Raw genomic sequence first — 144179 nt, forward strand, 5'->3', positions numbered from 1 at the left:
ATAACATTGGAGATAATTGGTTTTCACTAAAAGCCATCACTATAAATGAAATAATTTCAATAGTGAAATCTACATGATTTGTAGGTATGATATGGATTATTATGGTTGGCTTATAATGGCCATAGGCCAAAATTGATACCACAATCTTGATCACATTATGGTAATTTTTTGTTATATATATGGTTTAATTCATGGATTGTACAAATGTTTTATCATATATGATTTTATATAATGAAAATTTCAAAATATATTTACTTTGGAAGCCATGAGTAATTTAAAGATCTTGTAAATAAGAAAACTTTTATAATAGCAAAAGGAATGCTATTTGATCCATTTGGGTGATGGAAATGGTTTTGTTCATGGTAATAAAAATTATTAATAGTATCCATGATGAAATAGATTTATAATAAGTATTTATGAATTAACATAAAAAGAGACTATAGAAGCATGATTATATTTGAAATCTACTCATTGATGTAAACTCTTATATTGAGTTAAAATATAAAAGTTTTAGAATTTTTATAGAAATATTAAGATATTTGCTAGTTATCTTTCACTAAGGGTGGATTTAAAGGCCTTTTACTTAAAAAAAAACCACAAAATAGTGAAAAGATAAATGAAATGGTGACTTGGTTAAGTATATATGATATTTTGACAATTAAATGAGATATTCTTTAATAAAAGAATGTATACTTGCACATGGTTAAGGTGATAAGAATCAAAAGAAATAAAAAATTACCACCATAGTGTTGTAAGATTTTAGTATAATTTTATGAGTAAATTATACAAGCTAATAAGTTTAGACACTTATTAAAGTAAAATCATAAAAAAGGTCCTTACAAATCTTAAAAGGACTAAAATTATTTGGTTTATTCATTGAGTTTATCCAATTGTATTATAAGTATAATTGTATTAAAGATGTATAAAAATATGAAAGAATGGTTGAAATTTATGAGTATAGAGTTGTGGCCATAACCAAAACCCACTATTTTCTAAAATGATAAGAATGAGGCAACAATGTCTAGAGCATATAAATGATGTGCAAAATGAAAAGTTTGAATATATTAGCCTGAACTGATTATATTAGAGATTAAATCTCAAGTTGAGGTAATTACCATAAAAGAAATTGAATTCTAGGATATTGGTTAGTAGTACTACAAGAAGAATGGATTTAAGCCCTTAATATTAGACACTAATAAGGGGAAACTAACTTTGAATTAGTAACCTCTAAATACAAAGTTAATGGGTAAAAAATAAGTTATTGTTATGTGTCTATTAAGTACTAGAGAAATCCATTCAAATTTTAGAAAGTAGTGTGATCCATTACATGAAGAAGATGTATTTTTATACTTTTAATAGAGTTTTAAATGTCTAAAGTAATGGAAACATAATGAAAACTCTACTTATATAAATACAGAAGTGGTGCAGCTTCAACAAAAAGAATTGAAGTATCTCTTGTCAATTGTAATACTAAGAGCTGAGATTTAATCTATGGACACCATCATCTTTGTTAGAATTCTAAGATATATACGCTAATTAAAATTTTAAATCAAGAGATATCTTCTTGTATTTATATTATTTATTTGTGTGAAAGGTTAAAGATTAAGCACAAATATTCCAAACTAGTGTGAGATTATTGGTAGTTTAGAATGCGGTACATCCCACATTGAATAGAAAGATTTAATTATTGATGAATAAAGTTAATTTTTGTATTAATTGTATTTATATTTTAAATAATTATATTTGAATAGAAACAATTATCATATGACAACTGATCATAACTATTTAAATATAAATATATTGTTATTTATAAATGTTATGATTATACATAAGGTCATAACTATATGAATAAAAATTTATTTTTGTTTATTCATTATAAATAAATATTTTAGTATAATCATTTTTACTATTTCAATGTTTTTCACATGTCAAAGTCAAAATTCTTTTTTTTTTCTTTTAATTATTTTTTCTAACAGCATCAGATTCTCTTATATATCTCCAAGGCTATTTCAGAAGTAATGTCTGATTGCAAGAATAAAAACTGATAATCCACAATCTACCATACTTTTTACCCCTGCAAACAGTGATCCAGTCAAGAAGGCTTAGTTTCCTTTTATCATCAAGATTACCACAAATAAATTGGCGTTGAATTTTCTCAAGTTCCGCAGCCACCCCTTTTGGAATTTTGAACAAAGACATGTAATATATTGGACGACTGGTGAGAACCGATTTGATTAAAGCAACCCTACCACCAATAGACAAGAACTTACACTTCCACTGTTTAAGTCTTCTTTTTACTATGTCTATAATAGGCTGCTGAGTTGAAATTAGTCTCGGATTGACCGAGGTAATTTTTTGACAGGGAGTCAACTTTGCAATGAATTTTGGCCGCCCACTCTTCGACGGTATGGTGATTAACTTTGATTCTAAATAGGGCACTTTTTAAAGTTGACTTTTAGTCTTGAAGCTCACTGAAGATGGCGTAGAATCCTTTTGATCATTAATAGTTGCTCAGCATTTAATTGGCAAAATATAATTGTCTCACCAGCAAATTGTAAGTGGGACATCTGCAAATTTCTACGACCAACATTGATTCCGTGAAAAAAATCAATCGCGACTGGCTTTCTCAATAAAGTGCTCAATCCTTCAACAACAATAATGAACAAAAATGGCCAGAAGGGGTCCCCTTGATGAATTCCTTTTTGCATCATTATGAGGTTTGAGCGAGAACCATTAATGAGGATTGAGATAGAAGCTGTTGAAATACATCCCCATATCCAAGTAATTCATTTGCTTTTGAAACTCATTTGTCTCATGGTAGAGGTTAAGAAATCCCAATCCACACTATTGTAAGTTTTTTTGAAGTCCAATTTGATGATCAATCCCCCATTTTAAGAATTATTGATGTAGTTAATAACTTAATTTGCTATTAAATGAAAGGTACTTGATATATGGGTTTTGCAAATAACTTTTATTGGGTTGAATAAATAGTTAATTCGGTTATAAAAAAACAAAAATTGAAAAAAGAGGAAAAATTAATCTAGGAAAGAGAAAAGAAAATTCTATAGAGAAAAAATTTTGGATTTTTTCAAAATCCAAAAAATTTCAGATATGAAAAATTTTTTGCCAAATTTAAAATTTGCGAATTTACTAATTTGAAATTTTAAAAATACACAAAAAATTAAAAAAAAAAAAAAAACATTGTAAAAGATTTCAGAATTGCTTTTGAAAATTTCTCTCAAAAAATGAAAAATAGGATAGAAGGGAAAGAAAGGAAGAAAAGGTGGAAGGGGGAATGCTTCCACTACATCTCCCCCACCCTCGAAAAACCTTTCAACAAGTTCTTTAAAAAAGTGAACTTTTTTTTTTTAAAAAAAATCATAAACTAAGATTTAAATTTTATTTTAGAATTTCAAATTTTGAATCAACCGCATGTCTCATTTGAAAAAAAAATAATATACAAAAAATAGAACTCAATTATTCTTTTTAAACTCCAAAAAAATTTATTCACCGCCATTAATGTCATCACCTCCACAATCGATCAACAAATAAGCAACAATCAAATAATAAAAAAAAAAAAAACTCAAACTTCTAGATATGAAAAACTTCTAAGCTTTTTTTTCAAGAAAAAAAGTAAAGTTTTAGAGAAATTGATGGTAAAGGATGCAAATTTGAAGAAGATTATTAGTATGAGATTTTTTTTTTTAAAAAGCAAATATAATAGCATAATTGAAATTTGATTAAAAATAAAAAGGTAAATAGTCTTCACAAAAGTTTCGCACGCACCTTAATACTCATTTATGTACAGTACACATACAGATATAAATAAATAAAGACATGGGTATATTGGAACTTAGCTCGAGACTTTTTCTATAAGTTTAAACTTTGAAATAATTGATTACTCAACAATTAATTAAAAGAGAGGTTGAATATATATGTTCATGAGAGGGAAAACTAACCATTCTATGCCATCAAAATATCCATTCAAACAAATAACTTCTGCTTGGAGAATTATCATCTCGTTTTGCAACCACATGAGCTGATATGATTCTCACCAAAATGGGAACAAATAGAAGAGCATATGCGGAAAATGTTAGCTAGAAAAGGTCAACAACTTGAGGACATTGGAGTCGTGTAGTTGCACCATGATTTTCTTGGGAGTATAAATAAACTTATATATACTATAGTATATAGGAACTTAATTTTCACGTAAATTTTTGTAGTTTCAACTCGCAAAGAAGATGAATGAATTGTAAGACTTTGTCTGCAGTTGAAAACTCCAGATCAAAGAAGCTGCAACTGCAAATTTTTTTTTAATGGCTTAGAAACTTTTCAGTGGTGTGATTGTGTTATTATCTCCCTTTTACGCCAGTTGCCGCCATTTTACAAGGGTGCGTGGCTGTGGCTCATATACATCAGACTGGTGAAATTAGATATTGCTTTTCGTTTTATTGTTTGTTGCTTTTTTTTTTTTTTTTTTGGGGGGGGGGGGGGGGTGGTGTTGATTTAACGTAAGTTTCATTGTTGAAAAGCTTGTCAGAGGTTGAGAAAGGCCAGGAAACTGACTTGTCACAAATAGTAAAGTCAAGGTGCCAAAGATGGTATTTCCAAATATACTCCAACGTTTAAGTTAGCAAGGAATAGTTAGAAAAAATAGAGAGAATAGAGTAGTGAATGTGTTTTCTGCTTAGTCTGATTCTACCTTTTATACCTTATAAAGACAATGATATGACTGGTTAAATTGCAAATGTTAAACCCGTTGTGATGGCAACCAGAATTTACGCTGACGTGGGTGTTAAGGTTTGACATTTTTATTAGTTCCTTTTGATACTTATATGGATTCTCAAATTGGGATTTCTTGTTATATACTTAATTAGTACTATATATGTGTACTTTCTTCTGCTGTACAAAAACCTCCAGATAACTATTTAAAAATACGTACGTATATGTAACTGTTTAAATCGGTGAATTTCCAGGCATTTCATTAATTAAGCTTGGACTCAGCTAGCTGACTTTTAATCAAAATCAGACACAAACTATCCACTGAATCTTTGTAGCTGCACAAAATGTATATATTAATTTCCTTCCATATATGTCTGAAGGTATGTTGAATGGCTATTATTATTGCTATTAAAACGAGATGATTTACTTGAATCCTTGTGATATTATTGCTGAAGCCAACGGCTTTGGGCTTTCTCCTCAATAGCCAACACAGTCCACCCAACCATGACCTAAGAAATTAAAATTTCATTGGAAAACATTTATTGGTTGCTGCCAATGCCATAAATGAAGAACAACCTCAAAAACCCTCTGTAATTGAAATCTAAATAATTATAAAGCCTAAAAAACCAAGTTCCTAAACACATTTTCTGCATGTTACTGGAATTAATATACTCTTAAAATACTTTGGTTAAGATTTATGCGCAAATCATATACAATCACATACTGAAATCAACTTTATGCTTGCACTGTTGCAAGTAACTGCATTTGCAACTCTCGATCAGTACTCTCCCATCGAAACACACAAAAACACAAGCAAACAAAGAAAAAGGATGAAAAACATGAGTCAAGACGACCTTATGGCCTCTCTTGGATATTGTTACCAACCTTGTTTGCCCACAAATCCGTGGTCCTGAACGGTCAAGTTAATTAATCTGAGAGCCTCTGCCACTGCTTGTCCCTGGCCTTTTAGGAGCAGAAAGAGAAACTACAACACCAGGGTCTTCCTGCATAAATGAAACCAAAAAAATTATCTATAGAATTTAAACATCGCATGCATAGAGGTTTATATATATGAATATACCAAAATAAAGAAGTTAGCAATCTTACTATGGTGGAAGGAGGGTCAGCTGCTGGATCTTTCACAGTGCTTGGTGGATCTGAATAGTCAGTTGTTGAACTTGAAGGTGGATCTTGACCTTCTCCAGAGGAAGCTACAGGGGATTCTGGGCAACGAGCAGCTGGAATATTATTTACTTCACCATCATCTTTGTTTGGACATGAGGGATTTTGGTGGAATTCAGGTTCAAGTCCCAAACACCTGCGAATAGCCCTTATAACTTCATGAAAAGACCAAGGATGGTAACCAGAAGTTCCTTCGGTCGTTACCTCCTTTGTTGATGAAGTATCTTCCATTGTTTTCTATCCAGCTAGCTAGTTCTTTCTTCAACTATTCCTCGTTTTTATTAGCCTTCTTAAATGCTTGGTTCGGTGGTCTACTGCTCTTCCTTTCAATGAGTAGTGCTTTAACGTTTAAACTCCTCAAGCAAAGACGAAAGTACAAAACTATCCCCTTGCTCTATCTTTCATCAAACTCTTACCTAATCTCCGTCCATATTTGATTAGATATGGATAACTTTTGTATTAATATTTTTTTAAAAAAATAAAAATAAAAATAAAAAGTTATAATTTATAATTTATACATATGTAATTTTTTTATAAGTATATATATTGATATATTTTTTAAATAAAAATCTATTTAATAAAAAATTTAGTTCTAAAATGATATGATTGCTCTAAGTGAAAGTGAAAATTCTTTCTTATCAATCATTTAAATGAAATTTTAATCAAATTAACCGGCTCAATATGCAAATAATTTTGAGTTCGGAATATATAGATGTTGATTTCGGTGCAAATTGTTTTAGACTTGAATTTTATGGATAACATTAATTTTGAATGTGCAATCTTAATTGGTACAACTCATTAACATCTTGTCTTAATCTCAAACTGATAAGTAACCTTATTATGTTACATTTAGGGGTGTAAACGAATAAAATTTTTGATGAATTGTTTGTAAATATCTTCGATTTTTATTTATTTATATTTATTTATTAAGTTTAACAAATGATATTGAATAATATTTTTATATTTGTTTATTAAACGAATCAAATACGAATAGAAGTCTATTTGGTTTATTTATGTTCATGAATAAGCTTATTTAAAATTCGTTTAAAACTTGTGCTTTTATTATTCGTTTTTTATTTGTTTACTATTCATTTATAATAATACTAATAAAATTACATTTTTATCCTTTATCTTAATTCCATTTTAAGGTTTGTTTATGTTTGTCTAGGTTAATTTATAATCGTTTAAGGTTTGTTTATTTAAATTTGTTTGGTTATGATTTGTTTATTGTTTATGAACATATTCATTTATATATGTTCGTAAATATATTCATTTAATATTTATAAACGAGCTCATTTAATTTAATTGAATCGAACAAAAACAACTTAATATTTAAACAAATCAAGTTCAAATGAATAGAGCAATTTTTTAACTGAACACAAATCGAACTCGAACATCTCTAAAAATAAATGAACAAGTCATAGACATAAGTTCGTTTATTTATGTTCGGTTCATTTATGGGCCTATAAATGTCATTAAACCATCAAAAAGAGAAAGGTTGAATGTAGGATTATGTTAAAATTTTGAAAAAAAGATAAAAAAATTTATCAAAAAAAAATTTAATAATAATTTAAACTTATGACAATTTATTGTAATCAGTCAACCTCTAAATTTTCTATTTTGTATCAATTGAATTTTTAAATATTTATTTTCATCCCAAGCTTTCGAGTAAAAGAAAATAAGTATTAATAGTTAACCAATTTTTGCCTAATAATAGTTCAATTGATGAAATATATATTTGAAATTTAATTGATTGTAATAAAATGATAGGGATTTGAATGAATATTTAATTTTTATTTGATTGCTTTTTTATCCATTTGCCTAAAATTTTATATTATGCACATCCAGCATCAGTGTTTTTTTTGCTTCTAAACCATTTAATTAGCACATCACAAAACCTAAACCAGCTTGGCATTTAGTTAAACACTTGTTTGCAAATAAGGTAATGATATATGTAGGTCAACAAGAAATTCATAGAACTTTATTTTTATGGCATGCACACGTTGTTTTGATTATACTACAATTTAAACATATCTAGTTCAAATTGTCAAAATTTATAGCGCATGTGTAGGGTTTGATTTGATATTGATTATTATCTCTCTATAAGATTATTAAAATTCAAAGTTCAAAATTTCTTTAATGACCTAGCTAGCTACTTATGGTGAATTTTATTTAATAAAAAAGAAATAGTAACCTTAAATATCAAAAAGAAATTTTCAGTTTTAGTTCGCAGAGAATGAGGGTTTCAAGTTTCATCAATAATCCCTACCTTCTCATGTATTTTATGTTTTATATGTGTTTATTTTTATTGGTAATAATAATTGTTGTTACATGTGTATTATGTAAATATTTATTTTTTATCTATTATTAAATGATAATTATATATTGAACATAAAATTGTATATTGTACATATAACATAATTTAATAAAGTACATGTATATTATATAAATATTAAAAAGGCCTTTGAACTGTTCAATTTTTTTTTATACAAGTCTTTATATTCTTATTTTATTCAAATAAGTTTTTATTCTTTCATTTGTATTTATATAAGGCCTTACTTAAAATAAAAGATTAAATTATATTAAAGGTTTATTTAAATACAAATTAAAAATTAAAAGTTTATTTGTATACAAATTAAAAGTTAATGACTTATTTAGATATAAATTAAAAGTTAAGAGAGTTTATTTAGATGTAATAAAAATATAAAAATATAAAAATTTATTTAAATAAAATGATAAAATCCATGATTTTTTTTTTTATTTTAGCCAACTTTTATTTTTAGTTCTGTCAATTACACACTATCAACAAATTATAATTTGTAATCTAGCAAAATTAGCATTTATTATAAAAACTTTATTACAAAATTCATATAATTTGTTAATAAAGTATTATATTTTTAACTTTAATGATCAAGAATAAAATCTAAACAGTCTCAAATATTAAAAAAAAGTTATTATCAAGGATTTAAAATTTTTGTATGATTTAAAATCTTATTTACTAAATTCATAATAAAAAATATTATAATAAAAAATATTATTTATCTTATCATTTCTTTCCCAAAGAATTATACTCATGAGATGACATATAATTACTATAATGTATTGTAATATATCATTATGTATCTAAGAATTGGTTAACTAATCTTTAAATTTATTAAGCTTAAATCAACTAGTCAACGTCAACTTGATTAAGGCTTGGATAACATAGTCATACTTTAGGGTCACCTAGATAAGGTACGCCAAAACAGCTATATCAGCTGCTTTAAGGAAATGGCTTGCCTTTCGCCAAAGGAAAAACTTACTTAAGATCCCAATGACAACCTGTCAAGATAGTCATTTTAAAACTGACCACTTGGCACTTAACTTTCTGAGACCATTAAATGTAACTTTAATCTACCTGGGATCATTAAATTAAACTCATATCTACTCATATGCATCCTTCTCGAGCTTCATGTAGACATCTCATCAGCTATTAACTGTTCCAGCTAGGTCCTTGCCTCTTGGTTTTATACATAAAGAAATTGGAAGATCAGGTACTTAAGAAAGAACACTATGTGCATTCTTAGTTTTCCCTCCATTAAAGCTTCCTTTACATACTTCACCACTTTCATCTCTTTCTTTCTTTTCTTAACTTAGATACAATATTAACTTGAGCATCAAAGTGCACCTTGGAGTAATTAATCTAGCACCCCCTGACTGTATTCATTGGTTATAGGTTCTACTTATCTTCCCTATAACCTTACCTTACCTTCTTTTAGCTAAGACAACCCAAAAATACCATCAATAATTAGCACTGTTTGTGGGAAATAATAGCCATGTCTGACCAACCACATTCTTCCAAATCTTTAACTTCCATCATTGATGCTTCTATTCAACTGGCAATCGTTACTAATGCAGCATCTTTGCTACCAACTTCTTCCTAAATCCCATCACAAACCTATCTTGTTGGAATTCTCCATTCCCTAATAATCCATTGTCATTAGATTACACATCTTTTAGGTTTTTACTAGAATTTAATGGGAGTTCTATCCCAAATGTAATATTAACTTCGTCGTTGGTCCATATCACTGTAGTTGGACCTTCAAATCCTGTTTTCCAGTTACCCATAACACAAATTCCTTCTTTATAACCCATTAATGCCAGTCAGTTTCCAAACATTTCTTCTATAACTTCCATCATACATGTCTCACTCCTATTGCCATAAATTCCACCATATCAACCCATCATTCAATAACTTCCACTAAATTTCTACCAAGCTTTTATTACTTAAATACAACTTTTAAATGCTCAAGTGGCCACTCAACAAAGATTGCTCTAGCAGTACCAACAAGCCACTCAATAGTCCTTTAGGAATGATCCCACCCTAGAGAAAACTCAGCCTCTTCTTTTAGGGAACCACCACCATAAAACTTGACCCTCCTTACAAAAACATACCTTCAAACACTACAAAGTAGTACCCACCATAACAATCATACCATAGTAAACCCTACACAAAATTAAGCCCATGCAAACCCAAATCTGGATAATGAGCTAGTTAAGCAAATTGATACACTATGCAAAGAACTAGCTATCTTGAAAAAAGAGAAAAACAAATATTTTTAGTGCCTTTAGGATGATCACAACCCCCTCACACATACCATTAGATAAACCGACACCTCTTTTTCCCTTAAACTACCAAAAGATATATACAACGGACCACCAACCTAAAAGATTACATAAACCATTTTAGAACTTTCATAAACCTACATAATGCGTCTGATACGGTGAAGTGCAAGGTTTTTCCCACCACCATATCACCTAAATGTAGATCTAGCTGCCAAATCGATTAACTAGAAGAAAAGAAAATTTACCTTTAAATGAATCCAAGTAATCAAGGAAAAAGTAGATAAATTGCTAATAGTTGGATATATAAAAAAAGTCAAATATCTTAACTAGTTTGCCAATATGGTGTTGGTAAAAAAAGTGAATGATAAATGGAAAATGTGTGTAGATTTTACTAATTTGAACAAAGAATGCCCTAAGGATAGCTTTCCTTTGCTTTTAGTGGATAGGTGGATGGATTTCTCTGTGAGTCATAAGTTCTTGAGTTTTATGTATACTTTCTCATAGTACAACAAGATAAAATTGGCAAGGATAAATTATGAGAAAACATCCTTTATCCCCAACGATGGTTTGTTTTGATATATAGTGATACTTTTTTGATTGAAAATTATATAAGCCACCTATCAGAGATTGGTGAATAAGATTTTAAAAAATAGATCAAACGATTGTTAAAGGTATATGTAGATGACATATAGTGAAAAGCTTCTCATTGGAACAATATGTACAAGATCTAATAGAAGCTTTTGCCATCCTAAGAAGATACAATATAAAATTGCTACCAAGTGTACATTTGGTGTGAAGGTAGGGAAGCTTCTAGGCTTCATGGTTTCTAACAGGGGGATTGAGGCAAACCTTAAGAAAATGATAGCCATCTTAGACATGAAACCTTCACATACTATCAAGGAGATTTAAAGACTAACAGGAAGAGTGACAGCCTTTAATAGGTTTGTGTCCAAGTTGGCAAACAAGTGCTTACCATTTTTCAAAGTTTTTTGATGTGACACTAAGTTCAAATGGGATGAGCAGTGATAGAAAGCCTTTAAAAAACTTAAGCAATATTTCCATTCACCACTTTTGCTCACCAACCTTGTTCTTGGTAAGCCCTTATATGTATATCTCATAGCTTCTAATGAAATTATGGCAATAATATTGGTAAAAAAAGTAAATAGGAATCAAGTTCCAGTGTATTATGCAACTAGAGCTTTACAAAATGGAGAGGTTAATTATATAAGACTAGAGAAGATAGCCTTTATGTTGGTCATGGCAAGTCATCAATTACAATAATACTTTCATGCACATGCCATAATTGTTCTAACAGACTAGCCATGCATGAAGGTATTATATAAAATCAACATTTTAGGAAGAATGATGAAATGAAGTATTAAGCTAAATGAGTTTCACCTCGAGTGCAAGCTAAAGATGTTCATCAAGGCCCAAGTTCTAGCAGACTCTCTCATCGAGTGTTTTTTCACACTCGAGGTAAAAACTCTACCTTAAACAAAACCCTTACCTATACCTCTAAATGCCCGAACAGAATAGCCTTAACTATAACCATAAAAAACATAAGAGATAGATAAACCAATTGAACCTCACATTATCCCCCAAATTATTCAAAGCCCCTTAGTAGTAAGCCTATTGCCAAAGCACACATGGTTATTGTATGTGGATAGTTCATCAAGAAAAGATGGCTCTAGCATAAAGATTTTGTTATTGAGCCCAATAAGGCAGGAGTGACAGTATGGTTTGTCCTTCGATTTTTCTATCTCCAACAATGTAGCTGAGTATAAGGTTTTAACTGTAAGGCTCAAATTAAAAGCTAACCTGAATGTCAAAGACTTTATACTATATATAGACTCTCAATTAGTTGTTGACCAAATGAATAGTGAGTATGAAGTCAGGGATCCCACACTCATTAATTTTTATGCAATTATTCATCAACTTAGTCAGTATTTCACTGTAATGACCTTGCAGTAAGTCCTTTATACTAGCAATGCCAAGGTTAATTTCTTATCCAAGTTGGTAGCATCTATTGAGATCAAAGAGCATAAAATAATCTTGTTGGTGTATATGCCTGCACCTCGATACTTACAAACCACACCCATCTAAAAAGAGGATAGCTAGATGAATCCCATTAAGACGTACCTCAAAAGGGAGTATCTTTTCAATCTTGTAAAGTGAAAAGAGGTATAAAAAAAAGCAATAAGGTTTGCATTAATGAAAGATAATTTATACAAAAAAGCTTTCTCAGGCCTCCTTTTTAAGTGTCTCTCCATCTAAAGTAAAATATATGTTAAAGGAAATCCATAAAGGGTTGTGTAACCATCATGTAAATGGGTGAGCGCTGGCACAAAAAGTATTGAGATAAGGTTATTATTGGCCTACAGTGAAGAAAGATACAGTGGTGTTGGTTAAAAGATATGACAAGTGCTAAAAATTCACTAAAGTCCCTAGGTAGTGAATAGAAGCTCTTAATCAGATTTCAATCCATGGCCATTCATGCAGTGGGTTATTGATATTTTAGGATCATTCTCCATAACGATTGCCCAAAAAAAGTTCATGATAATGGCCTGTGTTACGAAGTGAGTAGAGGTAGAACCAATGGCCACTATCATAATTAAATAAAAAAAAACTTTGTCTTAAAGTATATTATGTGTTGTAGGTTTAGTCTCCCTCACACCATTATGGCAGATAATGAAACATAATTCTAGGCCGACAAGTTGAAATGGTTCTACCAAAACTTTAAAGTAGCCTTAGTACACAGTTCAATGGCCTATCTTTAAACAAATAGGTAAATAAAATCCATGAACTAGAAAATTCTAACTACCCTCAATAAAAAGTTAAATGAAACAAAAGGGGTAAGGGTAAAAGAAACCCTTGGTATACTTTAGGCGATCAGGACCACAGATTATTCAATGATAGAGGAATGCCCTTTACTTTGACTTATGGGATAGAAGCAGTGATACCTATTGAGATGGGCATGAACACACTAAGGGTAACACATTTTGACACTAGCCAGAATGAAGAAGCTTTGAAGGCTAACTTAGATTTATTGTAAGAAACTAAGGACTTGATCGAAGTTAGAATGGCTGCCAAGACTCAACATGTTGCCAAATATTACAATTCCAGAGTTAAGCACAGACACTTCTAAGTTAGTAACATAGCACAGATACTTCCAAGTTAGTGACATGGTACTCAAAAATTACGAAGCCAACAAGCCATAAGAAGAAAAAAAAAGCTGTCACCCAATTAGGAAGAACTGTATAAAGTATCAATAGTAATTGGGTTTAGAGCTTATAGGCTAGAAGACATGGGAGCAACCCCACACCAAGGACTTAGAATGTTGCTTACTTGAAGAATACTACATCTAACCAGGTCTTTTACATTTTACAACATCTCTGATTAGTCGTATTTACATTTTAATACCTATATATTTTTAAATTATATATTTGGGTTTCACCCCCTTCTCATAAGCAATCTTGTACAGGAAATATCTTAATGAAGATTGATGGTGTTTTATTGCCTTTCTCTAAACTTTATCCCATAACTTATACATTTATTGCATTAAAACATATGGACAAGCATAGACCCTACTTCTTGCTGACACAATCGACGTGCCCTTATATGTCACATTTATTATGTTAAGGTTTTAAGCCAATACGCTCAATGAGCCTCTATGTGCCACATTTATTACATTAAGGCATATGGGTGAACATTAATCCCATTTTTGATCGATACACTCAATGCGCCCCTATACGTCACATTTATTGTGCTAAGGCATATAAGAGAACATAGACCTCATTTTTTGTCGACATGCTTAATGCCCCTTATACACCACATTTATTACATTAAGGCATATGAGCGAACACAGATCCTACTTCTTGTCGACAGACCTAATATGCCCTAGTGCACCATTTATTGTGTTAAGGCTTTAAGCCAACATTTTCAATGTGCCCTTGTACACCCTTTTATTAAGTTAAGGCTTTATACCAACATGCCAATGAGCCCTTGTGTACCTCACTTATCGTGTTAAAGTTCTGCACCAACATGCTCGACATGCCCTTGTGCACCATATGTCTATTGCATTAAAGCTCTTTATGCCCAATACACTCCATGCGTTATTCTTCACCTTGCTAATACAATAATAACATCAACAAGGCTAACACATGACTGATATGCCAAGGAAAAGACAACATGAAATTCCTCACACCAAGGTACACATACTTGTCACTTTTAACAAGTTATTTTATTTTCATTATTGAGCCTAAATATTTTAAGGCACTTTTACTAATAAACTCTTCATGCAATTCTTAAAATCAACCAATAAGCTACACCATTAAATCTGACATATTATCTCTTTGATGAAAAAAAGTTTAGTTCACAGTGTTAAGATTACAATTGGTTTGTTATGCTCTGAGTAGCAGCTTAACTTATTGCATGTAAACCTTATAATATTGATTATGCTACTTAGTTTAACTTGCATGAATTCTTAGAGTTTAACTCTAGTGCTAAGTGTTTACTTTACAACATAGTCTCTATTGAAAACTAGTATAATGCAAGACTAGTATACTTGAACAAAGTTCCAACTTAGCCAATTCTTGTAACAGATGTCTCATTATTATCAACTTTGCATGAAGTTTGATAAAATTTTGCTCTTAGTCATTTCTTCTACAAGTAAATATATGGCTAACTTATGTCAACAATTACAATCAAGTTACTAAACTAGTAAAATGAGCTAAGACAGAGATTATGAAAAATTCATTTTATTAATAACTGTAAAAAGTGTACATCATCAAACAACATCAAATATTATAATTCAAAAAAATGAAAAAAAATACAAATAAAAACCTTAAAGGATAAAAAATGCATCATCCTTAGCAGTAGAGATGGCAGGCTCACCTTTAATAGGAGTAACAGAAGCCCCAACAACTAGCTCTCCAAAAAATACAAGTGTAGGCTCAATAAAAGGTAGGGGAGCAACATCATCAATAACCCCATGTCCCTTAAGGGCAAGTTTAGAGTCAAAACTCCTGGCCTCAGCATTACTGGAGGAACCTAGTAGAGCATTTAAGTCTAGGCCTACAACAATTTCAATAGATTCTTTAGAGGCTTTTAAACCCTCTAGTAAAGCTAAATCTTTAATATACTCTACATTAAATCCCTTTGGAGGCTCTTTCATTTCTGTAAATTCAATACCTCTTAAGTTTAAGAGCCTTATGTAGAGTCGCATATGGTACAATGTAGACAATTTGTATTACGACCAAGTACTCATATAGACTTCAATCCACTTACATCTTAATCATATGTCTTCTTAGAAGATTTTACCTTTTTTCATTTTTAACATAGATTTTATCTTTGCTAACTACTATTTCACTTGCAGAGTGCGAGCCAAGGCCTTGTCTCTATCAGCAGGGTTTGAGTAAGGGCTGATATTGAAACAGTAAAAGCTAGAAGAGTAACAGCTGTTGTCATAATGCAAGGACCCTTAATGGAAAAGAAGCAGTAGTTGGCATAATAGCGATGGCCTTAACTGGAATTGTAAGAATAATTGTAATAGCTAAGGTAAAGCTTGATGCAGTATAAGCAAGAGGTAGAAGAGGTAGAGCTAGAACAATAATAGCAGCATTTGCAGCAGATAAAGTAGAGCCTCCAACTATAGGTTTAACAGCAAGAAGTGAACTAGCAACTAAAAACCTCTTCTTTTTTTTTCCTCTCTTAGCCAATGATCTTTTAAAATTTAACTTGATGATCCATCTTTACAAAATAAAAACACAGGAATTAAAATTAGTTTACTAGAACAATAACTAGAAATAAACATAATAGTTACCCTTAATAGGGCCACTACTACTTAGCATATTCACATTCCTTCCCCTATTACTCTTTCTTTTACGTTTCAGCTTTTTATTGCCTTTATTCTATTCAACTCTAGGTAAAAGAGTTAGTACAAGAACTGAGGTAGAAACTAGTGTAAGACTCGATGTAAGAGTTGGGGAAGAGACTACTTCAGGGGCTAGCTTTCCCACTCTAATAAGAGTATCCCTTGGGTCGACTTCTGGCCTCTTAGGATGCTTGACTTTCACAATCATTCTTTTCACTATAATAATAACATACAAATCACAAATAAACAAGTCAACATTAACAACAAGTTCTATAATACCATAAGTTAAACACCAAACACAATAGCTCAATGAATAACTTACATCTCTGACCATTGAGATAGGCCTTTGCATCCTTACCTTAGGTTGTACCCTCTTCTTAAGCCTTCTTTTTCTCTAATTTCTCTTTAACAATGCAGCCAAAGTTTGGTCTTCCTCAATGATGGCATAGTAGTCATAAATGTTCCTAGGCATGGCTAATTTCTTATGAGAGATTTTTGGCATTCTTCAATGCTTATACCTATTTAACTTTATCTCTACTTAGCTTAAGTATCTCTTTTGTCAAATGACTAGCATATGACTACCTTATTTTAAAAGGAAACCTCATCTTTGTTACCTTGGTACGTGCCATAATAAACTAATCATAGTAGAATAAATGTTGAAAGATAGATCTACAATGATCGTTTTGTCTTAAGTTTGTAGGAAGTATAATCAGACATAAGCTTCCCTTAATATGTACGTCAAAATGATGTTCATTAAGGGCACCCACCCATTTGATTTGTAAAAGATGAGGTACATCACCAAAATAACCTAAGTAATTAGTGCAAGCTTATTTGCAACAATGTTGAAAATGGCCAGAACAAATGGAAAATTTGGTTCAATAGCTGCTGAAACCTATAGTGAAAGTTATGCTGGTAGAACCCTGTAATGTCTTCAAACTACCCTATTTGGCCTATAGTGAACCCTAGAAGAGGCAAAAAAACTTTATACATAGAATCATTATAGTCAAACATCACTTGATCTAATTCATGCTCTATTTTCATATGGGTGGCATAGCAAACATAACCATCTGGAGGCCATAAACCTATCACCAAATCCTTTGGCTCCTCTACAACAACTCATTTCCCCTTATCCTACCTACATCCAGCACTAAAGGCATCGCCACTAACATTATGGGGCTTTTCCCTCTTTAATCACTATATTGCCATTACAGTTACAACCAGCCTATCCCTTAGCCTTCACAACCCCTAAGTTGGCTACCCTCAACCCTTTTTATGGCCCTCTGAGTGTTTCCCTCTCTAATCTGGCCATCGATATTAGTGGTTGAAGCCCTAAACTCACTCTTCTTGTCAAAGCTCTCAATAACAATCCTTTTTTTCGATGCCATTTCTCTCTTTTTCTCAAATAACCCAAATACTAAATAGAAGTAAAACAAAGAATTGCAAGAACCTTACCTAGAAAAAAAAAACTTTAAAGTTTGTAAGAACATAAAAAAAAGCACAAAAGGTAAAAAGCACAAACTCTTTCTTTCTTGAAAGTAAATAGCAAAGGTGAAAGCTAAAATTTTTCTTAAGTATCCAATTTATACCTAGCCAAAGGGCAAATGTGAAATGAAACCTTTGAAACAACACCTTCTTGATTTGTTTTAATTGATTCAGGAATAACCTACTTTAATGCCCCCTTAAACCCAACCCTTTGGTTACTCATTTTTCAAAATTAAAACATTCATTCCCTCATAAAAACTAGATACATTTTTAGAAATTATAACCATTAAAAGCAGCTCTCATTTCCCAACATGACATGTGGCCTATCTAGCCACTTCCCTAAAAAACATGATGTGTGCAACACACGACCCTATAACAGACATTTTAATCATGCGCACTCCATAGATAAGTGTAAAATTTTTACAAAAATTTTTCTAAAGTCCCCAACTACTGCTCCCTGTGGCTTTACCATTTCCCAAGCTCACCATGGACACTTATTATTTCCCAGTGTGACACATCATCAATCAAACTTATCGAGTACACCTATCTCATCCACAAGGATACCCCTGCATAACTATTCACCAAAGGCATTCATCTCACCTTAAAGAACACGTTATTGTGCCAAGCTCACCAAGCTACAAAAATCCATTACCAAAGCACTTTTTCTTCTATTCTCTTCTTTTTCTTTTTCAAGCATTGGATAGCAGTCTGAATGTGGTTACTTTATAACCCCCTTTAGACTTGGGGATAAATTTTTATGTCTAAGTCAACTAGTCAACAGTCAACTTGGTTAAGGCTTGGTCAACACAATCATACCTTGTGGTCGCCTAGATAAGGCACGCTTAAACAGCTGCATCACTTACTCCAAAGAAATGGCTCGCCTTTCACCAAATGAAGGACTTGTCCAAGGTTCTACTGACAACCTATCAAGATAGTCACTTTAGAACTAACTGCTTGGCACCCAACTTGCTTGAGATCAACAAATGCAGGTCACACCTAATTAGGATCATTAAATATAACTTAGATTTGCCCACATAAACCCTTCTCAAGCTCCACATAGACATCTCATTAACTATTAACTATCTCAATCAAGTCACCATTTGTTAGTCTCATACATTAGGTAATTGGAAAGTACGTAAAAGACAACACTACTATACACTATAAAGTTTCCCCTTCTTTGAAATTTCCTCCACACATTTCACCACTTTCATCTTTTTCCTCCCTTCATTCCTTCCTTACCTTAAATATAATACTCACTTGAATGTCGAGACATGCCCCGGAGTAATAACTCTAATGCCCCTTGATTGTATTCTTTAACTACAAATTCTAGTTGTCTTCCCTTTAACCTCACTTCACGTCACCTCTTTCAGGCTAAAACAACCTAAAAACACCATAAACAAAATTTATTCAATAATTATATATCATATTAAAGAATACAAATATTTGATTTAAAATTATTTGGGCAAGCAACATAACTAAAAGCAGTTTTTTTAGCAAAACTTTATATAAAATTATCTGCATCAATTATTAAAAAGAAAATCATGGAAGGTAATCCTATTTAAAACATGTTTTCTTCCGTCAAGTAAATCAACCATGTGTACTAATACATACATCATTCTTTGACTTACATGATAATTGATATTTATGTTGAAAAAATCAAAACATGCAAGAAAATAGGTTCATCTAGTATAATTAAGAATTTCTAATTATGAGTCGATAGATTTTTGTATCAATTTATATTGTAGTTGATATTTAGAGATTGTAGATTTAAATGAGTTTATACGTGAAATATCCTTTTCAATAAAATAAATATAAGTTTAAACGGTCTAAAAGTAGAGACAAATTTTCAAAAAAAATAAAAAAAATTCTGATTATGAATATAAAGAGAGCATTACAGTTGAAACCTATATATGTCTATCCTAACTTTGATATGGTATTTTGAGACAAGACAATTTTGCTTTGAGAAAATAGAAAATTAGTAACCAAAATTAAATTGTAAGGGTAGTAAGGTAATTACCTAAATATGTATTAATTAAATATGTATTAGGTCTGTTCAAAAGAAAATGTTCTGATGTCATTAATATTATTAAAGAAGCTGGACAGGTTTGCAACCTACTCCGTTGAAGGATGTCAGAAGACAGGTAACAATTCATGGAAGTTCCCTGTTTGTGCATTAGAGACAAAGGGAAAAAGAGGAAAAAAACAAATAAAAAATTCGTCATATTCATCTTCTCCCTACGAAGATTTCAGATCCATCTAAGAAGAATCATACAAAGCGCACGCACTTGCTATGGAAAAGGGAAAATTTTGTGGGGAGAAATATTTGTTGAGATTTAAAGTTGTTATTGGGGTCAGTATAAGTTAGTTTCAACTCACTCGATCCAAATTGATTGAATTCGAATAAATTAATTTAATTAATTTTGTTTTCATAATAATTAATTAAATAAAATTATTTAATTAATTAATTTTTAATTTTAAAAATTAATAATCAAACAGATCATTTTTAGTGTATATTTTTAAATCTATTATATATAATATAAATGTATATAAATATTTTTTAATTTATATTTTAAAATGATGAATAAGACATTTATGACAAAATTATAAGATGAATTTTATTGAATGAAAATTTGTTATAAAATTATTATTCAAAATTAGTAAGAAAATGGTGAAAAATTAAGTTTTTTGGTTGAGTCAATCAATCTTAAGTTGATTAAGTTATTTTTTTGTTATTCAAAACAAATCAATCGATTTCGAGTAATTTTTATTTTAAGAGAGATTGATTAAATTAATTTTTAAATTTTTAAAATTAAACTAATTAAAAGGATCAAATGACTCACTCTTAATTGTTACAAATTTATAATATGAAGCTCAAAATTCAATTAATAGTGATATGAACTTATTACTATTTGCAGCTATGAGTATCAAGATTCAAGAATCCTTTTCTTACACTTATTTTTCTTGAAAAATTTGTTCGAGTTGTGTCGGACACTTTCACCATTTTTGTTTTTCATTTCTATCCATTGCAAGTATGGGACTCAATTATTAATTGTTTTACAACTCAAAGTAGTTGTTTGTCCCTTAGGGTCTATAGTTATTTTGGATTCCGACTAATCCGAAGTTGAATCAGGTTAGATCCCATAAGGAAGTAAGTTCTCTCAAATTTATTTTTTTCATTCACAAGACTCGAAAATGAGATCTTATTTAAAAAAAATCGAACTTTTTATCACTCGGACTAAGAAAAGTTGATGTGTATACATATATATATATTATTTAACAAGAAGTGATTCTTGAATTTTATTGAATACATTTTTTTTTATTAGCTCAAACATATTTATTTACGAACTTAGTAAATTCATAAGTGTTTATGAATATATAAGTTGTTCAAGCAAAAGGCATGCCCTAAATATAAGCAAAAATGCAATTTTATGAATTTAAATTTCAACTCAATTAATTTATATAATTTTTTTCATAAAAATACCATACAATAGTCTGAAATTGAGATCCCAATACTTATTATTTTCTATGTTATTTTCGAATCACAATCTACTTTGTAAAAAAATTGTGAACTTATGCCCAAAGTCCAAAACAAACACAAACAAATAGAGGGAATTGGAACAAAAGAGAACACGTGAAAAGACACAAATGGGACATAAATTAGCCCATTTTCCTCCATTCTCTCACGAAAAAGGCATTGGCCATTTTCTCTTTCGGGATCCCTTTCCACCAATGTTTGAAGATAGGGACTAGTTTTTTTATAATTTGAAAAGGGAATGCACCATTGAAAAAAGCTTCTATTTACCCTACATGGAAGAAGAAAAAAAAAAGAATACAACAAAAACATCTGAATTTAGTGATCAAAATATCAAGTATGGAGTTTTAAAAAATTAATTTTTTTCTTAATTATCACATTTTTTGTACGTTTGTTAACTTTTATGTGCGGAACTATGTGTGTCCATATGCGTACAAGCAGGTACATATATATATATATATATATATTTTTTTTTAATTTCTAAAAAATTTTTCTTTAAAAAGCAATCTATCCATATTATTTTATTGAAATAAAAATAAACTAAATTTTAAAAAAGAACTAAACCAAAAAATTAAAATAACAATACGAAGAAAAAAGATTGCTACGAAAGACAAATGAAATCATAAAACCTATAAAGAAATGTAAAAAATAAGTAAAATTTATTTATATTATTTATTTTTAAAGATTTATTTTCAAATCATTAATTTATGGAATATGTATAAATTAAAATTAATATAATAATGATTCATGAGTTTTCATCTCTCTACTATTAATTAAATTTAAGTGATTAGTAGAATATTACAAAATAATTGTTTGATTATTCACACAAAAAGATACTTGTTAATTATTAAAATTATTATAAAAAATATAATAAAGTGATATCAACGCCAAAAACGTTTTCTTATTTCAGATTACAAATAATTTAATTTATAACTGTGAATTTACAAAAAAAAGATAAAGTCATTAATATTATGAATAATTAGATATTCATAGTTATAAAAGAAGAAAGCATCATTTTTTTAGATCATAAAGTTAACGAACACAAAACAATCAAATGAAATTGTGTAGTGATTTTATGAAATTTTTAAAAATATGATTTGATAATAATTAGTTTTAAAATTTTAAAATATTATATTTTTAATAATTGTATTTCTCATTATCTCTTAAAAAATAATGATTAGAGATTTAATTTAACAAATAAGTCAAACATGTGATTTTGCATAAATGGAACACATCATATGTAATAAAATGTAAAATTTATTGAGTATGCAATTCATTATTTTTTCTTTTTGTCTATTTGATGTATAAAAATTTGAAAAATATAATGAATGTTCCAATTTAATATTGTAGACACTCAATTTGATTTAGGTTCGGATCAATTGGACCCGGTTCAAATGGATAAAATGGACCCTTTTTTTTCTCTCTCTTATTTATTTATTTATTATTATTTTGTTATTATTTTTATTATTATTTTTTATTGTTTTTTTCGTTTATTTTTATGATTTGCTATTGTATTGTTATTATTTTTTTATTGATTTTATCTTTTCTTGATTAATTAGGAGATAATGATTAGGTTAATTAAAAATAATAAAAAAAAAGTGGTGGAAATGAATTTGGACGTGAATTTGGGGGCTGACAGAGTTGGGATTATATTTAAAGTTTGAATCCTAATCCCAGATGGAATTGGGATTGATCAGAAACTCTTCTGATCAATCTCTATAAATAGATGTTGAAACAGAACCCAAGGACACGAAAAAAAACACAAGAGAGAGGTGCAACAAAAGCAAATAAGTGTTTAAGGCTAGTTTAGAATTTTTAGAAAATTTTTTTGAATTTTTTGGAGTTTTTTTTTTGGAAAATTTTAAGAATTTTCCAAAATCTGATGAAATTTTTCGCTCAAATTTAAGTTTTCTGATGACTTTTTCGGCCAAAACCTAGATTTCGATGTACTTTTCCAGTTTTCGACGTACTTTTCTAGTTTTTGGTTAAATATTCAACCGAAAATTGGGTTCTGTTTAGGGAGAATGAGGAGAAAAAAAAAGAAAGAAAGAGAAGAAGAAAGACGCCTCTATCGAAAGGCTGAGCTTTTAGCCTTAAAAACCCTGCTAAAACAATGTCGTTTTGACGTTAGTAAACCTAGAGGATCCACGCGTTTCTGCTTGGGCTGACCCAACCTGTATTGGAACCTATGTCTGACCCGAATCACCCATTCTCTATTGAGCTGTCAAGCCGAGTCGAGCCATACCCCGAGCCGTTCTGTTCCAACCTTTTTTTGTGCCTCGAGCCTAGCCGATTCCAGTCGTAGAGTAGAGCCACGTTAAAGTTTTTTTTTCATTTATTTATTTATTAATATTATTATTTAAATTAAAATTATTTGATATTTCTTATTTTATTTTATTTTTATTTTTATTTTTATACATTTTTTTATTTTCTTTAAAATTAAAGTTTCAAAAAAATATATTTTTAAGGGAAAGCTGAAAGTATCAATTTTTTTAAAAATAAAAAAAAGGGTTTTAAAAAATATTTTTAGGAAAAGTTGAAAGTATCAATTTCTTTTGAAAATAAAAAGGTTTAAAAATATATTTTTAGGAAAAAGTTGAAAGTGTCAATTTTTCTTGGAAGTAAAAGTTCTAAAATAAAATTTTCAAAATGTATTTTGAGAAAAAGTTGAAAGTATTAATTTTTCTTAAAATTAAAATTAAAAAAAAAAACATTTTGAGGAAAAGTTGGAAGTACCAATTTTTTTTAAAAATAAAAATTATCAAAAAAAACATTTTAAGAAAAAGTTGAAAGTATCAATTTTCCTTGTACAAAAGCAATGAGTTTTTTTTTTTTTTTTATGAAAAGAAAAGGATTTATATCAAGAGTTGAATCATTATTCCTTTTTATTTTATTCTTTTTTTTCTTTCTTTTCTTGAATTTTTTTAATATTAAATAATCCGACGATGGAGTCTCTGCAAGTGAAATAGTAATTTTCTTGCATACTATTGAGGTGAGGGAATTTTCTTAATTTTCTGCCAAAAGTATTGGAGTTAATTAAGAATAATTTCTAGTAATTAATTACTTGGTAAAATTTTTAAAGCTTATCGGATAACACAAAATCAAGCTAGTACCATCTTTCGATGGGCGTTGTGAGGGTGTTATAACCTTCCTCACACGTAACCGAACTCCCGAACCCTATTCTGGTTAATAAACCTGAACTTATCCTTTTAGGGACCCTTAGTCAAGCTTAGGTGTTTTTTGAAATGATGATTTCTTAGGTGGTCAATCGCACCTAAATAAAAAAGATTGGTGACGACTCCTCAAGTCAATTTCTAGCAATAGATCCCTGGATCTAGACGTTATGACAGTTTGATGACTCCGCTGGGGACACCACTAAAAGTCAGGCCAGCAAATAAATTTGTGTTATCCAAAAGCCTAATAAAATTTTTGTATAGATTTTTTTTATTCATTCATATTAATTTACTTTGTTAATTCTGTCATTCACATGCATGTGCATAACATGAGTTTTATACCTGGGTTCCGTCCCTTTAGGAGGGAGTAAAGTACCTATTACTTTCGTGAGGTTTAATGCCTCCACAGTGGCTAGCAAAATACTCTCACTCAAATTGAACCTTTTTCGTTTGTAACTTGTAATAGGTGAGGATTGGGGTGCCTTACTAGTCTGTAATGGACAATGATGTAAGGAACAATTTGGGAACCTTTAGATTTTTAACCTTGAACCATATATAGTGAACTTTAAGAATGCCTAACCTATAGATAGAGCCATCTTCCTCCCTTTAGAATTGACCAAAAGCATAGGGTTCATTCTTCTTATTCTGTGTGATGTTTTAATTTACTTAGTTATTTATTTATTTATCCTTATGTGGCATACTAACCTTTTTCTCATTCTTTTGCATTGGTTCATGCTCATATCATAAAGTTGCATAAAGAACATTTGTTTGAAAGATGATCTTTAACAAAAAGTGTTTCATGGACTCCACAGAATGATTAGTTTGCTCATCATCTGTATTAGCTCCTTGTAAGCCACCCAACAAAGTAAAAGCCCAGTAAAAAAAGATTTAACTAAAGATGGGGGATTGTTTACCCTATCTCAAGAAACATCTATCCTCCTTAAACAAAATAATCTAAAAGATTTAGTTGATATATAGAAAAAGATGAGCCCAGCTAGACAAGAGAAGTTTTGCCAAAGACATGGGCATATAGCACATTTTTTGCAATAAATGTCAACAATCAACTAATTAGAGCTGCAGCGTAATTTTGAGATCCTGCATACAAGTGTTTCATATTCAATGAAGTTGATATGACACCAACCATCGAAGAATATTCGACTTTGTTGGGCTTGCACCTTAAGGCTCCTGACAAGATATATGTCAAAAAACACAAATTAGAATTTTGTAAGGATTTAGCCCATCTCATGGGGATAGACAAAGAGATTGTGGATTCACATACAAAGAAGAAACAAGAATAGGTTTGTCTATCTTGGAAGTTCTTTCATGATTTTCTAATGTAACATGCCGATGAAAAACGGGGGTTAGATGTCTTTGCTTTAGCTATATATGGAATGGTGATATTTTCAAAGGTTTTGGGTTATATTGAAATAGCAGTGATTGACTTTTTTGAGAGTGTGATCTATGGCTATAACCCTTCAACGATAATATTAGCAGAGACTGTCAAATCTTTGAGTTACTATCGTCGAAATGGAGGGCATTTTATAAGCTGTATATAGTTATTATACTTATAGATGAAAAGCCATTTCGATTGGAGAAAAGGTGCTTTCTCAAAGCTTTATGTCTGTAATCAAGCTTCGATTAAGGAATTCTGTGAAAATGGGTGGTCAGAACAAAAATCTAAAAAAGAGTGGACAGTTTTCCTACAAAAACTGACAAGTGCCGAAATAAGATGGTTGGTCCCGTGGATGAATCGAGAACCTATGCTATATCAGTGTGGAAATAACACTATTGTCCCATTTTTGGGTTTATGAGGAGCAATAAGTTATGTGCCACTTCTAGTGAGAAGATAGTTTGAGGCAAAACAGTTCATTTCTATGACCCATGGGCTTCATCAATCGAATTTTTCTTACAGTGAGCCAAAAACATTTCAGAGGGTGAATGAGATGATTAAAGCATTGAAAAATTCTCGTAAAGTGAGTCCTGGATCGTTCACTGATAAGGTCACTCAGGGGTACTTGGTTTGGAGAGCAAGACAAAGACAGAAAATCGTATTCACTTATGAAAGCTTCTAATTGCCAATAAGAGAAAAGTTTGAAAAGACACCATCAGAATTGGAGCTTGCGACAAAAGAATTTGAGTCTAAAAAAGATAAGTTAAAATAAGAAATCCAAAAGCTTCGAGAAGAGAATGATCAATGGAAAGATAGAGCTAAAAAGCATGAAGTCAAAGTTTGCAAGATTGCTAGGGAACGTGACACGGCTGTTAAAGACTTATCAGAGTTACACCATGAACATAAGAGTTTGTGTGTGAGGGTATAAGCCAAAGAGATAACAATTGTTGAGCTGACTGAAGAGAATGCACGATTGAAACAAGAATATGTTGAATTGAAAGAGGAAAGTACCCAAGTATAGACAGAAAATAACATGTTGAACAGCTACCTAAGAGGTTAAGATAGAAGTTGAATGAATAAGAAGACTACATTGTTGCATTGGTTAGAGAGCATAAAGTATCATACTAAGTTTGGTATGGTAAAAGAGAGAATTTATGAAGACAGAAGTACATTGAGCACTTAGCGACCTAAATTTGTAAAGGGATATGTAAGACAAGAGAGATGGTAGAAGAGGCAAAGGCATTGAAGCAAGTGGTGGTCCTAGTAAGAGAACATGGACAACATCTCCTAAACTTCATCAAGGAAGCCAGAGCCCAGTATGAGCAGATCAAACAATTTTATGGTTATAACTCTAGGATGATAAACTCTATATAAACAAAAGTTCTTTAGAATAAATGAAATCTTTTGGTTGAGCACTGTCTTAAGGCAAATGTTCTTTGCATACATGTATTTTCATTTGTTGCATCCTTATTCATTACATTTAACAAAATAACCATGAGATAGTCATATAAACTTGCTAATTTTAAGATATGGTATTCAAAGTTTAAGGATAGCTCCATCCAGTAAGAACTTCACCCACCGATATAACACAAGAGCCAGAGCTAGACAAATGGAGCAAAAAAACTCTCATCTATTTGAAAAACTAGAAAAAGCACAAGAAAAGATTGAAAATAAGTTGAGCAAGATTCTAGATGCTTTCAGCAAGCTAAACAAGGGAAAAGGAATATAAAAAAACACAAGCCAACAAGACCCCCCATTACAAGAAGTGGTTGACCCTCTATATCCTTTAGGTTTTGTTCCACAACAAACTCAGTCCACACAGGATATACCACCACAGTAGTTCACATATGCTGTATACCTTTGAATGCCATTAGTTTCAAACCCAGAGCATTACCATAGCTATATAAATCTTATCTTTACTGAAAAGGCAGTAGAACTAATCTAAGTTCCTGATCTAAATGACTTAAAAGAAAAAGAGAAAGAAAAGGCAAATGTGGTGGAATCTCAGGAAGATTCAAAGATTGTATGGTTGAACAAAGGTTACGGGCAATAGAAGAAATTAGATTTTATGGTTCTGTCGATGCTGCTAGGCTTTGCTTAGTCCCGAATATAGTCATTCCACCAAAGTTCAAAGTAACAAAATTTGAGAAATATAATGTTACAAAGTACCCAAAAACTCATATCACTATGTACTATCGGAAGATGGTAGCCTATGCCCATAATGAAAAACTACTAATGCATGTTTTTCAAGACAGCCTTACAAGCTCTGTTGCAAGGTGGTATGTCTAGTTGGATAGAACTCGTATCGTTCTTAGAACGATATCCCCATGACTTTATCAGTCAATATCGATATATTATGGATCTAGCTCTTGATCATTTTTCTTTACAGAACCTGGAGAAAAAGGTAAATAAGTCTTTTAAGGAATATGCCCAGAGATGAAAAGATGTAGCTTCTCAGGTGCAACCTTCTCTGACTGAGAAAGAGACTACAATGCTATTTGTCAGTATTTTAAAATCTTCCTATTATGAAAAGATGATAGAGAATGTAACCAAAAATTTTACTGACATGATGATTTCAAAAGAAATTATTGAGAGTTTTATTAAGAATGGCAAGTTAAATGAGGTAAAGCATCCAACAAAAGAGTCTTAAAGAAGAAAGAGACTGAAGCTCAAGCTGTGAATTTTGATAGACAACAATTCAGGGGTTATCAACCCTACTCACCACAAGGACACCCTCTATATTACCCTTTTGTGAATAACACTTCCCCTTACCCATACCAACCAATCCCATAATCCTTTTATCCCTAAATATATCAACCTTCTTTTAGGCCTCAAAATACCACATACAGTCTTAACACTCAACCTACTACCTCAAGACCTCATACCCGTCCAGCTAGCCCAATGAGTGGATCACGAAAGCAACGAACTACTCACGAAAAATCTGTATTCGATCCAATCCCCATGACCTATACAGATTTATATCATGAGCTCTACAACAGTCATTTGATAGCTCCTAGCAAACTAGAGCCACTCAAGCCACCTTACCCTAAGTGATATGATCCTACAATCTATTGTGACTATCATTATAGGATTACTGGTCATTCCACTAAAAATTACACTATCTTGAAACACAAAGTGTAATGACTGATTAAAGATGGAATGATTAGCTTCGATACATGAAGGGTAACTGCATCAAATGTTAATGGTAACCCTTTACCTAATCACAATGTAAATGCTCTGAGTAGAGAACAGGAATGTCATTTGAAGGGAAAAGTGGTAGATATTAAGACACCTCTTAGTCAACTATTTGAAGCTTTATGGAAGGCTGACATAATCCAACCAGTGAGTTCGCACAGTTATCATGGAGCATATATAGCAGGCATTAGTTGTAAATATCATAGTAGGATAATTAGTCACTCTGTTGAAGTTTGTGAGTAGTTTCTTCAAGAGATACAAAATCTCTTAGATTCACACCAGATGAAAGTCTATAAAAAAAGAAAAGACTCAAAGAGTGTAGAAGTATCCATGATAATAAGCCAACAAAGTTTTTTCTAAAGCTAGTGATGATTCACTGTGGGAACAAACTAAAGTCAGTCATAGACAAACTCATTCCCAGATCGGTAACTTTAAAGTTTTGACTCCATTCTCATATAAAGATGATAAAGCTGTACCCTAAAAATATGGCTATGATACAATAGTTCAAGGGCAAAAGAAAAATGTCTCTTAGACTTATGCCACCAATATAACTGGTGTAAGAGGTATTACTCGAAATAGAAGATGCTATACTCTAGAAATATTGGAGAAGGCTAGAAGAAAAAAGCTAAGGTGGGTGAAGAGCGGAATAACCCTGAAGTGAAACCTGCGGAAGATCATCTGAAGCCAGTGTTAGAAAAAGAGGCATGTGAATTTTTAAAGCTAGTAAAACATAGTGAATATTCAGTTGTTGAACATTTGAATAAAATGCTAGCAAGAATCTCTTTATTATCATTGCTGTTAAACTCAGAGCCACATTAAAATACCTTACTGAAAGTGTTGAACCAAGCATATTTGGTACATAATGTATCAGTTGAATATGTGAACCACTTAGTTAGAAATCTAGTCATGCCAAATTACATTTCATTCAATGATGATGAGATTTCACTAGAAAGAAAAGAAAATGCCAAGGCTCTACATATCACAGTCAAGTGTAAGAGCCATATCATAGCTAAAATCCTTATTGATAATGGCTCCACTATAGTGTAAGAGCCATATTATAGCTAAAGTCCTTATTGATAATGACTCCACTATCAATATCTTACCCATGTCAACTTTGGTAAGGTTACCTATCAATTACTCTCATACAAAAGACAGTCAAATGATCATGCTAGCTTTTGATGAGACTAGAAGAGAAGTCTTGAGAGATATCAAAATGCCTTTACAAATTAGGCCATGCACTTTTAATGTGAAGTTTCAAGTGATAGATATCTCTCTATCTTATAGTTATCTACTATGAAAGTCATGGATTCACATGACAAGTGTTATGCCCTCCACCCTACACCAAAAGATTAAGTTCAATGTAGAAGGTCGATTGGTGGTGGTATTTGAGGAGGAAGATATGCTAGTGACTCAGCCATTGAATGCCCTATATGTGGAAGCTGCTGAGAAAGCAATGGAATGCTCTTATCAGTTCTTCGAGTTAGTCAACTCTGTAGGTGAAGGTTAACCTTTTTCAAAGATAATGATATGCCAAGTCATCAATAAGGGCTGGTATCTAAGAGTAAGGCTAAGCAAGAACTTACAGGAAATAAGAAAACCTCCAACAGTGATGAACAACAGTGAAAGGCTAGGCCTAGATTATAAAGTAAAAAGTTGAGAGATCAGAAGGAGACCAGCAGGAAAAACAGCAAGACTAATGATTATTTCAAACTTGTACGAGATTTTTAGGTCTAGAGGATTCATGTACTTAAATGCAAAAAAAAGTTACAAACAAAGTATGGAAGAGGCATTCGCTCAATTAACCATCAATGTTATTAAAGATGAAAAGGGGTTTGAATAAGAAGGGTGAGTCCGCCGTTGTCTGTCAGATTATGAGCTAAACAATAGAGTACCATTGAGATGCCCTATACCTTTAAGACTGATGCAATATAATTGTACATTCCAATAACTATTGCCTAAGGTATTGGGGTGATCTTTTTTGTTTGAACCGTTTATCTTTTATTATTTTAATAAAGATTAGGAAGGATGCATTTTCATTCATTTCTTCTTGTGCCTTCATTATTTTCATTTTTCTATTTTTCAAACACATCTTGCCAACATATCCTATTTCATTTAATTTCAATCTTTAAATGAACAAGAAGATAATTATGATAACATTCAAGAGGTTAATTTTGAGAATTTAATTAACATTGATGAATTTGACAATGAAGATGATTCTGAAGAGTATATTATACCTTCAGACCTAATGAGACTGATTGAGCAAGAAAACAAGCCAATTGAGCCTCATAAAGAGATAACTGACTTAGTGAATTTAAAAAATAAAGATAATAAAAAAGAGGTTAGAATCGGTACTTCACTTTTGTCAGAAGATAGGTAATGTTTAAAATATCTACTTCACATATTCGTAGATGTATTTGCTTAATCTTATCAGGATATGCCAAGGTTGAGTACGTAGATAGTAGAGCACAGACTATCCCTAAAGCCAGAATTTAAGCTAGTCCAGTAAAAATTAAAGAGAATGAAGCCTGAAATGTTACTAAAGATCAACGAAGAGGTGAAGAAGCAGTTTGATGCAGGTTTATTACAAGTGGCTAAGTATCCAAAGTGGGTGGCCAATATAGTACCAGTTTTTAAAAAAGATGAAAAGGTTAGGATATGTGTAGGCTATCGTGACTTGAATAAGGCTAGCCCAAAGGATAACTTTTCTTTGCCTCATATCGACACACTAGTAGATAGCACGGTTAAGCATTCAATGTTTTCCTTTATGGATGGATTTTCAAGATATAATCAAATAAAAATGGCTGTAGATGATATGGAGAATACCACTTTCATGACCATGTGAGAAACTTTTTTGCTAGAAAGTCATACCTTTTGGGTTAAAGAACGCTGAGGCAATGTACCAAAGAGCCATGGTGATGCTCTTTCATGACATGATGCACAGAGAGATTAAGGTATATATGGATGATATTATTGTAAAATCTCATGAAAATGAAGATCATGTCATCAACCTCAAAAAGTTATTTGAGAGGTTGAAAAAATTCCAACTCAAGTTGAACCCAGCTAAGTGCACCTTCGGGGCAAAGTCAAAAAAATTGCTAGGCATTGTGGTTAGTGAAAAAGGGATTGAAGTCGATCCAAACAACATACGGGCCATTCAAAATTTATCACCTTCGAGTACACCAAAAGAAGTTTGAAGTTTTTTGAAAAGATTGAACTACATTTCACGGTTCATATCTTAGCTTACTTATAAATGTGATCCCATTTTTAAGCTTCTTTGCAAGAATAATCTTAGAGAATGGAACAAGGAATATCATGTGGCTTTTGATAAAATTAAGTAAGACTTGTCAAATCTTCGGTGTTGGTGCCATCTGTTCTAAAAAAATCCTTAATTTTATACCTGACAGTAAGCAAAAATTCAATAGGATGTGTACTGGGGTAACGAGATGATTATGGTCGAAAATAGAGAGTTATTTATTATCTAAGTAAAAAATTCACAGAATATGAATCCAAGTATTCTTCTTTGGAGAAAATGTGTTATGCATTAGCTTGGACTGCCAAAAGACTCAGACAATATATGTTCTATCACACCAATTGGCTTATATCAAAATTGGATCCAATTAAATACATCTTTGAAAAGCCTTCTTTGTCTGTGAGAATTGCTAGGTGGCAAGTGATGCTCTCAGAATATGATATCATATATGTAAGCCAAAAAGCAATAAAATAGAGTGCTATAGCTAAGTTTCTTACAGATCATGCTACTGAAGAATACGAACCAATGAGATTGGAGTTCTCTGATGAAGATCTGATGACTATTTCCTAATTAGAGAATGGGGAGCATGAAGAAAAGTGTTGGAAGATGTATTTTGATGGAGCTGCCAATGCCTTAGGACATGAAATTGAGGCAATTCTGATTTCTTTATAAGAATAATGCTACCTTATAACAGCGAGGTTAAATTTTAATTACATAAATAACGTCACTAAAGATAAGGCATATGTCATGGGTTTACAAGCAGTTATAGATAAGAAAGTTAAAGCACTAAAAGTGTTTGGGGACTCAGCTTTAGTTATATATCAATTAAAAGGAGAATGGAAGATGAGAGATTCAAAACTTGTTTCATATCGCAAATATATTTTAAAGTTGATAAAATAATTTGAAGATGTCCAGTTTGATCATTTCCCTTGAAAGGAGAACCTGATAGCTAATGCCTTGGCTACTCTGGCTGTAATGATTCGAATTAGTGATAATACTGACATTCAGCCTATCAAGTTAGATGTCAAAGATATGTCAGCTTATTGCTTTAATGTAAGAGAGGATGAGGATGAAAAGCTCTGGTATTATGATATCTAACAGTACATTAAGAACCAGCAATACCCAGTCCAAACAACGGAGAATGATAAAAGGGTCATCGAAGATTAGCTATGAGTTTTTTCTTGTATGGAGATATTTTATACAAAAGAAACTATGATCAAGTATTACTGAGATGCATAAGTAAAGCTGAGGCAAGAAAAATCATTGAAGAGGTGTATGATGAAATATGTAGGGCACACGCTAATGGATATATGATGGCAAGATAAATCATAAGAGCAGGGTATTATTAGTTGATAATGAAAAGTGATTGCATTGACTATGCTCGTAAATGTCATAAATGTCAAATCTATGTCATAACATTTAGATCCGAAGATCTATCGCTAGACATTGACTTAAGGAGTCGCCACCAATCTTTTTTTTATTTAGGTGCGATTGGTCACCTAAGGAATTTATCCTTTCAAGGAACACCTAAGCTTAAGGGTCCCTAAAAGAATAGGTTCGAGTCTATGAACTAGAACGAGGATCGGGAGTTCGGTTACATGTGTGGAAGGTTATAGCACCCCCACAATGCCCATTGAAAGATGGTACTAGCTTAATTTTATGTTATCCAATAAGCCTTAAAAATTTTACTAAGTAATTAATTTTTGAAAATTATTCTTAATTAACTCCAATACTTTTGGCAAAAAATTCAAAAAATTCCCTCACCTCAAGAGTATGCAAGAAAACTATTGTTCACTTACAGAGATTCTATTGTCAGATTATTTAACATAAAAAAAAATTTCAAAAAAGAAAAAAAGAAAAAAATAAAATAAAAATAAGGAATAATGATTCAACTTTGGATATAAATCTTTTTCTTTTCATTTAAAAAAAAAATCTATTGCTTTTGTATAAAAAAAATTGATACTTTTAACTTTTCCTTAAAGATTCAGAAATTTTTATTTTAAGGAAAATTGATACTTTCAACTTTTCCTTAAAATGTTTTTCTTGATAATTTTCATTTTTAAGGAAAATTGGTACTTCCAATTTTTCCTCAAAAGGCTTTTTTCCAAAATTTTCATTTTAAGGAAAATTGATTCCTTCAACTTTTCTTTAAAATATTTTTTTTATTTTAAAATTTTATTTTCAAGTTTTAAAATTTAATTTTTAAAAAAAATTGATACTTTTAACTTTTTCTCAAAAATATATTTTTTAAAAAATTTTTATTGTTTCTTAAATTTAATCATAAAGGAAAAAAATACTAAAAAAATACTAAGAAAAATACTAAATAAATACTAAATAAAATAAATAAATAAAATACCATAGAAAATAAAAAAATGGCTCAGCTGGTGGCTAGATTGGCTCGACTACAGATAGGAGAAATGGCTCGCAATCTTAACTGAAAGGACATGGCTCAACTCAGCTCGACTCGGTTGAAGGGTTGGCTGAAACGCGAGTCGATCAAAATGGGTTCTGTTAGGGTCAGGTTGCCCGAATGAAAAACACACGGATCCTGGGTCTTTTTAACAACAAAACAACGTTGTTTTGCATAGGTATAAAAGGCTAAAATCTGATCTTTTCTTTAGATTTTCCTTCTTTCCTCTTTCTTTTCCCTTTTTTTTTCTTTTTCTCCCTCTAGAACAGGATGAATTTCGGTTAGTCTTCACCAGATTCTAAAAAATCTTGTCGAAATCTGGGTTGTTCGTCGGAAAGCTTATCGATTTTTAGAAAGTAGCTGTCAAAAATTGAAAAGTTAATCAGAATCTGGGAAGTCTGTCGAAAAGTTCAATCGGCGCCAAAAAATTTTATCAAAATCTAAAAATTTTCAAAAAACTTTTTCTTCTCTTTAACAAAACTTCAAATTTTTTTATTTTGCTTGCTGTATTTTTTATCTATCATTCTCTTTTCTACTTATGATTTTCTCTCTGTGTTTCTACATTTCTCTTTTTCTATTCTCTCTCCTATTATCTTTGATCAATGTGTATTTATAGGGATTAATCACAGAATTTATGATTAATTTAGACTCCCATTTTGATTAGGTTTCATAGATCATCAAATTCATCCTAGAGTCTTTGAATCCTATTACAACTCTGCCAATCTCGATCATTGGCAAAATATTCCCTTTCTATTATTATCTTAATCATTATCAGCAACCAAAAAGTAATTAGGAATAAATTCTAAAAGAACAAAAGAAAGAAAGAAGAAAAAAAAATAAATAACAAATAATATATAAAATATAAATAAATAAATAAATCTTTAGGCCTAGCTGACCCTATTGGACCAGGCCCAATTCATCCGGACCTGGATCAAAATGGGTGTCTACAATCTATGCTGACAAGATCCATGCTCCATCATCTACTTTACATATTTTGGTACCACCATGGCCATTCTTGATGTGGGGCATGGATGTCATTTGTCTTATTACCCCAAAGGCTTCTAATGGGCATAAATTTATTTTCGTGATGATAGATTACTTCATGAAATAGGTGGAGGCAGAATTATATGTAAACGTAACACAATCTGTAGTTTACAAGTTCATAAAAAAAAAGATCATTTGTAGATATGAACTTTTGGAGAGAATCATTTTGGATAATGCCAAGAATCTAAATAGCAAGATGATGTAAGAAATATGTGTCCAATACAAGAAACCTATAAAGATTGGCATGAATAAGGCAGTTGAGGCAGCTAACAAAAATATAAAAAAATTTCTTAAGAAGATGACCGAAACCTATAAAGATTGGCATGAGAAGTTTCCATTTGTACTGCATGCATATCAAATGTCAGTGCACACCTCTACTGGGACAACTCCATTTTCTTTGGTTTATAGGATGGAAGCTGTATTGCCAATAGAAGTAGAGATCCCATATTTGAGGGTTCTAAAGAAAGTTGAACTAGAAGAGGCTGAATGGGTTAGAGAGCGCTATAAACAGTTGAATTTTATTGAAAAAAAGAGGTTGACTGCATTGTACTATAGTCAGTTATATCAAAGAAGGATGATGAGGGCTCATGATTAACCCTGTTGCTTTCGAAAAGAAGAGTTGATCTTAAAAAGAATTCTTTCAAATCAGTACGATAATAGAGGAAAATGGACTCCAAATTGGGAAGAGCCCATATGTGGTGAAACGAGTTTTCTCTGGTGGAGCATTGATATTGACTGAGATGGATGGAAATGATTTGCCCCATCTTATAAATTCTGATACTGTGAAAAAGTACTATGCTTAAAAAAAATAAAAAAAAGAAAGAAAAAATAAAAGAAAAAGGGAATGAAAAAGGAAGACTCAAGGCAAAAACTCTAAGAGAGCGATTTGAGTCATAAGAAGTTTATCTAAGTTAAAAACTTGAAAAGGTAATTTAGATAAAGAGAATACAGCATAAAATCTAAAAATTCATTAGCATGGAGGCTAGCAATTCTGAGGAGCTCTAAGTTGTTAAAGGCATTGGGTGGTTGAGTTTTTTTGAAAAAGACTTCGAGATGTGTTATCATAATTGTCTGATTATTCATTTTTGGGCATTGTCTCCCCATACCTATTTTTGTAATTCTTTCTTGGCCAAAGTCTGCCAGCATTTTTGCCAATAAAAGACATTCTACTTCATTTTTGTGTGTGTCTCTTTTGTTAACTATTTCCTAATCGTTCTTAGTCTTTTCTCCTCCATACCTTGCAATGAAAGAAATGTGTGAATGCATTCTTACTTTTTGAGATTGAAATAATGATTGATAAATGAATAATAACATGAAAGATTTCTATATTACATTGAAAATGTCGAGAGTGGTAAGGGCAAATTTGAGATGTTCAGTTCCTGATAAGGACATTGAATTTGAAAAGAGATTTCTAGCAAAAAGAATGTGAGAATTAAATGAAAAATGATTGACAGCTATGCTGATTCGATCTTTGAAGAATAAAGGGTTCGAGGCCCAAGAAAAGAGCTTGAGAAACTTGAGTACCACAACTGAATAGGAATTTATTAGTCAGCATAGCATGCATTGAATTTCGCATAGCATATATTGCGTTTAAGAAAGCATAGTGCATAAATTCAAAAAGCAAGAGTATTTTAAGATCCCATGTGGAGAAGACATATATGAAGACTTTCTGATGTAAAAGTTTCAAATTCAAGAAAAAGCTTGTGAGGTAAGATTCTAATCTTTGAAAAATGATATCTCTTGGTATCAAGATCAATTTGTAAGACCCTTGGGCATAATCTCCTTAAATTCCTTCAAACACGATCTGTGACTCCTCTAGACATGATTGTCAATGAGCAATTTACTTTCAAAAGTTGTGGTGCCTCTGTTTAGAGGAGTTTTGTTTATTTTTCAAAGTTGTTAAGCCTCTACTTAGAGGAGCTTTGTTTATTTGTCCAAAGTTGTTGAGTCTCTGTTTAGAGGAGCTTTGTTTATTTTCCAAAGCCATTAAACCTTTGCTTGGATGAGCTTTATTTATTTGTCCAAAGTTGTTGAGCCTCTGTTTAAAGGAGCTTTGTTTATTTTCCAAAGTCATTGAGCCTCTATTTAGAGGAGCTTTGTTTATTTATCCAAAGTCGTTGAGCCTCTAATTAGATGAGCTTTGATCAAGATTTTAAAAAAATAACAAAAAGTGGCGAGTTGAATCTTGAATGAGTGTCTACGTCTTTGCACAATTTCTGTTTCACAGAAAATATGTAAAAGGGACAGCTATAAACACCCAATTTGGTCCAGGTTCGGATCAATTGGACCTGGTCCAAATAGGCAATATGGGCCCTTTTTTCTCTCTTTTTTTATTTATTATTATTTTATTTATTATTTTTATTATTATTTTGTTTATTTTTATTATTTACTATTATTATTATTATTATTATTATTATTATTATTATTATTTGATTGATTTTATCTTTTCTTGATTAATTAAGAGATAATGATTAGGTTAATTAAAAATAATAAAAAAATGGTGAAAGTGAATTTAGACGTGAATTTTGGGGCTGACAAAGTTGGGATTGGATTCAAAGTTTGAATCCTAATCCCAGATGGAATTGGGATTGATCAGAAATCCTTTTGATCAATCCCTATAAATAGATGTTGAGACAAAAAGCAAGGACACGAAAAAAACATAAGAGAGAGGTGAAATAGAAGCAAAAAAAATGTTTAGAGCCAGTTTAGAAATTTTTTTGAATTTTTTTGAACTTTTTGAAGTTTCTTTTTTGAAAAATTTTCAGAAAATTTTCAGAATCCGACGAAATTTTTCAACCAAATTTAAGTTTTTTGGTGACTTTTCCCTCCAAAACCCAGATTTTGACGTACTTTTCTAGTTTTTGATTAAATATTCAACCAAAAATTGGGTTCTGTTTAGAGATAAGGAGGAAAAAAAGAAATGAAAAGAAAGAAGAAGAAAGACACCTCTGCTGAAAGGCTAAGCTTTTAGCCTTAAATATCCTGCTCAAACAACGTCATTTTGGCGTTAATAAACCTAGAGGATCCGCGTGTTTCTGCTTAGGCTGACCCGACCCGTAGCGCAACCCACGTCTGACCTAAATCACCTATTCCTTATTGAGCCGTCGAGCCGAATCGAGCCATACCCCGAGCCGCGTTAAAGTTTTTTTTTCATTTATTTATTTATTTATTATTATTATATTATTATTATTATTTAAATTAGAATTATTTGGTATTCTTTATTTTATTTTATTTTATTTTTATTTTTATTTTTATACATTTTTTTATTTTCTTTAAAATTAAAGTTTCAAAAAAAAAGTTTTTAAGAGAAAGTTAAAAGTATCAATTTCCTTGAAAATAAAAAAGGGTTTTAAAAAATATTTTTAGGGAAAGTTGAAAGTATCAATTTCTCTTGAAAATAAAAAGGTTTAAAAAATATATTTTTAGGAAAAAGTTGAAAGTGCCAATTTTCCTTGGAAGTAAAATTTCTAAAATAAATTTTCAAAAATTATTTTAAGGAAAAGTTGAAAGGATCAATTTTTCTTAAAATTAAAATTTCAAAAAAAAAATATTTTGAGGAAAAATTGGAAGTACCAATTTTTCTTAAAAATAAAAATTATCAAAAAAAAATATTTTAAGAAAAAGTTGAAAGTATCAATTTTCCTTGTACAAAAGCAATGAGTTTTTTTTTTTTTATGAAAAGAAAAGGATTTATATCAAGAATTGAATCATTATTCCTTTTTATTTTATTCTTTTTTTCTTTCTTTTCTTGAATTTTTTTTAATGTTAAATAATCCGATGATGGAGTCTCTGCAAGTGAAATAGTAATCTTCTCGCATACTCTTGAGGTGAGAAAATTTTCTTAATTTTCTGCCAAAAGTATTGAAGTTAATTAAGATTAATTTTCAATAATTAATTACTTGATAAAATTTTTAAGGCTTATTAGATAACACAAAATCAAGTTGGTACCATCTTTAGATGGGCGTTGTGAGGTTGCTATAACCTTCCCCACACGTAACCGAACCCCTGAATCATGTTCTGGTTAATAAACCTGAACTTATCCTTTTAAGGACCCTTAGTCAAGCTTAAGTGTTCTTTGAAAGGATAGATTCTTTAGGTGGTCAATCGCACCTAAATAAAAAAGATTGGTGACAACTCCTCAAGTCAATGTCTAGCGATAGATCCCTGCATTTAGATGTTATGACAAATATTATCATTTTTCAAATTTGAATAAATTAATTTTAATTACAATCAACAATTGGAAAACTTGAGTGGTTATTAACACAATCTAAGGATAAAAATTTATGTATTATTTTATTTGACAAGATAGAAATTTTTTTAAAAAAGAGATTTTATTAAATTAATCATACTTGAAATAAAAATAGTAAAAAAAAAAACTCATTATTCAAATATACTTCATTGTCACCAAACAATTATGTATATAAATGTAAAGCAACCAAAAATTTAAAAGATAATAAGTTAAACGATTGAATTTTATATAGTAAAGTTAAGAGATTTAGGTTTCATGTGAAATATTATATAGCCAAACACTGCACAATTTAACATGGCATTTTATTGTAAAAAATGAGTTTATTATTTTATTTCACAAGCTAAAAAAATTTTAAAAATCTTAGTAAATCAATCATACTTGAATTAAAAATCCTGAAAATGAGAAAAGCTCATTATTCAAATTCACCTAATTATTATCAAACAATTATGTAGATATAATATGAATGTATAATGGAAGAGTTCATAATGAAAACTTTTAGAAATATTTATTAAAATATCAATTCTATTCCAATATTTATTTATTTCTATTAATATTTTAATATTGTTTTATGAAAAAAAAAATTTTGTGAAACTTAATAAAATGATAAGTAAATATTAAATAATAAAAAATACTATTTAGTATTTCTTTAACTTTCACAAAATATTTATTTTCTAATAACCAACTATATTAAACATACAAAAAGAAGAAAGTATTTAGCTATAACTCTTTGTTTAAGTATAAAAATCTTTTATGAAATCTTTAAAGCAATAAAAAGAAATAATATTTTTGAGTGCTACGCCATTTACTTCTAAGTTGAAATTACTTGTGCTCAATTTTTTTTCTTTTTTGTAATTAAAATGATGATAAAATCAATTATAAAAATTATGAGTTATTTGCATGAGTAACACCTAATGATTAATTTTTCTTTTTTTTAATATTTTTATTTGAATCAATGTTGATTGTTTACTTTCAAATTTTCTAAAGTATAAATATTGTTAATCATAAATGATTATTTTTATGTCAAATAAATAATTAAATGAAAAATTTTATTAAAAATTATAATAAGTGGATTTCTCATTTTCATATCTACATAGAATTTGGTAAATATATAATTAAAAAAAATCATTTGCTTATATGATATACATTCTAATACATTGTTATCCACAACATATCTCTTATGTTTCTTTTTAAAATGGTTTAATAAGGTACACACTACGATTTTTTCAACAAAATAATTAAGTAATAATTAAAAAATATATTAAACTAATATTTTGACTTATGACACTATTCAAATAATCAATAACATATCGTAAATAACAAATTAATATATCTAACAAATAAATAAATTCAAAAAGGCAAAAGCAATAATTATAATTTAAAAATGATATAACCAATGATAAATTGAAAGCACCTTAAATATCATCAATATTTAATTATAACTTGGTAATAATAATAATAATAATAATAATAATAATAATAATAATAATATATGATTACTACAAATAAATGAAATTTATTATCAAAAAGTGTGAAAATTGAAATTTTTATTTTTGATAAAATTTTGTTTGCTTACATGAATTGATAAAAAGCTACTTGAAATCTAATAATTAACATAAAAAAGTAACCAAAAATAAAATCAAAACTATATTGTGAAAAATAAAAATGATGAACTAACATATTATAAAACAATAGCTTCAACATGAAACTTGTAAAATAACATATGTGCAAAACTACACTTTTTATTTTCAATTAAATTAATGTATAAATATACTTACCTAATGTAATTCATATGGAAATTTATTAAATATAAAAAATTAATACAAAATAATGCAACATGAATTTTATAAGAAACCAAGAAATAATATAAAAATCTTCAATCCTTATCACAAATTCATCCATAAAAAAGGAACATTTTATTAATAGTTTTGTAGAAAAAATAACTAAAATAATTAAAATAATAAAATTATACCCTTAACTTGATTAGAAAATTCCAAAGATTAAAATAAATAAAATAAAAAAATTAAAGAGATTAGAACATAAATTAATAATAAACCAAATAAATAAATTAAAACTTTTATTCTTTTTCATATTTTTATTTACAGAAATAAATAGATCATTGACCATTCCATAGAAAGATATTTTCATACAAAAGCTATAAGCATACTTATTCAAATTAAAACCCTAAAAATCACTCTAAAAAATAAAAGTTTAAAAGAACCGAAAAATAAATTAATTATATCTTTAACTTTTCTCACCATTTTATCTATTAAAAGGTAAAACCTTAAAAATCACTCTAAAAATTTTTTAAATAAAAATAAAATAAAACGTAAATTTTATAAAGAACTAAAAAATAAATTAAAAAATTTTAACCTTTCTCACTTCTCATCTATAGAAAGGACTAGATTTTTAGTAGCTAAATTCTATTGAACAAAAACAATAAAAATAGATTAGAACAATAAAATCCTTTAAATTGAAGATTCAAAAAAAAAATTTAACAAGAATTAAATAAATAAGATTAAAGACTTTTTGGCTAGAAAAAATTTAAGAGATTAAGATATAGATTTTAAAAGAACAAAAAAATTATACTTTTAACTTTTACATTAAAAAATATTAAGAGAAATATTTAATTTATAAATAAATTTATATAAAAAAAAACATAATATAACTAAAACACTACCACAAACTTTAAAAAATTTAAAATAAAATCAATAAAAAATCAATTAATTAAAAAATTAAAATATTTTCAAATAATCAAATTATAAGCACAATGGTAAAAATAGGAACCAACAAAATATTGAGAATGTGAAAAGAAAATTATATCTATTAGCTATAAAAAAAACTATAACAACTTAAAACTCATTTCGCAATATTTATGTATTGACTAACTTTGAAAATTCTTAGTGGTCAAACAAGCAAGTAACAATGTGAGGTTCATTTCCTAAAACTAAGCGCTTCTATTCAAATTCAAAAATAAACTTGTTTAACAAACTGACACTTATAAACTTTTTGCTAAAGAAAAAATGATTAAAATGATATTTACTTCCAATAATAATAATAAAAAGTTATTTTTTAAAAACAAATCCTCGTTCTTATAATATTGCCAATACAAAAATATTAACAAAAGGAATATCTTAAGTCTTGAAGGTATAACACAATACAATTTACGGACTCATCACTAACAGTTTAATAACATAAATCTATTCAAATAATAACACAAATAACATCTCATGAAAATTTTTGAAATAAAAAATTATTTTAAAGAAAAGCACAAAAGCTTAGAATCCGTAATAAATTATCCAAAAAGGAAACTAGCAACCATTTAGTTGAACGCTTATCAAAACAATCATAAGCAACGAACTAAAAACACATCATGGAATATTTACACCTTCATCAAACATCTCTTTGATAACGGTCTTAGTAAGAAAATGAATCATATTATTTACAGCAGTTAATTGATAATATAAAATCCCCTTCATGAATCATATTTTTCAATCACTATTATTATACAACTTCAAAGAACATCATGAATATAAAATATTTACACAAGTGCAAAAACAGATAAAATAAATCAAAGAAATGAAAATAAAAATAAAAATATAACAAAAATAAATTTATTTACGTATTTTTTTATCAACTAACATCATTTTTGTGTTGATACATTATTTACTTTTATAATTATAAACATCTCACAATCCATAAACATAAAATTTTATCATCCAATCATCTTTTTCAAAAGTTAATTTAGCAATTGTGACATATTCCAGTTAGTTAAAAGATAAACATGAAATGAAAAAATCATGATCATGAAGAAAATAAAAAAATAATAAAAATATAAACACAAAAAAAAACACCAATCAGCTAAAAAAATTAAAATTGCAAATAAAAAATCATATATCATGATTAAAAAATAAAGAAATTATAACAAGACAAACACAATAAAAAAGAAAAAAGAAAATGTAATACATATATGAAATAATTATATATAACCATTTTCATTCTTTAAAAAGGAGATGAAAAACCATAAATTATAAGAAAATTAAAAAAAAAGTAAGTGTTAGAAAACCAAAGGTTTTAACAAATTTTAACAAATAATAGTTTTAAACAACATGAATAGAATAAAATAAAAAGTCAATAATCTATATAAATGGTACGCAATCAAAAATCAATTGTATTTTAGATAATAAAATTATGGATATAAGCTTAGAATTTATATGTAGAAAATTTGACATTTGTTGCAAAATATATGAGTTTTATATATTTATATTATATAATTAGTAAAATAAGCATGTTTTTTAATTTTGATAAAAGGGATGAAGTCATTAAATTGAAGACAACTATTAATTAATTTTAAGCACTCCATACACTTTTTTATAAGAAATTATTTAGACGAGGTTAACAACTTAATATAGTTCGAATGATTTAGAGTATTTTTATATATTTCGCTTAAGGTTAGGATTTTTAGGGATATAAACGAATATAACATTTAATAAATAGTCCGTAAATTAAGAACAATATTTTGGATTTATTAATTAAATGAACAAATCATGAATATAATAAAATTAGTTTATATTAAGTTTATTTATAATATAAAAGTGTAAATGAAGAGCACATTTGATGAGTAGTTTGTGAACAAGTTTAGTTTCTGTTCATTTATAAATTTAACAAATGATTATAAATAATATTTCAAAATTTGTTAATTAAACAAACATATAATAAACTTAGCAAATTTCGTTTAAATTCGATTCTTTTATACCCATAAAGTTTTCAAACTATATATAATGGAGGTAAAACATTTTGATCTCATAATTAATATTATCAGTTTTATTTGAAGATTCAAACTTAAGGGAAAATCTTAAATTTTAATCATTGAAATACGTAATTTTTATAATGACTAGGTAAGTACTTGCTCCTTACCGCGGGTTAAATTTTTTTTTATCATTTTAGTTATCGATTTTTTTTTGAAAAATTTACCTTATTATTTAACAAAGCAAAAAAAAAAAAAAAAAGAAGGAAAAGGTAAAAAAAACCCAAATTGGAGTGACATTTTATACATAACTTGATATTTTATTTTCACAAAATATATTTATAAAAATTAAAATTTTTTATTTTATTTGTATGTGTGAGAGTCATTTAATATGAAGCTTTTAATAAAAATTTGGTTGATACATATGTTAGCTTTATAGGTTAGATGGTGATCCAAGAGGGGGGTGAATTGGATTTCTCCAAATTCTTCCCAAACAAATGATTTCAATATAGTTGAATGGAAATTAAAACAATAAGCATTTTTGATGAAAATATAATGCAAACAATAACAATTAATGAATCTAAAACCAAATATAAACAACAATAAATTGTAAGGAGATAGGGATAGAGAAATCAAACACAATGATTTATAGAGTTTCGGTCTTTCTCCACAAGGCACCTACGTTCTCTCTTCTTGTTTGTCCACACCAAGGCTTCAATCCACTATTCTTGAATTGAAAATATTTTTCTTTCTAAGGCTTAAGATATAAACCTCTACCCTTTGTAATATTTTATAGAGTTTCGGTCTTTCTCCACAAGGCACCTACGTTCTCTCTTCTTGTTTGTCCACACCAAGGCTTCAATCCACTATTCTTGAATTGAAAATATTTTTCTTTCTAAGGCTTAAGATAGAAACCTCTACCTTTTGTAATATTTTACCCAATCTCACTACAAAGCTCTCAAGAGGATACCTCACCTCTTGTTCTCTTCCACCCTTATATACCAAAGGTAATTTTGCAAACAATAGAACAACCTCTTTAAGGCTAAGTGTTTGCTAAGTTTAAGTACAAGAAAATGATGAATGAACAACAAATAAAAATTGGATACAATAAATATAAAGATATGGATTTTAAAGCTCTAAAAACTATTGATTCTTTGAGAGAATGAAAATATGGCTTGCTGGCTCTTGCTTTCTTGATTCATCAATCTTTTTGGTGTGTTGTAGTGCTCAATTTATAGGGAGATTGAAGAAGTAGCCATTGAAAGTGTTTGGGAGAAGAAAATAGCTGTTAGAAGCACCAAAAAGTAGTCGTTTGAGTACTTTTACCCAGAACTGATCGATCTTTTGCTTGAGAGGATTGATTGGTTCATGTTTTGAACCATTTTTCACTTAAAAATCATGACCTTATTGATCCCTTTCATGAGAGGATCGATCTTATCAGTGGCTGGGTGGTTATCTCCTGTTTTGTACTCTACTCACTAATTTGATCATATCTTGAGTTATATAAATCCAAATCACAAACCATTTGAAGATTTAGAAACTAGACTTAAAAGGGTTTCTATCCATGCAAAATTCATCACCTAATTCTTTGAGTACGAATTATAGTGAATTTTCAAATTTACCTATTGTGTAATTTTTTTGACAACTGCAGAGTGTCTAGTAAAAATTCAAAATCTTTTCTTAGAAAATTTGGATTTTGATTTTGTTTGATCCATTAGAAAGTAGACTCAAAGAGCTTTCCAACCATAAAAATTAAACTATTAAGACTTTGTAAATTAATACATAAAAATAAAACAAGTTCAATGTTGGAAAACTTTGTTCTTGTAAAATAGCTTTCTTAAGTTAATCTATTTCTCAAAACCAATTGTCATAACATCTAAATCCGAGGATCTATTGCTAGACATTGACTTAAGGAGTTGCCACCAATCTTTTTTATCTAGGTGCGATTGGCTACCTAAGGAATCTATCCTTTCAAGGAACGCCTAAGTTTAAGGGTCCCTAAAAGAATAGGTTCGGGTCTACTAACCAGAACAGAATTCGAGAGTTCGGTTACGTGTGAGGAAGGTTATAGCACCCTCACAACGCCCATCGAAAGATGGAATCAGCTTAATTTTGTGTTATCCAATAAGCCTTAAAAATTTAACAAGTAATTAATTATTGAAAATTATTCTCAATTAACTCTAATACTTTTAGAAGAAAATTGAAAAATTCCCTCATCTCAAGAGTATGCAAGAAAACTATTGTTTCACTTAAGAGACTCAATTATCAGATTATTAACATTAAAAAAAATTAAGAAAATAAAAAGGAAAAAGAAGAAAAAAAATGATTGCTTTTGTACAGGGAAAATTGATACTTTCAACTTTTTCCCAAAATATTTTTTAGAATCTTTAATTTCGAGAAAAATTGATACTTTCAACTTTTCCCCAAAATATTTTTTAGAAACTTTAATTTCAAGAAAAATTGATACTTTCAACTTTTCCTCAAAGATATTTTTTTTCAAAGCTTATTTTCAAGGAAAATTGATACTTTCAACTTTTTCTCAAAAATATTTTTAAAAAATTTTATTTTCAAGGGTCATTTAAAAGATGCCCGACAAATCAAAATTCCCTGTGAAACAGTTTAAACTTACTTGGTGTCCAACACGAGAACAAATGAACAACTTCCTGCACCACATTTGCTTACGAGATGGTGACGGATTTAGGTGCATCGATTCTTGGCCCTTTGCTTCTTTTTTGGCTTGTTACATTGCCTGACTGGTTTTCCTTCTTTCATTTTCTAGTTAGCGTTCTGTCCCACAGCTTCTACCAGTGCTTGATACAGGACTGGTTACGTAAATACTAAGACCGAGGAATATCTAATCGGGAAGTTAAGAAATAGCTCCCTTTGTCCGAGGTAAGAAAAAAGGCGACGATAGTAAATGAAGGCAGGAAAGCTATCCTAATCAAACTAGCCAACAACAGGATCGAAATACATGTATAATGTTCCAACAGAGTCACCCATCTCTTTCTCAACAGCAAACCTAGTCACTTCAACCACTAGACGAAGCGTAGCATGGGCAATCTCCTGGCAACCTTTCAATGCTGTTATCGTTGAAGCTATTCTATCTGCAATCAAGTTACTTAAATGTAGTGCCAAAGCACTCAAAGCATCAGCAGCTGCCTTTCGTGTCACCCAATATGTTCTCCCAAATTGGAGTTTCACAACTGGCTCATAGGTACGAGCTAATACAACCCAGTAGGAGTGAAAGTCAGGGCCAAAGAATGGAAGGTTTCCCACCAAATAGAGGCCTTGAGGGCCTAGTGGCGATAGGGGCTTTTCTTTTTCAGTGACGTATCCGCTACTGTTGGGACTCAAAGACCTTTCATTGCTAAACATTTCCTCATTCTCTACTCGTAATCGATCATCGTCTTCGTCACCGTCATTGATTTTCTCCTAATTCAACGATCCACTCACGATTCCATCACCATTTTCACGATGATTATGTTCTAATCCGATTGGTTCAGTCAATGTCAACAAACTAAATAGTTCATCCACCAGTTTAGGATCGAACTTAGGGTTTACATCGGTAGGGTCTTCATCGAAAGCTGAAGATTTTCTTTTCACTATTATTACTACTTTTTCAGCTTCGTTGCTTACCAGTCATTGCGTTGCTATTTTCTGTTGGTTGGTTTGTATTGTTTGACGAAAGAAGTGCCTCATCTTCATTCTTTTCTCTCTGGTGCATGAAGGGAAGGGCTAAACCTTTTTCTTAGTTAAAAGTGATCTATTTCCTTCAAAGTTCCTTCAGAGTTCCTTCAGAGTGAGAGATTTTACCTTTAAAGTTTTGGGCTAGAAGTAGTCATCTTACTCGCCTCTGATGCTCTATAGATCCTTTATACAAATCGAGTCTTTAACTGAGACCAACCAATTGCTATATCCAAATGAAACCAGGGCCCTTCCAGACTAGATAATCAGCCTCTTTATCTGACTCTTCAAAGTTAGATTCTTTTATCGAATGAGGGAAGATAGCAATCAGCCAGACTGTATTGCTTCAAACAGCATCTTATAATGAGCAGGTTACTGGCTTTAATAAAGCAACCCACGCCTTCTCGATACTACTCTAGATGATAAAGTTGCTAACAGAAGATTGAACACCTTTTGACACTACCTTTTCCTTATCTCCTATTCGTATTCTTATTCTATATATTTCTTTCCCCTTGTTATTGTTGCTTTATTGTTGTTTATAGGACCAGATCAGAAGAATTTCTGATTAGATCAAAGTCCTCATTCAACTAGGTTATCAAAAACTTAAGACTCATCCTACCTCATATTAAAACCTATAGTAACTCTATAACCTCCAATTTTGGACCAAAGATATATTTTTTTATTTTTTATCACTAAATCTTATTAAACCAATGATAAATCTAATAAAATAGATAAATCAACTAAAAATAAAAAAAATAAAAAAATAAAAATAAAGGCTAATTGGGCTTGCTAGTTGGACCTTAAATCAGGTCCAATGGGCTTAGACCCAAACCCTACTGGATCAGGCCCAATGGACTTGGATTCAGACTAAATAGGGTGTCTACAAATGCCTCTTTGCATATTTTTTATGAAACAAAAATTGTGCAAAGACGTAGACAGCCATTCAAGACTCAACTCGACACTTTTTTTGTTTTTGTTTTTTTTTCTCTTTGTTTTTTTGTTTTGTTTGTTAAATTTTTATCAAAGTTCTTTTAAGCAGAGGCTTAACGACTTTGAAAAATATAAACAAAGCTCCTCTAATCAGAGGCTTAATAACTTTTGAAAAATAAACAAGGCTCCTCTAATCAGAGGCTCAATGACTTTTGGAAAATAAACAAGACTTTTCTAATCAGAGGCTCGACAACTTTTAAAAAATAAACAAAGCTCCTCTAATAAGAGGCTCAATGATTTTGGAAAAATAAATGGCTCATCTAATCAGAGGCTCAATGACTTTAGAAAATAAGTTACTCTTCTAAACAGAGGTAACTATGACTTTAGAAGTAAATTGCTCATCTAAACATAGGCAATGAAACTTTAGAAAAATAAATTACTCCTTGACAATCATGTCCAAAGGAGTTATAGATTGTGATTGAAGGAATTTTGTAATGGAAACTCAAAGATTCATAATTTGAGTTCATCATTCAGAGGTTCAGATTCATAAAAACCTTTCAACTTCGTAAGAATTTACTGAAATTTGATTATCAAAATTTCAGTTTCATTCAAATTTGTAAGATCTCAAGATTTGCATTTGCAACTTGCAAGACTCGCATTAAAGATCCTCATTTGAATTTTGGAGGTTCACATCCAAAAGTTCAAGGTTGCATTTGGCAAGCTTAAGATTCACATCCAAATATTCAAAGCTTTTCATTTGAATTTAAAGGCTCAGCAATAAAACTTAGAGTTTCACATCTAAGTTCAATGGTTCTTATTTAAAAATTTAGAGATTCATATCCAAAAAGTTGAAGCTTTGTATTTTGGAGATTCATATCCAAAAGTTTAAAACTTTTCATTCTAGTTCGAAGATTTACATTCGATGAACTTTAGGATTTCACTCCTCAAAGATTCTCATTTTGAAACTCAAAGATTCTCATTTGAGTTCTAAAAAATTCTCATCAAAATATTCACAATTTGTTTTTCAAGTGACTAAAAAATTTGCATAAATGAATGTTATGACTAAAAATGCAAATGCCTTCTTAATGATGCAAATGCGGCAACCTATATTCTCATAGTGCCATGCATGTCCAAACAAAGTTTAATTCATCAAATTATGTGCACGTACTATTTAAGCAATAATGCCACCATGATGCATGTAATACAAACATCTATGTCATAAAATTCTAAATAATTATGGTAATATGGCTCTCAAAACTCCACCATTTCGCATGCCTTCCTTGTTCAGTTTCTCAATACTTTAGAACAAGTTTCATCAATCAATCATCACTTGACCACCATTCATGGACTTCTCAGCACTAACAAATTTCAGAACAAGTTTCATCCACCATCACTAGGTCATTACTCATAGGTGTCTCAGCATTAACCATTCCGAAACAAACTTTGTCCACTGATTATTTTCATCATTCAATCATAACTTGCAAGTCATGTCAACCAATTCATCATTGTACTCATCACTTGGTCATAGCACTTTTTTAAGTTTTTGCACTATTTTCATTGTTTGACCAACCCATCACCATTTTCATCATTTGATCACACCACATGTTATCTCAAATAATCCTTTTTAGGTTTCTACGATCTCTTCATTTTTCTTTATCATTTTGGATTTCTTTTCAAAGGAATGCAAGACTCTTTTAAGCACATATTCATTCATTCATTATCATTTCAATTCTTGACAAACACAATGCAATCAAACATTTCTTCGATTCATTTGAAGGATGTGAGAACAAAAGACCAGTAGGTACATTGGGAGAAAAACAATAAATCAGAAGTGAATCTTGGTATAAAAGCAAATGGAGAAAGAAATAAGTTGGATGTATGTTATTGAGATGAATGGTATATTCGGACCATTTTGAATATTAATCCAAGATTCTTTTTTAAAAACTCATTCCATTGACTGTCAAAATCATTTTGAGCTTATCAAACTTTACCCTAGTTTCGAGAGATCTTCAAATACCTTGATCCTCTATATGCTAGAATTGTCCATTAAACTTTTAGCTTAGATGTTTTTTCTACCCAAATCACCATCTCGGGTTTTCAATTTAAGTATTTCTTTTCTTTTTTTTTCATTTTTCTCTTTTTTCATTTTTCATTCTTTCTTTTTTTTCTTTTTTTTTCTTTTTTTCTTTTTTTATTTTTTTATTTTTTCATTTTTTTATTGTTTTTCATTTTTCTCTTTTTTCATTTTTCATTCGCTCACCCATCTTTCACATCAATCGTTAAAGCAATGAAGCATGATCTTGTCATTCCATCCTAAGCATGCCTTAGCCTAAAATATGACCATTCAATTTAAGCATCCACATTTGATCTAAAATGGACTTTTTAAAGGTTGTAATGTAGGTCATGGTGAAGGATCATAAAAAAATAGATATAATAGGCTTAAAACATAAATTAAAAGGGTTTAAAACCAAAGGATCATCACTTGATGCAACTTGGCATTTTGCCCCATTATTTCATTACTTTTTCCTTTTTCACATTCACCTCACTCCTTATAAAAAAGATTCACATTACTTTGCCCCAAATTAGGTATGATATTTTTTTTTGCTCTTTTCTTTTTCTTCTTGCTTTCTTTTTTAATCTTTAGGCTCTTTTCTTTCTCAAAAATTACCTCTCAATGTGGATGGTGATCTTTGGTCGGGGTTCTTTTAAAAAAAAAAATTATAGTAGGCTCAAAGGGGTAGCAATGAAAGGTTTTTCAACTGGTAAAAGAAAAATGGCCATTTTTCATCTCAAATATGAATGTTTTCCTTGAACATCATCTATTGAACAAAAACATGCTCATGGATCATTATAAAAGACTGAGTCTTCAAGATATATCCATCCCATATATGTCAGTAACCTATTTTTTTATTTTTTTTACTCAAATAATCTCTTCCAATCAATGTGAATGAGTTTTCAAAATTAAATCCCAGAATTATTGTTAGCATTATTGTCTAAACATTCATCATTAAGAATAGGAATGGGAATGAAAAGTTATAAAAGGTGATGAAGTATGGAACAATGGTTGAATGAAAAAGAAAATGTAATGAAATGCATTAAATTACCTTTTATTGAAATGATAACAAATAAAATCCTACTACCTAAAAGAAACCTAATATTACTCTAAAAAAAATCCTAAAATGACAAGAAACTTCCAATCAGCCTTATCTTTATTCTTCAAAATTGTGTCCTTATGCAATCAAGTGAAGGATTTTTATTGACATCTTGCCCCTCAATTCATTACGACTCTCCGAGCCTTTTCTGACCAACATGTTCTTGATTTTCACTCAGAGCATTGACATTGTAATTTGGCAATGGATTGCCACTAACATTAAGTGTTGTTGCTCTTCTTTGATTAAAACTTACTATTTCATCCTTGATTAACTGTTGCACCTTATGCTTTAGAGTAGTGTAATTTTTAATGGAATGGCCAGTAATTTCATAGTGATAGTCACAGTGAGCTGTAAGATCATACCACTTAAGATATGGTGACTTGAGTGGCTCCACACAACTTGGGGCAATCAAGTGACTGTTATAGAGCTCTCGATATAATTTCGTATAAATCATAAGAATTGGATCAAATACAAATTTTTCTCGAATAGTCCATTGCTCTCGTGAATCACTTGCTAGGCTAACAGGATGAATTTGAGGTCTTGCATGAGTTTGAATGTTAAGGCTATATGTGAGAGCTTAAAGGATAAAAATAAGCTGGTATGTGGATGAATTAAGTGGTTGTGAGGCCGGTTGGTATGGATAAGATGAAGCATTGTTCATAGCAGGATAGTAATCTTGGGGTGGATAGGGTTGATATCCCCTAAACTGTCTATCAAAGCCTATAGCTTGAACTTCAGTCTCTTTCTTCTTAGGTGCTTTCTTGGTTTCTCCTCATTCTAGCTTACCATTTTTAATGGCATTCTCAATGATTTCACTTGAGATCACCATATCAACAAAATTCTTTGTGACATTCCCTATCACCTTTTCACAATAGGAGGATTTCAAAGTGCTGACAAACAATACGGTGGTCTTCTTTTTAGTCAAAGGAAGTTGTATTTGAGAAGCAATATCCTTCCACCGTTGGGCATATTCTTTGAATGATTCAGTTGCTTTTTTTTCCATATTCTATAAAGAAAGATGATCAAGGGCCAAGTCTATTATATGCTGGTATTAACTAATGAAAATATGAGCTATATCATTTCAAGAATGAATACGGGTCCTGTCCAATTAGACATACCATCTTACAGGAGAGCTTGTTAGGCTATCTTGGAACACATGCATTAATAGCTTTTCGTTATTGGCATGGGCAGCTATTTTTCGATAGTACATAGTAATGTGAGTTTTCAAACATTTTGTACCATCATACTTTTCAAACTCTGGCACCTTGAATTTTGAAAAAATAACCACATTTGGGATTAAATAGAATCCAGCAGCATCAATTGAGCTATACAACCCGACTCCCTTCACTATTCGTAGCCTTTCCTCTAACAAGTTCACCTTTTATTAAGCTTTTGAGGCTTTTAAACTCCTTTCTCTTTGGGCCTCGAATTTTTTTTCTTTTGGATCATCCAAATTAGGGACTGATATTGGTTCTACTATCTTTTCAGTAAAGACAGGATTTATATAACTTTGGTATTGTCCTTTATTCGAAGTTGATGGCATTATGAAATATGCATACCCTACCGGATAGGTGAACTGCTGTGGTGGTGGACCTTGTCTAGATTGGACTTGATGTGGCTCGAAATCAATAGGTACAATGGGTCATCCTTCTCTTATTGGCCAGCATTCTCTTGTATTGCCTTCCTCTTGTTTAGCTTGTTCAAAGTCTCTAAAATCTTATTCAACTTTTCTTTTAACTTCTCCTGAGCTTTCTCTAATCTCTCGAGATCATTGGAATTTTCTTGTTTCATTCGTCTAACTCGAGCTCTTGTATTGTATTGGTGAGTGAGGTTGCTTGGTGGAGCTATCCTTAAACTTTTAGCACCACAATTATGATTAAAAATGCTATGCTATGCTTTATGTATGATACGTTGATGCATGAATAAAATGTACATTTTTATGGATGAAATCTAATATGAAATGGATGCAATGATTATGTTAAAACATGATCATGAAAATAATGCAGATGCATAAAATCAGACAAACAACATAGTTAGCTTTATAGATGAAATGAAAGTGATGCCGATGCATAATGTTACATATGATAATGAAAATGATGCATAAAGTCAGACAATTAAAATGATTAGATAAACACCCTTTTTATGTCCTAGTTTCAGGGTATATCTATCATTGGGTAGAAATGGCTCTATCTTAGGGTTAGGCACTTCTAAGGTTCACTTATATGTAGTTCAAAGCTAAAGTCTAAAGGTTCCCAAATTGCTCCTTACATCATTGTCCGTCACAGACTAGTAAGGCACCCCAATCCTCACCCACTACAAGCTACAAGCAAAAAAGGTTCAATTTGAGTGGGAGTATTTCGCTAGCCACTGCGAAGGCATTAAACCTCACGAAAGCAATAGGTACTTTATTCCCTCCTAGAGGGACGGAGCTCGGGTATAAAGCTCATGTTATGCATATGTATATGAATGACATAATTAATAAAGTAAATAAACATGAGTGAATAAAAAATCTATACAAAAAGGTTCAGTTTTATTAGGTTTTTGGATAACACAAATTCATTTACTGGCCTGACTCTTAGATGTCCTCAGTGGAGTCGTCAAGCTATCATAACGTCTAGATTCGAGAATCTATCGCTAGACATTGACTTAAAGAGTCGCCACCAATCTTTTTTATCTAGGTGCGATTGATCACCTAAGGAATCTATCCTTTCAGAGAATGCTTAAGTTTAAGGGTCCCTAAAAGAATAGGTTTGGGTCTACTAACCAGAACAGAGTTCGGGAGTTCGGTTACGTGTGAGGAAGGTTATAGCACCTTCACAATGCCCATCGAAAGATGGTACCAGCTTAATTTTGTGTTATCCAATAAGCGTTAAAAATTTACCAAGTAATTAATTATTAAAAATTATTCTCAATTAACTCTAATATTTTTAGCAGAACATTGAAAAAATTCTCTCACCTCAAGAGTATGCAAGAAAACTACTGTTTCACTTGAGAGACTCCATCGTCGGATTATTTAATATTAAAGAAAATAAAAAGAAAATAAAAAGAAAAAAGAAGAAAAAAATGATTGCTTTTGTACAGGAAAAATCGATACTTTCAACTTTTTCTCAAAGATATTTTTTTTAAAAGCTTATTTTCAAGAAAAATTGATACTTTCAACTTTTTCTCAAAAATATTTTTTAGAAAAACTTATTTTCAAGGAAAATTAATACTTTCAACATTTTCTAAAAAATATTTCTTTAAAAAAATTTATTTTCAAGGAAAATTGATACTTTCAACTTTTTTTCAAAAATATTTTTTAGAAATTTTATTTTCAAGAAAAATTGATACTTTCAACTTTTCCTCAAAAACATTTTTTAAAAAATTTATTTTTAAGAAAAATTGATGCTTTCAACTTTTCTTCAAAAATATTTTTTAAAAATTTTATTTTCAAAGGTCATTTAAAAGATGCCCAACAAATCAAAATTCCCTGTGAAATAGTTTAAACTTACTTGGTATCCAACACGAGAACAAATGAACAGCTTCCTGCACCATATTTGCTTACGAGATGGTGACAGATTTAGGTGCATCGATTCTTGGCCCTTTGCTTCCTTTTTGGCTTGTTACATTGCCTGACTGGTTTTTTTTCTTTCACTTTCTAGTTAGCGTTCTGTCCCACAACTTCTTTCAGTGCTTGATAGAGGACTGGTTATGCAAACACCAAGATCGAGGAACATCTAATCGGGAAGTTAAGAAATATCCCCCCTTGTCTGAGGCAAGAAAAGAGGCGACGCTAGTAAACGAAGGTAGAAAAGTTGTCCTAAGCCGGTAACAGGATCAGAAAACATGTATAATGTTCTAACAGAGTCACCCATCTCCTTCTCAACAGCAAACCTAATCACTTCAACCACTAGGTGAAGCATAGCATAGGCAATGTCCTGACAACCTTTCAGTACTGTTATCATTGAAGTTGTTTTATCTGTAATCAAGTTACTTAAATGCAGTGCCAAAGCACTCAAAGCATCAGCAGCTTCCTTTCGCATCACCCAATTTGTTCTCCTAAGTTGGAGTTTCACAACTGGCTCATAGGTACGAGCTAATACAGCCCAATAAGAGTGAAGGTCAAGATCAATGAATGGAAAGTTTCCCACCAAAGAGAGGCCTTAAGGGCCTGTGGCGATGGGGGCTTTCCCTTCTCAGCGGTGTATCCACTACTGCTGGGACTCAAAGACTTTTCATTGCCAAACATTTCCTCATTCTCCACTCGTAATCGATCATCGTCTTCGTCACCGTCATTGATTCTCTCATGATTCAACGATCCATTGGCGATTCCATCACCATTTTCACGATTATTGTGTTTCAATCTGATCAGTTCAGTCAATGTTAACAAACCAAATCGTTCATCCACCAGTTTGGGATCGGACTTATGGTTTACATCGATGGAGTCTTCACCGAAAGTCAAAGATTCTCTTTTCACTACTATTACTACTTTTCAGTTTCGTTGCCTACCAGTCGTCGTGTTGCTGTTTTTTGTTGGTTGGTTTGTATTGCTTGATGAAGGAAGTGCCTCATCTTCATTCTTTTCTTTTTGGTGCACGAAGGGAAAGGCTAAACCTTTTTCTTGGTTAAAAGTGATCTATTTCCTTTAAAATTCCTTCAGAGTGGGAGACTTTACCTTTAAAGTTTCGGGCTAGAAGTAGTCATCTTAGTCACCTCCGATGCTCTATAGATCCTCGATACAAATCGAGTCTTTAACTGAGACCAACCAATTGCTAGATTTAAAATAGAACCATGGTCCATCCAAACTAGATAATCAGCCTCTTCATCTGACTTTTGAAAGTTGGATTCTTTTATCGAATGAGGGAAGATAGCAATCACCCAAACTGTACTGCTTCAAACAGCATCTTATAGCGAGCAGGTTACTGGTTTTCATAAAGCAACCCACGCCTTCTCAATACTACTCTAGACGGTAAAGTTGCTAACAGAAGACTGAACACTTTTTGACACTACCTTTTCCCTATCTCCCATTCAAATTTTTATTCTATATATTTCTTCCCCCTTGCTATTGTTGCTTTATTACTGTTTATAAGACCAGATCAGAAGAATTTTTGATCAGATCAAAGTCCCCATTCAACTGGGTTATCAAAAACTTAAGACTTATCTTACCTCATATTAAAACCTACAGTAACTTTACAACCTCTAATTTTGGACCAAAGATATATTTTTTTGTTTTTTATCAATAAATCTTGTTAAACTAATGATAAATCTAATAAAACAGATAAATCAACTAAAAAAATCAAAAATAAATAAAAAATAAAAATAAAGGTCAATTAGGCCTGCTAGTTGGATCCTAAATCGGGTTCAATAGGCTTAGACCCAAACCCCATTGGACCAGGCCCAATGGACTTGGGTCCGAACTAAATAAGGTGTCTACACCAATATTATTAAAATTGTATTAAGTTCAAAATGAATAAGTTCACTTTAAAAACAATAATTGGACTTTCATTTAAGCTCAAATAAATAATCTTTAAAGATAGATTTGGTTTGAGAAATATGAAAATAAAGAAAAGTTTGTTTAAGCTTTGAAAATCATATTATTTATTTAGTACCAAAATATAAAACTTAAGAACACATACTAAATAAATCTTTTTCAAAATCTTGATCAAGTTTATTTAGCTTTAATATTTTGTCATTTCAAAATAAAGGTCAATTCAAGGCTAACAACATATATATAAATATAAAATTAAATAACTAATGAAATATATATTATATATATTATATATATTATACATATATATATATATCATAAGATGGCTTAGAGCATAGCATTAGAAATCCATATGACCCATCCCTAACTTTTATAAAAAAATGATTCAATTGATTCGATATTAAGATTGTGCCAAAATATTCATATCGAATTGAGATTGGATAAAAACTTATTAAATATTATTATTTTGTTATTTTTATTAATTGAGAAAAAAAGAGAAAAAAATCAAATACATTGTGTACTTTCGATATCAAGTAGGTCTAATATAAAAATTTAATAAAATTAATAAAATTTTTGAAAAAAATAAGTAAAAAAATTTAAAATTTTTTATATAAAGTAGATCATACCTTAAAATTTTAAATCTTAAAAAAAATGTGATACATTACATTCCTTAAAATGATAGTAATTAATATCAGATTCGTTTTAGTGTAATTTATTGAATAAAAAAAATTTATATAGTAATATAATTATAAATTATAAAAAAAAAAAAACTTCAAATGAAATATTCTATTGAAAAAAATAATTATTTTGAACCGAATTTGACCTGCCGAGAAGTCAGGGACTCAGCCCAACATTTTGACCGAAAAACGGAATTGAATTTTTTCAAATTCCCCTCAAAGCCTAGTGATATTGTCACAGGTCGAGACTCAAGCTCCAAATTCGCGTGGCTCCGGGATCCGGGCATTCACCCATCCGATGTCCCAGATCAACCTTCCTGTCACAGTTCATACCCTTATGAGGTATTGTCCGCTCTGACCCCGTGGCCTCACGGTTTTATCCTACAAAAGGCACCTCACAAGGCAGAGGTGGCGTGAACGCTTTTATACCCCAGTGACCCTCCTATTATGTTCGATGTGGGATTCAGGACTCTTTCTTAGGTCTATGACATTTTCCCCCATCCAACCTCGTGACGCCCTCGTCACGGAGGCTGGTTACCCTGCCTACCTCTCTCGAGGCGCTCAGTGTGGATCAAACGGTTTAGGGCTGACTCTGATACCTCTTATCACGGGTCGAGGAGATTTGGTTGAGGGGATTTTTGAGCTGTAATGGTTGAATTTGAGAGCTAGCGTTTTTGGGTTTTTGTTCTAAAGTTGAGATGTTGGGGTCTTCTTTATTGTTTGGATCTAAGGATACTTAGATTGGGAAGCTTAAAAGTTGAAAAAAAAGTTTCAGCTTTATTTTTTCTTTGGTTTGTCAAATGGAAGGAAGCAAAAAGGTCGACTCTTTGGCTTTAGTTTGGTTGATCTTGGTGCTACTGCATCCCTTATGGCCTGTTTCTGCTAATGTGGAAGGTAAAAATATTTGCTTTTTTTTTTATTCTATTCTTTTTCTTGCAGCGGCCCTCTTTTGTTTTGTGTGTTCAATCGTTTTTGGAGTTTGATCCTTACGTTTTTTTTGTAACATTGATTGGTTTTTGCAAAATGGGTTTTTGATATTTTGTCATATCATTTAGTTTTAAGTTTGAAAAGGGGTGTGTTTTAATTAGTTTGTATTCTTGTTTTCGTGATGATTGAAAGTTTTTCCCCTTTTCGTTTGTGTTTTGCTTTGGGGAGATTACTTTAGAAGTGCTTAATTTGATTCTATGGTTTCTGATCCTTGTAGTAAATCATACATTAACCCTACATCATATGGTTGTACACTTTGTGACTCTTGTTATAATGTGTATATGGATGCTATGAGAACATGTCTCAGGAAAATGCTTTGCAAATGTTCACTTATGATATTTAATTGTTCACGGCAGTTGCATACTTTTTCGTACATTAAATGTTGACTTGATGATACTGTAGTAATCATTACTTCTTTGCACATTTTAAATTTTTTTTACACGCCTTTCTGGTTTAATAGCAGATGTATTATATTCAAGAAGTCATTAAACTTACACAGTTTAATACGAAAAATCTTGTATCATTTTTTTCTATCTTTGGTTCACTATTGACCCAATGGATGATTTTGGGAAATTTTTATTTACATTTGACTTCTCATACTTTAAATTTTAGAAGATTTTGTTGATGGAACTGTTTAATTATGATAAAATTGATGTCTTGTGCTGTTTCAAACTGTTTAAGCATCTTCAAATAAATATGCTTTCTGCTTGTTAATTAACTCGCTAATTGCCTAATTCTTCTGGTGCGTGGAGATGAATATGCTTTCTTAATGTGGCTTAGTAGCTGGTTTAGCTGTGCTATATATTTTAACGTATGCATTGTTAGTTAGTTTCACCCACTTACCATCTTTACTTGCTTCTTGAAACAGGTGATGCGTTGCACACCCTAAGGACCAATCTAAATGATCCTAACAATGTACTGCAGAGTTGGGATCCTACCCTTGTCAACCCCTGCACATGGTTTCATGTTACATGTAACAATGATAATAGTGTTATTAGAGTGTAATGTTTTCTGCTCTTTGATGGCTTCTAAGTACTTGGTTACTACATAAAAGACGTGTTTTACTGATTTTGCAAAGGATTACTTGTGTAGTGCCTAATTCTGCATCAAATTTTCAGTGATCTTGGAAATGCAGCTTTGTCGGGTCAGCTTGTACCACAGCTTGGCTTGCTTAAGAATTTGCAGTACTTGTAAGTGCTGCTCTACTTTGATAATACTAGCTGTTTTCTATTTGTATGTTTGGTTTGGCTTGGTTGTGCTTACTTCTGAGAAAAATATACTACTGCTAACTTTGTCGATGTTTATAAAAGGAAGAAATGGTTCTGAACAAGGATTGTTGCATTAAATAAGCTTCATTAATCACTTGGCCAATAGGAAGTGGTTTAGGGTCATAGCTGCTTCATTTAGTTTATCAAACTTCTTTTACATATTCAATTCATAGTTCTGAGGAAAAGGCTAATGTGTAATTCCTCTATGCATGGCACAGTGACTGTCTTCCTTTGCCAGTAGAATGAAGAGTATAAATTTTAAAATTCTTGATTCTGTTGCCAGACTGCAGCTGAAACCAATCTGTCAATGAGTAACTGTAATAGGAACTTATTTCTTTAATATGGGGTTGGTCATGTTGGCCACCTCCAGGTTGAGGCGCCATTTATAATAAACTAAAAAAATTGTCTTTCCCTGTAGAATCTAATTCTGATGATCTTCATGTTTATGGTATGTTAAAGTTTTACAAGATGCTTTCCTAAACAAGGGTTTGCCTCTATATGGAGCACCAGCTGGGAATAATTGCTATTGACTAGGATCTGAAAGTTCTCAGCCAATGTTTACTAACTTGGTCTAAGTTCCCTTGTCAAAATGAGGTGTCCATCTTAAACGATCCTATAAGTGAAGGTTCATGAATGAATTAATAAGCATTGTGGAGCTAGTTTACATTCATTCTTTCTTATCTAGTTATTGAGCTGTTCTTCTGATGGGCTTTCTGGGAGAAGGGATAGTTCCATGTGTATCATCTTATTTCCCCCTTTGACTTGGTCGTTTGTTTCCCTTAACATGACAAGAGGACATTTTTTTTTCTATGATATAATGGGTTTTGGAAAGTCTCTTCCAGTTCTTTTAGACTTTGCAAATGATATATTCATCAAATCCTAGTATGAAGTTTTTAGTGCACAGTTTATTTGTCTTAGTATTTCATTACATTACTTCTGCCTTTTGAGATGTATCTTTTTATGCCAGGGAACTTTATAGTAATAACGTAAGTGGACCAATTCCTAGTGATCTTGGGAATTTGACTAGCTTGGTGAGCTTGGATCTTTATTTGAATAGTTTCAGTGGTCCTATTCCAGAATCTTTAGGCAGGCTGACAAAATTGCGATTCCTGTAAGTATATTTGCTTTGCAGCTAATTTTTTTCCTTTTTTATTTTTTGGTACAACAGCTGATTGGTTTATTACATGTTGAGCTGCATGTAATACTGAGAGCTTAATCTTTTCTTTTTAAATCATGTAAATGGTAAAACTAAAGTATACTTGATTTAAAGTAAAAAAGAAGCAGAAACAAGTTATTTACTAGTATTTGTTATTTTAAGACATAATCACATGTACGATATTACACTCCCCTAAAAAACCCATCTTTAGTATTTAGAAAGTATATTTTCATAACGTATATAGCATATACAAGATCATTGCATTGCATTCGTTCATCAACTACAACATTCTGGTCAACTTTTTAGTGCAACTTGTTTATTTAAATTTTCAGTTTACGAAAATATCCAGGAGTAATTGAAACTTTGCTGACATTTAAGAGCTAATATAACATTTTCTAGGGGTAATTCCATTTAGTAAACATGAGTCTGCAACTTCAGCATTGGTATATTTCCAAATGTCATACATTCATCCACATGTATGAAGAGAATACTGATTGAGCAACTGATGCTTAAAACAAAGAGCTTTTCATGTCTAATTTTGATTGTATACAGCTGTTGTAGGTCAAAGTTTGCTTAATATAAAACCTCTATATTTTGTTTAGATCTTAAATTCTTTTGTTATTGAAACGTTTGTGTGAGGATAGCCGGCTTAACAACAACACCTTGACGGGTCCTATTCCTATGTCATTAACTAGTATCACATCACTTCAAGTCCTGTGAGTGCCAACTTTACCTCTTATGTCAAGATCCATCATTCTGCCCCCCTTTTCTCTTCTGAGATATAATCATTATTGTAAAACTTATGAATCCTCAAATATTTCTGTAAAATGTAGGGATCTATCAACTAATCATCTCTCTGGTGAGGTTCCAGATAATGGCTCCTTCTCTCTATTCACTCCCATCAGGTTATTTTTAAGTGATCTGAATTCTGTTTTTCTTGGCTGAAAATTTTGGTTGCCTTGCTTAGGTGTTTGTTGTTCCATATGCAGTTTTGCTAACAACTTGGATCTGTGTGGCCCAGTTACTGGACGCCCTTGCCCAGGATCTCCTCCTTTTTCTCCTCCTCCTCCTTTCGTTCCACCACCACCAATTTCTTCACCAAGTAATCTTCCTTTCATGTTGTATATTTCGAATATATTGAGCTGCCTTTAAAGGTTTCTATGTGCAGTATAGTTTTTTTTTTGTTTGCTATTCTTGCTGTCAAGTAGACTGTTTTAGTTCTATTTGAAAATGTATAATCTGCCAATCTTTGCATTTTAGCATTTTATGCCCCTACATTCTGTAATTTAGTGGCATGCATGTACAATGAGCTGAAATTGATGTCCCTGAGCTTTTCTTCTGGGTGAATCTCATATAAGCTTGCACATCCGGTGCTTTAGTTCCATAAGTTTAAATCAGCTTTATCATTATAAATTTGATTGTGATGAGATGTAATTAACAATAGTGCCTTTTAATGAAGAGTTGTGTTTGTAAATTGCTTCTGATTTGATGCATTATCGTGGTTGTTGTGCAAAAATGGTTTGCACAAGGGAAATAGCTGTTACGTTTTCCATTGGTTATTCTAATTTCTCCATCATATCATGTTTTAGGTGGGAATAGTGTCACTGGTGCAATTGCCGGAGGAGTTGCAGCAGGTGCTGCTTTATTGTTTGCTGCACCTGCAATTACATTTGCATGGTGGCGTTGGCGAAAACCTCAAGAATTTTTCTTTGATGTACCTGGTTAGTGCAATAAATGAAATTTTATTGGATTAATGGGTTCAATTATGGTATTCATTGTTTACATCTCTTTGCAGCGGAAGAGGACCCAGAAATCCATCTTGGGCAGCTTAAGAGGTTTTCACTGCGAGAAGTACAAGTTGCCACTGATAGTTTTAGCAACAAAAACATTTTGGGTAGAGGTGGATTTGGTAAGGTTTATAAAGGTCGGTTAGCTGACGGTTCACTGGTGGCTGTGAAAAGATTGAAGGAAGAGCATTCACCTGGTGGGGAGTTACAATTTCAAACAGAGTTTGAGATGATCAGCATGGCTGTGCATCGGAATCTCCTTAGGTTGCATGGGTTTTGTATGACACCAACTGAACGGTTGCTTGTTTATCCCTACATGGCTAATGGAAGTGTTGCATCATGTCTACGAGGTGAAGCCAATGAGTGTTTGTACTTTAATTCCTCATTTTTTCTTTGAAGGGGGGGGGGGGGGGGGGGGTTTGGGGAATTTTATGGGTATAATCAGTGAACATCTAGTCTTGCTTTCCATCTTGAGTATATTTTCATGTTTTCTTGATGTATTCTTATAGAGCGCCCTCCATCACAACCTCCACTTGATTGGCCAACACGGAAGAGAATTGCATTGGGATCTGCTAGAGGTCTTTCCTATTTGCATGATCATTGTGATCCAAAGATCATTCATCGTGATGTAAAAGCTGCAAATATTTTGTTGGATGAGGAGTTTGAAGCTGTTGTTGGTGACTTTGGTTTGGCTAAACTTATGGACTACAAGGATACTCATGTAACTACTGCTGTACGTGGCACAATTGGACATATTGCTCCAGAGTATCTCTCTACTGGCAAATCTTCAGAGAAAACCGATGTTTTTGGTTATGGTATCATGTTTCTGGAGCTTATCACTGGACAGCGGGCATTTGATCTTGCTCGGCTTGCAAATGATGATGATGTCATGTTACTTGATTGGGTACGCATATAATGTTTTCTTTTTCGCCATCTTAGTCTTCATTTAATTGATTTGCTTATTATACTCTCTATTCTCTCTCTTTAAATGCTAATTCATCAACTGTTCAATTTTTTCCTTGATACTGCCCGATTCTCAATATTATTATCTCTTACTTTGGGAATATGTAAAAACTAGTTGGATTGATAGTAGTTTCGATGCCTTGTAGTAATGATAAAACAAACTATTTTAGCTTAATTGAAATAAGTTACTGTAGCAAAAGGTATAGTTTCATAAAAGTCAAGCCACTTGATTGACGTTTATACTTGGAAGGCGCTTAAGTCTAGAACGTCAGCTAGAATACCCTTATTTATGCTTGAGCTACGGATTGCTTATGTTTTGTAATCTCTTGTTAAGGCAATTGACCCTTTTTTGATATCAGAGCCCTACTTGCTAAAACAGAATAAAAAAATTGTGACTGTAAAAAAACTAAGAAATAAATTAGTGTGCAAAACTAAACATTTATTGAAAAACTGCTCATTAAGAATTATACAAGAACCTTAGGTTTATATACAACTAATTAGGGGTTAAACTAAGAAACTAAATCTTCCTAAAAAAACTAATCCTATAATTGAGAGATTATCTATCTTAATTTTTTTGTCCTTAATTCTAGGGATACAAATATAAATATACAAATTACAATATTACAACTAGCTGTAAATAAGTGTTTTCTCACACTCCCCCTCAAGTTGGTGAATAGGTGTTTTCTATTCCCAGCTTGAAAATAATTTCTTAAAATGTTGCACTGATGAGACCTTTAGTCAACACATCTACAAATTGACCTTTGGTTGATACATAAGGTGTACAAATCAACCTACTATCTAGTTTCTCCTTTATAAAATGTCGATCTACTTCAATGTGTTTTATTCTGTCATGTTGCAAGGGATTGTGTGCAATGCTTATTGCAGACTTGTTATCACAGTAGAGTCTCATTGGTCCATCCCACTTGATCTTTAAGTCTTCTAGGATAATCTTTAACCATAGTAGTTCACAAATTCCGCTCTGAACTCTACTTCAGCATTTGATCTTGCCATCACATTCTGTTTTTTACTCTTTCAAGTTACAAGATTACCACTTAAGAAAGTGTAGTAGCCTGAGGTGGATCTTCTATCAGTTATTGAACCTGCATAATCAACATCTGTATATGCTTCTAGAACTAATCTCGAATTTCTTTTGAATAAGATACTTCTCCCACGATTGGCCTTCAAATAGTGCAATATATGGTAGATAGCCTGTAGGTGCACTTCTTTAGGATGATGCATAGATTGACTTACTACACTCACAGCATATGCTATATCAGGTTTAGTATGTGAGAGATAAATGAGTCTTTCAACTAATCTTTGGTACATCTCTCTATTTATAGCAGCATTTTCATTAGTTTCTCCAATTTTATGATTAGGATCTATAGGGGTATTTGCAGGTTTACATGCGAGTTTCCTAGTTTCCTTCAGAAGATTCATCACATATTTCTGTTGTGAGATGAAAATACCATGCCGTGAGTGAGCTACTTCAATTCCTAGAAAGTACTTCAATCTCTTTAGCTCTTTTATCTCAAATTCTCTAGTCAAACACTGTTTTAGAGATTTTTTTTTTTTTATCATCTCCAGTTACAATTATATCATCATCATACACTAATAGAACTATGACTCTCCCTGAATCAGAGTGCTTGATAAACAATGTGTGATCTCCATGACTCTGTTTATATCCCATTGCTAGCATCACTTTGGTAAATCTCCTGAACCAAGCCCTAGGAGACTGTTTAAGGCCATATAATGCCTTTTTTAGCCTGCATACTTTATTTGCTTCTAGATGACCTCCAAATCCCGGTGAAACCTTCATATATATTTCTTTTTCTAAATCACCATATAGAAAAGCATTCTTTACATCAAATTGTTGAAGCTGCCAATTGTAATTTGTAGCCAATGATAACAAAATCCTAACTGTATTCATCTTGGCAACTGGAGCGAAGGTTTCCTGATAATTCACTCCATAGGTTTGAGTGTAGCCCTTAACCACTAACTTGGCTTTATACCTTTCAACAGTACCATCTGCTTTGTATTTTACAGTAAAAACCCATTTACACCCCACTGGATTTTTTTCTTTAGGCAACTCTACTAGTTCCCATGTCTGATTTTTCTTTAAGTTCTCAATTTCTATTTTCATGGCTTGCCTCCATTTCTCACTAGATAATGCCTCGGATAATGTAGTTGGAATAGAAATAGTGTTTAGGCTCACAAGAAAATTTTTGTGGGATGGTGAGAATTTTTCAAATGACACAAAATTAGAGATTGGGTATAGTGGATGCTTAGTACATTCTCTGGTTCCTTTCCTAATAGCAATAGGCAGATCATAATCACTAGTTATAGTTTTAGGAGATTCATGCTCATTTTGAGAAACAGAGTCAAAAATTGTAGTTACCTCATTTCCAAAGTTAAGATCAGGTTCTTGGACTGGCACTGGTTCAGGATCTGGAACTTTCCTTCTTTAGTACACTTGTAATTCCTTCATAGAATCAAAAATAATATTATCCTTTGTCACATCTTTTGTATTTGGAATGGGTTCAGACTCAAATTCAGTGTTTGACTTGGGCTCAGCAGAAACAGGTTTCGACTCAGAAGAATTAATGGGTGTAAATGTTGAAAAAGGGGACAAATCAAGCAAAAAAAAACTTTATCCTTATCTTCCATGAATGAAGTCTCCCCCTGAAGATAAGGTTGAGTAAAAAATGGTTTACTTTCTTTAAAAGTGACATTTGCAGACACGTAAAATTTTTGGGTAAGAGGATGATAGCACTTATATCTTTTTTGAGTTGAAAAATACCCCACAAAAATACACTTAATTGCTCTTGGATCCAACTTTCCCCTGTTATGACTGTGAACATGAACAAACGATGTACAACCAAATATCCTAGGTGTGAGATTGTTTGTGGTATTGAGGTTGGGATAAAATTGTGAGAGTAGTTCCATAAGAGTTTTAAATCCCAAAACCCTTGAAGGTAACCTATTTATAATATGTGTGGCAATGAGAACAACTTTCCCCCAGTAAAATTTAAGTACATTTGCTTGAAAAAGAAAGGCTCAGGTTGTGGCTAGTAAATTGTTGTTTTTCCTCTCTACCACTCCATTCTGCTGTGGAGTATTAACACAAGATGATTCATGGATAATCTTTTCTTTTTGGAAATAGGTAGATAGACTCTGGTTGAAGTAGTCTATTGCATTGTCAGACCTAAATCTCTTGATTCTCATTCCAAATTGATTTTGGATAATGTTTTGGAAGCTTAAAAACACACTATTCACATTTGATTTGGATTTAAGTAAAAAAACCCAAGAGACCTTGGTACAATCATCTATGAATGAAACAAACCATCTCACACCAAAAATATTAGGAATTGTAGAGGGACCCCAAATGTCACTATGAATCAAGTAAAATGGAGTAGAACTTTTTTTGTTACTGATTGGAAAAGACACACGTCTATGCTTTGTAAGTTCGCAAACATCACAATGAAAATCTTCGACATTTAATCCTTTGAACAAAGAAGGAAACATGTTTCTCAAGGTCCCAAAAGAAGGATGTCTAAGACGAAAATGATAAAGCCAGATTTTGTCTTTATTGGAAGATTTTTCAGAAAGAAATGATAAAGGTAAACTATTCTTGATACTACTTGTGTTATTTGATGTCTCAAGATAGTATAGTCCATCCTTCTCTTTAGCAAGTCCAATCATCTTCCCCGAACTCTGCTCATGAAATTCACAATAAGAGGGATAAAAAGTTACTTTGCAATTTATATCCCTGGTATGTTTTTGTATAGATATCAGATTAGTAGACAATCTAAGAACATGAAGAACATTTTTTAGAACAAACGAGGGATTAACTTGAACATCTCCTAATCTTGCCATTGTGGTAAGTGAACAATCTACAACAATAATTTTCTTATTACTAGGACACAAGTTATATGTACTAAACTTTTGTGAGGAATGTGTCATGTGGTCTGTGGCTATTGAGTCAATGACCTAAGAACTCGTAATAGGCTTAGCCAAGACATTTAATCCATAAGAACCGGAAGCTTTATCTAAACAAAAAACCTTACCCAAAGAACATACCACAGTAGGCTTTTCAAGGATTTTCAATAAGTTTCTCAGCTTTTCGATTTTTTTTCTGTCGAACTCTCCTTGTTTCTGAGACATCTGTAGTACTTCAACGATTTTCTCAGTTAACATTTCCTCAAATTGGGTGATAGTGATATCTTTCTTTGAAATGGTTCGGCAATGAAGGCCTAAATAGGATTCAGCGATGAAGGCCTAAAAAAGTCAACAATGAAGGCTGAAAATTTTGCTTCCCAAGAAGAGCCTAAAGCTCTAATACCATGTGGAAAAACTAAGAAATAAATCAGTGTGAAAAACTGCTCATTAAGAATTATACAAGAACTTTAGGTTTATATACAACTAACTAGGGGTTAAACTAGGAAACTAAATCTTCCTAAAAAAACTAATCCTATATTGAGAAATTGTCTATCCTAATTTTTTTGTCCTTAATTTTAGGGATACAAATATAAATATACAGATTACAAGATTACAACTAGCTGTAAATAAGTGTTTTCCCACAGTGACACTATTAGATTGGTGGATTGAGATAGCCAAGCCTAAATAACCATGAATCTAGCTCAAACCTTTACCTCAAGCTCCTCTTATAGCCTTTTGTTTCTTTACCCTTTCCGGTATTTAGAAAATCTTCAACTTCTGAATTAGATTTCTTTTATGAGATTAACTATGTTCTAGAAGAGAAGGAAATCTAAGAAACAAAACTTCCCTTTCTAAATCCCCATAATGTCTTTTCTAAACATCGAAATTCTCTTGTTAAGACCATAAAGACTCTTCTCAAAACACAAACCTCAAACACTAAAAGAGTATGTCCAAGCCTTAAAGTTTGACTAGTGTATACTTCTAGTAAGAATGCAAGAGCATTTTGTTACTCTTCAAAGCCTTCCAGAGTTTCCTTAGTAGTGGATAGCTCAAGGGTTGCATCATGAACTTAATAGGCAAAATGGCAGGTGGCATTAGTGTTTCTTTTCTGTGGTCAAACTTGATGGTGACATTTCCATCTGGGTTTGTGTTGTAAGTGGGGTCTAAGTTTTAGACAGGTTCATTTTGTCTCCAAAGTTTTTCATATCCTGTTACCCATGACTCAGGGATTTGTTTTGGAATGTGGATGCGTTTGAGAACTTTTTATGTTGCTTCAAGCTTGAAAAAAATAGTTTCACTAGAGCTGGGCATTAGTAAGTTTATGACATGATTTTGGATTTTGTACGCCATCTGATAATGGAGTGTTGCTTTGTATCCTTTCATCTGTGTACCAATAACCTGGACTTGAACTTTTAGAGCATCAAGAAGTGTAGGATAATGAAGAGAAATGTTGTAATTTGGGAAGACTGTAAAGAAAACAGTTCCTGCATGAGAGTTGTCTCAACGATTCCAAGTACAACATGCTTGTATTCTTTGAATCTTGTATCTATCAAGGCCATTCTACTACGTATAGTATATCATCATGTACATGAAAACTTAAGGCAATTTTAATGTCATCAAAGTGGATGGGAGTGTATCATTGAGCTATCCATTGCTGAGGGAACTCTAGAGGGATCTAAAGAGTAAAAAGGTGTTCTTGGATTCTTATTGGAAGTATACACTAGTCAAATTTTGACGCTTGAACATACTCTTTTGGCGTTTAAGGTATGGATGTTTAGAATAGGAATTATAGGGATTTACAAGGAGAAATTCTGTTTTTGGAATTTTCTTATAGGGATGTTTTTGGAATTATAGGGATGTTTTTGGACTTTAAGTACAGATGAACCTTCTTATCCATAAGCAAGTCTAAATTCAATTCAATTTGGATATTTTAAATTTTTTTTTATTTTTTATACGAAAACTAAATTGAATCAAATTGAAAATATAATATTTAAATTTAAATCACGAATTCATACAAATATTACGGTTTTTGAACTGGTTTTCATATTATGATTTTGATTTCAAATCAATTTTTAATTTTTTTGAATATTTTTTTTCATTAAGCTACTGATTACCACTTAAAAGAGCAGCTTAAAATTCTTTATATTCCACGTTCTTGAGTAGTAGGATAGCCATGATGTAAAACTTACAATCAGGAAAATTTAATAACCTCAATACTCAAAAAATAAAATACAGATTTAACAACATATGGTAAAACTGTTAAGAGTTCAAATCCACTCAAGGCAAAACCTAAAGACAAACAAAATGCAAGATAGCCTTAATAATGACTATGAGTATGGGAATTATATTTAAAAGAACCATCAGATCCAAGGATTGAATTCTGGCTGGAAAAAAGGTTTGGATAAGAGAAGTATTCATCATCCATTGAAGTCAATCTTTGCGGCTCGTGTTGAAGGTGGTCTTGCTCAAGAGCATGGTCACTCGAAACCGGTGAATCAAAACCCACTTTTAGTATGTTGACTGAAGGAAGATCTGCTACCTCTGATCCTTGGTGCTCCTGTTCCTGATGTACCTGATGGGAGTCCGGAGAGTATAAAACATCATCAAGATCACTAGAAGAGCTTTGATGATCAAAATTTGGCTTTTCTGTACTAGCGGGTTGATGAGGAATATCTGTATGAAATGGGTTCTCGGAGCTGCTATTCACAGTGACCTGGTCATTCTTTTTCTGCGTAAGTTCAGCAATTCTGACCTGTGCAAGACTAGCTGCCGAGCGAGCTGCAGCTGCTGCTCGCTCAGCAGTTTCAGCAGCTGCCTGAGCTGCAGCTAAAACATCCTGTAGGTCTACGTTGGCCTCACTTTTTGTTCGCCAAATAGCAGGTGGTGAATCACTTGGTCTTGCAGAAATTGATGCAGAAGATACTGATGGAGGAGAAATGAATGGGAGAAACTGTTTATTTTCTTTGGCTCCAGCCGGATCATTTGGTGTTTCATTTTCTTTAGTGACTAAATCTTCTTGCATCAATGTATTGGGTTCCAAAGGTGACATTGGCAACACATATCCAGAAGCTCCAGAATGTCTAGATGATCCACGCTCAGTTTCAGGGTCTGGAGTAGCTGGTGAAGGTGGACTAATTACTGGTGCTGACGCAGCATTTGCACTTGACCACAATGACACCTTAGGAACTTCAGGAAAATCTAAAGGGTCAAAGTCTGTATCAGAATCAGGCTGCTCATTTTGGATATGACCACCGGCAGAATTCAATGTTTCATCATGTTTTTCAGCAGGAAGGGGCAACTTAGACCCACTGACAAACTGTGTTGGGCCATTCTGACAAAAAAAAGGCACATTCAATGAAACAGGAACAGAGAACAGGAGTAAACACAGTCTAAAATTTACTTACTAATAAATCTTCATGCGGTTTGAAAAACTCAGTCTCAGTGGAAGCTGGATCCCATTCCAACTCGTGCTCTTCAGCAATTTCTTTAAGAAGCTTCAATTTTGTTTCAGGTGAAGGAGCACGTACAGATAACAATTCTATCAACTGCATTTAGAATTTATAAGAAGGATGCCAAATGGAAACACGTACAAAATGACAATACACACTCAACCTTCAAAACTTATAATACCTGACGATTAACACCACAATCTGGCCTCAGCTCAGTTGCAGCTGATACAAATTCCTTCCCATACTTGGAAACAAATAGCATTTGAACCTGCAGCAACTCCTGTAGATCGGCACATCTTGGTGCAGCGAAACAAACACTAGATATTGCTTCTTTCAAATCTAGAGGACATTCCCTGAAAAAGGATGATATTTCAAATTTTCATACTAAAAAATGCACTGTGTTTTTAGAGCTCTTCTTTTTTTTTTTTTTTAAGCAACTTGAAAATTTCTGTAACTTATCAACTTGTGTAAAAAACACAGCATTTTGCAAACAATGTCATTCATGAAGGCAACAAACTTAGTCATAGCAACAAGTGTGGACATATCAGCTGCATTGCATTGACTACTGTGAAAGTGCTTCTACTGAAGCACCGTGTGTAGCTTCTATATTTTTAAAGTTAAATGTGCTAATAATAACCTAGGCACAGCTTGATCTACCTCCAAAATACACGAGCTCAAGCAGCAGTGCCAATGGTTAACAGATATAATTGCCAAAGACAGCCCAAGGTTTTACTATTGGCATGGTGATGCATAGGACAAACATTCAATAAAACCATAAAAGATGATAATTTGGTGGTCATGATATAAGCAGTTCACCTACTAACCCACCCTCACCCCCCCATTTTCACTCCTTTCCCTACTTTTCTTTGTCATGTCCCACAAAGGAAGTTGAGGTGGTTGTTACTTGTCAGGATGTTGGTTAATTGAAATATCAGAATAGCCAAGGCATTTAAAATCAGAACATTGGGCATCAGTGGCTCATCAAAGTTTATACTCATTTATTGAACCAGAATAAGTTGAAACGCAGATGTGGTAACAATTCAACTTTTTCAAGGCAATCTGATACTATCAAAATTAAATTTTTGACTGATATTTTTGCTCTAGTCACAGAGCCCCGGACTTAAGTTACTCTTCTATTGATGCAATCATGACACTGAACAATTTGGTCAAACTATTTTTTCACTCAACTTCCAAAACCCTTTACAAATATTTGGCCTCATCCTTAATCTAAATCTGATATAAAGTTGATATTCCATAAAGAAAAAGAAAATAATACAGAAAGTTGAAGCAATAACCTTTGAGTTTCGATGATTGGAAGACGAACGGCAATGAGCTCACAAAACAGCTCAAGGATCTCCTGAGCAGCCATCACGTTCTCTTCCCTTATTATATGCTCCACCTGAAATGTAAAGCCAGTATTGCCTCTTAAAAACTATGAAATATCTTATAAAAACAGCAAAATAAAATGATAAAAAGCCTATATGGACTCAACAAAATAATAAAAACAGCATACTTAGATCATCAAAATTCAAAAACATATATGCAAATAACTAAATGATAAAAACAAATAAAGAATCGAGCTTAAAAAAAAAGTTAAAGGTCTACCCGAATTCGAGCAGTAGCTTCTTGGCCAGTCTCAAGAAGCTTGGCAATGTCGCGGCGCATCTGCTTTATCTGAATCTCTCTCCTATTCCTCAACAACTTTATACGCGGAATTGTTAACTTTAGTAAAGTTTTGCTGCATATTTCCCAATCCCCCAAAAAAATTATCAAACGTAATATCGAAATTAAGCTAAATCTTAAAAATTGATCAAACTATCATAGAAATGATTCATCAAAGAAGGTTACACAACAAAGAAAATTAAACGTAAATATGAATATATTAGGAAAGGGAAATGAAGATCTACCATTTAGCAGCTTTAAAGCCTTTGTTGAAAAAGGAATCGAGCATAGACATGGTGGAAAGATGAGATCACAACAAGAATCCAGATCTAAAAAATAGGAAAAAGAAACAAGTATAGCTCAAAGGGTCGGAATTTATAAATAAGATTGGATCAGATGACGAAGGGGAATAATGCCTGCCAAGAAATTGCCTTTTTTTTTGGTTTTGAGTTTGATTTTCGTTCTGATTTTGGTTTTGATTACAAGGATAACACGCGTCGCATCATCTCGTTGTTGCAAATGCAGCTTTCTTATCGACGAAGGCATTTTGTATTTCTTAAAATAAATATATCTTGACTAGAGTTGCTCTCAATTTGGTTCAGGGTGTAATCCGAATACTATTGATATAGTAAAAAAATTTGATTGCGATTTAAAATCTGTTGTTCAAAATTTAATTTAAGTTTAATTAAATTTTAAATTTTAATTTTAAATTAAATTATTTGTATTAAATTTAAGTTTAAATAAAATATTATAATATTTAAATTTAATTTAATAAATTAAATTATTCGAATTCAAATTTTTTTCGATAATAATCAAATCAAATTTAAATTTTATATGAAATGAATCAAAATAATTTATAAATGTAGACACCCAATTGGGTTCAGGCCCAGATCAATTGGGCCTAGCCCAAATGGGTAAGACCCAATTCAATTTTTATCTTGTATTTTTTTTCTGTTTCTTTTGTATTTTATGTATTTTATTATTTATTATTATTATTATGTATTAATATATATATATTTATTTTTTTTATCATTAGATTAGATTTATATGTATATAGTTATATATTTATTATTATTATATTATTTTTTTTTTGTTTTGTAATATATTTTTGGGTTTATCTTATTTTATTTGTTATTATTTTTTTTAATTATCTGTTCTGATTTTTTCTCGATTTTCAGATATTATTTTTTAATTTTTTTATACTATAATATCTTTTGATTTATCTTTTCTAATTATCTAGTATCTTTTTATTTTGATTTTAATTTTGGATGGCTGGGATTAAAAGATGAAGAATTCGACTGTGGAGGGGAACTCAATCAGAAGAGTCCAATTGGATTCAAAGATTGAATCCCCGTCCAAGGAGGAATTGGGATTGATCAAGAACTCCTGATCAACCCTTATAAAAGGCACCCCCTGGAATAGATTGCAGAACAGGGAAAACAGTAAGCAAAGCTACTGATTTGAGAGAAAATGAGGGTATAGGAAGCTAAGAAAAGTTTAGGAGTGTTTTGGGAGTGAGAAAAAATTTTTAGAAATTTTTGGCGAAAAAATTTTCTGGAAATTTCTGAGAAATTTCCAGATTTCAACGAATTTTTCGGCAAGGGTTGAATTTTTCGGCAAAAATTCCGGCCAATTTGAAGTTTTCGACGACCTGCCCAGTTTTCGGTGAAGAATCCCAGAAACCGGTGATCTTTCGGCAACTTCCGACGAACTTTCGGTGAAATTTTTCAGATTTCGGTGACAATTTCCAAAATCTGGCGAAATCTCCACCGAAGTTCTTCAGCCCTTAGAGAGAAGGGGGGAGAAAAAAAAAGATAGAGGAAAAATCTGAATAAGAGGAGGAGTCCGAATAGGAGAGAAAAAAAAAGGGGGGGAAAGCCCCCATCTCCACCAGTCCTCAAGGCCTCTCTTTGGTGGGTGATCTCCCCTTCCATGAAGTGCTTAAAGACCAAGACATCGCATTTGTCAATCGTGACGTGCTTGTGACTGCCCTCTGAGCAAACGACAGATGTGACATAGCTTGGAACCTCGGGTTGAGCTGTTGAAATGGAGAAGCTAGCTAGACAGCCCGTGTGTGACCATGTAAAGGCGAAATCATTGAAGCAGGATCTTAAGAGGGAAAAGGAATTCTGGAGATGTCAGTCTCGGGTTCAGCGGCTTCAAGCTGGAGATAAAAAGACAAGTTCTTTCCCATGCTTTGTGTGTTCAGAGGCGAAGGCATAATCAAGTCAGGGATTGGTTTTTATGACAGTGGTATGTGGAAAGAGGATCATGAGGGTATTCGGGGTGTCATACATGACTCTTTTTCCACCATTTTCACTTCCTGCAGTCCATAAAATATTACAGAAGCAGTGAGTGATATATCTCGGGTATTACACCCACAATGAATGATGATCCCGTCCAGGATCATGGTCTATCGCAAAATCAAAATCCTGGGGGCATCCCGTTAGATCGAGGTGCTGGAGGCACCCTCTCGAGCCAAAACAAAGTTACCCAACGAAAGAGATCACGAATGCTTGCTGGTCAAACATTAAAGGCTAACCCCTATGGTCCTGAATGCAGGATGTTAAGAAAGCAAGGCTGTACAGCAAGGCTGGATCGCCTGTCAATGGCCAGCCTTGGCACCAAGTTCGGGTACGTCATCTCAGAAATAACGGAGACTTTGGGGTCTGCCCAATATTTTCGATTTTCTCCCAGCCCTGGCAACCAAGCCGATGAGAAAAGAGAGCAGATGGTGCACTTGATAGAAGCCTCGACAGAAGCTATTTTCTGGGACAGCATCGCATTCTTCAGAGCAACTCCAGCAGATGGCTTTCCATTCTGACAATAGTTCTCAAGGTCAAGTTTCCACAGTGCCCTTTGGTCATACATTGTCAGCGCCGGTGACAAACCATAGCGAATGTTGAGCTTTTGGAGATCAAAAATAATAAAAATGAAGAGCAATAAGGGGCCACTGACGTACTCAGAACCTAAAATGATCGTACAGTGTAAAGAAACCAAAACAGTGAAGAAAGTTCACAGATTCCTTTTTGGATCTACGTTGTTGGAGGATGGTTGGTGAGAAACCGACCATAAATAGGAGATGAGTAGGTCGAAGTGAGGTTCATGGTGAATTTTCAGCATCAACGGTGGGCGACTGTAGCGGCATGCAGAGGCGACAGTGTTGGAGCTTCGTTGATTTCTGGAAGAACCAATTGGTGTATATTTGTGGGAATGAAGGTTGTTAATGGGAATTTTACAGACCAGAAATGACAGCCTACTCAGTAGCAGCAGAATTTTCATGCGACTGGAGTTGCACCAAACACGGGATTGCCTCGATTTGAGCAGTCATATGCTCAAGGCACAGGTCCTGCCTGGAATGGTCAATTGGTTCTACAACAGCAGCCTTCTTCACCTGTTTATGGTGCTCAGAGAAGTGGCTTGCTACCACCACCACTCTGGGAAGTACAGGCGCCAGACTCTAGCCCAGTTGCGAGTGCTCAATATCCTCAATCAATGGTTACTCAAGTTAGTGTAACACATGGCCAACCTCAAGGACCTCAACATATAAGAAGTGATCAGATGGTGGGTATGTACATTCAGCCAATCACAACCAGTCATTTGTCAGCAATTAATAACAAGGCTGTTCAGGGAAACCGGTTTGCTGGTTTTCATCCTCAATCAGTTCTGGGAGCACAGTATATGGACATACTTTCACAGCAAATGGCTTCTATGTATCCGCAACAAATGTATGGCAACCAAATGGGAGTATATGGTTATGTTCAGCAACACTTCAAGCCATCATTTCCTTCGTGGAAAATAGGGGAGATCGTGTCAAATTGGTGAAGGCTATGGATAATCTAGTGGAACCACGTCGAATTCCTCAAGGCAAGATAATCTTTTTTTGGTATTTTATTTATTTACTTTTTTTTATGTGTTAGTTATTTTGAGGAGTATTATTTTTATTTTTATTTTTTGCAAAAAAATAAAAATTTTCAAAGAGAAATATTTTTGAGAAAAAGTTGAAAGTATCAATTTTCCTTAAAAATAAAATTTCAAAAAAAGATTTTTGAGGAAAAGTTGAAAGTATCAATTTTCCTTAAAAATCAAAATTTTCAAAAATATTTTTAGGAAAAAGTTGAAAGTATCAATTTTTCTTAAAAATATAATTTCAAAAAAGGTTTTTTCGAGGAAAAATTGAAAGTATCAATTTTCCTTAAAAATAAATTTTCAAAAAAAAAAAAGATTTTTGAGGAAAAGTTGAAAGTATCAATTTTCCTTGAGAATCAAAATTTTCAAAAAATATTTTTAGGGAAAAGTTGAAAGTATCAATTTTCCTTAGAAATAAATTTTCAAAAATGGATTTTTAAGGAAAAGTTGAAAGTATCAATTTTCCTTGGAAATCAATGTTTCAAAAAAAAATATTTTTGAGAAAAAGTTGAAAGTATCAATTTTTCTTAAAAATAAATTTTCAAAAAAATATTTTTGAGGAAAAGTTGAAAGTATCAATTTTCCTTAAAAATAAATTTTCAAAAAATATTTTCGGGGAAAAGTTGAAAGTATCAATTTTCCCTACACAAGAGCAATCATTCTTTCCTTCCTTTCTATTTTGATTTTGATTTTTCTTTAACTAATCCGACGATGGAGCCTCTGCAAGTGAAACAGTAGTTTTTCTTGCATACTCTTGAGGTGGGGGAATTTTCTCAATTTTTTGCTAAAAGTATTAGAGTCAATTGAGAAAAATTTTCAATAATTAATTACTTGGTAAAATTTTAAGGCTTTTGGATAACACAAATTTAAGCTCGTACCATCTTTTGATGGGCGTTGTGAGGGTGCTATAACCTTCCTCACACGTAATCGAACTCCCGAACCCTGTTCTGGTTAGTAGAGCTGAACCTATTCTTTTAGGGGTCCTTAAACTAAGACGTTCCCTAAAAAGACAGATTCTTTAGGTGGCCAATCGCACCTAGATAAAAAAGATTGGTGGCGACTCCCTAAAGTCAATGTCTAGCGATAGATCCCTGGATCTAGACGTTATGACAATAAATATTGATGTATTATTTATACTTTTAATTTTATTAAATTAAGTTAATCAAATAATTGATTTAATTTTTTATTATTGAATTAGTTTAGTGAAAATAATTTTAAAAAATTTCATTTTTATTAATTGAATTTGATAATAGAATTAATCAAAAATTTAATAAAAAATAATAAATTTTAAAATAAATAAAATTGATTGTTTTATTTTATAAATTATTAGAATTTTTAATTTAATATTTTAATATTTGATTAGTAGATGATTTTATTTAATTTATTTTAAATATAAAAATTATAAATTTAAAATATAACTTAACTAAATATTTTATTATTAGATTAATTCAAAAATGAAAATTAATAAAATTTTTAAAATTATAAATTTAATTTGATTAATAAAAATAGCATAATATAATATAATTAATTCAATTTTATATAGTAATTCCATTCAGAATTAACTTCTTTTGTTATAAAATATGAAGTATACATGCATACGATACAAATATTTTATTTATTATGGTGACAAACTCTTGAAAAACCCACGCAAAACCCTTTCTCTGCTTAAATCAGTTTCCAGCCTCTAGCTAGCTGCTTTCACACAACCAGAAAGGAATGAACGAGCCAGCCCACGAAGACGAGGAGCAGGGCGAGGTGTTCCTCGAGGAATCCGATATAATTCACCAAGTTGATGTCGACGAAGAAGGTTTGCCCCCATTTTCCCACTCTCTTCAATTACGTTTTCTCAGTAATATTCTCTTATTGTTGTTATTATCTTTGCCTGGGTTATTTCAGATCTTCCTGATTTGGATGATGAAGATGATAATGACAATATTGAGGAACCAGATGATTCAATTCACATATTCACTGGTCATACCGGTAAATTTTTTTTGTCTTTCAGCTTCATTATTTCGTTTCGCGATGTGGGTGTCTAACCAACTCAGCTCACGCCTCAACTACAACTGCGATTAAACTAGAACTTTTCATGGTAGCTTCAAACTGATTCACTTTTTGTTGAGCCCTCCGTTTATCTGAATTTGAAGCTTAATTTAAGTTTCAAGATCAGTCCCTTGAAAGAATCGTTGGTGTTTGTTGAATTGTAACTTGCCATATTGTTTCTCTTGAGAGAAACTTGCTTGCCTTAATACCTCAAAACTAGTTTGGAATTTTTTTTATTATCATCATTATTATTAAAAATCCTAAATGTGTCCACATGGAGGGAAATGAACCGGTCAATATAGAACTGGAGACTAGAATCTTTAAAAGATTTTTGTCCCACCGAATTATTGTATTTTTTCTTCTATTTAGATTCGCATTCTGCTACAAGGAAGTGCCTGATTTACAAAGAAATGGGCCTGTCTTTTTTCTTTTCTTTTTTGTACTAAGGAGACCATAGCCTAGGGATAGGGGAAAGGGTTGCAAGTGCTGGGATTCAAACCTCATACTTGCTGGATGCCACCTCTTAGGGGTGGCTGCATGAACCAACTTAGTTAAGCTCTGAGTTCAGGCCTCTCTCTTGTTTGATATCAAGTTGGACTCATTTTGTGTTCAGTTTTTCTTTCTCAGTGAAGGCTATGTTTCACAATAAATAAACATCATCAAGAGATTCATCCACTATTTGACCAAAAGAATGCAGTGTGACTGCAGTAAATGAATAATGAATATAGCTTCAAAACTCACAACAGTTTGTAGTGAATCTTTATGTGTTGCATGTCTTACATATTGAGGATTTATTTTTATCTTGACTTTTCCTTTGTCTTCAAAGGTGAACTTTATGCAGTTGCCTGTAGCCCAACAGATCCAGCATTAGTGGCAACTGGGGGTGGAGATGATAAGGGGTTCCTTTGGAAGATAGGTCATGCTGATTGGGCTTCTGAGCTCCAAGTTATGGCCATAATACATCATCTATAGGGTTCACTCTCTTTGTAAAGCATAAGTTTTTTTTTTCCTCTTCATTGCGTCTTTTGAAAATAAAATTGCTTTCATGTTTGTCCCTTGTTGAAAAAATGGAAATAAAATGCACACACACACACACATTTAACTTTGCAGCATTCTTCATTTCCTATTCTTCTACTATACCTCTTGTGAATGCTTGTGCAGGCCATACCGATTCAGTCTCAAGTTTAGCCTTTAGCAGTGATGGACAATTACTTGCATCTGGAAGTTTTGATGGACTTGTTAAAATTTGGGATACGTTAGGAAATCTCAAGTGCACACTTGAGGGTCCTGGTGGTGGCATTGAGGTGAAACTAGATAATACTAGGATGCTAAGTAATCTTATTATTATATGTTTTCATTGAAAGTTATTTAACAATTGACTTGTTTAATGTTAGTGGGTTAAGTGGCACCCAACAGAACCTCTGATCTTGGCAGGATCTGAGGACTGCACAATTTGGATGTGGAATGCTAAAATGGGCACTGTCTTAATGTATTCTTAGGCCATGGTGCCACTGTGACTTGTGGTGATTTTACCCCTGATGGTACTAACTCTTCATACTCTCCTGTTAGATCATTGGTTCTGTTTTTTCTTTTTTGCTTCTGTCATTCTGTTTACAGGAAATTTAATATGTATGTCATTTACTTAGGCAAAACAATATGAACTGGTTCTGAAGATGCTACCTTGAGGATATGGAATCCTATAAGTGGTCAAAGCAATCATGTTGTAAGAGGCATTTATCTGGATCCAATTTGAAATGTCCTTATTGGGACCCAATCTGAATTGAAGGTTACAATAAACTATGAACTTAATGGATCTGAGATAACACTAATGAAATATTTGATTGAAAGTGTGCTTGAGATCAAGAAAAGAAGCTAAGATGATAGGCAGTTGGATCACCAATATTTAAACATTGGAGTCTTCACTTATCAAAGTTCATGGTTTAGCCTAAAATTCTGCACTGTGGAATTTGTGATGGATAGCCATTATAGGATCCAAAACAGCAGCTCTGTCATAGTGAACATATTCTTCAGAAAGTGATCATTTCTTTTCTATGATTTTTTGGACAAATATGGCTGGCGTTAACAATTTGCTCAATTTAAACCTTCCTTTACACATGCTGGCATTGCAATAAGAACTTTTCTATATTTGCATAGTTTTACCACTACGTATCCATTTTATTAGAACATTTCTCATTTCAGGCTTGCAAACACAAGTATAGTACATGTTTTGGTTTCATATGTTATAAAATCAGGTTGGAAGCGATTTATGAGCAGCCCTTGTCTGTTGGGCTAGTTTCATTTAATTTGTAAAAAGAGTTAATATTATTTTATTCGCACTCCTTTTCACAGTTTTCTTTAAAATGTTGGCAGTAAACCTTTTTCTCTGTAGGTCATCCTTATATCATACTGAAGGCCTGATATGTTTGTCTCTAAGTTCTGATTCAAATTTTGCTGTTACTGGTTCAAAGGATGGTTCTGTGCACATTGTGAACATCACAACTGGGAAGGTATGACTTCTGATGCAACTAAAAGAAACACCTAATAAAGTTTATAATTTTGAGTTTTCTTGAATTTGTTTTTTAGCCTCTTATTTTTTTATTTTTTTACATAATTTCATCTTACATTTGATATATTTTTACTACCCTTCTTTCTCCCTACTACAACAACCAAAAAATCGAGTGATTCTACTTGATTTAATATTTCCTAGCACTTACAAGCAGAATATAATTATAAAACTTAACTGTTAATTAAGGAATAAAGTTATGCTTCCATTTCTGGCACTGAATTTGAAATTTAACATTCTAGCTAGCAGAATGCCTATGCTTTGCTGCAGGATTCAGTATCAAATGTACGATAATAGTATAATTTTTTTTACTCATGCGAAACCAACATTAGAATAAAAGAGATCTGCACAATTAGTCCAACTGCCTTCCAGTGAGAGTACATGTATCGAAAGAGTAACTAATTGTAGCATATATTTATTGAGATCAGAACATAAAGTTTTTAACATCTATAACAATTTTATTATTAACTCCTAAAGAGGGAAGACAAATTATAGAAAGATATGAATTGTCCAATTATGGCCGATTTAGTGTACATTCCATCTAAAAGGTATTATGGGACTACATAACCTAAAGTGCCCAAAAGCTTTAAATTGTTCTTGTTTTGTGTTGCATCAATTATTGAAAGACTAAAACCAGAAAACTGTATCCAAACAAGATGAAAGAAAATGAACTTCAAGAGATTAATTAAAAGTAGATATTAATAATGTCCAACAAAAATAGTACTAGCGCAAAAGTTTTATACTAACAAAAAGTAGGAAGTCTAACAATTTGAATTATATAATTATTACCCTAGCATTGAAGTCTGAATCCAAAGGTATATTAGATGATTTCAGATCTCTTTGGATGACTGGTGGATTGCAATGCTCATGTAGATATTCTAATCCTCTAGTCAACAGTTGAAATTATTTTAATACTATTCATTAACTAAGAGCAATAAGTAAAATCAAACAAAACCTCACCTTGTTGTCTCCAAAGCAATTTTCATCCGCCTATGCGTATTAATGACAATGCATGAAAACTTTTTAAAATATAATTAAAATTACTCCATTTTCTTCTTCATTATCATAAATCTATTTTTACAAAGAGAGAGTTCTTATCATGTAGTTGAGTTTTCAGATAACCATTTTGCATCAATTCATGCACAATAAACCTTGTCTCATTGTCACTACTAAAACCCAATAGTGAAATTATATTCCAATGCTTAAATTTACATTGCAAATCCACCTCATTCAGCAATTCTTAACAATAACTCAAAATCAAAATAGAATTGTAGAAAAAACTAAAAAGAACTAATCTAGTTTTAAAAGAATCTACAATAAAAATACCTCAAATTCTTTTTCTGGATCCTGGTTTGCACAGTCTAACTTCTTAACAGCAGCATAAGAACCACCATGGAATCAAGCCTTATAAACAAATCCAAATCCACCCTCACCCAAAATTTTACCTTGATGAAACTTGTTTGTAACTTTTTTCAGTATCTTATAATCCATAAATGAAGCATAACCTTCCTTGGAAACCGTTTCATAGACTTGAATTTACCAAAAAATGGTCCTAAACCAGTTTCTCTTTCAGCATCTTCCAATTTAAAACCAGAAAAATCAAGGGAAACAGGGAAAAAAAGTTTCTAAAGCCAACACACAAAATCCCAAAACTATGAAGAAAAACTGAATTGGATATGAACTCAAAAGAAGATGCCTGAACTTTTAGTATCATTTTTGGTGGATTTGTGTGAATTCTTCCTGTAATAAATCCATAAACAAAACAATGAAGAGATAATTGCACCCAAGGAAGAGCAGGCAAGAATGAGAACAATTAACAATTTCTTGGGTGGATCCACTTTTTTGTGCTCCTTGCTTCCTAGTTGGATCCCTGGTATTTCATTAACCACTTTATAGAGTTAAAAGTACATTTTTAGCAGGACAAAAGATACCTCGTCTAAAGAAAATGCTTTTAGCTTTTATAAATGTAAAGATATCAAGTAATTGCAGAATTAAAAGGTCGTTATATGAGTCATATGAGTGAACCATGAGGAAAAGTAGTGATATGAGTTAAATTTCTTTTGGTTATATGAGTTAAAGAACAATGCATAGTTAGTTGTTATAGTAGTTAAAAGTAGTTATATGAGTTAAATTTCAAAAAAGAATACAGTTAAAAATAACAGTACACAGTGAGGTCATTTCCCTTTCCAATCCTCGGTGAGATTTTCCCATCAAGCTTGCAACCACTAAAAGCACAAACTGCAATCCAAAGTTTACATATTCAACAAAGTTCTTCAAAGTCCAAAATATATCAAATGTCTTGAAATTTTGCCATTGAGTGGTTTAAAAGTCATAAGCACTCCACAAGTTTTAATTAATATGATCAAATCAATCCATATTAAAATTCATGTTCACAAAAAACAAAGCACATTCAAATCTAAGTGACCAATCATATAATATCCCATGAAAAGAAAAAGGATCATGCAAGACTAATGATATTTTCAATCATGCATATAAAATGTGTAATACTAATAATATGAAAAATGATTGACCTATTAATAGCCTCAAATTAATTAAATATGACTGCTCTGTCACTCAGAAAGGAATGCAAAAAGATAACAAGATTGTAAAGTATACAGTTTTAGTATATATTTAAAAAAGGAAAACCAAGTGCCCAGTGTATAATGCAAAAGCACATGATTTTTAAGACAAAAAAATACCTCATAAGAGCTATAGAAATTTGTGCAATTTTCCAAGATTATTCTTATAAAATGAAGAATTTGAAGAAATGTTTCCCTTCGGAAAGGAGGATTAGTCCAAAAAAGAAAATCTACAACTTGGTTTTGTGTGCTTATCAAAAAGAATGTCAAAATGGTTATATGGCTCAACCCAATGATGAAAATCTCAATGCATCAGTAATAACAAAATGTAAGTAACTGCATTATAAAAATTACAACATTTTATTAGATAGAGGTTGTAGAGGCACCTTACCAAACTCCCAAACAAAATCTTTTAGTGGTTCCCCTATATTCTCGAGTGGCACAAATGTGGTGCCATTGATGAAAGATCCCATTTTGGGAGGCTGATACAAATGAAAAAGAAAAATAGTTATTCTAGTTATAGGCATTAATATATCCCTCGATATTCATATCCTAACAACTTCTTAAAGTAACTGGTTTGCTATTTTAGTTATACAATTCTAAAATTTCATATTGAATGAGTTGTTCATCAATTTTTTCTTTAAGTACTTGTTTTTAGTGTGGCGGTCTCTAGGATGTCTACGTTCAAATACATCTTTGTTACCAATGCTGAGGAAGCATAAAAGACTCTTGAAATGTAAATGAAACAGTTTTTAAAGTGTCATTTGTATATTTATGGTAATGAAAGAGCTATAGTCACTCAAGCATGTTGACTTGATAGTCGTTCCAACAAAGATAAGCATGATTGATAGTGTTACTCAAAATCAAATATTCATTGATCATCAGTGCCAAATTTTCACAGACAACAACCGTAAAAATATCTTGGCTAATGGAAATTACATATTACAAAGGTTAATTCAAACAACTTTTAAAAGATGGTATACATAGCATAGGAACATACAGAAACTTTGTTCTTTTTCATTATTTAGCTTAAATCTTGAATGGATATATCTCTTTTGTCTATCAAATCTTGTTTGTTGTTCAGCTATAATTTTATTGCAAGAGTTATTGATCTAACAACTCTAATCACATATATGAAATTTAGTTCAATAAGATCCATTAAGTTTAAGAGTTGTTAGTCATTTCTTTCCTTTTCTTTTTTTTTTTTTTTTGACATGTTATCTATCCATCATTCACTAAGAAATTCATCTACAAAACAAAAAATGCAACCTGATCTCTTCGGATTCATGTACACTGCAGCCAATTATTAATGCTCCAAAACTATTGGTTCATCCTAGTTTCGATGAAAAATTAAAAACCTTGTGGCAACCAAGAAAATTGCCCTGTGATTTGATATAAGAAAAAACAAAGGTAAAATAAGTTTTCATTTGTTCATTTATTCTATTAATATTATCGGGCTAGCAACAACATGAGGCATGCCATGGTGATGAAAATAGGATACTTGAGATTTAATTGGGTGGCATAGGCTATTGATGGAGATGGGTGTGAAGGCACAACAACAAAAACATTCCAACAATTTGAATTTTTAGTGCTTAAGATGGAAGAACTTGTGCTACAATTTTACACTTGTGAGTGATTTGATTTACGCTATTAATTGGATGCAAAAGGAAAAGCCAAAGAAGAATGAAAGCAAATCAAGTAGATGTTAGGGATAGGAAAGTTTACCTTGTGGATTGATATTGACATGTCCCACTACTTGAAATCATGGTCTAGATGAATAAATCCCCTTTCACCCTCCATTAGTAGCACTTAGTTTTGCCTCATCTTCATTCCTCTCACCATCTGTTAGCAGCACTTTTACTCAAGGAAATTAAGATCAAAGCCTATGGTTGTTAAAAGTCCAAACCAACCTCTTACCCTCTAAACCAACTTTTTCAAACAAAATTCCAAACTGTTTGATATCCTGGTTAAAATTGGGTTATGATATGAAACTATTTAAAATGAGTAACCATAGTAACACAATGAGAGAAAAGGATGAGAAATCACCTTAAAAGACAAGAATGCACAAATGGAGAAACAGGGAATTATAACATAAAGTTCACATCTAACCAGCTTATAATTGATAAGATCTGAAAATATATACATTTAGAAATACTAAAAAAACGAATTTCTATGTTTTACAATGACCAAATGAATAAATAGACAATCAATTTACCTTTTAAAAACAACCACTCCCAAAAGGATAGTTCCCATTTCCAAAGTTGAAGTGCTTGCAATCTATTAACCTATAAAAAAATATAAAAGTGGATTTATTAGTTAGAAAAACAAAGCTGCCTCACAAATTTATAGATTTGAAATTCAGCAGTGATGAAAATGACTTATGCTCATCAAATCATAAAAATGATACACACAATAAGACAAATATTAAAGTTCATTTAAACAATCCTTCAACTATATATAATCTTGTAAGAACTTAAATAAAATCAGAATGCATGGATGCAAGCAAGACGTGTGAGGAATATTGTAACTATAGGATATCACCTCAAATTTGCCTTGTAGCTATAAAAAATTTTCAATTTTCTCCTGATGTGCAATGCCAAATGACACTTGAAATAACAAAGATAATTTGTAGCAAATCGGGCAAGGCCTCAATGCAGAATTGACATCTATTCCGAAGAAAGGGGAATTGGTACACAAATTTCTAATGCAGAAATACTACCTTTATGAATGAAGAATAAAAGTCACCAATGAGATCATAAATTTACTACATTGTTTAATTAGCAATAAAATAATAGAGTCAAAAGGAACTATTATAAGATTCCCCATAGCAAGGGTCTGCTACAACAATTGCTGCAATAACAGCCTCAGTTCTATTATTCCTAGTGACATTTGATCTTTCAACCGTCATATACATTTCTTGATCAGCACCAAACGTAAAAACATTATAAATAGAAGTATTATGCCTTCTTAATCTTTCTAACCTCTTAATCCTATTCTTCTTTGCCTAAATAATATTATCCATAATGTAAACACAAGGAAACAGTAAAAAAATCAACAATATATATGGAGAACTAAAAACAGAAAAATTTAAAACATAAATACAACTCAAGTCTACAAACACAAAAGGCAACGTTAATACATAACCATAATCTAAAAAAACACCAATAAACTTCTAACTCAAAAGAAATAAGACTATTATAATGAAAGAGCAATAAAAAAAGGACTTTAAAATTATTCAATACAATACCTTTAGCAATCCCTGAAAAAATAAATAAATAAATAAAAGAAGAAAAAGAATAATACCAAAATCAATCTACCACCTTAAACATAAAAAAATACAAATGATGTAATCTTAAAACCAACCAACAATACAATGCAAGAATACACGCAATAAAAATTAAAAAGAAAAAGGTTATCTTTCACTAAGAAATTATATTTCATTTTATCAACTTAGCCAACTAATGCATAAAAGAAATAACTTTGCCAATTGTATACATAAATTAAAGTAAATAGCCCCTTAAAGATTAATTTCAAATATGAAAAATAATCATATAAAAAAACTGGAAAATACAATAAAATTTAAAGGGAGAAGAGAAGAAAGATAATTGACCTTATTAGTGGGTGATGACATGAGCTTCTTGATCCTTCTTTCCCTTCCTCAATCAATCCTTTTTAATGTCTTCTCATTTCTTTTTCACCAACTACCCTTTATTTTCAAAGCAATGGCCTCCACCAATTCCCTTCTTTTCAAAGAGAATGATAGTTTCCATCAATTCCTTTTTTTTTTTTTTCTAAATAGAGGAATAGGTTAAAAAAGTAAAAGAAAATGAGCATAAGTGGATGGTGAACACGCAATGAGCTTTTTTTTTTTTTAACAAAATTTGATATATATGCATAATTTTTTAAATAAATAAATAACCTATTTTTATTTCTTTTCTTCCTAGTCGAATTGACATATAAAGATTTTTTTAAAAATTGAAAGTAAAAAAACTCATCCATCAATTGAAGGTTTAAAGTCAGTATTGTCGATAACAGCCTCAAGCGTGTCTAATATCCGGCATTTGAGCTGCTTGAACAACCTTCAACGAGTCGAATCTAGCAAAGTCATAAATAAAAAATTTTTAAAAATCAAATAACTTTTGGAAAGCTAAAAAATCAAATTCCGCATTAGCATTATCCTAAACAATCTCAAACATGCTAATTCTAAAAAAATTCTATAAAAAAAAAGTAAAAAAAAAAAATCAAACTTTTGCCATGGTCTGATTCAACAGGCTACATCATTTGTGCCTATTTTCTCCTCATTTTCACTTATGATTTTTTTTTGTCAAACTTCCTTCCTCTTCCTTTTTTTGTCGCAAACCAAATCAATCAAATCCTCTCTATTTTTTTAACTCAAATCTTTTTTATTTTTAGAAAGAGGGGAGAAAATTAGAGAGACAAGAAAGATTTTTAGAGAAAGGTGAGGAATGTGAAAGATAGAAGAAGGATTTTTAGGAAGAGAGAGAAGATGTTTAGATAGAGAGATGAGAAATGAGAGTTTAGAGATGCAAGAGAGAAAAAAAAATAAAATAAAATGAGTAAAACATTGAAAAAAACATTGTTAAAAGGAAAGAAAGTAATTGGTTAAAGTAAAAAAAAAAAAAAAAACACACAAAGAGATGAGAGAAAAGAGATATGTGGATATGTTGGATGATGGTCAAAGGTATGTTTGAAATTAGTAAAATTTATTATCTCCTATTTTTTCCATTTTAATTTCAGTTTTCAAGGCCATTTTAATGAAAAATAAACTAGTAACTTTTTTTGTTCCATTAGCAATCTGCTTTGATGCATAAGTGCAGTAAAAATTTGCCCTCCTTTTTTCACCCTTTCTTTTGAGGGGGTGCATGTACAGAGTGATGTTAAGGACCTTATAGGATGCGGCTGTCTTGACCATAACTAGGTTGTGTTCTATGGTATTTTGTTGCATTTTTTTAATATTCTTGCAAATATTGCCACCAGTGCAGGTTGTTATTCATTGGGCTTCTCAGACAACTTCAACTGAAGGCAATCCAGTGTCAATTGAATGTGTTTCATTTGCACCAAAGTATGTTGATAATGCTTTCCCTCAACTAACCTAATAGTGCATGTTTTTACCTTTTTAAATATAGGAGGCTGTTTTCAGTTTGATCAAATGTCCTAAACCTACTTGAAAAACAAGTGGTTTTGATTTCTAACATGAGAATATTCACCTTATGATTTTAACTAAGCCTGCCAAACAAAGTTCATTGGTGTGGTTTAATAAAAAAAAACTCTTCTCAAAAGAGTTTAACAAGCTCCTTTTTAATAATCTTATGGCTCAAGGGAGTTCACCCTTAAGATTGCCTTGGGTGGGATTAAGTCCTGCCAAACCTTAAAGATACCCCTGATTGTATTATCAAAATAATAAAAATCTTATGGCTTTATGTTGTTTGAATGATTGATTTGACCTTGTGTTAAATTTGTAAATGGTAGCTTCCTCTGGGCTGTTTCTGGTGGCATGGATCGAAACCTTACAATTTGGGATCTATAACACTCATCACAACGTTTCTTATGTAATCATGAGGTTAGTAGATTCGTTTCAAAATGAAACTCAGACTAATAGTTTACTCAATAATTTTTGGCTGAAGGATCAAAAAACCTTCCAACAAAAATTCAATAATCATGCAAGCCCTTATCATTTTACTGTAATCAATTAAACACTCAAACATTTATTTTTATCTGAGCCCTTGTTATATGAAAATTGTTTAACCATCAGCATAAATTTTCGTCTAGTTGAGGGCTCATTTGGGGTGAAAATAGATGTTTAAGAGCTCAATTGATCCGAAATAGAAAATTCAAAACTTGATTGATTGCAATAAAATGTCAAGGGCTTAAATGATTATTAAATTTTTTTTTGACAGCTTTTTTGATCCTTTTGCGATAATTTTTCAATATTAGTTAGCTTCATGGTTAAAGTTAGCCGTGGTGAATTTGGTAAAGTTTAAGGTGTTATGATTTGGTCAAACAAAAAGAGCTTCACCTTTTGAAGGAAGGAGTGACATGCTAAGCTTGGCTTGGAGCATCTAAATTCTTAGCTACAGGGTGTTGTGATGGGATAATATGTATATGGAATTGTCTCTCTGGGGAATGTGTGGAAACCTGGGAATGTGTGGAAACCTTCAAGGGGCATGAACATGCCATCCAATCTCTCTCTAAATCTTCCGATCTGGAGTTTCTTGTATCTGTTTCGATTGATGGCACTGCACGTGTATTTGAAATCAGAAAATTCCGTTAATAAAAGTAAGCCTCCAAGATCCTAATGTGATTACAAACTAGTGTAACTTATTTTCTTATTAGAGTGAGAAGAATTGCTACTAGCATGTTTACCGAAATACAAGATTTTTCACTTTAATTAGTTTTATTCTTGTTCTATACTTGGTGTTGCAGTAAGTAGTCTTTTTAGTGCAGGCCAACTGTAAACATTTAAAATATATATGAACTCAACTTGGCATTAGCATGTATGTGATCGTATCAGAAAAATAGTAATTTCCTCCCCTTATATATATCACTGATTAACTTAAAAACCATGCTGAATTGAGAGGGATGCTATTTGGAGAGATAGTCATATGGGTAAGTCATACATGTAACATGAATAGCTTTGGATTTATCTTTTCCTATCTACATAAAGTTTTTCTGTTTTTGCATCCATATTATTAAGAAATGCACTCTATATATAAGAAACATAATCCAAATGCTTTGCTTTGCCTGGTTCAATAAAACATAAAACCCAATACCATAGACCATTACTGAAAAAGAGTGTGCAAGAGGTCAGTTCTGACCAAATCACTGACAAAAATTATGATAATATATATGAAAGATACAGATAATAAAAACAGCGGGCTCACACGCACCAGGTCAATGGACTAGAGAAAAAAGAAGCTACAAAAAGAGGATCATCAAAAACCAGTAGACAACTGTTTTTAAGTATGCAGCACCTTTAAGAAAGAGTACATGGGTTTATCAATTGCACTCTCCTTAACATCAACCCTCCCCAAACCAATTCAAAGACCTCACCGTCTCTCTGCTCCTTTTGCTGCAAAATCCCACGAGCAATTGTGCAATCATTTGCAGTAGCTTTGGATAAATGATACGGTCTCCTTTTCTATGTAAGCCCTAATCTTTGATTTGATCAACATTATAATTTCGTGGCGGCCTTTTTTATCAAAGTGGATGGTAAGGCACATAGCCCAACAAGCCCGTTATGTTGGTTACAACATCATTGCACCTTGTCAGAAGGCTTAACATCTTCTGTGAAATATCTATGCTTGTTGTTGTACTTGTATTAAGATTGTGAGTATTACTGGGAGCTACTTCGGTGGGATGCAAATTATTTGCTGGGGCTTTACCAAATTGAGGAAGGGGATGAATAGGAGAGGGAGACAAAGATTTTGGAATAACCTTTTGAAAGTTCTTACTATTAAATTCCATTGCAACAGAAGAAGGTGCACCACCGTCAGCAAAACTAGCATTGTTGTTGAAGTTGTTTCTATTACCAGCCATCAATTGCTCTCCCCTACTACTTTCCTCCCCACCCAACATGAATTTTACACGGGCTGTCCCTCTACTTCCATTACCACCAGTTGCCTGCCCTGCCTCGTCAGTTGTTGGTATCTTCAAACAGGACTTGAGCTGGACTGTTGGTTGTGTAAGATGCTGGTGTGCAGGCACTGGTGCTGATCTTTCAACTACAGGATCCTTAACATGTATGGTTTCACTAGCAGCATCATCTCCTCGTGCCTTGTCAGAATCTAATGCTTCAGCTGTAGGAGCTTCCACACTTCGAAGATGGTATCTCACATTCACATTGCCAAATAGGGAATTAGTTCCATTAGCATATCTATATGCTGCCTGTGCATCAATCTTGTGTCTGAACACAACACGGCATGTTGAGGACTTCCAAAACACACGGATAGCTGACTGATCTAATGACCCAAAACGACCAAACCTAGCCTTCAGTTCTGCAATTGACGGAAGTGATACCTGAGGAGGGAACTTCATAACCAGCATTGTAGGCTCAATAGCCCTAGCTGGAGGCTCCATCTTCCTCGCAGAATCTGGTTTATTGAATGGCCTTGCTGGGGGCCTTTTAGTTGTTTGTTCTTTTCCGTCAACCTTTGGAGCTTCCACAGTCCTCAGATTACCCTTCTTCTCTACAGCTAATGACGTCAACTGCCTACTTTTTTTCAACCTCTTTGCAGCAATTTCTTCTTGACGATCCGATGGGAGATGTTTTCGTCCAGCTTTAGTTGGATCATCAGGTCTTACAAGGGGTCTCACTGGTTTTGAAGGAGTGGAGTTAACACTCTCAGTAGGAAAGTTGTCAGCCGCTCCAACCGAAGGAGGTTTACTGGCACAAACTTCAACAGGCTCCTTCTCACATGGTGGCAACAGAACCAAGCTTTTCTGGTAAACAAGTGATCGGAATCGCAAAAAGAATTGCCGAATAACCGTTGGGCTATTCCTTTCCACACCATGAAAAGGATCAAGTGCCAGGGCATGCAAATCACTCAGTAAATGTGCAAGTTGAAGCCCAGGATTTCCCATATCAAATCTCGTGGAAGCCCCAACAGAATTGAAAGAAGAATGTGTAGGACCAACATCTTTCTTCTGATGGTTCACTTGAGACTCTTCTCTAGGACCCAAACCAATTTGGGCAGATTTGGCCCCATCATTTTCAAGGACAAACGGCTTCTTTGGTTTATCAGAGTTTGATTCTGAGCCAACCTCTTTCTTCTTCTTTTTCTTCTTTTTCTCCCTTAAAGCAGAGTTCTCAGCACCTATATCCACTGAAGGGAGTTTTTTTGCTTTCTTCACCTCACTCTCAGCACTCATATCACTAGAGCGCTTTTTATCAACCGGGACAGCATGCCCACCAATGCTACCATCTCGAACTTGATCTAATCCCTGACCTCCTTCCAGTTTTGCAACAGAACCCAGATCAGGTTTCCAAACTCCTTTGTACGATCTGGACACTTTTTCACCCTCCTCAGGTTTAAGGTCAAACATAGCATCACCTTCCCACTGAAAAGATGCTGATGCACCATCAATTTTATTCAAAGATGGCTTTCCATCTACAGCAACATTGTAGGCTGAAGTCTGGTTTACATGTACAACTTCACTGGCAGATAAATCTCCACAGGAACTTGCACCATCCTTGCTCATAAAGACAGTATGCTCTCGTTTTAAAGGAATCTGAGACACAGGAGCCCTATTCTGCAACACATAATCTCCAGCTAAAAATATTGGTGATCCCTCCATGTAAGATGATTGCATTGATGAACTAGATAGCACTTGGCTAATTTGACGGGGGGCTTGCAAGTCACTTGCTTCATCTTTTCGCTTGAATAGGTATCTGTTTTTCTTTGAATGGTCCTTAACTTTCATGGGCTTTTTAGAACTCTTTCCACCACCCAAAGCTTCAGCAATCACCAATGGACCACTCAAAGGAGCTGGAAATGGCAACAAAGAAGGAAACAATCTCATAAGAATAGAGACATGACAGTAATAACCAAGAGGAATGCATGCAAATATCATCATCCGATAGCTGGATCTAGAGGATGTGAAGAGTCATCTATCCTTTCACTGTTAAATAATAGTCAATAGATGTATAAAACATAAAGTACTACAAACTTATACATAACTTTTTGGTTCGTTTGCAGTTGTTCATTAACAAGATACAAACTGACAAAAGACCTTCATAGGTACAGCGTTAAAAAGAGACATAAACACCAATCACAAGGCTAAAAATCCAAAGACAAGTTCTCGCAGTGTCAAGATCATAAAGTTGACCCATATTTTACCATTCACATGGAAACCTCATACTAGTGTCATTATTATGTCCTAACGTGACCCTTTCAATAAAGAGTAGTAAAGACCATTTCCATAAAAAGTCAATGTAAAAGAAGAAATATTTTGATGAAAATCATCTTTACTACAGTTAAAGACAGTTTTTGAGAGATCACAATTATTAAACCAACTGATTTCATGATTGTATCAAGAAACATATAAAAGAAATCATACTTGCCCAAAATCTGCATGTATTGAATATTGCTAGTAATGCAATATACTTGTTAGAAACTTACATCTTACTATAACCATGCATCATTCAATCAAAAAAAAAAAGTGACATCAAAATACATACTTTAAAAATTCAAAAGTAAGCTCTAAAAGCCAAGAAGTTAGATGCAACAGAATACCAGCTTTAACCATGTGAGACTTGTAACTGTTTTGGCCTAAAGTATCATGAGTGCAGCAGTACTACGTTCAAAACCCACACCACATTTGAAATTTAAAGTAACACCATGGAAGACAGAACAGATATAGAATTTCATGAAATGCAGATCCGAAATAGTTTCCAAGAATCACCATTAAGGCAAGTAGACAAGTACCTCGAGACGTCTTCTTAACAGGCTGATTGGGTATGCCATCTGGAGCATTAGAAGGTCGTGCTGGCTGCACCCCAAATGCCTGTGCATATGTCTCATCAAACTCCTCAAACACAGCCTTCCGAAATGAAAAAATGGTAGCCTTATTCTTAAAAAACTCAATGCTTTGCTGGTCATAAGCTCCAGGTGCTGATGCCAATTGCTTCACAAATGAAAGGGTCTCACTGGGCTTAAAACTACTTCTTGCATGCCTAATCTGATTCACTGAATAAACCCCATTGGGTTCATAATCAGGCACATCAACTGCAAAGTACCCTTGGACGTTTGTGGGCCGCAAATTATATGGATTCCTACATTTACAAGTCAAACCAAGACCAAGCCTCCGACTAGCCTCATCCATTGCCTCTTCCACAGCCTTCACAAAAGTCCTTGAATTTGTCTGCTGTGATTTCTCCACAAAATGATGATCAAAAGGGATAAGCTCAGCCGGGTCGAACCATCCATAACTACTATCCCCAAAGAAAGCAACCAACACATGTCCTTCCCTCCTTGTGCGACGTACACAAGGAGATGCAAAAGCTTCATTAAATATATGCCCCGGCCACCACGGATGAGATTTCACCTTTCCCCAAACCATATCACCCACTTCAAACCCATAACTCAACGCCCTCGAAGTCCCTCCACCAATTCTATCATTGGCTACATAATCGTCAAACTCAGATAACAACGACTTATACTCGGAACCAGTATCCTTTTCCAACTCCTCCACATTTTCTACTCTACCGTGCTCATCATCATTTACCGTATCATTTTGTTCATCCACCCGATTATTTACATCAAAAACCGTAGATTCGCCACCTCTTCCTTTATCTATACTATCACCATTACTCTCCCCAATCTCCTCAGATCTCTCATTCCCTGAAACCCTAACATCTTTTGAATCGAGCTCCATCGCAGAAACCCTAGTTTCTTCATTGGAGGTTCCTAAGCTCAATCTATTCGCTTCATTTGCGCTATCAATAGCATCATTGCTAGAAACCCTAGCTTTCTCTTCGATTTTATCGGATATTTTATCGAATTTGGCATCGTTGTTCACAACAGATATCATTTTTTAATAGCTATAGAAAAACATATTAGCAAAGTCGAAACCCTGGAGAATCCGAGAGCTTTTTCGAGAGCTTAAATGAGACATATGTAACTGAAAAAGCATACCTTTGCTAAACGAAGGGATTACAAAGGCTGTGTTTGTTTCCCTGGAAAGTGAGAGAAATCGGAGAGATATTTCTTTGGATAATTATAATATTTACAAACAAAATAGGACAGGAATAATAAAACCCTAAAAGAATAAGGGGTGTTTGGATGGGAAAAAAATCTGGGGACTTTGCGATTTTCTCTTCTGTTTTTTTTTTTTTCTTTCTTTCACTTTTTTAAGTTCGGAGACAATTACCGCTCGTTGCTTCCAAAGCTGAGATATTATAAGACACATCGGCGGTGTAGTAATGGCTCAGTGCAAATCAGTCATCAAACATTGCCACGCCATCCGATTGAGCTTGTTGGTTGATACACGATGGATAAGCATAATAGTATAAAAATTCCACCTCATCAATTTCGTATGTGGCAGCTGACACCACATGTCAGACACGTGATACTAATTTTTGTTTTGGACGTGATACTAATTGATTTTTAACGTTTGAATTAACACATATGATTTTTAAAAATACGGGGACAAAATGACACGAAACTCAAAATTCAAAGATTGTGGGTGTTATTTATTTTTGTTGAAAAGATATTTAAAATTAGAAGCATAAGAGTTATATTATTTTAAAAAAGATTAATGTTATAAATAGTTTTTAAATTATTATTAAATATTTAATTTAATATTTAAAAGTTAAAAATTTTTAATAGATATTAAATTATAAATATATTAATTAATATAATATTCATTCTTAATGTGTTAATTTCAAATAATAACATAAGAAATAAATAATCTCACAAATACTATATTAATTAATAAATTTATAATTTAAATATTTAAAAATTTATAAAATTTAAATAAATTATTAAACATTTCACTATAATTCATTTATAATATTATCCCTTCTTGAAATAGCACCTCCTCTCTAGTCACGCACCACCATTTCTAAAACATTTTGTCGTTCTCTCATATTAAATATAGTTATATTATAATTAAAATATTTATAATCTTTTAAATTAAGCCCTTAAGTATTAATTAAAAATATAAAAAGTCTGCTTAAAATTGCTTAAATTGTTGTAGTCTTGTTAATTCATAAAAAGTTACAATTTTTACCTTTAAAATAAAGGAATGGAAATTAGTAGTATCTATAACTATAATAGAAAATAGTCTTCAAATTGAAACTATTCATCAACTGATAGTAGGAGTCTTAATTTTGCACTATGTGTTGTGCAATAATTGAATCTTCAATATTTTTTATTTTTTAATTAAGCGTAAAAAAGAAAAGAGGGAAAGGGATTGATAAGAAAACTTTTAAGAAAGATAAAATAGAAGAAAAAGAAAAAATGGTTGAGATTGGAATAGATTTAGGAGAGAAAGGAGTTGAAAATAAAAAGGATTGATGGAAAATTGAAAGCAGATAGAAGGGTCGAATGGGTGAGAGATAGAACAAGTAGCAAGTAAGGGAAATAGGGAGAGATTTGGAAAGTGAAAGAGGAAGAAAAGGTGAGGGAAGGAGGAAGAGGTAATTTGATTGTCACTAAATGGAACCCCATTCACTCGAGCTAAGTTGTTATAGATACTTAATTTTATCTAGACACATTCTAACTAGTTGTAATACTTTTAAGATCAGGCCCAGTTCATATCCAATATCTCTTTGAGATTTATGAATTTTTAAAATTGAATTTTGGTTTAAGATGACCAAAATACCTCATAGTCAAATAAGGTTAAACTTGATCAAATTTGATTAAACTTAGGTCAACCTTTGAAATTCACAATTGAATGAGACCATTAAGACTTGAGATTAATAAAATTACAATTTGAATTCTTAAGAATCTTGATTAGACCTCATAAGAGTAAAATTATCAAAATACCATTTAGGTTATTTTCATAATTTGACAATCTCAAGGTCAGTTTTTCACAAAAAGCTCTAGATCAAGCCTTAATACTATTCCATGAATTTTGATACATTAAAAACATTGGTTGCATCTTCAAAAAAGTGAAATTATCAAAATGCCTTTTAAGGGTATTTTCATAATTTGACCTTATTGAGGTTGAGTTTTCATGAAAAGGTTTAGTTCATATTTTAATATTATTTCATAAATTTTAATGTATTGAAAAGCTTGATTACATCTCCAAAAGGTTAAAATTTTCAAAATACTCTTTAGGGGTATTTTCATAATTTGATCATCTTGAGGTTATATTTTCGCAAAAAACTCCAAATCGAACCTTAATACTATCATAGGAATTGTGATGTATTAATAACCTTAATTGCACTTTAAGAATGGTACAATTATCAAAAAGCCTTTTAAGAGTAATTTCGTAATTTAACCTTCTCAATGTTAGTTTTTCATGAAAAGCTCTAAACCATACTTTTTATATTATTCCATGAATTTTGATGCATTAAAAATTTTAATTGCACCTCAAAAAAAGTAAAATTATCAAAATGCCCTTTTAGGTATTTTTGTAATTTAGTCTTGTCGAGGTCATTTTTCATGAAAAACTCTAGATCATAATAAGGCATTATTTTATAATTCTTAATCCATTAAAATTATGAAAATAAATATTAGATTATAAGATTTTAGGAAAATCATGAAAAAACTTAGAAAACACTAAAATGGGTAAAATGATCTTTTCTTATTAGAAGAACTGCACTATAGGCCTAATGGATGCCATATTTTTCAGAACCATTGATATTAAAAGGTTGACATCCTAGTTTCAAGATTGCTTTCCTTAGTTACCAAGCTTAGGAGAAAAAGACAAAATAACTACAATCCTTAAATAAAATTGATCTAAGGGCTAACAAAAGGGGTCTTGGCCTTTAAACATATCATATAGGGCTGAAAAAATAAGGGAGGTAGCAAGAAAAATGGCATGTAAACCAAGAAAAAAAATAGTAAAAAATTTTGGAAGAACTTGGAAGGTATAACCTTGCTTTACTTTCATGCGCTCATATTATTCATGTGATTTTTCTTTTATCTTTATGATTTTTCAAGGAGAGGCAACCTTTTTCCATGGTTGTTCTCTTTTACATTTTCTCTTGATTCAATAGCTTTGTCCAACCAAGCTAATGGTATGGTTTGAAGCAACAAAGAATAAAAAAGCAATAAAACCCAAGTGTGGAGTTCATGGCAAAGATTTTCCATGCCATGGCTGAAACTCCCTTTACCATTTCTTGTGATTTACTTGTTTGGTTTTCATGTATTATAATGTGTTTGTGATGTTGGAGATTGTTATGTTCATATTTGTTTACTATTTTAATGTTATATGTTTCTTGGTTGACGATGAAATGTTTTGTTGGTATTTTTCTTTTTGATAGTTCCTCAAATGTTTGATGAAAATCCTTGAAAATAAGAAAGGTTTTCCAAGTTAGTTTTTCAAGTATTTGAAGTATGCCTTAGCAAAAAAAAAAAGTGCATGATTGTGGAAAAGCCAAAGAAAGCTTTCGACCTAACCATTTCTTGGTATGGCCAAAACTCCCATATTGCTTTGATGGCTAAATATTAGTGTTAAAATGCGTTCTTGTTTTGGTTTTTTTTTTTTTTTATAACATTTCATGTTTTTCAATAGCTTGATGAAAATTCCCAAAAATAAAAATGATATTTAAGTGAATTTTTAGTGGTTTTACATTTTGTTTTCTAAGTGTTTGTCATAAATCCTAACATTGGTACATTGCTTTTGTTCAATGGCCAACATAGAAATTCCTCCCTTTGATTCCTTGTTACTTATTTTTGCTTCTTAAGTTTATACATGTGTGGTTAGTTTATTAAATGTTTGTGAAATTGTATTAGCCATATAATTGTATGGTATTCTAATTTTATGCATAATTTGCATTTAAATTATTTATCATGTGCATTTTTCATGTAATATTAGCATAATCATCAAACCCTAAATAAATTTCAAAACCGTGATTTTGTGGCTTACTCCAAAAGTTCGCCTAAATATTGAAGATTTTTAAAAAGGTTCATGAAAATCATGGTCAACCCTAAACCAAACTCCAAAACCCTAAAAGCTAACCCTAGATCCATTCTCATGCATTTGCATTTCATTTCAATAAATTTTTACATGCATTAACATTCTTGAGTTGTCACTTTCACCCATGTATTTGTATTTGTCATTCACACTTTAATTGTCATTCGTATATTATAATTTGTTATACTCATACATTTCATTCACGTGTTTTGAAAACAATGTTTATTTAAAAAAAATGTTTTTAGAAAAGAATAAAATTAAGTGATATTTTAAGTAAAAATAATTCTTGAAGCTGGTCTAAATATAGAGAGATTCTCAATAATTATCATTTATGAGAAAGATTATCTTGGTTTTATGGGACATTATGAAAGCAATATTTTTGGAATTTCATCTAAATATAAAGGAATGCAAAAAATGTTTCAATACTAAGAATTTTTCATCCTAATTCAAAATAATTAAATTTGTTTAAGAAATTCAAAAATAAAAATGGTATGTTATCAAATTTTAAAATGATTTGATATGAAGAAAAATATTTTGGAAAGAATAAATGAAATTCAATGAATTAATTTTTAAACATTAAAGTTAGGACCATTCTTATTAAAGCTCAAGGATAACATGCAATCAATTGATACAGATTTTAACAGGCATTATTAGGTGCTAATCTTTTTCTATGCGTAATCGACTCTCAAACCCAACACTATTGTCGTAAACCAAAATATTTTTTTAATAAACTTTAAACTCGTTTTATTATTTTATTAAAAAAGATAAATTTTCAGATTGCCAATCACATCTTTAAAAAAGATTAGTGTGACTCATTTGGTTTTGAAATTTTTTTTAAATTTTCGTTTAACGGTCTCTAAAACTATTATGATAATTGATGAAGTCAAGTATATTACAAAATAATTGTTCTCTTATTTTTGTAATATGGGTTCTTATTCGGATTTTGAAATTATTGAAATTTAATGACTTCCTCTTACATATTTCGTAATTCAATACATTATTGATAGATTATTAATTAGATATGATTTTTCCCTAAGGTCGGTAACTTAAGTAGTCTCTAGTGAGTTTCAACCAAACCCAACCTCATAGGGTCGATTTTTTTTTTTTTTAAATCGGGTTTTGGGTCAGGTATGGCTAAGAAAAAATCGGAGTCGAGTCAGGTTTGGGTTTTAGGCAAACTCGACCCGACCTGACCCAGTAATATATAAAAATTTAATTTTTAATTAATTAATTAATTAATTAATTATATTTATATAATTATATATTTAAATATTTATATTTTAAAAAATAATATTTTATTAATTTCGGATCAGGTCGGATTGGATATGATTTATACAGTATCGGATCGGGTAGGGTTCGGGTATTAAAAAAAAAATCAAGTGGGTCGAATTCGGATTTAATGTATATAAAGTCTAGTTAGGTTCAAGGCGAGCAAAAACCCGCCCCTACTTGACTTGTTACCAACTTTATTTTTCTCTGTTTCAACTAAAAAATTAGAATAATGAAGATTTTTAACTGATCAAGGAGGTAATTGTAAATACCTAATTTTGTCTGAGTCAATTCAAGTTTAGTCAATCTTTTGAACTTGGTTTAAACTTTCGATTTGAATTAGCGAAAGCATTTTAATTTGATTGAACTCATTTGAGTTTATCTCGAATCAATCACTTTTGGATCATGGTTCGTAAATTGAAAACCCAATAAAAATCTAAGTTCAACATAAGTTCATTTTAAAAATTAAAATTTATTTTATTAAAGTTAATTAATTAAAAAAATTATTAAATAAAAAATTATTATTAATTAATAAAAAGAAAACGAAAAATGAAAAAATCAACAAAAGAACAAAAACTGAAAGGATAAGGTAAAACAACCCTCTTATTCGTTCACTCTCTTTTATAGTTTGTTTTTTCCAGCTCTCTGATTTTCACTCTTCATTTTACCTATTGACTTTTAGCATATATCAATAAAAGACACCAAACCTAAAATTTAACAAACACTGGTCTTAAAAAATCAGTAGCCATTGTTGCACGCTTGCCAAACCAGTCCAAAAAACAATTCCAAGGCTAAATGTTTTAGGGAAAGAAAATGCTAAAAACCTCAAAGCACTAATTGGCACCAGAGAGGATACCCCCATTCCTATTTTTTTTTTCCTTTTGACCATTTTCCAAGAAACCCTAATGCGAACATGACCCAAGCCTCTACCTTTACGCTTTCGACTACTACTATTCCAAAATCAGTCCCTTACACACACCTAACACCTAACACTTAACCATTAGCTGAACAACCATTAAGCATAAAACTGCTTTATTGCCTCTTTCAACCAACCTCCCACCACTCATCAACTAGTCTCATTCAAGGTTGAAACCCTCATCACTGTACACACATGCTACCAGCACCTAAAAACCTAAATCATAAAACCACTAAAAATAACCTAACACCATCACATAGCAAAAAAAAAAAAAAAAAAACCACCAACAACAAAACAAAAACTAAAAAAAATTACTTTTATCCTCTATTCCAAAATCACAAAAAAGAAAGAAAAAAAATCTTATTTATAGTTCTTTGGACACCATTCGACTGCAACAAAAGGGAAGAGAAAGGGGAGCAATGAACGATGGCCCAGTTTTGGCCAAACCAACGATTAGGAAAAAGAACAACATAACCTAACAAAAAAAAAAAAGAGAAGGGGTCAGACTTTTTTATCCAAAAAAAAGGAAAGAAAGAGACGTCACTGTTCATGATAGTGTTGGAGCACCGACAACAACGAGGCACGATCAACAGTACTAGTGGCAGCAAATAATGGCAACAAAAAACTTTGCAAAAATTTGAAATAGTGGAAGTGAAAAGTAAAGATAAGGGAACTACATACTAAAAATATAGAAGGATTAGATGATGGAAGAAGAATTTTATGAGGATTGAAGTTTTTAACTTTTGGCTCAAAATTGGAGTTTTGGGGGCTGTTTTAAAAAAAAAATTGGATCTATAAATAGGATGAAGAAAGGAAGCCACTGCTCAAATTTGGGGAAGAAAAGCCATTGGCTAGCAACGACATTGATGACAAAGTGGTGGTAACAACGACAACTCTTTCCAAAACTTGAGAGGCTTGAAACATTCTTGAGTTTTTTTTTTTTTTTTAAGAAAAAAGATTTTTTTTGTTTAACAAGAAAAAGAAAATGAATAAAAAAAACTTAAACATTTATAGCATATAAAAAAAACCAGAAAAGAAAAAAGGGAAGCTAGTTACCATGATGGTCTACTCGGCTAATGCCTAACAGAAGCCCGATCTGTGACCCGTCCGACTTGACCCTTGAGCTTCTTTAGATTTAGTCCAGTCTACCTGTGTTTAGACCCTTTCTCACTTCGACTAGGCCCATATTTGGACAAAGTCCAAACCATATGGTTTTGGCCCAATAACTTATTTCATTGGGCTTAGTTGATTATAAGTTTCGAGCATCAACAACAAAACCTTTTTAGGTATAATTTCTTGCCTTTGATCATTTTCTATTATGTCTATTCATTTCTCTTTTGAATGCATGACCATGGAAAAATTGTAATTATGAAAATAAAAATATGAGTGTCTTGTATTATGATATTATTATTATTGTTGTTATATTTTTTTTTAAAAAAGGTATTTTGATTTAAAGGATTTTTTTAGCAAGAGATTTTTGAAGCTAAAATGTTTTTTTAATTAAAATAATCTTAAAAACATTACCTAGATGTTGGATAGAATTCAAATTGTGTCTTATAAATTTAATTCCTCCTAAATGTTGGCAAATTAAAAATTAAAAATTAATTAAAAATAAAAAAATTCATTCATAAACCAAAAATTATAAATAAAATTTCTTGCATTTTTAATTTTTGTTTTAAAAAGAAAATAATAAAAAAAATAAATGGGGAAAATATGCATAAAATTAATTAAATTGATTGTTCTAATTTTTAGCTTTCATTCGCACAATCTATTTGTTTCACGCTACATTAGTATAAATTTGTTAAAGAAAAAAGACAATTATGAAAATCAACTTTATTTTGAAAGTTTGCCTAGATGTTGAGGATCATCGAGGAAGTTTAGATTACCAATCCATCTCATTTTTCTCATAAGAAAAACTTCAAAACCCTAAAACCTTGAAACTCCAAAACCTTAAGACAAGACCCTGAAAACCATGATTTATGCCCATACTTAAAATCATCATAAAATTCTAAAGATTCATATGAAAATCTCATAGAAAATAGTCTATTCTCAAATACCACTTAAAGGATGGGATATTTAGAAAATTTTATGTCATCAAGGTTTTTTTCGTACGAATCCTTAGCCCGTAGTAATAATAAGATTAAATAAAAAATAAAAAATAAGATGTTAAATATAAATAGTCACACCTAAACTTTGCCTAGAGGTTAAGAAGTTCGGGTGGTCTCATTATATTTAAGAACCCAATTTCAAAATGACATTTCATCCTCATGTATATGATCCATTGGCATATATCCATTTATTTATTATCTCTTACATTCGTTCCACATGTTTTTGCTTTTTACAATTGTTTCTTAATTAATTGTAGCATCACCATTTTTTTTTTGCATAAAATATCTTTATGAAAAGTATTATTAAAAAAAAATAGATTTTTAAATAAAATTATATTAATATTTTAAGAAAAATAATTCTCGGTACTCTACTTAGATGCTGAAAAGTCACTAACAATTGTTGTCTACAAAAAATGTTATTTTTATTTTGAGGAATATGGTGGCAAATCTTAGGTGAAAAAAGTCGTCTATAAATTCTGCATAAACATTGGAGAACTTTAAGATAATTATTTAAATTAAAAATTTCTTTGATATTCCTAAATAAATAATTTTAATCAAATTATTTTTTTTTCAAAAAAATAAAGGAAATTATTATTAAATTTCAAATCGAAATCATTTTATCCAACATAAAAAATAATGCATAATTAATGCATACCAATGTCTATGGGCTCTAAGAAGGTGCTAATCCTTCCTTATGCATAACCAACTCTGTAACCGAATTTTATTTTCATAGACCAAAAATTATATTTTTGATAAACTTTGAACCCATTTTATCATTTTATTAAAAAGATAAATTTTTTGAGTAACCAATCACACCTTTAAAAAGATTGGTAACGACTCTTATTATTTTTTCAATTTTAAAATCTTTTCATCTGACAGTCTCAAAACCATTATGACAATAATATATGAAAGGTACTATTCTAGGTGTTAAAGAGTTGGGTTTTGCTTAAATAATATGCTTTGAAGGTCGTTTTGCTTGAAATAATCAATAGGTGTTGGGTTTTGCTTGAATCATGACATGTTAAAAATAAATATGATTTCTTTTAATGCATGTTATAGGTGATTTATAGATGGAATAGTTGGAGCCTAGAATTCATTTACTTGTAATATTACTAAAAATCTTGTTAAGGAAACATGCATTGCATTTTTACTTATTTTTAATTGATCCTATATTTCATTTTCCATTTTCTTATACTTGGTATTGATATATTCTGCCAAGACAATTTATAAATACACATAAACTACCTACATTTTTTTTAATTAATTTCAAGTTCATGTAGCATTTTACTTTTTTGGAAGAAGAGAAAAAAATAAAGAACATATTGTTTCTTTTTCTCTCTTTCTCCATGGTAGACAACGAGATTATTTAGAGTATGTTGAACAAACCTACATTTTTTTTAATTACTTTCAAGTTCATGTAGCATTTTACTTTTTTGGAAGAAGAGAAAAAAATAAAGAACATATTGTTTCTTTGTCTCTCTTTCTCCATGGTAAACAACGAGATTATTTAGAGTATGTTAAACAAACCTACATTTTTTTTTAATTAATTTCAAGTTCATGTAGCATTTTACTTTTTTGGAAGAAAAGAAAAAAATAAAGAACATATTATTTTTTTTTCTCTCTTTCTCCATCGTAGACAACGAGATTATTTAGAGTATGTTGAACAATAAGGTTACGAACATGTTTTACATAGCTGCCCTTCTTATTATAATGGTTATGTTTAACTATGTTATGCCTATTTGTAATTGATAGCTATTTTTCTTTTCTATACATGTGCTATTTAAAAATCAGTGAATTAATTATAAAATAATAATCAAATTAAGTAAATTATTTTTGGAGTTTGCAAGTTTTGTGCATTAAATTATGCATTTGCTTTTTTTGCGTGAGTTTTTTATCTTTATTTTATCAAGTTTTGTGCTTTTCTTTCTATTCAATTTCACTTGCATCAATAAAATTTCATTGAGGTTTGTTTCTTGCTTTACTTGTAATAGTCCATTGATTTTTTTTCCTTTTATTTCTTAGTAGTTTAGTTGTTTATAACTTGAGTGATGTAGATGTGTTTTATTTTGAAAATTTTTTCTAATTAGTTTTTTTTTTTTGCTTAATTCTTTGTCAGATGTTGTTTCTTATTAATTGTTTTTTTATGTTTGAAGTAATGGTTATTAATGATTTTTTTTATATTTAAGGAAATGGTTAATCCAAATTGTTTTAGAACCATTAGAACTAATAGATTAACAAGTTTGAGTTAGGGTAATCTAAAATTTTTAGATGTTTAGATGTTAGGATTCATTGGACTATGCTTAGGAGGATAAATATTCTAATAGATTGAGGTGTGAAGGAACTTATGTTAGAGTTGTTAGTTCTAATGAGGTCTAAAGGGATATGGATGATATTTCATTAGGGGCCATAAATGATTTTATTGGAATGACTCATACTAGGTTGTATTTTATTGTAGGTCTTAATGGTAAATTGAAAACTGTTTCACTTAAACGTTTGATTGTTGGTTTAACTAGCAATTTAGCAATTATATTAATACTCCCATGATTAAAAGGATGAGTTGAATAAGCTTTTTCTTGCAGATTTCAAAGCAAAGAAAATTCAAATGGTCATTAGATAAATGCACCCCACCAAATCACTTGACTTAATGATATGCCTACTTTATTATACCAACCATTTTGGCATATAGTTGGTGATGCTGTAGTTAATTTCTATTTAACATGTTTGAGGGGGAAAGAGATATGATTGAAATCAACCAAACCAACATTATTCTCAAAATAAAATACCCGAAGAACATCACACAATTTCAACCTATTAGCTTGTGTAATGTTATATACGAAATCATTTCAAAAGTCATTATGAATAGGCTTAAAATTATCCTCCTTGATTGTATTAGCAAGTCACAAAGTGCTTTTGTTCTAGGCCGACTAATAACAAATAATGTTTTAGCTACTTATGAGCTTTTACATAGTTTGAAATTAAAAAAAAAATAAGAGAGAAAAAAATTTTTTTGCTCTAAAGTTATGAGTAAAGCCTATAATAGGATGGAATGAGATTTTTCAACCGATAGCATTGGTAGATTAAAGTTTCACCCTAATTAGATGACTGTAGTGATGAACTATGTTACTACTATTTCATATTCTCTTGTTGTTAATGGTGATATTGCTAATGCTTTCAAATCAGATAAAAAACTTTGACAAAGAAACCTTCTATCACCCTATTTATTTTGATTTGTATAGAGAGTCTATCAGCTTTGTTGAAAAAGAGGCAACAATAGAACCTTATTAATAGAGTTAAAGCTAGTCAGCATAGCCCAAGAGTTACTCACCTTTTATTTGCTAATGATAGCCTACTATTTGTCATGGTAAACAAAAGCAAAAGTGAGAGGATGAAGCACAAGCTACAGAAATATGGGGAAAGCTTAGGATAAAAGATTAACTTTGACAACTTGGCTTTATTTTTCAATAGTAACATAAGGGAAAAATAGAAGAATGAGATTAAAAACATATTTGGGATTTATGATACCATGAATATCTAAGGTTTCCATCAATAGTAAGGAAAGATAAAAAAAATAGGGCATTTCTTGATTTTAAGAAAGAATTGGTGCGAGTATGAGTGGTTGGTGTCAAAAAACACTTTTGTAAGGGGAAAAATGTTTTTATAAAGTTCATACTCCAAGCTATATCGTCATATGCCATGAGTTACTTTCTATTGCCAAAGTCTTTGTGTGATGAAATCAATAGTTTGATTAGCAAAGACAGGTGGTAGCACAATAAGAAAAGGATAGGCGTTCACTAGCTCAATTGGAAGTAAATGTAGAAATCCAAATATAATAAAGGCATGGGTTTTCATGACTTGAGGGATTTCAAAAAAGCAATGCTAGCTAAACAAGGTTGGCAAATCATTTTCAACATAGAAACATTGGTCTATCAAGTATTAAAAGTAAGGTACTTTGTAAATAATTTATTTATGGAATTAGAGTTGGGGAACCATCATTCTTTAATATGGAGAAGTATATATATGGTCTACCAAAGCTATCCTCCAAAAAAGCTTAAGGTGAAAAATTGGTAATGGGAAAATAGTCAAGATATAGAGAGACAAATGGCTCCTATTCAACGATGGTTTTGTGACAAAATGGTAGGTCAATGGAATGAGAATGGATCAGTATCTTAGCTAATAGATAAAGGTACACACTATTAGAAATAGCCCTTAATATGATAAATGTTTTAAACATAAGAGGTGGAAGTAATTTATGCTTTGCCAATAAGTAAACTACGATTGAATGATGAATTGGTTTGGCACTATAAAAATAAAAAAGTGTACATGGTTAAAAGTGGCTATCGATTACTCTAAAGTATGGCACAAGATAATGGTGATAAGAAAGAGGAAAGTAAGAATCATAGAAAATGTGAAGAGATTTGGAAGAGAATATGTTAGTATAAGTACCAACAAAGATTAAAATTCTAGTCTAAAAGGTAAACAAAGGTAAATTACTAGTGAAGTTTAACCCAGTGAGGAAACAAATTATACAAGAAGCAACGTGCATTAAATGTGGCTTAACAAATGAAACTATGTTTTATGTGGTGAATAAGTGTGGCTAGGCAAAAAAAGTTTGGAAGCATTTAGATTTTCATAAAAACAATAATACGGAGGAATAAAAGGGCCTTATGGACTAGTTATTCCAAGAGATTAAGAAGCTTGATGCTTTAAAACTCCAGTTGTTTTTTACTACAATGTGGGTATATGGAATGATCAAAACAGAAGGCATCATGGTGAACCAAAAAGGGATACTGGACTGATAACAACGTTTATGAGGAAACACTTACAAGAGTTTCAACCAAGCATAGCTAAAACAACTTAGTATGAGGGAATTGATCAAACAAAAATGATAAAAACCTAGAAACAGTCTATAAACAGTAAATCTTGATGGTGTAGTGGATAAAATTAAGGGAATAATAGGAACTAGGGTGGTTATAAGGTATGCTAGAGGCCAGGTACCTGAAACATATACAAACATTCTACCATGGATAACATATGCTTTCTGTGTTACAGCAGTAGCTACAGTTTAGGCTTTAACTTTTGCAAAAGAGATGAGGTTAACTAGTTTTGGAAAGAGATGCTTTTTCCATTATAAAAAAAAAAATGCAACAGAGGAATTATGGCTTTACCCCCATTGGAATAATAATTGAAGAAGTCAAAACCATATGTAGACACCTCATTTTGTCTAGTTTTTTTTTTTTCAATTGAGTTGATCCAAGCTTGATTGTGGGATTTTTATTTATTTTTATTTTAGACTTTATTTTGTATTTATCATATTTATTTTGTGGCTTATTTCTAGTTTTTTTTTTCTTCATTATCTGATTAATAAATAAAAAGCTGAAAGTTTGAGATTAGGCTAAGTGATGATCATTATCAAAAGCATGAGATTAGGTGCTAATCTTTAACCTTATGAGACTAATCAAAATTGATCTAAAACTCTTATTAGTTTGGTCTTATAAATCTTTGTAATTCATTAACAATAAAGATGGCAGGGGAGTAAAGAAAATCACACCGAAAAAGGCATACAGTGATTCAAGCTATAATATACAGAAAAGCCAGAGGAAAAATTGGGATGAAGCCTAGCTCATCCTTAATTCCTAATTAGATCACTACCAGCCACTTTTCAGTAGTTCAGTAATCACACAAGGGCTAGTACACCCAAGCCACATACAAAAGATAATCCTACCCTTACTGTCCAATTTCCCTAAACAACTGGACATTGAAGTACAACTAACAACCAGTAGAGTCAATAATTCACCCAAGCCAAAACATCCATAACAATCGCCTGCTGCAAAAACCAGAACCTACCACCACCATCAGTTTCTCATTGGATAGTTGCCCCTTGTCTGTTAGCGTGTCAATACTAATTAAAAAACGAAGCATAAGCAAAAATCAAAGGAGATCAAAAATGAAAAGCGAAGAATCAAACAAAATGGTAAAAGAGATGAATAAAGGGGAAACCAATAACCTACCCTTGGTGGCAGCGATGATAGGCAACGATTGGCGTAACTTCTAGGAGATATGAATGGTGAAAGGATGAGCTTGACAAGAAAAATAATATACTAAAAATTGGAGAAAATCCAACGATGGAAGAGGCTAGAATGAAAAAAGAAAAACTTGAGGCTTGAACTTCAGATCTATGCCTTTAGGAAGTGATTTTCAAAAAAATAAGCCAATATTTGAGACGATGAGAGCGAGAAGTAGTGATGGAAAAATTTTTGACTTGACCATTAGTCAGACAATGGCAGAGCACAGCGACGCTGGTGCCAGGATCTGGAAACCTTTGAAGATTTTGATCTGGGTTCTAGAGAGATGGAGAGAAAAGAAAAGAAAAGAGAAAGGGGGAAAGTGAGCCTGAAAAAAAAATGCTAACCTTTGGCTTTTTATAGCCAAGTAAAACGATGTCATTTTGGATATTAGACCAAAGTAGGATCCGCGTGTTTTTAAGTGGGTAACCTGACCCGTAGCACTACCCTTACTGGCAATCCATCTCCTGGGCCTTGGGGTTGAGTCGAACTGAGCCGTTCCATAAACCATTGAGCCATATCCTAAGCCAAGCCACGAGTGAGCCAAGCCAAGTCGATTTTTTTTTTATTTTCTTTCCATTTTTATTTTATTTTTTTAGTTTATTTTTATTTTTATATTTGAAATAGCTTGCATGTTTGAATTTTAGAAAAAATTAGAAGAAATAAATATAAAAAATATAAAACAAAATAAAATATTTTAAAGAATAAATAATAATTATCCAATGATGAAATTTTTAGAAATTTCAAATGATAAATTCCTATAAAATTCCTAAGTGATAAATTTTATATAAATTTGTCCCAAATTGTAAAATAATTTAGATAAAATTTTAATAACAATAATTAATATTTATTTTCAAAAAAAGGGAAAAAATGACTAAAAGATAGAAATATTAATAAAAATTTTGAATTTAAATACAAATTATCTAAGGATGATATTCTTAAAAATTTCAAATGGTAAATTCTTAAGAAATCTCTAAGTGAGAAATTTCTCTAAATTTGTTCCAAACAATGAAAAGTTTTAAATGAAATTTCAAGAAAGATAATTGTCATAATATTTTCTTACCAAAGATAAAAAAAAAATAAAAAGAAATTTCTAAATAGGACTAAATGGTGGAGAATTTAGAAATTCAAAAAAGAAAATATTTCTAATTTGACCCAAATAGTGGAATAATTAGATATACTTTCAACAAAAACCAAAAAGGAAAATAAAAATGATTAAACTTTTTTTCCCAACGACGGAGCTTCTTCAAAAAAACAAATTGGATTATTGAATACTCTTGAGGTAAGAAAATATTTTTTAAGAATTCAACCAGATTGATAGAAGAATCTTAAAAGTTATTTCCAATATTTGAACATTAAAATTTAAAACTATTAGAATTAAGACCTTAGGATAAATTTAAAATAAAATGATACCATCTTTTGGATGGGCATGTGGGGGGGCTATAACCTTTTTCATATGTAACTGAACTCTCAAACCATGTTCTGGTTAATAGACCTAAATCTATTCTTTTAGGAACCCTTAGTCAAGCTTAGGAGCTCCTTAAAATGATAGATTTAATAGGTGACCAATCACACATAGTTTAAAAAGATTGGTGATGACTCCATTTGTTAAGTCTAACTACAAATTTTCAGATCTATATGTTATGACACCATAGCTACAACTTTTAGCACATGCAGGTTAGCACACATAGGCAAAACTAGAAATATAGTGGCATACAAAATAACAAAATATGCATTGGAAATTCATATAACCATGTATTAGGTAAAGAAGTGTCCAAAATGTAGACACTCATTTATGTTCGAGGTCAATTGGCATTTATTATTATTTTTTTTCTTTTTTTTCTTAATCTGGGTTGAAACAACGAAATTAAATCTGCATAATTAAAGTGTTTTCAATTCAGAACCAAATCAAATCAGGCAGATTTGTAAAACCTAGGACTAAATCACATTGGACAAAATCCAATCTCAGAATTTAAGCCTAGATTGGTTCTGTTTGAGTCCTAAAATTAGTACTAAAGCAGCTTATAAATTTAAAACACAGGATTGCAAAGAAAGGTAAAGTTTCTTTTTGGGGGAACATTTTTGGGTTTAAAGTTTCTAGGATTAAGGGTTTATGGTGATTGGGAGTAGTTTGAATCTTTGGATTTTAACCTTGAAGTTCTAGGATTGAAAGTTCAAAATTTTTAGGTGTAAATTTGAATTTTTGTGTTTTAGGTTTGAAGTTCTGGGTTTAGGTTTGAATTTCTGGGTTTAGAGTTGAATTTCTAAAATCATCTAAAAAATATAGAAAAAACGGAGTTTTTTGTTTGAATGTTTGAATTTTTTTATTGAATTTTTTGGCGATATTTGAAATTTCTGATCCAATTCTAACCAGTTTTTCAGAAACTGGTGATCAAACCTAGTTTCCAATGATTTGTTCTAAGATTTCTAGAGAGAGGCCAGAGAAAAAGGGAAATTAGATAAAAAAAAAAAAAGGACTAAAAGCTTCTAAAGAAAGGTAAGAAGTTTGGCCTTTATACTTGCACCAAACGATGTCGTTTTGAAGGCCTATGATCCGCCTATTAATCTGTTGACCCTTGCACAACTCGGGCGTTTGGCCCGACTCAATTGCAAGTTTTTTTTTATTATTTTATTTTCCATTTACATTTTTATTTATTTTTTTTCTAAATTTTTTTATTTTCTATTTCATTTTATTATTATTATTATTATTATTCTTTTTCTTAATTTCAATTTCTTTCTTAGATAGATTTCATATAATAAAAAAATGTTTCTAAAAATAAATTCATGAATCTTACCAAACTATTAGAGATTTTTTTATGAATTCTATGAAACTATTGGAGAATTTCATAAAATTAATGGTACAAAAAAATTATTATTAAAATCCTTTGTATTTTATCCTATCAAACTATTGGAGGATTTGCATATTAAATCTTACTAAACTATTGGAAGATTTAATGAATTTTCTCAAAAATAAAATTTTGTAAATATTTTACAATAAAATTTCATTAAACTATTGAGAGATCTGCATCAACGTAAATCCTACCAAAATATTGAAAGACTTTACTAATTATTTTCTTGGGCAAAATATATTAATAAATCTGACAATAGAGCTTTTTCAGGGTGAGACACTAGTCTCCATGAATACTCTTGAGGTAAAAAAATTATTTTAAACTACTACCAAACTATTAGAGTAATCTTAAGATCAATTTTCAATAATAAATATTTTGGTAAATTATTAACATGTTTAAAGCTTGGATAATTTGAAATCAAATTGGTACCATCATTTGGATGGGCACAGTGAGCGTGTTATAATCTTCCTTACATGTAACCGTAATCCCAAACTTAAAATTTGATTTCGTAGACTAGAAACTACTATTTAAAGATACTTAAGTTAATCTTAAGATTCTTCTTTAAATATGACAGATTCTGTCAGGTAACCAATCGTACCTTAACAAAAAAAATTGGTAGTGACTCCTTTAACCTATAACTAATGGTAAGTTCACGGATCTATATATTAGGACATGAAGCTTTTACAACAATTTGTATTGAAAGATTTAGATTTTTCTGTAGGATGAATGGAAAGTTTATTTATTGAAAAAAATAAATATAATCAAAATGTTTTTATATGATACTTTCAACTAAAGTGAGAATTAAGTATGGATGAAAATTAGATATTATGTTTAATTTAAATGATTAGAAAAATCAATTTGCCATACTCTTGGATTAATTGTACAAGGATTTGATACAATGTTTCCTACCTAATGGTTCCTCATATTTTAAAAATGTCATGGTATATCACATATGTACATATATATATATATATGATAATTCTAAACACAATATGGTGATAAAATATGAAAATGATAAAAAATGATATCAATATGGTTTAAAATTCTAACAAAAATCATATATAAATTTGACAAAAACTTAAAAATATATTTATCGTTTTACTCATTGACTTAAATTATGACATAATAATTTTTGTATTTTATATGTATTATATATAAAATAAACATACAAAAATACACAAACTGTCATGTATACAAAGAGGGAGAGCTTGATATTTTATGTTGAAAATGAAACATGATATATCCATGGGAAGTTCCCGGTGAATAAGGGGTGATCAATGGGAAACATGGGAGCATTAATTGTAAAGGGCAGAAGGCATGCATGGAAGAAGTGAAGCAAATATATAGTTCATTTAAGTCGAGGGTATGAACTTCACGTTTATGGCAGGCCTACGCCTTCTTCAATTGGACGGCATATATTTTGACAGATCATCCACATCTACATCTTTGATTATCAATAAATGATCCTATCAAGTGTCTGTACTCGTGAACTCCCTCATGTCTCCCTACCCCATTAATTTCAAGGCTAGCTTTTCAATCTATATATACCACTATTAATTATTTTAGTTTCCAACTTTAAACTTTGCCCAATATATACAACACATACTTAGATTTGTTTACATGTCTAGGAAACACATTCTATCTATAAAAGGAAAGTAAAAAAATTTGACGTGTATCACGAAAACTTATCCAAATTCAAGCATGAAGCAACCTGATTTGATTAAAAAATATTAACTCGAACCCGAATGATGTGAAAGACTAATACAAAACAATTCAAACTTGAATTGATTTTAAAAGTTAACAATGTGAAATTATTAGAACCTAACTAATTGGAGAGTTAAACTCGAATGATGTCCCAAAGTAGAAATGATTTGAATTTTGAGTTGATGACCTAACAACAATGTAGTCAATTACTTGTCTTTGTTTAAATGCCTTCTTCATTTGATAAGAAGTACCACAGTAATGACATTTTCTTTGATATAATAAGTGAAAATTATTACGATAATAATCACGTAAAAGGGTCAACAATTACGTGATATGTTGGATTCAAAGCTCTAATAAAAAAACATGTAAACATAATTATTAGTTTTATACATTAGCTTACATGAAAATGATCTTAACAACGAAAATAGCTCATCATAAACGTTTGAATCTAAAAATAATGTATAGTTGAGTTGTGCATTTTCCTATGAGCTAGACTAACTTTTTAAATGTACTATTTTTCTATTTCATTTTTAGTGTTCCTTTTTAATTTTACGTAGATTAAAAAATTTTCGACTTTTATGTGTTTTATATTATAAATTCAATTTTTTTATAATGTAAAAGTGCTATGCTTTTTATTGTCAAAAATATATGTAGGATTATTCCTTCTGTTGCCTATATGTTATAGTTGTCTCTAGCAACAACCCTGTTGTATAAATTGCTTGAAGTGTCTTCTTGACTTTTTTTTTTTTTTTTTAATTTGTTTGAAATTTTGTTTTGTTCTTTTAGGTTGTAACGTGCTTTTGAATACTAATATTAGTATAGGTTTAATTGTGGATGACTTAACAATTCATGTGAAAACCTTTCAAAAGATAGCCGCGGATCATGTGAAGTGCATCAGGTGTACCCTCCTATATTTAAAACTACTTCCTCTCTCTCTGTCACTGCCCTTATATTACTACCCTCGCCCACGACCAGAACTCCCCCAAAACTTTGGTATTTCCTGCATGGTTTTCTATCATAAGTGTATTTCTTCAAAGTTTCTCAAATTTGTGTGGTTTGTTATACAAACAATAACACAGAAACATGAAGAACTTCTCTCATGGAGTTGGTCGAATGATGTTAGTTTTGATTTTCTTGATGGTTTGCTTATTCACAGAAAGCCATCGTGTGACCCCTCATCACCATGGTTAGTTCATTGCAAATATCTCTGTCTCCATTTCTTCATTCAAATCCATTCATCCGTGTTAATTAATCCATTGCAAACCAGAGGCTTATCTATTTTAGAATTAGGACGCTCAAAAACTTTAAAAAAAAATGTGAAGAAAAATATTTTTCTGAATATCCCGAAATTTTCCTATGAATATCCAAAAATTTAAAAATAAAAAAATTGAAGGAAAATTTTTCTTAACACCCCAAAATTTTTTATACATATTTTAAGTGAATACTTAAAAAGAAACTCGAATGTGTCACTGTTGCAAATTAATTCATTTTCTCTATTTTGGCACTGATTTACATTATTCTATGTATGTGTAGCTACCAAATTTGGAGATGAAGGACAAGTGCACCCTGAGGTTTGTTTCTCCCCACGTATCCCTCATTACCATCATATCTTAATTTCTTACGCAACTTGAGTATATAAAATAAAATAAAAAGAGGCTAACAGCTGTGCAGTGTGTTGATAAAGAATAAGACTCTTAGATTTAATGATCAAATTCAAATCCTGACTGCATGAAGTAAAATAAAAATAAAATAAAAAAAGTCCTCAATGACTCAATTGTGTTGCAGGAAGGAGTAAAGGAAGTGCTAGGGATGGAGTTATACCCAACAGGGTCGAGCTTGCCTGACTGTTCCCACGCTTGTGGCCCCTGCTTTCCCTGCAAGAGGGTGATTGTGAGCTTCAAGTGCTCCACTTCAGAGTCCTGCCCAATTGTTTATAGGTGCATGTGTAAAGGCAAATACTACCCTGTGCCTTCCAACTGACACAACATTTGGAGACGCAATTTGTTTAGTGATGAAGAAATTGAAGATTATTAATTTAGACTTGGTGCTCACTTCCAATTGAGAAGAAATTCAGAAGGGGATAGCATTGTAAATAGTGGAATTGAGTTTTGCGTAATTCTATTTCATATTAATTAGTTAGTAGAACTGAGTTTTATTTTCGTACTCCCTTTGTAGCATTGAGCTTTTGTTTTTAGTAAGTCGAATCTGAAATTCCAAGTGTTTTAGCACTTGAACTTTCTTTATCTCTTTTCTTCTCTCTTTAACCACTTTTTTCTCTCATTTATTTTACACTAAATTTTCTTCTTATCATCCATTTCATTCTCCTTCACTAAAATTAATTTAAACAAACAAATTTTGACAAAAATATAATCATGTAAGTAAAAAATAAAATGAATTCAAATTTTAATTTATTTAATTTATACAATTATTTTTAAAAATTAACATTCAATTAAATTAGAATTCAAATCTCGTTACTTTTAATATTTTTTTTGCAAAATAAACTATTATAGTTATGAAAATATATGATTTCAATTTTATGGAGGTTTTCCAAACTTGGGTATATCAAAATTATTGAAATTGGTAATCCATAGCCACAAATCAAGGAATATTAGAAAATGAAATTATTTTCTTCCCCAGCCACTAGTTTCCATTCATGTGTCACAAAGAAGGGATTTAATTCAGTGTTGACAACTGTTGTTGCAATGACATGGACCATCCACTTCCTCTCTTCAACGCAAACATTTTTTTTTTATCAATGCCCTTCAGGTCTTATTTGCCAATAAAATTCAAGTTTAGCAAAGCTTTAGCTAACCAAAGCTTCAAAATTAATGTTTGGAAAAACCAGACCGAATCAATCGGTCTGATGTTCAGTTTGATAAGAGTATAAAATCGTCAAAATCAATTAAACCGGTTTAATTGGGTTTTTGAACCAGTTAAATTTTGACTTATTATTTTTAATTAATTGCGTTGTGAAATATTGTTGCTGGGTGAGAATTTGGGTTAGGTTGCTGAATAGTGTTGTTTCTAATTTCTTCCTTGGCTAATTGTCAACTGCTCCCACAAGACCTCAACCAAAAAAAAAAACCTCATTGCCAGAGCACTTTTTGTGATTGTTGATGATCTTATTGTGTTGTCGTAAGGTTGATTGTGTAGGAACTAGTCCTAAACCAAAAAGGAGTCTAGATCAAAAGGACTCAGTTACACATAAATCTCTTGGCAAGTTTTCTCTTTTATGGGATTCAATTTCAAAAATCTTATTTTTTAAAGCAATTTAATCTGGATAAATTTGAAGTTTTTATTTAGAATTTTTATATTTTTATATTCTATTTTTTGATATTTTAATATTTCTATTTTCTTTTTCTTTTTTACGGTCTTTTTTTTAAAATTTTATCAAAAATAAATTAAAAATTAAAAATAAAATTGATCAAGTCCGTCCGTTTTCAATGGGCTCAAAGTCCAACTAAAATCCAATTAAAGCCCAATGTTATTTTAAAAATTTTTTAGACTCAATTAATAATTTGGAAACTCAAGAATTGAAATCTTAAACTCAAATTAATAAAATTTAACTGTAACTTGGAAAATTGAATTTAATCCTTTTTTTTTCAGGGGAGGGCATAGCCTTATAGGAGGAAAGAAGAAGCGATCTTAGTTCGAAATCGAGATCTTTATATTCTCATAAAACTTTAATTAATTATTAGATTAAAAAGTGAAAGACAAATTGAATTTAATCTTAAATTTGAATAAAATAAGCTTGAATTAAGTACAATAAAGCTCTAAAGAAATCAGTCGGAAGTTCAATTCAAATTAATTCAAATTTTTTAACAATATTTCGAAAAATTTTGGAACAAAAAGAGACGTGTACTTGGTATGATAATCCTAGCTAGTTTCTTACCACCCCTTCAAATTTCATTTGCCTCCTACATTATTCGCCTTCTACAATTCAAAACTTCAACAGATGAAAAGAAGCGTTTACTATGGGGCCTGTGTGGTGAGAAACTTTCTTCAAAGCTACGATTACAACCCCGTAGCATGGTATGATTGGTATCCAAATCCTTCTGCCACTTCATTTGAAATATCTTCCACCTCATTGCTTCATTCATCAACCAATGCCTGAAGATACGATTTCCTCCCATATGTTTCATTTATATATGTCCTCACCTCCCTCAAACTCACTTTGATAAATTGATTTCCTTTTCTCACTTCCTGCACACCATTTTCACCATTGCTTCCCTTCCCCTCTGCTCCAGAAAGCCTTCCTGGCTAGGGTCATATCTTGCTAAGTTAACTCCAATCTTATGATCGATCATTCAACCAAGTACTCCATAAAACTTTCTGTCGCCTGAAAGATGGAAACAAAGAGTTGTTTTCAGGACAGTAAAAGTTCTAAAATTACGGTTACCATGTGTTTAGAGGGTATAAGTTAATTCAAATTAAGATTAAAATGTTCTAATATTTTAGCTTTTGTGTGTGTGTGTGTGTGATGCTTGTAGGTATTTTCGAATATGGTTTTGGGTATAATTTGGGCGATGACTGATGAGTATTTTGATGATGGTGTTTATGCAAAAATGGTGGCTTTGTTGGTGAGGTGTAATTAGCCGGTGGCAGTAGGATGAGAAATTCATAAAAAAATTTCCAATATGTTTTTTAAAAAATTATTGTAATAATTTTTTTTTAAATTTTAAAAATAAGGTTTAAATTATTAAGTTCAAGTTATCATCATAATCAAATTTTTTTTATCTATAATCACTGAATAATAAATTAAACGAACTAATCAATATAGACACCAAATTTGTTTGGATTTTAATCTGTCGGGTATATTAGGTTCTCTAACCGAGCCCTGATTTCAATTCAATTAGACTTCAAGCCTAATTTTAATTCAACAGAGCCCAAAGTCTGATTTTGATCTAGACCCAATCAGGCTTGAGGCTCGATTTCATTGTTTAGGCCCAAAGCTTACCTTTTTTTATTCCTTTTTTTTACATTGATATTAATTTATCAATTTTACACAAAAAATAGAAAAAAATAATAAGAAAAAAAAACAAAAGGGCTAGTGGCAATGGGTGTCGTGCACAGCACCACTACCACCCCTTGTTCATCCGTGTTCGTCCTTGTTCATCACCCATGCCCTATACTTCTAGCCATCATGCCCTGTCCACCTTTGAGTCCTTGAAATTTTCACTGTAAGACAAGATAGAAGAAACCAAAGGGGGTAGGGGGCTCGTGCTTGATGGCATCCCCTTCTACCAAAACCTGTGCCACTTATCTAGGCACAGGGCATGGCCGGAACTCTATAAATAGAACTCTATGGTCGATCCAAAAAAAAAAAGAAAAAAAGAAACCCTGCAACTAAAAAAAGAAAGAAAGGATTTTGTCAAAAATCAAACAAAAAAAAAACTCATTCCCCTGAAATGGGGTACCTTACGCCAAAAACCCCTGTAAAAAAAATCAGTTTCAAAAAGCAAGTCAAAAAGCAAAAAAAGAAAGGATTTGGCCTAAAGTTAGAAAGCATATATAGGGAATTTGAGGCTATTTTTAGTGAAAGGAAAGTCGGATATGTGTTCAAGGGGTCGAGAGAAGTTTGTGGATGAGTTTTGAGATTTTTCGATAACCGACACGGCAGTCGGAGTTCGTCGCTAGCAAGGAACACGGCAACCGTCACGGTTGACGGCCATAACCCTAGACTTGTCTGAAAAAAAATGAGAGATTTTTTTTTTAGAAAAGAAGGAAAAACATGTTGAAAAAAAAATTTTTTTTTTTTACTTTTATATAGAAGTCTAGTCTCAAAACAACACCATTTCATTTAAAGGCCCAAAACGACATCGTTTTAAGCTAGGATCCGCGCATTAACCCAAAACTTAACTCAGGGTTTGCGCACCCAACGTGGAAACCCGCTTTCCCTTTGACCTCTGACAGGTCCAGCTGAATTGACCTAGATCAAACCAGATCGTAATTGAACCACCGAACCAACCAGGTCGGACCAAGCTGCCAAACCGATCAGACTGCATTGATCGAACTGTTGACCGGTCTAGTTTAGGTAAAAAAAAAATTTTTGTTTTTAAATTTTTTATATATTATTCTAATAACATTTATGCATATTAAAATATTTATATTTGTTAGAATAAATTTTTGGTGTGATAAATAATTAATTAGTAAATAAAAATAAATGATGAAATATGGAGTTAAAATTTTTATAATTTTGTTAATTTTAAAATAATCTTTAAAAAATAAAAACTTTATGATAATAATATAAATTAATAAAAAAATGTAAAAAAAAGAAAATTTTTATTCGACGATGAGATTTAAAGGTACTCCAAGTAGTGATACCTATGAAATCTCTATATAAAAAGATTTTTTTAAAATACTACAAGTGTATTGGAGTATTTATAAAAAATTTTCAATGCAATAAAAATTTTCTTTTTTTTGTTATAAAATAGTAAATAAAAATTAACTAACTCATTTAAAATAAGTAATAAAAGATGAGAAAAAAAAGAAATTTTACTTGATAACGGGATTCTAAAAGTATTTCAAGTAAAGATGCTTTAAGAAATCCCTAAGTGAGAAGATTTTTTTTTAATATTACTAGTGTATTGGAATATTTATAAAAAATCTTCTTTTATTCAAAGTTAAATGAAAAAGATTAATAAAAATCAATAAAATTTCTAAATAAAAAAATGAAATGTATGCATTAGCGTATTATCATTTGCATTACATGCATGGTATAGTTTTTTACGAAAAATAAATTTGAGCCTTCGAGAATAAAATTTTAAGGTATTCCGAGAAGTGATGCCTAAAAAATCTCTATGTGAAAAAAAGTTCTTTTAATGTTACCAACGTACTGGAACATTTTAAGAACTATTTCAATAAAAAGGTTCTAATTTATTTTTTTCGAATAAAATTAGAATAATAAATTTTTGATAAACAAAAAAACTAAATTCCAATAAATGAAAAATCAAGAAAATTATTTTTCAAACACTAAAAATAAGACTATTTTTATCAAAATTAATGAATAACACATAGTTAATTGGTACCATTTTAAACGGGTGTTGTGGGGGTGCTAATCATTCCCCACGTGTAACTGACTCTTAAACCTAGACTGTTTTGTAGACCCTAAAATTATCTTTTTAATAAATCTTAATTAACTTTAAGGTTTTATTAAAAGGATAAATTTTAATAGATGGTCAATTGTACCTAACCAAAAAAGATTGGTGGCAACTCCGTTTTTATTTTCAAATTTGTCGGACGGCTCTAAAACTATTACGATAGCCTGGCGACTCCACTGGAGATACCTTTTATTTTTTAGAGTCAGGGCAAAATTAACTATGTATTATCTTTAAATTTTGATTTAAATAGTCCTAATTGGTTTTTTAAATTTTTATTTTTCACTTTCAATAAAAAAAAAAGCTAAAAAAAAACAAATCAAAAAGAAAAAGAAAATTTTCACACACATTTCTTTTACTATGCCCCCTATGCTTTATTTTTTTGTATATATTATTCTTGATAAATTATGAAACATATACACATACAATGACACGATGCATCTCATGCATGAGCTCTATACCCGGGCTCTGTTCCTTATAGGAGAAAGTAGAGTACCTATGTCCTTGTGAGGTGATAACTTCCACAATGGCAAGCGAAATACTTTTGCTCAAATTGAATCATTTTCGTTCGTAGCCTGTAATAGGTGAGGATCAGAGTACCTTACTAGTCCAACATGGACGATAATAAGGAATAATTTGAGAACCTTTAGACATGTGTAAACTTGAACCAAGCATGTAATAAGCCGTAAAAAGCTAACCTTAGGCAAAGCCTTGCCCACTCTCTTGTAAAAAAATACCAAAGTCTAAAACATGTAGGAATAAAAGTTATGTGCAAGAAAAAACACAAACAAAAATAAAAAAAATTTAATCTCAAACCACGTCCTCACACTAACTCAATTTTGTTTTTTTTTTTTTTTTACATTAATCATATCATACAATTCTACATCAAGGTATTTGCTCTAAGACATCTTTCTTTCGATGAGTTTTCATGATCCCATAGAAAACATATTTGCTTATCTTCAGTCAGTGTCTTATGTGAGCCGTATAATAAAATATATGTTTAGTCAAAAGAAGCTCAACAAAAGAGTAGAGATTGTTTGCTTACCAGTTATGTGTCTAAGTCACCCGAGAAGGTGCATTTGAATCTCACACAAAATGATTTAAAAGAGTTAGCCATCACCTGGAATCAGTTAAATGAAAAAAAAAAAAGTTTTTGCAAGAAATATGGGTAGATTGCATCTCTTATTTTGGTAGTGATGGATGAACAGTTGATTAGGACAGCTATACAGTTTTAGGATCCATCCTATAGATGCTTCACTTTTAATTAGAAAGATTTGAAGAGTATTCAGATTTGAAGAGTATTCAGTTTTGCTTGGGATAGAACTATAGTGTTCGGATAAAGTGTTTACCTGAAAGCTAAAATTAGGTTATCACAAAAAATTGACTAAGCTTATGAGAGTTAAAGTTGAAATCATTGATTCCTGCACGAAGCCTAAAGGTGAACATCTCGACATCCGTTGGGATTTTTTTTTAAACTTCATTCAAGGGCATTTAAATGATGATCAAGGCATAGCTGTATTTGCTCTAGCATTGTATGATATGGTAATCTTTTCAAAGACTTTGAGTTACATTAAGATAACTATGGTCAATTTTTTAAACAAATTGAAACCCAAGCAATTAATCATGCACCTACAATTTTAGCAAAAACCATTTAATCATTGAATTTCTGTCGATAAAATAGAAAGGGATGGTTCATAAAATGTGTGCCACTATTGTATGCGTGGGTCAGAAGTCATTTCAAGTGTAGGAAAAGTCATTTTCAAAACTGTATCTCGAAACAAAGCACCAATCAAAGAGTTCTACAAAAGTCAATGGCTGACATCGAAGACCAAAGAATAGTGGGTTCTATTCTTGTGAAAAATTATCGAGGATGAAATTGAATGGATGACGCCTTAGATACCTCGTGTGCCCTTATCGTATCGTGGAGGCAATGAACTATGGATAACGTTATTAGGGCTATAGGGTGTTGTAAGTTATGCTCCATTGATGGTACTCAGGTAATTTGGTGCAAAATAATTTATTCCTGCCACTCACGGTCTAGTCCAAGTAGAATTTCTTTACGGGGAACCGAATCCACTAAAAACCTTGGAACAGTTGATCCAAACATGGAAGAAAACATGAAAAATGAGATTAGGGCCTCTCATTGACAAAGTTACTCCTGATTATCAAATTTGGAGAACAAAGTGACTCAGAGATATAGTACTCTCTCCTAATGACAACTCACATCAATCGACTAATCTTTCAACTAAGTACAATTATCAAAAGTTGAGCTTGTTAAGAAGAATTAGAAGCTAAAAAAAAATAAGAAGAGAAAATTTGAGATTTTGCGAAAATGTAGGCCAACTGAAATATGAAGCAAAGATACAATGAAGCATATTGTAAAAAGTCATAAAAAAATGAGATATGGCAACAATGATTTGAAATATCTACACTAGAAAAATAAGATGTTACAAGTTCAATTCAAAACTGAAAAAGTCACCAAGTTTTACCTTAGTCGACAACGTGAAATGGAGGAGCTCTGAAAGAAAATGAACCAATGAAAGGGCAAAGCTCAAGAAAAGCAAAAGAAGACCACCAGAATTTCTCAAAAATGCTAGAATTGGAAATGGTTATATACTACAGCTTTAGTAAGATTAATGGAATGTTAAAAAAAAAAAATTAAAGGTTATGCTTGCAAAAGAAAGAAAAAAGCACTTTAAAGTGCTGAACGAAAAAGAATCACTTTACCAGGTGATCCAAGGGTTGGAGCTGCAACTGCAAAACCACAAGAGCCATATTTCAACAATAATAGATGAGTGGCATAGAAGGAAAAAAGATTGGATCTTCACATGTGATTTAGAAAGAAATGCTTGCCTAAGATGAAAAGCAAAAAGCTTAAGAGGCAATAATACATAGAACACCTGACTAATCAAGTTGTAAGACAGTGAAAAAAACATGGAAGATGGTTGAAAAAATAGAGCATTAAGACAAGAAGTCAACTTTATAGGAGAATATGGACAGCGTATAGTAAATTTTTTAGATGAGATGAAGGACCATTATGAACAAGTTAAACGCTTCTATGGATATAATTCTAGGATAATAAATCTCATGTAATAAAAGTTGGATGGAATTAATGAAAATTTCTAGTGTTAAAATTTGTTTAAAAGCAAATACCTCATACTTGCACTCATGCATCATGAGCATCATTTTCATTGTGTTTAAAAAAATCATAAAATAAATGAAAAATAAAATTTTCAGTACATGGCATTATGATTTTTTTAAAAAAATTTTTTTGTGGTAATAAAGGTTCAAGAATAGCTCGTCTTTTAAAAATTTTGACTTAACCCACTTGTCATTCATACAACACCAAAACTTAAACAAGAATAGACTAGTTGATTTGAAGAGATTGAGAAGCCTCAAGAAGGACTAAAAGAGGATTTTAATAGGATAATGGACATGCTCAAGAATTTGGATAAAAGAAAAGCAGTGGAAAGAAATCCTAGCCTTCAAAAATAATTGCCAGACATGGTGGATCCTATATACCCTCTAGGCTTTAAACTGTGGCCAACTCAACCTTTTGAAGGAGTCAGAATTCAAATTCCTACCATCAGAGGATATGCTTATCCTTATCCAGGAACGACGTCCACACCTGCTCCAAGATAATTTTAAAATTTTGCTAATCCCATCATGGCAGAAAAATCATCCAAGGCAATCTTGATTCCAGACTTAGATGATCTTTAAAAGAGAGAAAAATTAGGGATAAAGACACTTGAGAAAGCAGAAGATACCAATGTTCAGCAAAAAATAAAGTTACTAGAAAAAAGACTTAGGGCTGTAGAGGGAATGGATTTTTATGGTTCCATAGACGCAACTAATCTCTGTTTAGTCCCAAACATGGTCATCCCACCTAAATTCAAACCTTTAAATTTAAAAAATATGATGGCATAAAATATCCGATGATCCATATCACCATGTATTATCGAAAGATGACAGCACATGTTCATGATAAGAAGCTATTAATGCATGTATTTCAAGATAGCCTTATAGGTTCTACAGTCAGATGGTATGTTCAATTAGATAAAACTCACATTCATTCTTGAAAGAATCTTACAAAAGCATTCTTGACACAATACCGACATGTCATAGATCTAGCTTCAGATCGCCTATCTCTGTAGAGCATGAAAAAGAAAGTAATAAAAATTTTTAAAAAGATGCATGAAGATGGAAAGATATAGCTATATAAGTCCAATCTCCTCTTACAGAGAAAAAAATAACTGTCTTATTTGTGAACACTCTGAAAGCACTGTACTATAAGAAATTGATTGGCAATACAATTAAAATTTTACAGATATGGTGATATCGGATGAAATTATTAAAAACACTAAAAAAAATGGCAAGCTTAATACAAGAGAGACAAGATGAGCAAAAAAGGGTAGAGCTCTTAAAAAGAAAGAGAATAAAGCCCAAGTGATGAACTAGATGGGAGAACAGATCAAAGACTTCACGTCATACCTTGCATCAGTCTACCAAGCCCATTACCCTCTCATAAACAATGTTACATCCATCCCTCAGCCTTATCAGCCATACTAGCCTTCACAACATCCAGCTTATCTACCTTAGTTCTAGCCATCCTTTCGGACACCCACTTATTCCTATAACCATCTTGCTACACCTACCAAAGTAGAATGGAAACCCAATCCAAGTAGTGGTCCTAGAGCCCCAAGAAATACCCAAGAAAAACTCACTTTAACCCTATTCCCATGACATATATGGATTTATATCCTCCACTTGTTGAGAAACATTTACTAACCTTTGTTATTGTTAAGCCTTTGAAACATTTGTTTCTTAAATGGTATGACCGTAATGCACATTATGATTATCATTATGAAAACTCAGGTCATTCTACAGAGAACTATACTGTCCTAAAGTATAAGTGCAGGTATTAATCAATGAAAGGGTATCAAATTTTGAAACCAACCAATGAAGAACTCCAAATGTTAATGAGAACCCTCTACTAAATCATACTAGATAATCAATAAATACTTTGATTGATGGGCAAGCAAGCTATGTGAAAAAAAGGATAGAAGAAGTCAAAACTCTGATGGCTAAAATGTTTGAAGCCTTAGTCAAAGCTGACATGTTAAAATCAATAAAACTTCAAAGTTACTTAGAATGGTTAATTCAGTTAAGAGATACAACTATCACAAAGGTGCTTTGGGACACTCTATCGAGAGTTATAACCAATTCCGTCAACAAGTACAAAAAATGATGGATATGGGTTAAATAGAGTTTTATGAAAAAAAAAGATTTGGTAAAAGCTGAAGTGTCTACCATTGATTCATAGAATAATTTTATGCGTAGACTGATAACTATTTACTATGACGAGGAGCTGACCCTAAGGCCAAAAAGGCCCATTTCTCGACTAGTAGTGACAATTAAAGTTTCTTACCCTTTTTTATACCAGAATGACAAAACTATACCATGAAAATATGATTGTAATGTCGTAGTTAACCCAGATACTACGAGCATAATGAGCATATGAGGTATAACCCAAAGTGAAAGGTGTTATACTCTAAAAGGTCTAGAAAAAGCTAGAAAAGAAAAAAAAAGTAGGAAAAAAAGAGAAAAGTCAGAATAATCCTGTTGCAGTCCCAGATGAAGAACGTCAGAAGTTGATCTCTAAGAGTGAAGCTTTTGAATTTTTAAAGCTAAAAAAACATAACGAGTATAGTGTGGCATAATAGTTGAATATGATGCCAGCTAAAATTTCGTTATTGTTATTATTGTTTAGCTCAGAGTCGCACCATAATACTTCGCTGAAGGTGCTAAATCAAGCATATGTGTCTCACAATGTTTCTATTGAATACGTGGAATAGCTTGCTAGCAATTTGATAATTTTAAACTATATCTCTTTCAATGATGAAGAGATTCTTTTTGAAAGTCAAAAAAGTACCAAGGCTCTCTATATTACTATAAAATGCAAAAGCCATATAATAGTTAAAGTTTTGATCAATAATGGTCCATCCATCAATGTTATGCCTATGACAACTCTGGCAAAACTATCTATTGATGAATCTTATATGAAGTCTAGTCATATGATAGTTTGAGCTTTCGATGAAACCTAAAAAAAAGTACTGAGAGACATAGAAATGCCATTACAGATTGGCCCATGCACTTTTAATGTGAAATTTTAAGTTATGGATATCTTTCCTTCATATAATTGCTTATTGGGTAGGTCATGAATTCATATGACAGGTGCTATTCCATCCTCATTACATCAGAAAGTCAAATTCATTATGGAAAGAAAGCTAACATGTGTGGTAGGAGAAAAAGATTTACTAGCAACTCAATCGATAAATACTCCTTATATGAAATTGACAAACAAAATTTTAGAATACTCTTATAGATCTTTCAAGATTGCTAATATAATATATATGACTGAAAGATCTAAATTATGTTCATCACACTTGTTTATGACAACTAAAATGGTTGTCAAACAGCTTACCAAGATAGGATGGTAACTTAAAGCTAGACTTAGAAAGAATCTGCAAGGAATCATGAAGTCACCAACCATATATGAAAAGAAAGATAGATTCAGCTTGGGATATAAACTGACAAGAGATGATAGAATAAAAATGGTGAATGAGAAAAAAAAAAAGACAAAGGCTAATCTCAGGGGTTATGAGCCAGAATCAAAGCCCATGGTTATTTTGTACCTCTATGATTCTTTCCGTTTGAGAGGATGCATCTATCCAAGTTTGCTTGAAGCCCTAAGTGCAGAATTTATGAAAGAATTTTTAGAGTTAGCCATTAAAATGGTAGATGATGAAAAAAAGAAAAGTCGAAGTGAAGAGTTATTCGTGCACCCTTGTCATCTAGATTTTGAGCTAGATAATTGAAAAGTCATAGAGGTGCTCGTTGTCTTTAAAACTTTTAAAAAGTAATGTATTGTAGAATTTTAAATCCTTAATTGCTTTCTACGAGTATTAAGAGATCTTTTGTGATGTATTTATGTTTGTTATTTTAATAAAAGACTTAAAAGATACATCCGCATTTCTTTTCTTCATTTTCACATTCATTTCTCTTTTTATTCTACCTTAATCATTTTCTTTTCATTCTATTTTTGTGTGCCAATATTCTCTTCATCTCACCCTTTTGCAAGTTTCAAATAATGATCACAAATATAATCATAACAATAATTTCATATTTGATTTTAAAAACACAATTCATGTTGATGAACGTAATAATAAAAAAGATTCATATAATTATACACTGTCTTCTGATTTGTTAAAATTAATAGAACATGAAGATAAGTAAATTGAATCCCAGCAAAAAATTATCGAATTAGTGAATTTAGGGGATGATGAAAATAAAAGATAAGTTAAAGTTAGTACATCTTTTTTATCAACGAAAAGGTAAAAGTTAAAAGAGTTACTCTAAGAATATATAGATGTGTTCGTACTTAACAGTGCATGAAAATTCAATGGGATGTGTGCTAGGACAAAAAAATGAAACTAACAAGAAAGAATGAGCAATTTACTACTTGAGCAAGAAATTCACTGATTACGAGTCTAAGTATTCACCATTAGAGAAGATATATTATGCATTAGCCTGGACAACTCGAAGGCTTATACAATACATGCTTTATCACATTACTTAGCTCATAGCAAAGCTGGATCCTATTAAGTATATCTTTAAAAAGCCCCCATTGACAGAAAGAATAACACGGTGGTAAGTTATGCTTTTAGAATATGATATCATTTATGTGACTTAAAAAGCTATAAAAAAAAGTGTCGTAGTCGAGTTCCTTGTTGATCGTGCTGGTAAAATTATGAACCAATAAACCTAGAGTTTCCTGATGAAGATGTGATGGCCATTGAAGAAAATGAACTTGTTGAAGAGTCTTGGAGGATGTATTTTGATGGAGCTGCTAATGCTTTGGGTCATAGTATTGGGGTAATTTTAATATCTCCTGATGGGCACTATTATCCCATTACAGCCAGGTTAAATTTTAATTGCACAAATAATGTGGCTGAGTATGAGGCATGTGTTATGGGTCTACAAGCAACAATTGAATAGAAAATCAAAGTATTAGATGTGTTTGGAGATTCAGCTCTAGTCATTTATCAATTACGAGGAGAATGAGAAACCATAGATTCTAAGTTGATACAGTACCATAAGTACATCTCTCAGTTGGTCAAACAATTTGAAGAAGTTTAATTTGAGCATTTACCCAGAAAGGAAAACCAAATTGCTGATGCACTGGCTCTTCTAGCTGCAATGATTAAAATAGATGCAAATACAAAAATCCAACCTATCAAGCTAGATGTGAAGGATGAACCAGCACATTGTTCAGGTGTTGAAAAAGAAGTTGATGGGCATGACATCATGCAATACCTTAAAAGCCAGCAATACCTAGAACATGTAACAAAAAATGATAAGAAAACTATTAGAAAGTTGGCTATGAGTTTCTTTCTTGATGGAGACGTCTTTTATAAAATGAGTCGAGATTAAGTATGCTTAAGGTGTGTGAATATAGCTGAAGCGAAGAGGATTATTGAAAAAGTGCATGATGAAGTTTGTGAGGCACATGCAAATGGTGATATATGGCTAAAAAAATTATGAGGACTGGATACTATTGGTTGACAATGGAGAGTGACTGTATTGATTATGTTAGAAAATGCCATAAGTGTCAGATATATGCTGACAATATCTACACTCCTCCAACAGCATTGCATGTTTTGACTCTTTCATGGCCATTCTCTATGTGGGGTATGATGTCATTGGTCCCATCACTCCAAAAGCTTCAAATGGATATAGATTCATCTTTGTGATGATTGATTACTTTATAAAATAGGTAGAAGTTGCATCATACGCTAGTGTGACCCGATCTGTGGTATGTAAATTCATAAAAAGAGAGATAATATGCAAATATGGGCTTTCAGATATAATTATTTCTGATAATACCAAAAATTTGAATAGCAAGATGATGAATAAAGTTTACACCCAGTTCAAGATTCGTCATCGTAATTCGGTATCATATCGTCCAAAGATGAATGGGACAGTAGAGGCTACAAACAAGAATATTAAAAGAATCTTGGAGAAAATGACTGATACTTATAAAGATTGACATAAGAAGTTACCTTTTACTTTGTATGCTTATAGAACATCAGTCCGAACATCTACTAGGGTCACTCTATTCTCTTTGGTATATGGAATGGAAGCTGTGCTACTAGTCGAAGTGAAAATTCCCTCACTGAGAGTCCTGATAGAGGTAAAATTAGAGGAAATAGAATGGGTTCAAAATCGCTACGAGCAGTTAAACCTCATTGAAGAGAAAAGACTTACAGCACTTTGTCATGGTCAATTATATCAAAAGAGAATGATGAGAGCATATGACAAGAAAATTCATCTCCGTTACTTTAGGGAAGAAGATTTAGCACTGAAAAAGATCCTTCCAAATCATCATGATAATCAAAGAAAATGGATACCAAATTAGGAAGGCCCGTATATGGTGAAAAAGGTAATTTCTGGTGGGACATTGATTTTGACAGAAATGGACGAAAGTGATTTACCTACTCCGATAAATTCAGATGCTGTGAAGAAATATTTTTCTTGAATGAAAAAAATGAAAAAAAAAGTAAAAAATAAAAAATAATGACTCATCTAAGCTGAAAACCTGAAAAAGATGGCTTGGATGCAAAGAAGAAGCATCATTCCACAATACAGGGGCAAGTATAGTTTGATGAACTCTGAAGGATCAAGGAAGTCATCTAATTTAGTTTTAGAAAAAAAATCTGAGAATATTTTTTTCATGATTATCTTATGGTCATTATTTGAGCACCTTTGTTTCAACTCAGATATTTTGCCATGCACTTGTTACCAGTCTATTAAAATATGCTATCTTTTCTTTGGAAATAACACATATCCATTTTTTTATTCTCATTTTTATCTGCCATAAGAATAGGAGAAATGTGTGATTGCATTCTATTGATCTTGGACTTAAAAGAAAAACAAACATGAAAGATCTTAGCATTACTTTTTAAAAGTTGACTAAGGCAAATGAAAAAGGATGAAAAAACATGACAAGACATTGATGTTGTAGACTTTTAAAAAAGAAAAATATCACGGTCAGATGTTAAGAACAGATTGGTCATATAAGAATTCTGATTAAAAAAAAAAAGCCAAAAGTGAAAGATTTCGAGAACCTTTTTACTATAATGAATAATTTTGATTGCATTACATGCATTACATTTAGAGCACTCAGTACATGCATCCATGAGTAGTTTTAATAAGGATAGAGACTTTTCATTTCCTGATCAAACAAAAGATTTCAAAATAGAGAAATTTACTTGTTAAAAGAAAAGAACTCAGTTTTAAGAAAATATGATTTTTAAAGTTGTTGAGCCTCTGCTGAGAGGAGCCTTTTTCAAGATGAGATTTTAAAATTGTTGAGCCTCTGCTGAGAGGAGCCCTTTTTAAGATGAATTTTAAAGTTATTGAGCCTCTGTTAAGAGGAGCTTTTCCAAAATAGATTTTAAAGTTGTGGAGCCTCTGCTGAGAAGAACCCTTTTCAAGATGATTTTTAAAGTTGTTAAGCCTCTGCTGAGAGAAGCCCTTTTCAAGATGAATTTTAAAATTGTTGAGACTCTGTTGAGATGAGCTTTTTCAAGATGAAATTTTTAAAGTTGTTGAGCCTCTACTGCTGAGATGAGCCATTTTCAAAGAGATTTTAAAAGTTGTTGAGCCTCTTCTGAGATGAGCCTTTTTTAAGATAAAATTTTTAAAGTTGTTGAGCCTCTACTGATAGGAGCTTTTCAAGATGAGATTTTAAAGTTGAGCCTCTACTAAGAAAAGCTATTTTCAAGATGAGATTTTAAAGTTATTGAGCCTCTACTGAGAGAAGCTTTTTTCAAGATGAATTTTTAAAGTTGTTGGGCATCTGCTGAGAAGAGCCTTTTTCAAGATGAATTTTTAAAATTATTGAGCCTCTGCTGAGGGGAGCCCTTTTTAAGATAATTTTTAAAATTGTTGAGCCTCTGTTAAGAAGAGCTTTTCCAAAAGAGATTTTAAAGTTGTGGAACCTCTGCTGAGAGAAACCCTTTTTCAAGATGATTTTTAAAGTTGTTGAGCCTCTGCTGAAAGGAGCCCTTTTCAAGATGGATTTTAAAATCGTTGAGCCTTTGTTAAGAGGAGTTTTTCCAAAAGAGATTTTAAAGTTGTGGAGCCTCTGCTAAGAGGAACCCTTTTTAAGATGAAATTTTTAAAGTTGTTAAGCCTCTACTGAGATGAGTCTTTTTCAGATTTTAAATTTTTAAAAGTTGTCAAGCATCAAGTGAGAGGAGCATTTTCGATTAAAAAAAAAACTTTTTGAGTAGTCTATGTTCAAAAAAAAAGAGAAAAAAAAGAAAAAAAATCATTTGGATTTTGGACAAAATTGTTGTCTTTGTCTTTGCCCTATTACTGATTATCAGCAATGTGTAAAGAGGGACAGTTGTAGACATCAAATTTGTCCAGACAAAAAATACAAAATACGAAATACAAAAAAAAATATCAAAAATAATACAAAATATAAAAAAAATACAAAATATAATATAAAATATAAAAAAATATAAAAAATAAAAAAACTAATAGAACAGAAAAAAAAATCAAGGATGGCAATGGTGCCTTCCCGGGGAAGGCACCATTACCACCATGCCCTACACTTATCCCTCACCATGCCCTACCCTCCACCCCTCTAATCACCTAACCCTACCAATGTCAGATGTTGCCAAAAAAAAATAAAAAAGGCATAAGGGTCGTGCTTGCACCCCTATGCCTAGCCCTGTGCCATTCCCTTAGGCACGGGGCACTGTCGGAGGTCTATAAATAGAGCTCCTAACTGATCACCCAAAAGGAAGAGAAAGAGAAAAAATGAATGAGAGATTCTACCAAAAAAAACCTAAAAAAAATCAACAGTCCTCTCATATGAAGGAACCCAGCGCCGAGAGCTTCCTCATAAAAAAGAAAAAAAAAGTCAATTTTTTTTAAAAAAAGTCAGAATACAAAAAAAATAGTTTCATCGAAACTTTGAAAGCAGATCTAGGGAAGTGGGGACTTTTTTTGGTGAAAAGGAGGTTGGATTTAGGTTTAGGAGGTCGAAAAGAGTTTGTGGGTATATTTTTAGAATTTTTCAATACCGAATACAGGAGTCGGAGCTCACCGTCGACAAAGACTGCGGCGATCGTCACGACGAACGACCACCAGCCCCAGGTCAGCCTGAAAAAAAAAAAAGAAAAACAGGCATTTTTTTTTTAGAGGAAAGGAAAAATGATTGAAAAAAAATTTTGAACCGTTTATATAAACGGTGAAAACAAAACAACGCTGTTTCAATAAATGTCTAAAACGACATCATTTTAAGCACCCAGGATCCACGCGTCAACCCGCGACCCAACCCGGGATCCGTGCACCCGACCCGCGACTCGCTTCTCCATCAGCCTCTGATCGGTCTGACTGAACTGAAATTGAATCGCTAAACCCGAACCGAACCAGTACCGAACTGCTAAACCAACTAGATCGCGCTCATACCGAGCCGAACCGCACCCGAACCGTCGAGCCGAATCGCTCATTGACTGGACTGTTTACCAGTCTAGTTCAGGTAAAAAAATTTTTTTTTAAATTTTTCATACTTTTTATATATTATTTTATTAATATTTATGCATATTAAAATATTTATATTTGTTAAATTAAATGATGAAATATGTGGTTAAATTTTTTTTTATAATTTTGTTAATTTTTAAAATAAACTTTAAAAATAAAATAATATAAGAATAAATTTAATAATAATACTAAACTAATAAAAAATGTAACAAAAGGAAATTTTTATCCAACGATGAGATTCAAAGGTATTTCGAGTAGCGATGCCTATGAAATCTCTAGGTAAGAAGATTGTTTTAAAATACTACCAATATATTTGAGTATTTATAAAAAAGTTTTCAATACAATCAATTTTTTTTTTAAAAAAAAAGTAATAAATAAAAATTGATTAATATATTAAAAATATAAGTAATAAAAATGAGAAGAAAAGAAATTTTATCCAATGATGGGATTCTAAAAGTATTTCGAGTAGAGATGCTTTAAGAAATCTCTAGGTAAGAAGATTTTTTATAAAATATTACCAGTATATTGGAATATTTATAGAAAATCTTCAATATAATTAAATTCTTTTTTCTTTAAAATTTCAATTAAAAATAAATATTAATAAAATTTCTAACAAGGAGAATAAAATGTGTGCATAAACATGGTAATATTTTGCATTGCATGCATGACATTTTTTTACAAAAAGTAAATTTGAGCTTCCGATGATGGGATTCTAAGGTATTCCGAGAAGCGATGCCTAAGAAATCTATAGGTGAGAAAAAGTTCTTCTAATGTTACCAACGTACTGGAATATTTTAAGAATTATTTCAATAAAAAGGTTTTAATTTATTTTTCTTGAGAATAAAATTTTTTTCTAATAAAAAAATCAAGGAAATTATTTTTCAAACACCGAAAATTGAACTATTTTTATCAAAATCAAAGGATAACACGTTGTTAATTGGTACCATTTTTAACAGGTGCTATGGGGGTGCTAATTCTTTCCCACACGTAACCGACTCCTGAACCCAGACTGTTTTGCAGACCGTAAAATTATCTTTTTAATAAATTTTAATTAATTTTAAAACTTTATTAAAAGGATATGTTTTAGTAGGTGGCCAATCGCACCTAGCCAAAATAATATTGATGGCGACTCCATTATTTTTTATTTCGTTTTCAAATTCGTCGGGGGGACACAAAATCGTTATGACATCTGTTAGCTAGTAAACATCATCAAACTTTTGATGACATTACTTAGGAGCTTGTTTAAGTCCATATAATGATTTAATTAATTTAGACATTTTTTTTCTTTCATGGAAGTAATTTGAATAATTAAACTTTTCATACAAAAAGAATCTATTAATCACATTTCAGGAAATTATAACTTTTCACTCAAAGCAATCAATTGCTCTAAAAAAATAGTTAACTGCCTCTCTGTATTTCTAATTTCTAGAATGTTTTTTGTAATAAGGCAATCGACTCCTTTCATCATATATAATGTATTCTACACCTAAGCAGTTAATTACTTCATATAGTGGTTAACTCTTTTCAATATCCAAAAGGTTCCACATTGGCCTTCTATAGAGTAATAGACTCCTCCTCAATAACAATCGACTACTTATAGTATTGATTAATTCCCATAAGACTAGCATCCAATGGCAATTAATTCCACTCATTTTCCAAATATAGCTATCGGTTGCTCTAAGCTAGTAACCGACTATTATTTATATAAAATCTAAGTTTAGCTTATGTTTGGCAAAACAGTCAACTTCATGCCTTTGGTAATCAATTGCTCCTTTTAAAAGTCTAAGATAGTTGACCTCTCTTAGCATGGTAATCGATTGCTTTTCTACATAATCTTTTCGTATGATTCTTTTAAGTTTAGAATTATATATTTTACCTTTAGGACTTTACCTTAAGCCATTTTATAACTTAATTATGCTTTCCTTTAATTAAGTTAATTTTTAATCGTATTTTCATATTTTAAAAATATTTCAACAAAAAATAAAGATAATTATCGAGCAATTAGTACAAATGATATGGTTCATTTTCTTACTAATACCCTCATCAAAGAGATATTTAATAAAGGTGTAAATATTTCACAATTTGTTTTTTTGTTCCTAGCTTATGTTGTGTTGATGAGCGTTCAACTAAGTGCTTAATAGTTTCTCTTTTTTTATGATTTATTATGAATTTTGAGTTTTTGTGTTTTTTTTAAATAAATTTTTTATTTCAAAATTTTTCATTAAATATGATGGGTGCTGTTGTTTGTGTAAATTTGTCTTATCATCAAACTATTAGTGACGAGTTCGTGAATTGTATGGTGTTATGCCTTCAAGATTTAAAGTATTCTTTTATAAGTATTTTCTGTATTGACAATATTATAAGAGTGATAATTTGTTTTTAAAAAATAACCTTTTATTATTATTGAAAAGAAATATCATTTTAATCATTTCTTTTTTTTCTTTAGTGAAAAGTTTATAAAAATTAGTTTGTGAGACAAGTTTGTTTCTAAATTTAAAGAGAAGCGATTAGTTTTGGTAACAAACCTCGAATTGTTATACTTACTTATCTGATTACTAAGAATTTTCAAAGCTAGTCAATGTATGAAAATTATGAAATGAATTTTAAGTTGTTATAGTTACTTCTTTGATAGCTAATAGTTATTGTTTTTAATGTCATTGTCAGTATTTGTTGGTTCAAACTTTTTTTTCACTATGATTATAATTTGATTTATTTAAAAATATTATAAATTTTGAATTAAATGATTTCTTTATTGATTTTATTTTAAATTTGCTTAAGCTTGTGGTAGTGTTTGAATTATATTGTGTTTTTTTATGACAAATTTATTTACAAACTAAATATTTCTTTGAATATTTTAATGAAAAAATTAAAGTATAATTTTTATTGTTCTTCTAAACTCCATACCTTAATCTCTTAAATTTTTTCTGGCCAAAAAAATCTCTTAAATTTTTAATTTTATTAATTTTAATCTTTTTAATATTTTTCAATCTTCAATTTAAATGTTTTTATTGTTCTAATCTTTTTTTTTTTTATTGTTTTTGCTTTTATACAGAACTTAGCTATCAACAATCATGTTCTTTATATGGATGAAAAGTGAAAAAGGTTAAAAAAATTTTAATTTATTTTTTATTCTTTATAAAATTCATGTTTTATTTTATTTTAAAGATTTTTAGAGTGATTTTTAGGATTTTACCTCTTTATAAATTAAAGGGATAGAAAGGTTAAAGATAATTTATTTTTTTGTTCCTTAAAAAATTATTTTTATTATTTTGTTTTTTTTTGTTAGAGTGATTTTAGGGTTTTAATTTAATTGTCAAGTTCCTATTTTAAATACAACCATAATTGGGTGACTAATGATGTACTTTACCCTATTATTTATATAGGAAAGGATTTTTTTTTACTAGTGTTCGATAAATTTTAAAGTAGTAAATTCCAAGTAATTACATCAATTGATAAAATATAAACATCAACTAACTATTAGCTCAAATGGCATACATATATTGATCAGATCCTGAAAGTTATGATTCGAGAGGATTTAAACGCCTAATATGATAGGGATCGAGAATTAAGGATAGATTAATAATTAAAAAAAAAAACTTAAATCATCAAATTTAAAATGTGCTTAGGTTGGTTTAAATTTCATATATAGCAAGAGAATTCATTTGTCCAATTTTTAAAATTTTAACATTCAAATAGGTAATTAATTTTCTATTTCCCCATCTTATTTTAGGGTTTCATTTAAAAATAATAACAATAATTTGCATACTGTTTTCCTTTTGTGGTGTTAAATAAAGAATGAGACTGCAAGGTCAAATTATGCATCATCCGATGGAAGAAAGAAATACTTCGTGAGCACTAGTTCATTATGAAGAAGTCTATATGCACATGCTTCTCATCATAGCTCTTTTTAATCTTCTATTTACATTTTATAATCATTGCCATCATCACATTAATGTATTGAGAGTGACAAATTTTTTAAAAAAAGGACGACGAGCTTGAGTTTTATTTATTTGATTTTTGTAATTATTTTTAAAAATTGATATCTCATAGATTTAGAGTTTAAATTTTAATATTTATAATCCCTTCTCTTATTTTTAGGTTGTAAATTTTTTTAATGAAAAAAAAAAAAAAAGACAATGATTTTAAATTGTTGATGCTCTAAACCAATTTTCCAAACACAAATTAAGCAATTGATTTAAAGAGTTAATTTGTTTGTTTGCAAGCTAGAATTAAACACTTAAAAGGGATAAGGTTCATTGACATTTAAGTAATCACTAATGAGTGTTTCTTTTCATCTTGATGTTTTCTAGGATGATAAAGAAACAAAGGTCACATTGTTTTCTCCTATGGGAGCCACCATTATCTGAAAACCAACTTGATTGCCTAAGTTCTAAAATTTCAAACAAGATATGATTTCTAATCCCCAACTTTGACTTTCACCGTTAGGGACGGATTTACACTGGAGTCTGCGGGGGTAACTGTTCCCATTGAAATCGTAAATCATTTTTTAAGTATATTACGATATTAGACAAAAATTTTAATATTTTTACATTTTACTACCATTGAAAGAGGAAAAAAAATATAAAAGAGAGGGATTTTAAAATATTATAAAGTATAAATATACTTTAGTAAAAAATGATTTATTTCAAAAGAAAATAAAGTATTATTTATGAGGCTAAAAATGAAAATAGAGGTGGCAATTGCTCAGGTTAGGTCACTTTAGATGGAGTGATCATTTCAGGTTAAAAAGACTTGAATTATTTTGTAGTTGGATAATTTTAAATTTGGGTTGTTTTAAATTTAATTGATTCTTTAGATTTGACACTCAAATTATTTTAATTCTCAAATTTTTAAAATTAAATCAATTAATTTCAGGTCATTTTTCTAAAATTTATATTGGTACGTATCTATATAAAAAATCAATTTTATCATGATCCTATAATATATCTATCCATATACAAGTAAACTGATATGCATTCAAAAGATATTTTTATATTTCTCAAATATTCCCAAAATTTTTATAAAAAAAAAAAAAGAATGAAGATTTTAATAAAGAGTCTAAAAATAAATACTTGTTAAGGTACAATTTGATAACCTCCAACTCTTTTCATTAATTTCAGTTACCGTCCACCTTCATGCAATCAGGATAAGTACTGAAAAAGTTGCGCTGGGAATGAATTTATTCATTACAATTACCTGATTTTTCTTTTCATAAAAATTTTGGTCGGTATGTTGGCCGCGACTTGCAACAGCCCTATTAATTTTTCTATCTCCCACCTGGTGTTCTCGACATATTATAACACTATTGATTTGTAAGGAAATATATAAGCATCACTGATAATAAAATTAATTATTGTAAAATTTAAATTTAAATTAATAATAAAAATATATATTTAAAAAAATAACGATAATGATAAAATTAAATATAATAATTAACTATCGATCAAAATCAATTGACAATTTTAGAGAGGACAGTCAATTATTTTAGGAGTTAGTAAAGGATTGTGTTTGTCCGAAACTGGGTGCAGAGCGGCTTAAAGTTCTATCTAAGACAGGTAAAGACTGCAAATTAATTATTTCTTTTCATAAAAATTAATTAAATTTTCAGCAACTGCAATTGATTACAAATTTACAAATGTTTTCCTGTCACTTCATAGTTTTTTTCCCAACATAGTAGTAATAATTATTTTTTGTCCAAAATAATTTAAATTTTTTTTAAGAAAAAGATAGATAAAAAAGATTCCAGATTTTTTTGGTCATCAATAATTACTGGAGTAATAATTATAGTGACCAAAATTTAAAAATGTTTGAAACCCTGGAAGATTTCAAATTAACGAATCATTTTGTGTTACAAAAGCATAAAATTTTGGACCATGCAACCATTTTTCAAAAGGACTTGTCTTATATAAATAAATGAAGGGAATCATTTTGGGTGGCAGAAAAATAGCTTAATTTAAAATGAGTAAATTAAAATTCAAAACCATAGAAAATGACAAACTAATTAACATTTTCAATTGTTTACTAATCATATTCACACGTTCGAAACAAAATTAATCACACAATCAGATCTCTGCATTTTCAGACTTTGGCTTCTTAATTTTTTTTTTTTTTTTGTTTTACAAAAAAATCACAGTCTAATGATAGAAAAATACAAGTATTGAAATTTAAAGTTTGAATTTATTAAATATTATATTTTAAAAATAATTATATAAATTAATTAAATTAAACTTTAGGTTCAAATTTGGTCCTTGTGGAAAAATTTTAATCATCATGAAAATTAATCTAAATTGTGAAATAAAATTTATAGTGAAAAAAGAAAATATTATTCATTTCAATTTTTTTCAGCACTTTTATCAAATTTAACATATGGAGTAGTATTAACTTATTTTATTTTAACATCTCATTCGCAAATAATTGATTCATGAACTTATATTTTAATATCTCATTTACGAATAATTGATTTATGATTTAATTTTTAATTATTTAATAATTATATATCATATGCGGCCATAAACGAAAAGAAAAGAAATTGAGAAAATCAGCGGCTTCCCATGATTGGGGCAGAATTGTAGATGTCTTGATGTGACTAGCTGCTTAAACATTACATGGCCTAACCTCAATCATGTGTACTCTAATTTGTATATCAAATTTTAACAAATCCAATCCGGACCCATATTTTAAAATATCAATCAATCTAATAATAAAAAGAAAGAATTCAATTACACTAATATAATTTTTATAATTTTTAATTAAAATTATTAAATTTTAAAATATTATTTTAATTTAAATGAATCATATTTTTAATTTTAATATAAAAATTACACTTGTGAAGTGGATAATGTGGATCTATTATAATAATAATAATAATAATAATAATAATAATAATAATAATAATAATAATCTCATATTATAAGCTTTTAAATTTTAAAAATTGAAGAGGGTCCATATTATTGGAAAAATCACATTGTAACTTTTAATATATATTTTTTAAAAATAATATTTCTTAGATAATTGTCTAATCAATTAGCAATGTAAATATTTAAATGTTCTAAGAATATTGTTATGAAAGATCAGTGAAGCTCTTGAGATGCGGTAATATTCATGATTCAATTTTTTATTTTTAATTTCAGATTAGAGTAATTTGTTTACTTTGGAATTTATTTTATAAAAAGTTGAGGAGTTAAATTATATTTATTTAATTAAGATATAATTTTTTTGGCAAAAAAAACTATTGATATAATCAAATTTTTTAAAAAAAATATATAAACTTTTTCTAATCAGTAGGCTATTATTGCTTTCCCTAACACGCGGACCCGTTCTAAGAGTTGTCTACTCTCCACCCAATCACCGCCCGCCACATGATCTCAATAAGGGTTTCCTTTCTCTCCACGGAACGAGGGTAGTCTAGTAATTAAAGGTCCTAATTCTTCCACGTGGCTGAGGTTGACACAACAGTCAATCGTTCAGATGAATCCAAACAAATCAGATGCTCCTAGAATTAACTACAGGCCTGCCAGGTGGCTGTCTTTACTGGTGATGAGTTGTGCTCGGCCATAGTTGATTATTGGTTTCACTGTTTCAAGGATTTTGGGCCGTCATAATCAAAAGTAATCGAAGGGAATATCTATGAAATTAAAACCTGGTTAATGCCCTTACAATTTCACGATGAAAAACAAGACAATATTTGAATATTAATTAAGATAATATGTTTATAGATTTGATAATTTAAAATATAATATAATGATATGATATAAAAAAATATAGATATAATATATTTTAAAATTTTAATATAAATTATATATAAATTTAATAAAAATAAAAATAAATTTTATATTTATTGTGTTAATATAAATAATATATAAATTATTATATAAATATATAAATTATGAATTTTTTATACAATATGATTATACAAGTTACCAAATCTACGTAATACATGTTTTGTCGTACTTTTAAAAATTACGGTTTCAAAAGGAATTAAATACATAATATCATAAATTAAGTAGATAAAAGTTAAAAATTAAAGACAGATTAAATATTAAAAGAATAAAATAAAATCACAAAACCTCCTTATGGTATAGGGATATTTGAACAACTTTTTTCAAACATTTGCATAGTTGCCCATGTCTTTGTATGTATTTTCACTTAGGCCACATAAAGTTTTAGACTTTCATCCATTTTTTCTTTTCATTTTTTTTCCATCAACCTGGTTTTTATTACCAATATATCTAAATAGAAATGGAAAAATACTAGGTTTAACATAATTTAAGGTTTTTCTATATTTCTAAAATTTTTACATGTTAAACACTGGCAATAACTTTTGATACATGTGCTTAGTTTGCTTATTTTAGTTTGTTAATAATTGTTTTAAGAACTTAAAATTTAGTGGTGGATTGAAAATTTTTTTCTAGTGATTCACTAAAGAATTGCCGATGAATTTATTAATTTTGTTGATAGGAAAAATATTTAGAAAATAATTTTGAGGGTGTTCAAAAAAAATTTCCTTAATATATTTTTTCTTTTTTAATCTTTAAAAATATTTATAAACACTCTCTCTCAAGCTATGGAATCACCTCAATTTGAAATACAATTTTATATACACTAAAAATTATCGTTAAGGGTCAAGGCTATCTAACACCTTAAAAATCCAACCCAATTACTAATAGGCAAAGAAAAAGTCCATATGTTTGTTTTTCTTTTATTAAAACTATGATTTTGATTTTTGAAAGAAGATATTCAAAATTGTCAATTTTAGCTGAAGAAATATGTGCCTATTTTCATAACCATATGAACTCTTAGTGAAACATGTATATCTTTCATGTATAATATATTCATAATATTAAAATTGTAAAGAATGGAAGAGGGTGGGGGTGTTCGTTCCTTCCTTCTCT

At 31.1% G+C, this 144179-nt stretch overlaps 5 protein-coding genes and 1 pseudogene across 6 annotated transcripts; 3 read left to right on the forward strand and 3 right to left on the reverse strand.

The window, feature by feature from the left end:
• Positions 1–5471: 5471 nt before the first annotated feature.
• LOC149513099 (uncharacterized) lies at positions 5472–6272 on the reverse strand. The gene is made up of 2 exons (XM_089749645.1): positions 5830–6272; positions 5472–5726 (listed from the first exon to the last, which is right to left on the reverse strand). The coding sequence occupies exons 1-2, from the start codon at positions 6133–6135 to the stop codon at positions 5646–5648; spliced, it is 387 nt and encodes a 128-aa protein (XP_089605771.1). The 5' UTR covers positions 6136–6272; the 3' UTR covers positions 5472–5645.
• Positions 6273–59463: 53191 nt separating this feature from the next.
• Positions 59464–64975, forward strand: LOC111315175 (somatic embryogenesis receptor kinase 1-like). Its single transcript, XM_089749611.1, has 10 exons — positions 59464–59654; positions 60616–60748; positions 60866–60937; positions 61983–62126; positions 62816–62887; positions 63005–63076; positions 63161–63273; positions 63761–63892; positions 63967–64308; positions 64468–64975. The coding sequence occupies exons 1-10, from the start codon at positions 59561–59563 to the stop codon at positions 64872–64874; spliced, it is 1581 nt and encodes a 526-aa protein (XP_089605737.1). The 5' UTR covers positions 59464–59560; the 3' UTR covers positions 64875–64975.
• A 6061-nt stretch (positions 64976–71036) lies between these two features.
• On the reverse strand, positions 71037–74507 carry LOC111315751 (uncharacterized). The gene is made up of 6 exons (XM_022917730.2): positions 74214–74507; positions 73912–74044; positions 73602–73705; positions 72488–72659; positions 72262–72402; positions 71037–72188 (listed from the first exon to the last, which is right to left on the reverse strand). Exons 1-6 carry the CDS (start codon positions 74261–74263, stop codon positions 71175–71177), a joined length of 1614 nt encoding a protein of 537 aa, XP_022773465.2. The 5' UTR covers positions 74264–74507; the 3' UTR covers positions 71037–71174.
• A 4985-nt stretch (positions 74508–79492) lies between these two features.
• On the forward strand, positions 79493–91477 carry LOC111315755 (uncharacterized; annotated as a pseudogene). Its single transcript, XR_016330821.1, has 10 exons — positions 79493–79684; positions 79774–79857; positions 80744–80890; positions 81079–81221; positions 81312–81458; positions 81564–81673; positions 82288–82424; positions 90063–90142; positions 90550–90640; positions 91106–91477. The product of XR_016330821.1 is annotated as an uncharacterized LOC111315755 (transcript).
• Positions 91478–91825: 348 nt separating this feature from the next.
• Positions 91826–96941, reverse strand: LOC111315754 (PWWP domain-containing protein 1-like). The gene is made up of 2 exons (XM_089749612.1): positions 95505–96941; positions 91826–94565 (listed from the first exon to the last, which is right to left on the reverse strand). The coding sequence occupies exons 1-2, from the start codon at positions 96607–96609 to the stop codon at positions 92278–92280; spliced, it is 3393 nt and encodes a 1130-aa protein (XP_089605738.1). The 5' UTR covers positions 96610–96941; the 3' UTR covers positions 91826–92277.
• Positions 96942–116018: 19077 nt separating this feature from the next.
• On the forward strand, positions 116019–117818 carry LOC111315036 (protein EPIDERMAL PATTERNING FACTOR 2-like). Its single transcript, XM_022916657.2, has 3 exons — positions 116019–116759; positions 117107–117144; positions 117359–117818. The coding sequence occupies exons 1-3, from the start codon at positions 116657–116659 to the stop codon at positions 117551–117553; spliced, it is 336 nt and encodes a 111-aa protein (XP_022772392.1). The 5' UTR covers positions 116019–116656; the 3' UTR covers positions 117554–117818.
• The last annotated feature ends 26361 nt before the right edge of the window (positions 117819–144179 follow it).

This window comes from Durio zibethinus, chromosome 20 (assembly GCF_047325235.1).
Source record: "Durio zibethinus cultivar Kanyao isolate XHJ-2024 chromosome 20, ASM4732523v1, whole genome shotgun sequence".
Taxonomy (NCBI): Eukaryota; Viridiplantae; Streptophyta; class Magnoliopsida; order Malvales; family Malvaceae; genus Durio; species Durio zibethinus.

What these genes read in the sequence shown, in the direction of transcription:
- LOC149513099 (XM_089749645.1), bottom strand. Translation starts at nt 6,135, where the DNA reads ATGGAAGATACTTCATCAACAAAGGAGGTAACGACCGAAGGAACTTCT. An exon ending in CTGACCCTCCTTCCACCATA is followed by an intron (nt 5,727 to 5,829) that starts GTAAGATTGCTA and finishes TCATTTATGCAG; the next exon opens with GAAGACCCTGGTGTTGTAGT.
- LOC111315175 (XM_089749611.1), top strand. Translation starts at nt 59,561, where the DNA reads ATGGAAGGAAGCAAAAAGGTCGACTCTTTGGCTTTAGTTTGGTTGATC. An exon ending in GATAATAGTGTTATTAGAGT is followed by an intron (nt 60,749 to 60,865) that starts GTAATGTTTTCT and finishes TCAAATTTTCAG; the next exon opens with TGATCTTGGAAATGCAGCTT. An exon ending in TGTTGCATCATGTCTACGAG is followed by an intron (nt 64,309 to 64,467) that starts GTGAAGCCAATG and finishes GTATTCTTATAG; the next exon opens with AGCGCCCTCCATCACAACCT.
- LOC111315751 (XM_022917730.2), bottom strand. Translation starts at nt 74,263, where the DNA reads ATGTCTATGCTCGATTCCTTTTTCAACAAAGGCTTTAAAGCTGCTAAA. An exon ending in AAGCTACTGCTCGAATTCGG is followed by an intron (nt 73,706 to 73,911) that starts GTAGACCTTTAA and finishes TTTACATTTCAG; the next exon opens with GTGGAGCATATAATAAGGGA. An exon ending in ATTGTGGTGTTAATCGTCAG is followed by an intron (nt 72,403 to 72,487) that starts GTATTATAAGTT and finishes TTCTAAATGCAG; the next exon opens with TTGATAGAATTGTTATCTGT.
- LOC111315754 (XM_089749612.1), bottom strand. Translation starts at nt 96,609, where the DNA reads ATGATATCTGTTGTGAACAACGATGCCAAATTCGATAAAATATCCGAT. An exon ending in TGTTAAGAAGACGTCTCGAG is followed by an intron (nt 94,566 to 95,504) that starts GTACTTGTCTAC and finishes TGCCATTTCCAG; the next exon opens with CTCCTTTGAGTGGTCCATTG.
- LOC111315036 (XM_022916657.2), top strand. Translation starts at nt 116,657, where the DNA reads ATGAAGAACTTCTCTCATGGAGTTGGTCGAATGATGTTAGTTTTGATT. An exon ending in TGTGACCCCTCATCACCATG is followed by an intron (nt 116,760 to 117,106) that starts GTTAGTTCATTG and finishes ATGTATGTGTAG; the next exon opens with CTACCAAATTTGGAGATGAA. An exon ending in AAGGACAAGTGCACCCTGAG is followed by an intron (nt 117,145 to 117,358) that starts GTTTGTTTCTCC and finishes ATTGTGTTGCAG; the next exon opens with GAAGGAGTAAAGGAAGTGCT.